This window comes from Molossus molossus, unplaced genomic scaffold (assembly GCF_014108415.1).
Source record: "Molossus molossus isolate mMolMol1 unplaced genomic scaffold, mMolMol1.p scaffold_m16_p_10, whole genome shotgun sequence".
Lineage (NCBI taxonomy): Eukaryota > Metazoa > Chordata > Mammalia > Chiroptera > Molossidae > Molossus > Molossus molossus.
Window position 1 is genome coordinate 5,013,626 of NW_023425345.1, and position 140,881 is coordinate 5,154,506.

General features: G+C 47.7%; 6 protein-coding genes across 11 annotated transcripts; 3 read left to right on the forward strand and 3 right to left on the reverse strand.

Moving 5' to 3' along the window:
- Positions 1-2,517: 2,517 nt before the first annotated feature.
- On the forward strand, positions 2,518-39,684 carry DMC1 (DNA meiotic recombinase 1). 4 transcript variants are annotated; one of them, XM_036251481.1, is made up of 14 exons: positions 2,518-2,642; positions 4,460-4,544; positions 5,067-5,111; positions 6,031-6,177; positions 7,390-7,472; positions 8,763-8,815; positions 9,847-9,888; positions 11,494-11,566; positions 16,087-16,178; positions 16,573-16,646; positions 16,773-16,887; positions 17,353-17,413; positions 30,752-30,868; positions 38,376-38,661. In XM_036251481.1, exons 2-14 carry the CDS (start codon positions 4,494-4,496, stop codon positions 38,443-38,445), a joined length of 1,023 nt encoding a protein of 340 aa, XP_036107374.1. In that variant the 5' UTR covers positions 2,518-2,642; positions 4,460-4,493; the 3' UTR covers positions 38,446-38,661. The 4 variants fall into 4 exon arrangements, with proteins under 4 accessions (XP_036107374.1, XP_036107377.1, XP_036107376.1 ...); XM_036251484.1 differs by lacking the exons at positions 17,353-17,413; positions 38,376-38,661 and adding an exon at positions 39,644-39,684; XM_036251483.1 differs by lacking the exon at positions 17,353-17,413 and having other exon boundaries at positions 38,376-38,580.
- On the reverse strand, positions 39,328-40,620 carry LOC118623668 (protein FAM50A-like). The gene has a single exon (XM_036251485.1). It carries the CDS (start codon positions 40,618-40,620, stop codon positions 39,601-39,603), a length of 1,020 nt encoding a protein of 339 aa, XP_036107378.1. The 3' UTR covers positions 39,328-39,600.
- A 7,083-nt stretch (positions 40,621-47,703) lies between these two features.
- Positions 47,704-48,254, reverse strand: LOC118624576 (thioredoxin-like). 2 transcript variants are annotated; one of them, XM_036252968.1, is made up of 3 exons: positions 48,117-48,254; positions 48,022-48,065; positions 47,704-47,803 (listed from the first exon to the last, which is right to left on the reverse strand). In XM_036252968.1, the coding sequence occupies exons 1-3, from the start codon at positions 48,252-48,254 to the stop codon at positions 47,704-47,706; spliced, it is 282 nt and encodes a 93-aa protein (XP_036108861.1). The 2 variants fall into 2 exon arrangements, with proteins under 2 accessions (XP_036108861.1, XP_036108860.1); XM_036252967.1 differs by having other exon boundaries at positions 48,022-48,254.
- An 8,014-nt stretch (positions 48,255-56,268) lies between these two features.
- Positions 56,269-77,435, forward strand: DDX17 (DEAD-box helicase 17). Of its 2 annotated transcripts, none has more exons than XM_036253166.1 (13): positions 56,269-56,549; positions 60,802-60,952; positions 61,885-61,984; positions 63,612-63,745; positions 64,058-64,123; positions 66,001-66,142; positions 67,229-67,389; positions 67,477-67,649; positions 67,981-68,091; positions 68,575-68,636; positions 69,644-69,703; positions 73,627-73,869; positions 75,042-77,435. In XM_036253166.1, the coding sequence occupies exons 1-13, from the start codon at positions 56,500-56,502 to the stop codon at positions 75,545-75,547; spliced, it is 1,959 nt and encodes a 652-aa protein (XP_036109059.1). In that variant the 5' UTR covers positions 56,269-56,499; the 3' UTR covers positions 75,548-77,435. The 2 variants fall into 2 exon arrangements, with proteins under 2 accessions (XP_036109059.1, XP_036109060.1); XM_036253167.1 differs by having other exon boundaries at positions 73,627-73,863.
- A 1,131-nt stretch (positions 77,436-78,566) lies between these two features.
- KDELR3 (KDEL endoplasmic reticulum protein retention receptor 3) lies at positions 78,567-89,432 on the reverse strand. Its single transcript, XM_036253169.1, has 5 exons — positions 89,186-89,432; positions 83,231-83,331; positions 81,281-81,439; positions 79,962-80,214; positions 78,567-78,858 (listed from the first exon to the last, which is right to left on the reverse strand). Exons 1-5 carry the CDS (start codon positions 89,274-89,276, stop codon positions 78,818-78,820), a joined length of 645 nt encoding a protein of 214 aa, XP_036109062.1. The 5' UTR covers positions 89,277-89,432; the 3' UTR covers positions 78,567-78,817.
- A 22,218-nt stretch (positions 89,433-111,650) lies between these two features.
- KCNJ4 (potassium inwardly rectifying channel subfamily J member 4) lies at positions 111,651-124,770 on the forward strand. The gene is made up of 2 exons (XM_036252491.1): positions 111,651-111,707; positions 122,931-124,770. Exon 2 carries the CDS (start codon positions 122,969-122,971, stop codon positions 124,298-124,300), a length of 1,332 nt encoding a protein of 443 aa, XP_036108384.1. The 5' UTR covers positions 111,651-111,707; positions 122,931-122,968; the 3' UTR covers positions 124,301-124,770.
- Positions 124,771-140,881: the final 16,111 nt, after the last annotated feature.

Here is a 140,881-nt window from a genome sequence, read left to right on the forward strand (position 1 = left end):
ATCTGAAATTTATTTTGGAATAAGGTGTGAAGTATGGTTCCAGATGACTACCTACTTGTTCCAACACCATTCATTGGATTCATCATTTCCCCACTGATTTGAAATGTCACCATCATATTCAGCATTTTTGTATGATATGAAAAACGTCTTGTTTTGTTTCTTCTCTAATTTGAATGGAAAGGTCTTCAGATGTACTTTTTAACTACCCCAGGGTTCTTGTTTTTTAAAGTTGTATATGACCATCAGTATCATATTCAAACAAGATTTTTATCCTCACTTGATGAATGTTATTACCAAGCTCATTTCAGTTTAAGTGTACTGCATACAACCTTCAAATATTATGAACATTTCTCTCTCCCAGCTGTCACTACACCAAACTACATATGTTATATTTCCCTAAATCATCTTGCTGTGCTCTTTGCAGTTCTCCTGTACAGTTGATGTCTCCAACAAGTGGCTCAAAAATCACTATTTTAGGTGAGTCTTCAAAATGAAAGCCTATTATCACCATCCAGTTCATCCCAAAAATGAGCATTAATTTCCATTTAACACGAAGGACAGACTATGTTTCTGGAAAATAACAGATTTTGAAGACTTATGGCAATTCTTTGTTGGCTTTTTTAAACAAATCACCTGGGGGAGGGGGAGAATGCACTACAAAATGTCAATTGCTGTTGTGGGGAATTTTATTATTACTATTTTTGCTATTTGTTCCAGCAACATTCAGGCACTGAAGAAAAAGGGTTACCCTCTACTATATCTTGAACCCAAAAACCGTTTGTACAGATACTCATCCAAGATATATCACAGCCTCCACCTCAACAGATGCTCTTTCAAATGTTTCATGACTCCCCTCAACAGTAAGTCTGCATTTAAGGAGAGGAGGATGATGCTGCCAGAGATAGCTCTGCTGACATGAAAGCTGGCCCAAAATTTCTATTAAAAGCTGGACCGAAATATGTTTGGCTTCTGTTGTCTATTTAATATTTCAAGTTAACTTTGCGACAGGTCTTCGCGTCGCCAGCATATCATCCAGTACCCAGGGCCAGCGAACGGACAAGGGCACCAGGGCAGGATGCCATGCCTTCTTTGATACACAGAAAAGGCTGGGCATTGACTGAGACCACTGGATGACAATCCAAAGTTCTGAGCAGCCTCACAAAATTCCATCTCAGTGCCAAACTTTTAAAAAATAAGATAGGCCCTGGCCGGTTTGGCTCAGCAGTTAGAGCGTGGGCCTGCGGTCCAGAGAGAGCGGGGTTCGGTTCCCGCTAAGGGCAGGTACCTCAGTTGCAGTTTGTCCCCGGCCCTGGTTGGGTCGTGCGGGTGGCAACCACTCGATGTGTTTCTTTCACGTCGATATTTCTCTCCCTCCCTCCCACTCTATCTGAACAAAAAATGGAAAAATGTCCTTGAGTGAGGATAAAATAAAAAAAAAATAAAAAATAAAAAAAAAAGCAGCCCTGGCCGGTTTGGCTCAGCGGTTAGAGCATCAGCCTGTGGTCCCGAGAGACCCGGGTTCGGTTCCCGCTAAGGGCAGGTACCTCAGTTGCAGTTTGTCCCCGGCCCTGGTTGGTCGTGTGGGTGGCAGCCACTCGATGTGTCCCTTTCACATCGATGTTTCTCTCTCTCTCTCTTCCTCTCTCTCCCTCCCACTCTACCTGAACAAAAATGTCCTCGGGTGAGGATAAAATAAAAAATAAAAAGATAGGAGGTGCCCCTGAAGTTGGTGGCGTCTGCGGGCAGAGAACGAGTGCAAGAAAGAATATGCTGATTTCCAAGCGTCCGAATGCCTTCCAAAGGCAGCAGGATAAGCTAATAAAGGAGGGGAAGTACACGCCTCCACCCCCCCTCTAGGTGGAGGATCCCGGCCGGAGCAGAGCAGCTGCGGACGGCTGCAGGCTGATTTTCTCGTTCCTTCTCCACTGGAAAGTTTATGTGCTGACAACCTCTTTGTGAAAGTGTCTAAAAATAAAGGACTGCTCCATCCTAAAATACATAAAATTTCAAGTTAAGAGGAAGAAAGACGACCCTCCATCTTGAATGGGCCCTGGATGTCCCACTTGCAGACTGGAGAGTGGCAAATGGAGAGAGTCATAGAGAAGAGAAATAAGGAGATATTAGTGAAGCCGGGTATGAAACAGTGGGAGTAAAAGAGAAGACTTGAGCAGGGGGTAAAGAGGAACGTATTCGGCCTCCTATTATGATTAGGATAATCCTTCTGCACATCACCTGTCTTGAGATCTTCCACCTCAGTTGCCTCCCCGGGGTCTCTCTTCACCTCGGAACAGCCCCCACTTTAGGGCCTGCTTTCTCACAGCTGCGAGTCTTCACCTCCGTGCCCACCTCCGTCCACGCACCCTCTGATCTCGGTGCATCTGCTCAGTGCCTCTGGGGCCACGCCCACCACAGCCTCGCCCCGCCCCTCACCCTCCGCCCCGCCCATCCTGGCCCCTCCCCCCATGCCCTTGAGTCTGCGCCAAGCGCGCGCCCAACCGCCGCGGGTTGGAACGAAACCTCTCGGTTGGCGACGCGCGAAGCACCAGGCTCTGAATTCTGGTTCCGAGGCGGAATCCCCGAGGACTGGAAAGCCCGGGTGGGGGGCGGAAAGGATTCACCTTGAAATCCTCGAGAGACTGTGGGTACGAGCGGGGTTTGTAGCAAAAAGGGAAGCGACGAAGAAGCTGAGGGGAACGCCGGGGTTCCTTTGGCAATGCGGGCGGTCGGCGCCGGGCGCTGGGCTGGAGGCGCAGGGCCGCCCGCCCGCTCACCCCCGGGAGGGCGTCTGGCATCCTGACGTTGAACCCAGCCGGGCCTGACTCCTGCAGAGGCCCCCTCAGCCGCCTCCGGAGGGAAGGGCTCGGGAGACTGCCCGGCGGCGATGCCCACCAGGCCGAGGGTGACCTGGGCCGCGTCCCCCCGACGGGGTGCCGTCGCGGGCGCATTAGCCTGAGGGCTCAGGGAGTCCCCCCGCTGTTCAGTCCGTCGGTTGCTACTTGAGAAAGAAAGAACCATCTTTTCGGTTTTCCAAGGGGAGACGAAACGGGTGGCTTTTCCGCCGGGGAGGACAGGGTGGAACCTGGGTAGCCGTATACACGACTAGCGGAGGCGCGGTATTCCAGAAGGTCCCTTGCACCGGCCTCGTTTGCCGCGCTACCTGGCTGGTCAGAGCGCCAGCCTGTGGCCCCGAGGGACTCGGGTTTGTTCCCAGTCGGGCCGCACCTGCGTCGCAGGTTCAACACCCCTCGCCCCGGCGGGGTGGGGCGGCAGCCAGTGGATGTGTCTGTCCCATCTGTTCCTCCCTCCCTCCCGTCCTCTCTCTAAAAATCAGTGGGAAACATCCTCGGGTGAGGATCAACAAGAAGGAAAACAAGTATGGGTGGTAGCAACCACACCTCCGTCTTAGCAGTTCCTTCCCCTTCTGCTGGGCCCCAACCCCTGACTTTAGTGTGAAGTGAGGAGATGGAATAGACCAAAACGAATTACTTGGACCACGTTTTATTCTGATGCATACAGCCATGGCTTGTAGATTCCTGAGACCTTTTTTTTTTTTTTTCATCCTCACCGGAGGACACTTCTCCATATTTTGTTCAGTGAGAGTGGGAGGGAGAGAAACATCGAAGAGAAAGGGACACATCCAGTGGCTGCCACCCGCACGACCAACCTGGGCCAGGGACAAACTGCAACCGCGGTACATGCCCTTAGCGTGAACCAACCCGGGTCTCTCCGGACCGCAGGCCGATGCTCTAACCGCTGAGCCAAACCGGCCAGGGCGATTCCTGAGATCTTAAAACAACTGCCGCGGTGTTAAATAAAAGACTTTGATTCTGTTTCTTGGCACTCATATTATCATATTATAGTGTTGGGTAGCCACTATAATTTTAAATCTTAACAAAACCATGAAACTGGTAAATACAAAATGCATCTAATGTTCTATGAAGCAAAAAGACATGTTACAAGAGAGCCCATTCATAATTAGCAAGCAGGAAACTTCATATTTTATGAGAAAAATAAAATCTATTGAGAGTAGACAGTTCTAGGAGCCAGGGAAGATACAGGAAGAATGATATAAGGTCACAAAGTTCTTAAGAGTGTTGTTAACAAATATGGAAGGTTAAATAGCAATATCCAATTCTAAATAACATTCCAAGATAATAAAAAATACCAGTCATATTAGCTGTGCTATAGGAAATCAAAAGATATTTTTAAATGATCAGTTTTGATGAGAAAGAGAAGCAACTAAATCTCCCGTTCCCACATATATACACTCACAAAGAAATAATGCCACATGCTCAGCAGAAAGAATATACGCCAGCCAAGTCGTACCAAACTAAATGTTCTTCTGATTGTCCTTCTGGTCCTTGGTGACTGAAATAAAATCGAGGAGGTCTCTAGGCAAAGGATTTTGTACTGTGTAATCTATGGAATAGTTCTGAAATAATATTTCTCATTTTTCCAGAATTGTTATTTTTTTCTGCTGCTCTCCTTTCAATATGAAGGAGGATCAAGTTGTGCTGGAGGAGCCAGGATTCCAAGATGAAGAGGTATGGCATGAATATGGAAAGATATGTAGACATTCAGTCATGCCACAAAAATGAAATTCCTTCTCTGTTAGCTACTGTATTTAGAAATAGGGGTGCTAAGATTAGCTTACTTAGCAACTGGCATGAAATCATTTTAATAACAACTGGTAAGGCCATGCTGATTTCTGCACATCCTGGTAACAAATAGCAGAGGAAGGAGTGCAAGGTCTGGTGGGGAAGAAATTTCGGAAACCATATTTTAAAACAGGTTAAATGTTGTTCTATTCCTTCTGGTTAAGGTCTTAAAAATTTGGAGAGGCCATGACAAAAGTATTGGACTTTCCAGCCCCTTTTGATGTTGGCTTTTCTAAGTATGTAACACTGTGTTTGTAAAAAGCATTATTGAGCCTACCAGTATCTGTCTGGAGAAGTGGACTTTGAGGAATTTGGAGTGACCACAATATTGACTTTACTCTTTAAAAGATGCTAAACAGTTGGATATGAAGAATCAAAACTCCATTTTTTCTGTTCCGTCTCCTATAGGAATCTTTGTTTCAAGACATTGACCTGTTACAAAAACATGGAATTGTAAGTATTTTATCAGTGTTGTGTGAAATTGTCCAGTTCAGGGTTTCTCAGCCTTGACCCTCGTGAACATTTGGGACTGAGTGATTCTTTGTTGTGGGGAGCTGTTCTGTGCATTGTAGGTATTTAGCAACGTCCCTGACTCCTAACCACTCACTATATGCCAGCAGAACACCTCTAATTTTCATTGTGACAATGAAAATTTGTCTGGACATTGTCAAGTGTCCCCAAAGGCAAAATTGCCCCCATTTGAGAACCACTGGTTCAACTGGTGGTGTTCAGAGCTATCTACATCTACTGTCTTCATCAGCAGAAAATTCAGTTCTGCATCAGGTGATTAAATGATCTTTATAGAAATCCAGATTTTGAATAACAAACTAAATGAATTTCAACAGCAATCAGTCGATAGTAAAACTTGTCTGACATTATCTTTTGAAGCCTCACATTTGATATCTTTTAGTTGGATTTAGAAAATAGGAACAAGAGAAAATTCTAGTCCTTTGGTAATGTAGTTATTTGCATTCTCCAAGGGTAGAGGGGAAAAAATCTTTAAAATTTTTTAAAGAACATATTGGTAATGAAATTCTGTGGAATGAAGAAGGTGAACTGAAGGGGTGAATGTGTGATAAATTTTCTAGCTTTTCTATCAACAGACTTTTCTTTTGAATTCCTTGTTACATTGCCATGGTCTCACTAACATTCTTGGGAAATCAGAGCACAGCCAGAACATTTGGCTGCATGCTGGGTATGTTCTACTCAGATATTTCCAGAACATTTGGCTACATGGTGGGTGGGATCCACCTGGTTGCTTGTATAAAATTGGCATCATGGTGGAAGGAGATGGACACAAAAGCGTATGACATAGTATGGGAGTTTTTCAGGCTGGTATTTTTATCAATCTGCTTCATTCTTTTATTTACAGAACGTGGCTGACATTAAGAAACTGAAGTCAGTGGGAATCTGTACCATCAAAGGGATACAAATGACAACAAGAAGAGCCCTATGCAATGTCAAAGGGCTCTCAGAAGCAAAAGTGGACAAGATTAAAGAGGCAGCCAACAAACTTATTGTAAGCAAAACCCATTCTTTGTTGTTTTAGCTTAGAAGGACCCTGTGAGCTTCTGCAGCCTTTCTCATTATGGACACTGGAAACTATTGTGAGAACTCTTGAGTTCCTGTAGATCATGGTATACTCTTCTCCTCATGTTATCACCGAAGTGATAAAAAGCTACAGCAATTAATTTCCAAAAGATTGAGGCAGGGGTTAAGACTAAGAAGATAATTATTTTTACCAAATAGTTCTTTTTGTCTCCCTTTTTTTTTTCTAATCCTCACCCGAGGAAACTTTTTCCATATTTGGTTCAGATAGAGTGGGGGGGGGGGGGAGAGAGAGAGAACTATCGACATGAAAGGGACACACTGAGCAGCCGCCACCTGCACGACCCAACCAGGGCCAGGGACAAACTACAACCGAGGTACATGCCCTTAGCGGGAACCGAACCTGGGTCTCTCTGGACCACAGGCCAATGCTCTAACTGCTGAGCCAAAGCGGCCAGGGCTCCTTTTATATTTCTTTTTCTCTGCCTTTCCTTCTCCTTTTCGTTCATTTATTATTATTATTTTTTACATTCCTCCTCCTTATTTTTGTTTTGTCTCCTCAAATATATCTACAGCTGTTGCAAAGCACCCAGCATCAAAGAAGTTACTCTCTCCTGGTACAGACTAATTGATAAGAGAGCACTGGGTTCACCCTGGCTGATCTTGCTCAGCGGTTAGAGCGTCAGCCGGTGGACTAATGAGTCTTGGGTTCAATTCCAGTCAAGGGCACATACCGCGGTTGCGGTTCATCCCTGGCCCTATTCAGGGTCGCGTGGGAGGCAACTAGTCGATGTGTCTTTCTCACATCAATATTTCTCTCTCCCTATCTCCCTCTCTCCTTCCCACTCTTAAAAAAAACAAAAAAAAACTAAAAGAGCATTGGATTCAAAAAAGACTAAAAGACTAACAGTGGATCTATATGTATGCAGTTGACATAGATGTGACCAAGGCTATGCTCCCTGTGGCAGCTGAGCTAAAGCTGAGCCAAACCCACTGAACCTAGGTAGGGTGGCTCAAGAGCCTGTGTTCTTAACCATGACCTTGTGCTGCCTTCAAAGGCAAATGTGCTATAGCTAAAATCTAATAATGATCCTGATAACCAAGTATATAGTTTTCAGCAGCATTTGAAATTAAAACCATCATTTTAAACTTTTTTTAAACCTTTTCTTTTGTCTTTCTGTAGGAACCAGGATTCTTGACTGCATTTGAGTATAGTGAGAAGAGGAAAATGGTTTTTCATATCACCACTGGGAGCCAGGAATTTGAGTGTGTATCTTATATATTTTATAACCACAAAGCACAATCTTTGAAATATTTATTTTCCTCTATCTGGTTGTTGTTTCTACCAGAAGTAGTAGAAATTGTTTCTTCTTTTGAAGTTGTTTGTTTTTCAAAAGGCAACTGAAGCAAATTCTAAACTACTTGTAGAAACAGAATTAAATTTCTTATAAGAAATTCAGATGAAAAATATAAATAATTTCTAAATCAGCCTGTATTAATCTATAAATCATTTTTAAAAATTAGTTTAACTTATCATTTTCTTTCTCCTAATATCTATTTTTCATGCTTCTCAATATTTTTTTTTTTTTTTTTTATCCTCACCCGAGGACATTTTTTTTTTCTTTTTTTTGCATAGATAGAGTGGGAGGGAGAGAGAGAGAGAGAGAGAAACATTGACGTGAAAGGGACACATCGAGTGGCTGCCACCCGCACGACCAACCAGGGCCGGGGACAAACTACAGCTGAGGTACATGCCCTTAGCGGGAACCGAACCCGGGTCTCTCCCGACCACAGGCCGATGCTCTAACCGCTGAGCCAAACCGGCCAGGGCCTCAATATTTTTTAATTGAATATTTAGTTGACTTTTATTTTTTTTTTATTTTTATTTTTTTTATCCTCACCCGAGGACACTCTTTCATTCTTTGTTCAGATAGAGCAGGAGGGAGAGAGAGAGAGAGAAACATCGACGTGAAGGGACACATCGAGTGGCTGCCACCCGCACGACCAACCAGGGCCGGGGACAAACTGTAACCGAGGTACATGCCCTTAGCGGGAACCGAACCCGGGTCTCTCCGGACCGCAGGCCGACACTCTAACCGCTGAGCCAAACCGGCCAGGGCCTCAATATTTTTTAATTGAATATTTAGTTGACTTTTAGAAACATGTCCCAGCACAATATGAAAAACCCAGTTAATAATAAGACCATTTATTCAAACTCCAATTTCGCTCTAAAGAACAGAACTGAAACATAAGGCCTATATAACCCACTCCCTATTGGTACCCATAAGTAAGAACAGCAACGCTTATGAGTTGTTTTGTTGATCTACCAGCCCTCACACAGTAGAACCTGTGATCTAAATAGGTGGAGTGCCATATGTTCAACCAAGAATTCCTGTTCATGATAGATAGATAGATAGATACATAGATACATAGATACATAGATACATAGATACATAGATAGATAGATAGATTTAGAAATAAATAATATTAACACTTTCTCTTTTCTTGATATCTCTATTTCTGCTCCTGTTACTAAAGCTTGCTTTCTATTTCCAGTAAGTTGCTAGGAGGTGGAATTGAAAGCATGGCAATCACAGAAGCTTTTGGAGGTAGGTAGACCCTTAATATTTTGTTATTGGAAAAAAGTATATATATATATATATATATATATATATATATATACACACACACACATATACACACCCACATGTACATATATAATTAAACAACCAATAGTAAATTGTATCTAATTTGGAATTTATGATGAAATATCAATTATCATAATACAGGATTGCTCTAGGCTATAATTAAAATATATTCCAACATTAATAGATGGGTCTTATTGGCATTTTTCATTGTTTTATCTCTGACTACTATAGAAGATAATAGAATTTTTTTTGCATTCCTTCAAAAGTTAGTTGAATAATGAAACCAATCTTATTTCTAAGAAATGCATTTTGAATAAACAGATTTTTCGCTTCTCTGTTTATATCTGCTAGTTTTCTTCAAAACAATTCGTGCATAACTATATTATATACTGTGCTTGACAATTCTAGTATTGCAGCCTTTGGGGAATTAAATCTGTTATGTTGTTTTTATTGACTTAGAGAAATAAATCTAGTTTTCATTATTTCTATTTTTATCATCTAAGTCTTAGAGTCTTATCCTCTTGTATATTTATTGATATTTGTGAGATTATTGCTTGATTTTAATCTGTGGGAGTTCAGTGCGCCTAAACTGGTGTGGACAAGTTTTCCTCCAAAGAATTTGCTTTTTTGGTAGCTAGGGAATGCCACCACCCTGAGACTATTTCAGCTCCCCTTTGAGAATCTCAGATGAGTTGGAGAACCCCAGGCCCTCCTTCCTATGGTAGGGTCTTAAACTCTCATTTATATGACTATTCCTAAGGAAAATTTAGTTTAACATAATGTTTATATAAAGGGAAAAAATACCTTTAAAAGCTATTTTTACTACTGGTATTCATATATGATATGCAGAATCCATTCATGATGTGGTGGTACATTATGTGTAAGATTTGACAATGGGAAAAGAAAACTATACTCTGAGGCCATATTTTATTCTTTATGAAAATATCTAAAACTTAATGTGTTTTTTTGTTTTTGTTTTCTATATTTCACAGAATTTCGTACTGGAAAAACCCAGCTCTCTCATACCCTCTGTGGTAAGAATGCAAACATTTGAGCCCAGCCAGTGTGGCTCCATTGGTTGAACATCATCCCATGCACCAGGAGGTCATGGTTCAATTCCCTGTCAGGGTTATGCTCAGGTTTTGAGCTCAATCCCCTGTAGGGGGCGTGCAGGAGGCAGCTGATTGGTGTTTCTCATCGATGTTTCTCTCTCTCCCTCTCCCTTCCCTTTTACTGAAATCAATAAAAATATATTTTTTAAAAAAGAATACATAAGAACAACAATAATAACAATAATCAGAGCTGTCACTTACTAATCTAATTTGTGCCTGGTACTTTATATAATCTCATGTAATCTGAACAAATTTACAAGGAAACTAAATCTCAGAGAGCTAAGTAAACTGCCCATAGTTATACCAGAGCTAGTCTTTGAATATGTGATACTTGAAGTGACGTGCTGCACTCTGAACACCTGAAGGAAATAGGGATGAGGCAAATGGCCATATGAGTGTGTTAGTGGGGAGAGGCTTTCCCTGTCTCACTTTTTCCCATTCCATCTTTCCTATGTCATATCTTCAAGAATGTCACAAAATCTATTGAGGCCTAGAATACTTTACTTCCCACGGAATAAGGTTGGCCCTAAGAAGACTTAAAAACAATTTTTTTTAAAACAAAGTAAGGGACCCCGGCCAGTGTGGCTCAGAGGTTGAGCACCAACCCATGCACCAAGAGGTCGCCGGTTCAATTCCCAGTCAGGGCACATGCCCAGGTTGTGGGCCTGATCCCCAGTGGGGGACATGCAGGGGGCAGCCAGTCAATGTTCTCACTCATCAATGTTTCTGTCTCTCTTTCATTCTGTTCCTCTCCTTCTCTCTCTCTCTCTCTCTCTCTCTCTCTCTCTCTCTCTCTCTCTCTCATCAATAAAGAAAAATAAAAAGAAAACAAACTAAGGGGGAAAAACCTCCTTTTGCACAAAGGTGTTTCTGTGCATTTCTTTGACTCGAGTAGAAGGAGCATGGCAAAATAGTTAAGAAAGGAATTCTGAAATCAAAATACCTGGCTCTAGTCTTGGCTCTACCATTAATAGCTATGTGATTTGGGCAAGTTGCTTCACCTTTCTAATTGTTCCAATCAGTAAGACAAGAATAATGATAGTGCCAAATTTAGGGTTGTTTTGGAAAATAAATGAAATAATACATGTACCTATTATAAAGTAATTCCTTACTATGAACTACAACTACACATAAAGAAAATGCATTTTAAAATTTGACATGAATTAATCAAAAGGTTACGTAAATGAATTATAGCATAAATTATATTTGTGATTATTTCTTATAGGAAGAAATTAGTAAATTCTACCTCTTTTATTTAGGAGAACTAGCTCTCCTGAATATCTCCCATTGTAAGAGATATTGACATTCTTTGTTGAATTACTGCTCTGCTGGCAGAATACTTTTAATTTTGCCTTTGGTTAGTAGTATAAAAATATAGTATACTATTTAGAAACTAAAGGATCATGATTCTTTGCTAGCTTGACTAAAGAACTGCAATAAGCACAAATCCCATGTTAATTTATACATTCATTTTTATAAAGTTTATTCATTCCTATTAATATTAATTAACTTTTAATTGCTTCCTAGTGACAGCTCAACTTCCAGGAGCAGGTGGCTATTCAGGAGGAAAGATTATCTTCATCGATACAGAAAATACTTTGTAACCTTTTTATTTAAACAAGTTGCTAACTAGTAGTGTGATATAATAATGGTACTATAAAAGAGTTTGTTTGAAATATGTCCTTTTTATAATTATCCTGTAAACCAGCAATAATGAGAAAAGCCACAGGGAAAACAATAGCTGGTCAAAATACCTGGCTCCAGTCTTTTTATTTAAAAAGTGTTCATTTCTCTGAATGGATTTGGTGTGAAAGTGACAAAACAATACATGAGAGGAAATTACATTTTATTCATTTTTAATCTTCTTGTTTACTTACAATTAGACAGAAAATTATTGATTCACTCAGAGTGTGGTCCAAAATAAGGGGAAAGGTATGAAAAGAAAAAAAGCATAGAAGGGAAAAGGGCAGAACCTGTTTGGATAACAGAAAGAATTTCAATTTAATCGAAGTGGAAGGTATTCTAGAATGCAAGGCTGGTAAAGTGATTTGAGTCTTAAAGAAAAGGGCATTGAAACAAGATAGGTCCTGGCCAGTTTGGCTCAGCAGTTAGAGCATCTGCCCGCGAACCAAAGAGTCCCGGGTTTGGTTCCCCCTAAGGGCATGTACCTCGGTTGCAGTTTGTCTCGGCCCAGTTGGGGTTGTGTGGGTGGCAACCAATCGATGTGTCTCTCTCACCTCGATGTCTCTCTTTCTTTCTCTCTTCCCTCCTCTCTCCCTCCCGCTCTGTCTGAAGATAAATGCAAAAATGTCCTCAAGTGAGGATTAAAAAAAAAACAAATGATGGGTGTAAATGAGATACTTTTGCAATATTCTAGGCAAGTAATGAGAACTTGATCTAGGTTGGAAGCAGTAGGAATAAAAAGAAAAGGATAAGAAGTATTAGGGAGGAAAACTGATAGGACTTGATGACTATATTTGGTGGACAAAGGAAAAAGGTTTGAGAAACCATACAGGTTTTTGTCTGGATACTGGGAGAATCATGATGCCAATGACAGAATTGGACAGATCATGTTTCAGAGAAAAGGTAGTGTTTCATTTCATTTTATTTATTTATTTATTCTCACCCAAGGACATTTTTGCATTTATCTTCAGATAGAGCAGGAGGGAGAGAGAGAGAGAGAAACATCAATGTGAGAGAGACACATTGACTGGCTGCCACCCACACAACCCCAACCAGGGCCAGGGACGAACTGCAGCCTAGGTACGTGCCCCTAGCAGGAACCAAACCCAGGACTCCCTGGTCCGCAGGCCAACACTCTAACCACACAGCCACACCAGCCAAGGTGGTAATGTTTCATTTTAATGTGTTGAATATAAGATATAGGAAGACATCTGTATGGCAGTTGGAAATGTTGGACTGAGCTTAAGAAAGGAATAGGTTGCCCTGGCCAGTTTGGCTCCGCGGTTAGAGCGTCAGCCTGTGGTCCAGAGAGACCTGTGTTCGGTTCCTGCTAAGGGCATGGACCTTGGCTGCAGTTTGTCCCCGGCCCTGGTTGGGTCGTGTGGGTGGCAGCCACTCAATGTGTTCCTTTCACGTTGCTGTTTCTCTCTCTCTCTTCCTCTCTTTCCCTCCAGCTCTATCTGAATAAAAAATGGAAAAATGTCCTCGGGTGAGGATAAAAAAGGAAGGAAGGAAGGAAGGAAGGAAGGAAGGAAGGAAGGAAGGAAGGAGGGAGGGAGGGAGGGAGGGAGGGAGGGAGGGAGGGAGGGAGGGAGGGAGGGAGGGAGGGAGGGAGGGGAGGGAAGGAAGGAAGGGGAGAAAGGAGGCCCAGAGATATGGATGTAATAGCCAAGGGAACTTAGAAGAAAGAGCTAAAGAGCTAAGAACACAATTTTGGAGTGTGCCACTGTTTAGAAAAAACTAAATAGAGGAACCCATAGAAACAGAGGAAGTAGGAGAAAATCTGGTTGTGAACAATGGACCAGCAAAAAGGAGAGTTTCAAGAAAAGCGTGGTCAGCAATGTTCCACGAAGAGAGAGACAGACAGGCAGACAGACTGAAAGTGCAAACTGAGAAAGATCACTGAGGTTTGAAATCAAGAGTCCAAGAGAGCATTTGCAGTAAAGTGAGATGATGGGAGCTTGTTGCAAATAAACAGTAAGGAACAGAGGTGGTATGTTATTAACCAGTGGATAGAAGAAGAAATACAGTAATTTGAGGATGTATTAAGTTCAGAGGAAATCCTTATAAACAACAGGGAAAACATGTACAAGTTCATAAGGTCAGTCACAATGAAGCCCCAGCCTAATTCTCCAAGCTCACTACTCAGTATTGCCATTATTAGAGACAAAAAGATCAGTCTGTTCTAGTTTAATCATACTGCCTCTAAAACATGCTTTGTTATTAAAATTTGAAAACATTGTACATCAGCAATTATTTAGACTTAACTATAAGGTTCTCATTTTCTTTATTCATTATGATTTCTTGCATCCCAAATCTTCTTTTCTGTATTTCTGTTTTCCTGGAGTACCTACTCAAGTCATTTATTCAGAAAAGTAATGCAGGTGGTAAACTTTGAGCCCTGGCATTTCTGAAAATGTGTTATTTTACTCTTATTTCTAAATGTTTATTTGGCTAGTCATAGACAAATTTGCATGGTATATTTCTATCCTATTGGGTATTTGCTCTCTCTATCCCCACCTCACAGTCTTTCTGAATCATACAATCCTCTCACACAAATCTTCTAAGGCTCTCATGTGAAGGCCTGCCTTTTCTGACCTTCTCTAATTACCCAATTTAAAAAATCTTGTCTTCTTTGATCTAATATAGAATTTACCATCCAAAATACTCCAGTACTTCAATAGAATAAAAAAAGCCAGAGAACTTTTTGCAGGATACTTTACTTGGAAATACTGGGCATAACAAGAGTCTGAAGGAAACTCCTAACTTGGGGAAGGAGAGTGGAATGTTGTATAGGGCTGTAGCAAGAGGAGCTCAGCTGGAGTTCAGCTAGTTTCAGAAATAGCTGTTTAAGGATGGTTCTTAGAGAGGGTAGACTTGTTCTTACAGATTAGAAACCACTGTCTGGGCAATTTGGATTTTATCAAGAGTGGTAGAGAGGAACAGTTAAGAACCAAGTCCTATACAAGTGCGAGTAGGAAGAAACAAGGACACATGAGGACCTCAGCAGAATGTTCTCATTCTTTCAGTGTCTCTTACACGTATTCTGTTCTCTCTTGATATTTTTCTTTCATATATTTATATTTTGTCTACTTAATTATATTCTATGCTTACCTTTTGGTGTGGATTATCTTATGACTCCTTATATCCTCCATAATGCCTTGCATTGGTAATTTATTATTATGGTAATTGATTCCATATGGTATTCAGTTAATAAATATTAATAGATTGATTTGAACTTCCCTTCAGCATAAGCACAATTTTTATACTTCTGGTCACATAGTAACCAAGTTTTGTAAACACTGACATGGTGAAAAATGTTTTTACTACCTCTTCTAATTCCTTGTCTTCTTTGACTTGTCTACCAAAAGACATCTACTGGGTATATGCAGTAGCAAAGGAAGATTTTAGGGACTGTCACTGAAGCTCTGAAGAAAAAAACATATATAGTGCATTAGGATATAGATGGCTAGGAAATACTAAAGGCAATTCAATATTTACTGTTAGTTAATTAGTTGCAAGTGCCCCCCAAGATATATAAATGGTCCTTGCTTTACAATTACTTACAGTATGATCAGTATTATATAAATGCAAAGTGAAATGAGACCACAGACATGCATTTTATTTTACCTCACTTCACTTTAGAGAATAACTGTAGACATATTGTTGGGATCACCAAAGACCTAAAAATGTTTTATTCCGTCATAGTTTAGATAGATATAATTGAGTATTAGCATCTTCCAGAATACCTTCGCAGGTACACTGAATTTGCCTCCCTGTGAATTTATTAATTTCAGAAAGTTAACACAGCTCCTTTAGAAGAAGATTGGTAGTTCCCTTCTGACCTTTTGAAGTTACTTTTCTGATCCTTTAGTTCATATAGTCAAAACATGATTAATGGTATATTAAACTATTTCATATTGAACAAGTGAGGAGTATGAAGAGAGTGAATTCACTTTGAAGTAAATTGAATTGCAATTCTATGATATTATCTTTCTAGAATACTTCTATTTTTATAGACCTGAGAACAAGAGAGATTCACAAATCTTAGTATCTAGTTTTTCTCTTGTAATTGATTTTCTGCACAATCTTGAGTCATTTGCGTAATCTCTGTCAGTGTCCTCATTTGTAAAATGTAATATAGGTCATAACAACTGGCTTCCATGGTTATTGTAAAGATTAGATAATTTAATATTTAAATGCATTAGTGCCTCATCATTTCTTTAACCATTATCACTATGTAAGGTGTTCATTGAGGCACTTAGGAAAAATAAAATCTGGTATAGATTTGAAGTGATTATTAGCATCCTCTAGAATACCTTTGCAGGTACATTGTTTAGCCTCTCTGTTAATTTCCTTACAGTATTTTTTTTTGTAGTTGTTATCTAAACTTTTTTGGAATTGCTTTATTAGTTCCTTAATTTTGGCACCTTCCAGCCGTCCAGATCGCCTCCGAGACATTGCTGATCGCTTCAATGTAGACCATGATGCAGTACTGGACAACGTCCTTTATGCACGTGCATATACTAGTAAGGGCCCCATGCAGTTGGATTCTTGGGCTGCTTTAAGGTTGGCAGCAGTGATTTACTATATGAGTGATACAACATTTTGACAGTTACTTTCTCTTTTTATTTTACTTTTCTCCAAATTAACTTAATCCACAAATTTTATCACCTGGTAAGTCCTTAGATGTTAAAATGCCCTCAAATTACTTCTTATTCTTTGTCTTTGGAGTAGAGAGTAACATGAATAATGTAGCATTTGGCATGTATGCTAAGGCAGAATATGAAGTCATATTTAATAAAATTATACATCATTAAGAAAATCCTTCCAGGACTCTCTTTTGCCTGACTCCCAAGACATAACTGATTTTAGCCTCTGCTTTCAGCTTTTATAACATTTTCTCACTGCATTTCCCACCAGGTGAACATCAGATGGAGCTACTTGACTATGTAGCAGCAAAGTTCCATGAAGAAGCTGGCATCTTCAAGCTGTTGGTACAAGTTTTAAATATTGTTCACCCACAGAGCTATTTAGTATATTATTTTTCTTCTATTGATTCTGATTCATATTAACTTCTTCCTTTCCAAATACATATTTAACTTTACATGAACTCTGTGCAGATCATTGATTCGATAATGGCACTTTTTCGAGTGGATTTCAGTGGTCGAGGGGAGTTGGCTGAACGACAACAAAAATTGGCCCAGATGTTATCACGACTCCAAAAAATCTCAGAAGGTAGATTTTAAAAATAAAATGGCAACTATCAGAATAGCATCTGTGACTGTTTGCTGAGAAGACTTTGCATGGAAGCTCAGAATAATGTCAGGAGGCAATTTTTTTTTTTTTTTGGTATGTGCCCCTAGCGGGAACCGAACCCGGGACTCTCTGGTCTGCAGGCCGCCACTTCAACCGCTGAGCCAAACCGGCCAGGGTGGCAATACATTTTTAAAAATTAAATTACCTTCATGAGAATTCTGGTCTTTTAAAAAAGTATTGATTCTAATACAATAAGGTATCTAAATAATAACAATAATAACTTTAAATCAATTTATGTTATTGAAAAAATAGGAATATAATTTTGTTTATAAAATATAATTTTGTTCATGACACAATATTCCTAAACTATGAAATCTAAGCAAAGAACTTTTTTATATTTACTTTGCCATTATCTTAGTTTCTTAATTTTATTTCTTGATGCAGAATATAATGTGGCTGTGTTTGTGACCAATCAAATGACTGCTGATCCAGGAGCAACTATGACGTAAGCCCCAATATTCTGCTTTTGTATTTCACAAAGGTTAATAACAGAAGATTAAAGTATAGAATAGAAAATAATTCCAGCTCTGGCTGGTTTGGCTCAGTGGTTAGATTGTCAGCCTGTGGACCAAAGAGATACAGGCTTGATTTCGGTCAAGGGCACGTACCTCAGTTGTGGTTCAATCTCTGGCCCTGGTCGGGGTTGTGTGGGAGGCAACCAATCAATGTGTCTCTCTCACACTGATGTTTTTCTCTCTCTCTCCCTCCATCTTATTCTATCTGAAAAATCATTGGAAAAATATCCTCAGGTGAGGATTTTTAAAAAAAGGAAAGAAAATAATTCCAATATAATCAGTTCTGATGTGGGCACAAATATATCACAAACCTTTTTATTGCACAGTGCTTATTACTTTATAATTGCAAATATCACTTATTTGTTATCCAGAACCCATTTTTTCTCTAGTTGTTTATAAAAGAAAGCAATAGTTTAACTATTTTCAGAGATACTTTGCACTCCAATTTTGTCTAGGATTAAAAGAATATTGAAGCATAATAAGAAAAAGATCCCAGAGAAATTAAAACATATTCCAGATACATGAACGGCTTCTATTGCACTGATAAGCTGTTAGCCTTTTTAAAAAAAGCAGACTCTTTACAGGATATACATATTTATAAGAGGTCCTATGAGAGAAGTCTACTATTTGAAGAAACAGTTTCAGTTCATACTAGGCATATACAGAATTTGTTGAAATATTTGCGCATACTATTGGTGGCTCTGTTTGAAAGATGGCAGTGAGCCCTGGCCGGTTTGGCTCAGAGGTTAGAGCATCAGCCTGTGGACCAAAGAGTCAAGGGTTTGATTCTGGTCAAGGGTATGTACCTTGGTTGCGGTTCGGTCCACGGCTGTGGTCAGGGTCATGAAGGAGGCAACCAGTCGATGTCTCCTTTATGTCGATGTCTCTCTCTCTCTCTCTCTCTCTCTCTCTCTCTCTCTCTCTCTCCCTCTCCCTCTCCTCTCCCTCTCCCTCTCCCTCTCCCTCTCCCTCTCCCTCTCCCTCTCCCTCTCCCTCTCCCTCTCCCTCTCCCTCTCCCTCTCCCACTCTATCTGAAGATAAATGGAAAAATTATCCTTGGGTGAGGATTTAAAAAAAAAAAAAGAATGAAAGTTGGCAGTGAAGGGAAAGGCAAGCAGAGATAAAAGAAGGTAATGGAAACAGAAAATTTGAAGAAAGGTTAGTTGCTACTATCAAAAATTCTGAAGATTATGTATCTGAACAAACAAGCAGAATAATCCTGAACCCATAAAAAGTTGCAAGACTAGTATAATGATACACATTTATCTTTCACCTAGGTTCATCAAATTGTTAAACTTTTGCCACATTTTTTCTTTCTGTGTGTGCACGCACTCAAATAAAATCTTTCTCCATACACACACATGCTGTGTGTGTGTGTGTGTGTGTGTGTGTGTGTGTGTGTGTGTGTGTGTATGTTTTGGTGAACCATTTGAAGGTTTCTTTTTCCCCCTGAACCACTCAGAATTATTAGTAGACATCATGACACTTCACCTTGTAATAGTTCAGTATATCTCTTCTAAGAACAAGAACATTTTCCTACATAACCACAATATAATTATTATACTTAGGAAAGTTAACATTGGTATACTTGTGTTATCTAATATACAGTTGTATTTGAGTATGTCCAATTGTGCCAATAATTTCCTTTATAATATTGGCATTTTTGTTTTATTTAGATTTAAGATCAATGGAGGGTCATACGTTGCATGTAATTGTCATATCTCTTAAGCCTCTTTAATCAGAAAAGCTCCTCAACCTTGGTTAGACTTTTATGACACTGATATTTGTGAAGAGCACAGGCCAACTGTTTTTCAGAATGTCCCTCAATTTGGAGTTGATTTTTTTCTCATTATTTAAAGTGTTAAACACTTTTGGCAGAACTATAAGGCAGTTTGTCCCATTATTAGTGATGTTAAGTTTGATCATGTGATTAAAATGGTGTTCACAAAGTTTCTGCATTGTATAAGACCTTTTCCTCTTTGTAATCAATAAGTAATTTGTGAGATGATACTTTGAGACTCGTGCGAATACCTTGTTCTAAGATAAGCTTTCACCCATTGATTTCTTTTTGTTATTGTTAATCCTCACCTGAGGGTATTTTTCACTGATTTTTGATAGAGTGGAAGAGAGGGAAGGGGAAAGAGAGAGAGAGAGAAACATCAATGCAAGAGAGACACATTGATTGGTTGTTTTCCGCACGACCCCCACCGGGACCAGGGATTGAATCTGCAACTCAGGTATGTGTCCTTGACTGGGAATCAAACCTGTGACCCTTCAGTCCGCGGGCTGACCCTCTAACCTCTGAGCCAAACTGGCCAGGGCTCATCCATCGATTTTAACATCTATTTAAGATTCTTGCTTCCGTCAGTTATAACTCTAAATATCACTACATCAGACAGTGGCAGATAAATGAGTCATTGACATATTTTTTTAATGATTTTTCTTTTATTGATTTTAGAGAGAGAGGAAGGGAGAGGGAGAAGATAGAAACATCAATGAGAGAAAACATCGATTGGCTGCCGCCTGCATGCTCCCCACTGGGGATTGGACCCAAAACCTGGACATGTGCCCTGACTGGGAATCAAACCAGCAACCTCTTGGTGAATGGGTCAACACTCAACCACTGAGCCACACTGGCCAGGCTGACATATTATTATTATTTTTTTATCCTCACCCGAGGACATTTTCCCATTGTTTGTGCAGATAGAGTGAGAGGAAGAGAGAGAAACATCCACGTGAAAGGGACACATCAAGTGGTTGCCACCTGCATGACCCAACCAGGGCTGGGGACAAACTGCAACCGAAGTACATGCCCTTAGTGGGAATCGAACCCAGGCCTCTCTGGACCGAAGGTCGATGCTCTAACCGCTGAGCCAAACCGACCAGGGCTATTTTTTAATTATTATTAACTGCAGTCACTCTGCTATACATTACATTCCCCCAAATTCCAATTATAAAATAAGTCATGGAAATTGACATATATATTAGAAGACATTTGATATGCTAATATAAATTCTGCAAATTGTACTGAAATGAATGTGTCTCTTGTTAGGCATTTTCTAAATTAACACTAAGAGTATTGCTGCATCTTCTGCAGTTTGATATCTCTCTTACTTTTCAATACTCTTTTATAAGTATTTTCTACTTAATCACAGGAGATTTTAATATGAAAAGAGTACATAAATGATATTAAACAAGTTAAAAAGATTGAGGAGGGGGAAATCAATCAATTAATTTAATCAATAAATATGAAAATGTGTGCATCAAGATCCTGGAAATTCACTAGTGAACAAAAGAGATTATGTGCCTTGCCTCCATAAAAATAGGCAAATAAATGATGTCCATGTAACTCAAAATTTTACGGTCTTGGTAGGGCATGCATTGTCATTGGTCTTTGAGTGGTTAAGGCAATCTTCTCTGTTTTATAGGGTATCTTTATACATAGGACATGAAGTACTTCACAAACAGAATAATTTTAAACTGAAGAGAAATGGAAGATTTTTAAGGCTTGCTTTAAAAAGAGAAAAATGACTCATTGGCTCAGTGGGTTGCATTCAAACAAAACAGTTCAAGTTAAAGAGCAATGTTCTTTCTTCGGGTGTGGGGAGGGAACATTGAAGAGGCCAACACTGTCTATCTGGAGTTAGAAGGCAAGTGAAATCACTGTGAATTAGGTCACAGATAGGGGTTCTTTTTCTGATATTTGTAGAAAGTTTCAAAAAGAGTAAAACCATTTTGAATTGACTCCAGTAAGACAATGACAGGAGAAGTAGAGGGGTGGCAGGAAGAAAATGATTGAAGGAGTCAGGGGAAGAGATTTATAATGAAAGGAGCTAAGTAAAGAGTCAGATAAGGTAACAGAGCCTAGTATTTTTGCTGGTCAATCTGCTTCACCTAGCTGAGTTGTAAGGAAACAAGGTTCACCATAATTAGTATATTCTGAAGTATTTTAAATAATAACAATACAAAGTAAATGCATGTGTTCATATAAGGCACATAAATTACCACACTAAATGAAAAAAACAAACAAAGAGGACAGTTTTAAATTAAAGGATTTCAAATGCTAATAGAAAACCTCCCATAAAGAAAATACTTTTGTTTCTCAGTGCTGAGGAACTCCAAGTTACAGCTCGCCTGGGCCCTGTCAGAGTAATATCACTATAATTGGTAGGAGTCCCCAAGTACACTGACAATAATTGAGGCTTATATCCCATGCATTATACTTGTGGCACATTGTATTAAAAAGGAACAAAATTATAGAGTCGAGGAGTTGCTGTGTGATACAGCAGAACAGCAGCTCCTAGATGAGGCTTACAGATACAGATTTCAGAACTAGAATGATCCAGTTAATGAAGGTCTGGAGATAAAAAGTCAGCGTATCAGGCTATAAAGCTCCACACCAAGGCAAATAATAAGATGAACAATGAATAAGACTATGATGTTGTCTACTTCATTTGTGTATTTGTTTTGCTAAAACAAAAACTCATCTTAGAACATTTGCAGTCTTAAAAATATGAAGTCAGTTTATTCTCTAGGAATGTCTCCTACTGATTCAACATCATTGACTTAAATTAAGAAGCAATATGGTTAGAGAAAAATAAAAAACATTAAACCAAAAAAAAAAAAACATTAAACCAGGGTCACTAGCATGGTGACCTTGTTCAAGTCATTTGAACTTATATTCTTTCCCATCAAAAGTAAGATAACTTATATTTATTGATTGCTCATCATGTGCCTAGTTTTTCCTGCATAATCTTGTAATTCACTCAACCTCCTTGGGATTTCTGGTTCTTTCTATGAACGCAGACTCAGTATGTTGCTCCATCCTTTCCCTGCTCCCATGAAACTCTAGAATTCCATTTCAAAATGTTGAAAAAAGAAGTATAGATTTTTCTGCGTACTTTGGGAGGAAACAAAAGGGGTGGATTACTTAACAAATCTTGTTAAACATACTCCTTTTATTTTATTTTTTTTTTTCTTTTAATCCTCACCCGAGGATATTTTTCCATTTTTTGTACAGATAGAATGGGAGGGAGAGAGAGGAAGGGAGAGAGAGTGAGAAACATCGACGTGAAGGGACACATCGAGCGGCCGCCACCCGCACGACCAACCAGGGTCAGGGACAAACTGCAACCGAAGTACGTGCCCTTAGCGGGAACCGAACCCGGGTCTCTCCGGACCGCAGGCCGACGCTCTAACCGCTGAGCCAAACTGGCCAGGGCTAAACATACTCCTTTTAAAACCATCTCTTCTTTTTCTCCAAAATTCTTCTCTTTTGGCAGTATTCTTTTCTCCCTGTCTTCCCCTAATCTCAAAGCATCCTACTTATTTGAGGGTATGCTCACTCAGTCTTTTTCTCCTTAATGGACCCCTTCTAAAAAATTCCATCTGTATAGCCCTGGTGGGTTTGGCTCAGTGGTAGAGCATTGGCCCGTGGACCAGTGAGTCTCGCATTTGATTCTGGCCAAGGGCACGTATCTTGGTTGCAGTTTGTCCCCAGCCCTGGTTGGGGTTGTGCGGGAGGCAACCAGTCAATGTGTCCCTCTCACATTGATGTTTCTCTCTCTCTCCCTCCCACTCTTCTGAAAATAAATAGAAAAATATCCTTGGATGAGGATTTTTTTAAAAAATTCCATCTGTATAAAAAATATTAATAAATTAAGAATTAAAGGGAAAATCCATTTGTAAGCTTACCCCTTAGCAAATCAAAAGTGCCTGGGACCCATTGTCCCTCAACCTTGCCTTTGGCTTGGTCCATCAGGCCCCACTCCAACACGTTTTTCAGGCAGATACTATTATTATTCCTAATATATAAAGAGGAAACAGAGGCTGAGTATTTAGTACTTGCTCAATCACACAATTAAAAAACAGAGCCAGTATTTTAACTCTGGTATCTAAAGGAGGGATGTGGGTGTTTTTCTGAAGCTGCTTTTACTTGGTTAGAAATAGAAGTAAATTAAAGCCCTCTAAAAGAATGTGGAATACTATAACACTTTCTTGTACTTTACCTCAAGACTTAGCTCAAAGGAAGTTCAAAGAAACTTTAAGAAGATTTTCTTGGCCCTGGCCGGTTTGGCTCAGCGGTTAGAGCGTCGGCCTGCGGTCCTGAGAGACCCGGGTTTGGTTCGCGCTAAGGGCGCGTACCTCGGTTGCAGTTTGTCCCCGGCCCTGGATGGTCGTGCGGGTGGCAACCACTCGATGTGTTCCTTTCACGTCGATGTTTCTCTCTCTCTCTCTCCCTCCCACTCTATCTGAACAAAAAATGGAAAAATGTCCTCGGGTGAGGATAAAAAAAAAAAAAGAAAAAGAAAATTTTCTTGGCCTACATGTTTTATCTGAATTGTTCAGTTAAATAATAACTCTTTATTGAGTATCTCTTATGTACCAAGATTACTGTAAGGGTAGCTAATTGGTACAGTTCCTGGCATGTAGTAGGCTCTCAATGAGTTATGCTAAATATATCTTGAATCCTCACAACAGCCCTAAGAGATAAGGTCTTTTTATTATCATTTTACAGTTGAAGAAACTGAGATTCATAAAGGTAAGGAGCCCAAGGTAATAGAGATAATGTGTTTGAGTCAGGATTAAGAAAGCAGGCAATGCCCTGGCCAGTTTGGCTCAGTGGTTAGAGCATTGGCCTGCGGTCTGGAGAGACCTGGGTTCGGTTCCTGCTAAGGGCACGTACCTCGGTTGCAGTTTGTCCCCGGCCCCGGTTGGGTCGTGTGGGTGGCGACCACTGGATGTGTCCCTTTCACATCGATGTTTCTCTCTTTCTCTCTCTCCCCCTCCCACTCTATCTGAATAAAATATCAAAAAAATGTCTTCGGGTGAGGATAAAAAAAAAAAAAAGAAAGTAGGTAATAATAATTGTAGTTACTGGACTAAAGCCTTACCTACATTATTTCATTTTGTTCTCACAACTACCCTACTAGTTAGGCACAGTTATTATCCCCCATTTAAAATGAAGAAACAGCCCTGGCTGATTTGGCTCAGTGATTAGAGCGTCGGCCTGCAGTCCAGAGAGACCCGGGTTCAGTTCCCACTAAGGGCACTTACCTCGGTTGCAGTTTGTCCCCAGCCCTGGTTGGGTGTTGTGGGTGGCAGCCACTCAATGTGTCCCTTTCATGTCGATGTTTCTCTCTCTCTTTCTTCCTCCTGCTCTATCTGAACAAAAAGTGGAAAATGTCCTCAGATGAGGATAAAATAATAATAATAATAAAATAAAATATAATGAAGAAACACACTTAGAATGGTTAAACAATTTTCCTGAGGTTACATGTCTGGCTGATAAGCCAAAAGTTGAACCCGGGTCTAATTCCAAAGTTCATACACCACACAGTACATCAGAGTTGTATATGACTGGAGGAAGGTAAGCATGCTATCATTTGAGAGGCTTTGCAGTGATATATCCATTACCCTGGTGAGCTGACCAGAGTTCAGGGCTCTCAGCCTTGCAGGCAGAGGTTTTCTTTGGTCAGCCTGCTAAGAACAAACCTCTCTCTTAATCAAGCTTATGAGACTCAAAGATCAGACAGTCAGTTTACTGATACTGAAAATGTAACTACATTTGAGGTTCTTATGACCAGTGTATTCTCTCTCTATAGGCAGACCTCTACAGGAATCCAAATTTTAATCCAAAGTTATTTACTAAATATGGAATCCAAGCAAAGGGAAATAATTAGATGAGTTAGAAGAGTAAGGACTGCCACATACTAAGGACTCAGTAAATCTTGGTTGTTATTATTATTAATACCTATCTATACCAGAGGGGAAAGAAACCATGAATCTCCTAAACATATATGCAAATTTTTTTTTTCCCCTTTTAAATTTTTTTTTCTTTTTCTTTTTTTCAAATCTTTATTGTTGGATGTAAAATGTATTACAGATGTTCCACATTTTTCCCCCATTGACCCCCTCCTCCCTACTCCCGCCCCCCTCCCACCTTTTCCCACACTATTGTCTGTGTCCATTGGTTATGCATATAAGTTCTTTGGTTTATTTCTTCCCACCCCACCCCCCCAGCCCCTTTCCCTTTGAGGTTTGTCAGTCTAGCAATGAATTTGTGCTTCTTAATCCCTTCACCTTTTTCACCCATTCCCACAACCGCCCTCCCAACTGGCAACCAACAAAATGTTCTCTGTATCTATGAGAAAGTTTCTGTTCTATCTGTTCATTTTGTTTGTAGATTCCATTGTTGATAGATATGTATTCATTGCCATTTTGTTTGTTCAAACATTTTCTTTTTCTTCAAAAAGACCCTTTATCATTTCATATAATAACGGTTTGGTAGTGATGAAGTCCTTTAACTTTTTCTTGTCTGGGAAAGTTTTTATATGTCCATCGATTCTAAATGACAGCTTTGCAGGATAGAGTAATTTTGGTTGTAGGTTCTTGGTTTTCATCACTCTGAATATTTCTTGCCACTCCCTTCTGGCCTGCAAAGTTTCTTTTGAGAAATCAGCTGACAGCCTTATGGGAACTCCCTTGTAGGTAACTAGCTGCCTTTCTCTTGCTGCTTTTAAGATTCTCTCTTTGTCTTGAACCTTTGGCATTTTGATGATGATGTGTCTTGGTGTGGGCCTCTTGGGGTTCATCTTGTTTGGGACTCTCTGTGCTTCCTGGACTTGTATGTCTGTTTCCTTCCCCAAGTTAGGAAAGTTTTCTGCCATTATTGTTTCAAACAGGTTTTCAATTTCTTGTTCTCTCTCTTCTCCTTCCGGCACCCCCAAGATGCGAATGTTGGCATGCTTGAAGTTGTCCCAGAGGCTCCTTACACTATCCTCATTTTTTGGGATTCTTTTTTCTTGTTTTTTGTTTTTTTTTTAATCCTCACCCGAGGACATTTTTCCATTTTTTGTTCAGGTAGAGTGGGAGGAAGAGAGAGCAACAGAGAGAGAGAGAAACATCGATGCGAAAGGAACACATCGAGTGGCTGCCACCCGCACGACCCAACCAGAGCCAGGGACAAACTGCAACCAAGGTACGCGCCCTCAGCGGGAACCGAACTGGGTCTCTCAGGACCGCAGGCCGACGCTCTAACTGCTGAGCCAAACCGGCCAGGGCGGGATTCTTTTTTCTTTTTGCTGTTCTGATTGGGGATTTTTTGCTTCCTTATATTCCAAATCGATGGTTTGCTCCTTGGATTTACATACTCTATTATTGAAGCTGTGTAAATTATTCTTTATTTCAGTTAATGCCTCCTTCAATTCTAACTGTGTATCCATGATTTCTAACTGGTCCTTTTTTATGCTCTTGAGGCCCTCCCTAAGTTCACTGAGGTTCTCACTAAGTTCACTGAGCATCCTTATAAGCAGTATTTTGAACTCAGTATCTGTTAGGTTGCTTATCTCCCTTTCGCTTAGTTCTTTTATTGGGGTTTTGTTCTGTTCTTTCATTTGGGACCTGTTTCTTTGTATCCTCATTTTGGCTGCCTCCCTGTGTTTGTTTCAGTGTATTACTTAATGAGAGGTATGGGGCTCCCTGAGACCCGATGCTGCTCGTTTGAAAGAATTTAGGAAAAACCTGAAGCAGGATCCAAGACCGGCCAATCCTATGGTTAAGCAAGTGGCAACAGCTTGGGTTGGCTTGACAGTTGTGTGGCGCGGGGCGGGGCCTCAGGGAGTCAGCATGGCAGGGCTACCAGTGTGAGCCAGGTTGCTGGAGTCCCAGATATGGAGACTGTCTGCTGCCCCAGGGAAGGGCTCGCCAAAGGAACAAAGGCCTCTTACAGCACGTTTGTCCCCGAGAAAGCCCCCTCTCCAGCCCTCGCTCCAGTGCCAAACAGCTCAGTTCTTCCCTGTATGTCTCTGGCGCCCCTCGAGCTGCCTCCCCTCCGAGCTTAGAGGGAATGAGTCCGATAAGTCTGTGCGCGGGCCCTTTAGGGAGCTGCCTGGGGCTCCAGCCGCTTCAGGTTCCGCTGGTTTTTCCAACCAGAAGTTATGGGGACTTCTCTTACTGGCACTGGAACCCTGAGCGGGGCACCTGGTGTGGGACGGGGACCCCTCAGTCCTCAGGAAGGACCTTCCCAGCCGCGGGAGCCTCCTGATTTTTATCCGCCACACGTGGGTGTGGGACCAACCCGTTGTGCCATCGCCCCTCCTACCAGTCTGGATGTGGCTGCAGATTTAATTCCGTAGTTGTAGGACTTCCATTCAGCTTGATTTCAGGCGGTTTTGAATGATGGTTGTTCTGTAGTTTAGTTGTAACTTTGATGTGGTTGTGGGAGGACGCGATACCATGTTTACCTACACCACCATCTTGACTGGAAGTCCTTATGCAAATTTTTATATATGTACATTATTCTTGGAGAGAGTCTATATCTTTTTTTTTTTTTTTATCTTCACCCAAGGACATTTTTCCATTTTTTTGCTCAGATAGAGTGGGGAGGGAGGGAGAGAGAGAGAGAGAGAGAGAGAGAGAGAGAGAAACATCGACATGAAAGGGACACATCGAGTGGCTGCCACCGCATGACCCAATCAGGGCTGGGGACAAACTGCAACCAAGGTCCATGCCCTTAGCAAAAACCGAACCCAGGTCTCTCAGGACCACAGGCCGATGCTCTATCCACTGAGTGAAACTGGCCAGGGCAAGAGAGTCTATAACTTTTATTAAATTATCAACATGTTAGTATTCTATAAAAAAGATTAAGAGCCATAAATTTGACCCCAAATTCCACCCAGAATCCTGAATACCTTGATGGAGCAAGTAAAATTTGAATTGGCTTGACATTCTCCCAGAGCTAAGGCTGCTATGCTATGTTGCAATCTATTTGATTAAGCATAACCTCTTAGTTTATGACTCATTCTAAGTACATTTTTTTCTTCCCATATCTTTTCTATATATTTTCTTACTGCTTTTGCATATCCTATAATGTATTTCCCTGTTTAGTTCATTCAAAATTATCTCCCTTTGGAGATGATATTCTTTTTTTTTTTTTTTAGATAGAGCGGGAGGGAGAGAGAGGAAGAAAGAGAGAGAGAGAAACATCGACGTGAAAGGGACACATGGAGTGGCTGCCACCCGCACGACCAACCAGGGCCGGGGACAAACTGCAGCCGAGGTACATGCCCTTAGCGGGAACCGAACCTGGGTCTCTGTGGACCGCAGGCCAATGCTCTAACTGCTGAGCCAAACTGGCCAGGGCTGGAGATGACATTCTTAACATTCAGGCTGTTCACCAAGAATAATCAAGAACAAGCAGTAATACCTATTCTCTTTTATGCGTAGTGTACTACATTGGAAACAGCAAATAATTTGCTAAGAAAACACCATGGCTATACAGCTAAAAGCTCTAGCTTTCTGCTCTTCTTTAGATGATCTGTACTGGCGTTGGGAAAGGATTACTTCAATTAGGGAGAAATTCTATCTCCTTTTACATTTGCCTTTCTGTCAGAACACCCTTCAAAATTTCCTTGAATTATAGCTTCTTCAAAGGTATATCACAAATCTGTGTCCAAAAGGATCTAGATCAAGGAGACCCAAATTATCTTCTCTTCTGTATTCATTCAATGATATTTATTGAGTGCCTTCTATATTATAGGCACTTTCCTAAACAGCTGAGTTACAAAGATGAATAAGGACTTAAAATAAAGGGGGAGTGAGACCCATGAATTAAAAATTACAATGTAGTATGCTTTATTTTTATTTATTTATTTTTTTATTGATTGATTTGAGAGAGAGAGGAAGGGAGAGGGAGAGAGAGAGATAGAAACATCAATGAGAGAGAGTATTGATTGGCTGCCTCTTCCATGCCCCACACTGGGGATTTGGCCCACAACCTGGTCATGTGCCCTGACCAGGAATCAAACTGGTGACCTCTTGGTGCACGGGTCGATGCTCAACCACTGAGTCACACCGGCCTGACTGTAGTATGCTTTAATAGAAGAATATATACAATAGTTTGAGAGCACAGAGGAGACAGGTTCTACTCTATGTCAGAGTATCAGGCAAGGCTCCCAAGAAGGGATGACAACAGTGGGAAAAAGGCTATCGTTTTCGAGGGAATCCTGTGTGCAAAGACATTGAGGTGTAAGAGCAGTTGCTGAAATAAAAAAAAAAAAAAAAAAAGAGAGGAAGAAAGACTACAACTGTAAATCAGTATGTAGGTGGCAGATAGAAAGAAGGTGGAGTTGAGGGAGCTGCTTCCTGAGAGCCCTCATTTTCTTTGTGAAGAAGTAGATGGTGTTGTCAAAGATAAAGAGACAAGAATACAGAAGGGGACTTAAGGAGACCATTGAAGTTTTGGAAAAGGGGAGGTGAAGCTAACCATGCTCACATAGGAGAATTTCTAGCAGTATTGAGAGACCATCCATAACATAGCTGTTAAAATTTCTCTCTGCCCATTTAGCTAACTCTGACTATTCTTTCTTATATCCCCTTGGTAGAATCTTCTAACTGGTCTACATTCTGTGGCAGCATCAATCTTTCTACAGTCCAACATTCTCCTTGATAGTTTTATTTCTTCCATATCTAAGATTATTCTCACTGAAAATTTATAACCTATAGCACATTAAAGGCTTCCAACATATAATTAACACATAAGAAAGATGTTCTGCCCTGGCCGGTTTGGATCGGTAGTTAGAGCATTGGCCTGTGGTCCAGAGACCTGGGTTCAGTTCCCGCTGAGGGCATGTACCTTGATTGCAGTTTGTCCCCAGCCCTGGTTGGGTTGTGCAGGAGACCGCCACTCAATGTGTCTCTTTCACATCAATGTTTCTTTCTCTGTTTCTCTCCCCCCCCCACCCCCCACTCTATCTGAACAAAAAATGGAAAATGTCCTCGGGTGAGGATTAAAAAAAAAAAGAAAGAAAGATGTTTTCAATCTGCTCTTATTTACATCACAGCATCATGAAGGCGGGTTGGGTATTTCTTATTCATTAGACGAAATAGTGCTTGGCACATAGTAGGCTGTTAACAAATATTTCTGATAAATGAATGCATGAATAAGTAAATAATATTTTGCAAAGAAGAAAAATTGCATAACTCTAAGAGTTATCCTAAGATAATAAGTAATGTTTTATTTGTGTTTTTTTTTTCTATTTAAAAAAATCAAACAAAACATTAACTATTTATCACAGGAATCTCAGAAGCCTAAACTGGATGGCTGCAAACCCTACCTCACTTCACAGTTAATGAACAAACTTCTGCTTGTTCAGAACACACACCTACTTCATCCTCCGCTATCCTCCACAGAAAACTTGTCTTGAAATTGCAGATATTACTCTATATAGTCCATGTAATATAACCTGAAAAAGGTGTTTTGAATTCAGTTTTCAGGCAGACCCCAAAAAACCCATTGGAGGACACATTCTGGCTCATGCATCAACAACAAGAATAAGTTTGCGAAAGGGAAGAGGAGAACTGAGAATTGCCAAGATTTATGACAGGTAAATATTTTCTTATTCTTTTTTTTTTTTTTTTTGAGATTTATTCTCTCTCTCTCTCTTTTTTTTAATCCTCACCCGAGGACATTTTTTGCATTTATCTTCAGATAGAGCAGGAGGGAGAAAGGGGGGAAGAGAGAGAGAGAAATATCGATGTGAGAGACACATAGAGTGGCTGCCACCCACATGACCCCAACTCGGGCCGGGGACAAACTGCACCCAAGGTACATGCCCTTAGCTGGAACTGAACCCGGGACTCTCTGGTCCACAGGCTGATGCTCTAACTGCTGAGCCAAACCGGCCAGAGCTATTCTCTTTTTTAAAAATATGTTTTTATTGATTTTTAGAGAGAGAGGAAGAGAAAGATAGAAACATCAATGTGAGAGAGAAACATCAGTTGGCTGCCCCCTACATGGCCCCTACTGGCGATTGAGCCTACAACCTAACCCAGCCCAGGAATCAAATTGGGACCTCTCAGTCCATGGGACAATGCTCAATGCACTGAGCCACACTGGCTGGGCATCTTATTCTTTTTAAAAATGTATCTAATTATTTTATTTTTATTAATTTTACAGAGAGAAAAAGGGAGAGGGAGCGAGAGATAGAAATATTGGTGAGAGGAGAATTGTTGATCAGCTGCCTCCTGCACACACCCTACTGGGGATCGAACGTGTGGCCCGGCTGTTTTCTCGTTCTTAATCAGATTCTTGTACATATGATATTTTTGTTTTGTTTTGTTTTTATTAATTTTCACCAGAGGACATTTTTTCCACTGACTTTTTAAAAAGTTTTTTCTTTATTGAATTTTAGAGAGATAGGAAGGGAGAGGGAGAGAGAGATACAAACATCAATGAGAGAGAACATTGATTGGCCGCCTCCTGCATGCCCCCTACTGGGAGATTGGGCCTACAACCTGGGCATGTGCCCTGACTGGGAATCGAACTAGCGACCTCTTGGTGGGTTGATGGTCAACCACTGAGCCACACTGGTCGGTCTTTTCCATTGACTTTTAGAGAGAGTGGGAGGGAGAGAGAAAGAGAGAAAAACATCGATGTGGACTGGTTGCCTCCCACACATGCACTGACTGGGGCCCAGGGATCCAACCCACAACCCAGGCACATGCCCTTGACCAGAAATAAAAAAAAACTTGATCCTTTGGTGCACAGGCCAACAACGCTCCAACCACTAAGCCACACCAGCCAGGGCATTGTACACATGGTATTAAATAAAATTGCCTCTCCTGAGAGGCTGTAATTATACCACTGGAAGATACTGCATTGTTTGAATTTCCTTCTCAAAAATTATTCAACTAATTGGGAAGTGCTTACTATGTACTAGGTTCTAGTACATAGGTACTAGGGATTCAGGAATTCTATGAACAAATAGACTTGGTCCTTGACCTTCTAAAGCTTACAGTAAAGCTAGATAATGAAATAATCAATTCCAACTGAAGTGTGGTAAGTGCAGGAAAAGTACAGGGTATGACAGGAATATATTCAGTTTTCTTTCCAAGTTTCAGTTTAAAAACATCACTTCTCCTGACCCTTGCAGTATAGGCTATACCCTACATTAAACCTTATATTCTTTCATAGTACTTTACTTATTTTTTTAATTTAAATTAATTTATTTTTGTTACAGATGTTTCTCCTTTCTCCCCCACTGATTCCCTCCTCCCCTTCCCTCCTCGCCCTCTCCCCAGCTTTGTTGTCCATGTTCGTTGTTCATGCATACATGCATATAAGTACTTTACTTATTTAATTTTTTTTTTTGTACTGATTTTAAAGAGAGAGGAAGTGAGAGGAAGAGAGAGATTGAAACATCGATGAGAGAGACCATTGATTGGCTGCCTCTTGCATGCCCCCCACTAGGGATCAGGCCCACAACCTGGACATGTGTCCTGACCAGGAATCGAACCGGTCACCTCTTGGTGCATAGGTCAACACTCAACCACTGAGCCATACCAGCCGGACAGTACTTTACTTATTTAATTAAGAATTATAGCCCTGCCCTAGCCGGTTTGGCTCAGCGGTTAGAGCATCAGCCTGATGTCCAGAGATACCCGGGTTCAGTTCCTGCTAAGGGCACGTACCTCGGTTGCAGTTTGTCCCCGGCCCTGAATGGTTCATGTGGGTGGCAACAACTCGATGTGTCCCTTTCACGTCGATGTTTCTCTCTCTCTCCCTCCCTCCCACTCTATCTGAACAAAAAATGGAAAAATGTCCTCGGGTGAGGATAAAAAAAAAAAATTATAGCCCTGGCCGGTTTGGCTCAGTGGTTAGAATGTCGGCCCATGGACCAGAGTCCTGGTTCAGTTCCCGCTAGGGACACGTACCTCAGTTGCAGTTTGTCCCTGGCCCCAAGGGCTTGTGTGGGTGGCAGACAGTCAATGTGTCTCTCTCACATTAATGTTTCTCTCTCTCTTCCTCCCTCTCCCCTTCCCGCTCTATCTGAAGAGAAATGCAAAAATGTCCTTGGGTGAGGATTAAAAAAAAAAAATTATAGACTATAAGTTTTATTATTATTTTTTTTTAATTTTTCATCCTCACCCAAGGATATTTTTTTATTGATATTCTGATAGAGTGGGAAGGAAGGTGGGAAGGAGAGAGAGAGAAACATCAATGTGAGAGAGATACATCAATTGGTTGTCTCCCGCACGACCCCAACCAGGGCCAGGGATCAAACTGCAACTGAGGCATTGTCCTTGACCAGAACTGAACCCTCGAGTCTTTGGTCCTGGGGCTGATGTTCTTTTTTTTTATCCTCACCCGAGGACATTTTTCCAATTTTTGTACAGATAGAGTGGGAGGGAGAGAGAGGGAGAGAGAGAGAGAGAGAAACATCGACGTGAAAGGGACACATCGAGTGGCTACCACCCGCACGACCAACCAGGGCCGGGGACAAACTGCAACCGAAGTACGTGCCCTTAGCGGGAACCGAACCCGGGTGTCTCCGGACTGCAGGCCAATGCTCTAACCGCTGAGCCAAACCGGCCAGGGCGGGGCTGATGTTCTAACTGTTGAGCCAAACCAGCCAGGGGTAAACAATAACTTTTATTTTTATTTTTTCCAATCCTCACCTGAGGACATTTTTTTTTTTTTCCTATATATCTTCAGATAGAGTGGGAGGGAGGAAAAGAGAGAGAAACATCTGAATGAGAGGGACACATTGATTGGTTGAATCCTGCATGACCCTGACTAGGGCTGGGGATGAACCAAAACCGAGGTATGTACCCTTGACTGGAATTGAACCTGCATCATTGGTCCATGGGCCAACACTCTAACCACTGAGCAAAACCGGCCAGGGCAATAAGTTTTAAAAAGTAACTTACTACTATGCCCTGGCCAGTTTGGCTCAGCGGTTAGAGCGTCGGCCTGCGGTCCGGAGAGACCCGGGTTTGGTTCCCGCTAAGGGCACGTACTTCGGTTGCAGTTTGTCCCCGGCCCTGGTTGGTCGTGCGGGTGGCAGCCACTCGATGTGTCCCTTCACATCGATGTTTCTCTCTCTCTCTCCTTCCTCTCTCTCCCTCCCACTCTATCTGTACAAAAAATGGAAAAATATCCTCGGGTGAGGATAAAAAAATAAAAATAAATAAAAAGTAACTTACTACACATCAGCGGGTCTTGGTTCTAGGCATAGAGTGAACAAAACAAAAATCAAGGCCCTGTCCTCATGGAGCTTACATTCCATTGGTAGTGATTTATAGTACAGCATATGTCATCCTTGCTAGACATTAAATACCTTGAGGATAGGGACACTATGCCTGGGACATCATAGATGTGCAATTTTTATGACTGATTGATTAGCTAACCCCGAGCAGCAAGGTAAAGATGTGTAATAACTCTTTACCCTAGGGAGGGGAAAGCCAGCCGAAAAGAAATCATATGAGCTCTTACTCTGATTTTTACTATGAATCACAGTGCTTATTATATATTATCATTAAATATATATTAAATAATCAGGTCCCACATCTACATAATTTTTATTCAGACCATTTTGCTTTTCATTACCTGTCCTATGGAAAACTATAATATTCAAATGCTATATTTTATGGAGTGTCAGCAGTCTCTATAAATTTGCTACAAATGTTTTTTAAATTAAATAGGTAGAATATTTTTGCGCTTTACTAAAACTTATTGGTCTATATCTTGCACAGATTGCTGTGCTTAGAAATTTCCTAACATTTTTCACTCTGAATTATAATCACCTCATTATATGTACATCTCCCTCACAGGGACTGGTGGGTTCTTTATAATCCCCAGCACCTAGCAAGCTACTTGGCACTAGTAGGAACTCAGTAACTATTTGTTAAATTAATAAATGAATGGACCTCCATGTTCAATCATTTGTATATTTCATCAAGCCCTGCAAACCTACAGGAACAGACAACTCCTGAAATTCTTACAATCCTAATAGAATACTACTGTTCTGCAGACTCAATAAAGGATAATTAAAGTTATAGAGATTAGTTATGTCCTGTCCTCGAGCTTACATTCAAATTGTCAAATTTTTATAAAAACAGAACTAGGTCAGAGTTTTTAAAATGTCAAAACTTAGTTTTCTAAGTTTCTAGTATGTGTAGCACACACTCTCTTCTTTTCCAGTCCCTAAAGATTTCTCACAAAGAATTCTCCTTAAGAACTTTTTGGTAGAGAAGCTGATGATGCTAATAATGATAGCTAACACTAATTGAGCGTCTACTATGTACTAGACTTTATACCAAGTGCTTTATATATATTTCATTGTTTATAACAACAACTCTAAGAGATAGAGGTCATTATCCCCATTTTACACATGAGGAAACCAAGGCCTCAAGCAGTTAGAACCATTGTTCCTTTACAGTCTTTTTTTTTTTTTTTATCCTCACCCGAGGACATTTTTTGATATTTTGTTCAGATAGAGTGGGAGGGAGAGAGAGAGAGAAACACCGACATGAAAGGGACACATCGAGTGGTTGCTACCCACACGACCCAACCAGGGCCGGGGACAAACTGCAACCGAGGTACGTGTCCTTAGCGGAAACCGAACCCGGGTCTCTCCAGACCGCAGGCCGATGCTCTAACCGCTGAGCAAAACCGGCCAGGGCTACAGTCTATTTTAGACACAGAAATTAGAGCAGTCCTTTGTAAAACTAAGATTATATCTATTCTCTGCTTAAAATCCTCCAATGGCTCCCCATCTTAACTCATAATAAAAGCCCAAGTCTCTACAGTGGTTTACAGAGCACGGCATGAATGGCCCTATTCCTGTTCCTCCTGCTCTCTCCTTGCTCACAGAGCTCCAGCCTCAGTGGGCACTTTGATGTTCTATACATGTCAGGCACCCTTCTACCCTGGGGCCTTTGTGCTTATTGTTCTCCCTGCCTGGAATAATCTTTTCCCTTATTGCCATTCTTCTGGTTATCTCCCTCACCTCCTTCAAATCTTTGATCAAATGTTACCTTTTCACCAATGCTTATCTTGATCTCCCTATTTAAAATGGCAACTAACCTCCTCCCAACTTCCATACTTCCAGAGTAAGGATTCTATCTCATTTTTATAAAATCTATAGGGTCTAGTACATGATAAAGTATGATTTTTTAAAAGTTAAAAATAAGACTTTCTTGCAAATAAATATAAAATGAACATGTCAAAGATTTTATTCAACTCTGTAATTAGGAAACCACTGATTCAAAGGATAATTTGAGAAAGAGATTTATGTAGTTAGTCAAAGAAATGCTAAAATAAATTTGCTAGCAAATGCAAAATTTGTTACTATACTTCCAGGCAGTAAACCGTAATATTTAAAGTTGTCTTTTCAGCCCTGGCCGGGTAGCTCAGTGGGTTAGAGCATTGTCCAGACAGGCCAAGGTTGAGGGTTCCATCTCTAGTTAGGGCATGTACAAAAATCAACCAGTAAATGCATAAATAAGTGGAACAACAAATTGATGTCTCTTTCTCTCTCCCTCTCTCTCTCCCACTCTCTCTCTCTAAAACAAAAAATCAATAGCCCTGGCCGGTTGGGCTCAGTGGTTACAGCATCAGCCCGAGGACTTGAAGGGTTGTGGGTGCAATTTCCAGTCAAGGGCACATCACATACCTGGGTTGCAAGTTCGATCCCTAGCCCCAGTCGGGGTCATATGGGAGGAAACTAATCAATGTGTCTCTCTCACATCGATGTTTCTCTCTCACTCTCTCTCCCTCCCTCCCTTCCACTCTATCTAAAAATCAATGGAAAAATATCCTAGAGTGAGGATTTAAAAAAAAAAATCAATAAATAAAGTTGTATTTTCTACTGGAGGGAAATCAGTTGCTTCTCTACACAATGAAATTCATTTCCATTGCTATAGACTTGAATAATCTGCATTGCTCTCAGACAAGAATAATCTGCATTGCTATTAGTTTTCTACAAATTAACTCTGCCCTACAGAATTGTAGAATAAAAAGGTAAAATTTTAAAGAACAGCCCAATCAGTGTGGCTCAGTGGATTGAGCATCATCCCATATGCCAACAGGTTGCTGGTTTGATTCACGGTCAGGGCACATGCCCACATTGTGAGCTTAATCCCCAGTAATGGGGCGTGCAGAAGGCAGCCAATTGATGTTTCTCTCACATCAGTGTTTCTATCTCTCTCCCCCTCTCCCTTCCTCTCTATCTAAAAAAAATCAATAAAAATATTTTTTAAAAAAAGGACATATGACTCATGTACAGTGTAAAATGTCAAAGAGTTTATTCAACTCACTAATGCAGTAATCAAAAAGATTTTATAAGTAGATAAAAAAAAAATCAAATTACCACACATATGTAGTTAGATAAGGAATGCTGAAATGAATTATAAGTTGATCAAAAACAGGTCACAGTATCCATAGGACAGTAATCATTTACATTCCTCCTTATACAATTTATATTTTTATGGACAAGAATAATTTGCATTACTCATAGATTTCTACAATTTACAGAGTTGTAAAATAGCTCAAAGACAATGAAAAGCATAGAGTACTCATAGAATTGGACAACCTAGAAAGATGTGCTAGCCAACTTATTTTCCTACTGAAAGTACTCAGTAATATTTTAGTTCATTTCAGCTTTTCAGTTTTCCCCCACACAGGTCTAGTTAGTAAAAGGTGCACATCCCTTTAGAATTAGGTAAGCCCTTAAGTGTCTGCTATACAATGCCTGATAACATACTGAAAGAACACTACTATCTTTTTTGTATATTTCTAAGTTTGGAGTTATTTTTCTTGACATTCAGAATCTTACATATAGTTGTTCAGAAGCATTTGAGATCTTGCTTCCCAGCATGTGCTCAGTTTGGCTCAAATAAACTTTAATAAGAATTTTTTTAAATAAAAGAAGTTATTCAATAAGTGTTTGTGAGGGTTGATAATACTTGTGGATAAATTCTGTAGTCCACATTTAGCTGTACCAACTCTGAGATGTCTCTGGAAATAGACTGATAGGATTATGATGCCTGTGACATGTATTTATAGAAACAGAGCTTTTTATAAACTTCTGTTCCCTTGCATTCTGTTAGCCCGGAGATGCCTGAAAATGAAGCCACCTTCGCAATAACGGCTGGAGGAATTGGGGATGCCAAGGAGTAGGTGGTGAATTGATGCAAATTGCTTCTTAGTGCTTATTAGGGGATGAAGAAATAGAAAAGCAGTCTCACATTCCAGATCTTGAAATAAGAGTTTGTTTTCCTCATGTTATTAAAGGAAAGTCAGCAAGAAATTTAAATCTTGTATTTACCTTAAAAGTCCCTGATTTATAACTTTACATTGTATGCCAATTCAGGAATATATATGTAAATGAATGAATAAACCTATTGAAAATAGTTGGGGAAGGGGTACCTGATTCTCTTACTTCATTCTTTTTTTTTTTGTTAATCCTCACCCAAGGATATTTTTTCCATTGATTCTTAGAGAGAGTGGAAGGGAGGAAAAGAGAGAGAAACATCAATGTAAGAGAGACACATCAACTGGTTGCCTCCCACACATGCCCCAACTGGGGCTAGGAATCAAACCCTCAACCCTTCAATGCACAGACCAACACTCCAACCACCGAGCCACACTGGCCAGGGAAGCTTTAAAAAAAAAAAAAAATTGTATGATTCCATTTATGTGAAACGTCCAGGATAGGCAAATCCATATAGACAGAAAGTACACTGGAGGGTGCCAGGGCCTGGGGGAGAGACTGCTAATGGGTATGGGGTAGGTCTCCTTTGGAGATGTTGGATATATTCTGGAACTACATAGAGATGATGGTTGTACAACATCATAAATATACTAAATACCCCTGAATTGTACACTTGGATATGGCCAAGATGGTGAACTTTGTTATGTGAATTTTATCTTTAAAAAATGTTTTTAAAAATAAAACAGTGCTCTGACTCTAACGTGCATTTTTAAAAAATAATTTTTATGTTTTTATTGATTTCAGAAAGGGGAAGAGAGAGAGAGAGAGAAAGAGAAACATTGGTCGGCTACCTCCTGCACACCCCCTACTGGTGTTCAAGCCCACAACCTGGGCATGTGCTCCCAGGGGGAATCCAACCTGGTACAGGGGAGGATACTCAACCAACTGAGTCACACCTGCCAGGCTAACATGTCCATTTCTTTAGTAAAGGACAGCATCAGGGGCAGGGGATGATCAGTCACATCACAACAGGGGTGAAGCCGGGCGTCTGGAATCCTGCAGATTGGAGGAGTGGGTAGACTGGAAGGAACAGGGTGAGCAAGCCTGGTCCACCTCTGCATTCACCGGATCGTATACTTGTCCCACTTCTTCTCGGGGTCGTAGGGTTCCCAGCGGCTGGCGGGGAAGATGTGCTTGTTCTTCTCGTACCAGCTCCTTAGCACCACCTTGCCTGCGTGTGACTCGTCCTTCTCCACAGTGGCGTCACTGAGCAGCCGCACATCATCATGGACATCGAAATTAAAGAGTGGTCCACTCTTCCCTCGTGCCTTGGTGACAATGAAATCGTAGAAGCTGTGGTGGTGGGGTATGATTAGGTCCTCCTTGATGTACATGAGCTGCTCCACCCCTGCTGACCTGAGCTCACTGAAGTCTTTGCGCAAGATCTCGAGCGCTTTCTGCAGGAACTGCTGCATGGTGTTGCCTTTTTTCATCTTGACTGTCCGCCGGTGCCCGGAGCCATCCCAGTAACTGAAGGTGATTTCAATCTCCTCGCTTTTGATCTTCTCCTGCTTGGCTTCCCATTCTTGCCTCAGCTCTTCCCGGAGCCGATTCTCCTCCTCCTCGCGGTCGCGGTCGGGCAAAAAGCTTGTGTCCACATCAGGGTTCTTCCCCAATTTCCTCTTCTTCGTGGTGATCTCTTCCCTTTCCAGTTCCTCCTCATACATGGCCATCTCCTCCTGCTCCTCGCCCACCTCCTCCTCTTCACCCACAGTGAAGGACAGGCAGGAGATCTTCCGCTTGGCCTCCTTCTTGCGCTCCTTCTCTCGAAGTCTCTCCAGTTTCAGCTGCAACTCCTTTGACTGCTCCTTCTTGGCCAGTTGCTTCTCCCGTTCCTTCACCAGTGCCTCCTGCTTGGCCTTCATGTCATTCAGGGTCACAAGTCCCACCGTGCTGGACTTGAGCTCCGCCTCTACGGCATCGTAGTGTGCAGAAAACTTCTTGTCAATGTTGGATTTCATTATGTTCTCCTCAGCGATCCGCTGCTTCATCTGCTCCATTTGCTCACGTTGCTTCTCCCGCTTCTTCATCAGGTGCATGGCGCGGCCCGCCTCGCTCGCGGCGCCCTTGTACTGAGCCATGGCGGCAGGGGGGCAAAGGGGGCAGAAGCGGCAGAGGCGGCAGAGGCAGCAGAGGTGGCGGCGGAGGCCGCGGAGGCTGCAGAAGGAACAACAGAGACAACAGCCTGGTAAAGTAAACGGATGCGGCGACCCGGACGTGCGTGCAGACGATGCCGGCGCCGTGACGTTGGCTACTAGGAGACGCGCAAGCGCAGGGTCCACTCCCTGCCCCGCCCTGCCCCGCCCCCTTTGTGTTAGGTTGTTAAGTGAGTCTCTCCATAGGGAAGGGAAGTCCAAAGGTTCAGAAATGTCCCACTCTACTCTAAATTTCCCCTCGAACACTTACAGAGAATACATTTCCGAAAGAGGGAGATGTTTAAGAAAAAAAAGTTTACAGGACACACAAAAAAAGCTTTTTTTAAAAAAAAATTTACAGTATCAAACAGTACATTCAGCTTTGTAACAACAGAAAATAAATATTAAATTAAGGTAAATTTTAAATCATTTTATTTTTTTTACCCTCACCCGAGGACATTTTTTCATTCTTTGTTCACATAGAGTGGGAGGGAGAGAGAGAGAGAGAGAAACATCGAAGTGAAAGGTACACATCTAGTGGCTGCCACCCACAGGGCCCAACTAGGGCCGGGGACAAATTGCAACCGAGATACGTGCACTTAGCGGTACCGAACCCAGGTCTCTCCGGAACGCAGGCCAACGCTCTAACTGCTGAGCCAAACCGGCCAGGGCCTGCAATCACTTTTAAAGAATGTACTTTTGATGCTCCGTGGTTAGAGCAACTGCCCTTGGACCAATGAGTCCCATGATGTGTCTCTCTCACATCGATGTCTCTCTTTCCCCCTCTCTCTCCCTCCCACTCTATTTGAACAAAAAAAAAAAAGGAAAAATATCTTAAGGTGAGGATTAAAAAAAAAAGAATGTACTTTTGCCCTGGCCGGTTTGGCTTGGCAGTTAGAGTGTCCACCTCTGACCAAAGAGTTGCAGGTTAAGGAGGGCAGGTACCTCCCTTGCGGTTCCATCTGGGCCCTAGTCAGGGTCCTGTGGGAGGCAATCAATGGGTATTTCTAACAAGTTTCCAAGTGATGTTGATGCTGCTGATTGATGGACCACATTTTGTGTATCAAGGATCCAGACTAGTGGTTCTGGTAGCATGACTTTTTAAAGTTTTGGGTAGAAAATTCAAAATATTTTTAAAATATTAAAGTTAATTTGAATGTAAAGTTTCTGATACTAATTTAGAAATGTGTAAAAGAAAATGATTTTTTCTGATTGTTAAACAAAAACAAAATCTAGTTTTCAAAATGTGTATATGATAAAAATATTTTAAAATTAAAATGGTAATATTTACAATGACAATCTTTATAAACTTCAAAAAGATTTCATCTCTTATGTTGCAACAACTTCTATAAAAATTCAAGTACTAAAAGTACCATGTTACAAAAGATATTTGATTATCCATTAAGTCATTCACTCACCAATTGTATATTGAATGCTAAGTTATAAAGAATATACAAGGAGCCCTGGCTGGTTTGGCTCAGCGGTTAGAGTGTCGACCTGCGGTCCAGAGAGACCTGGATTCAGTTCCTGCTAAGGGCACGTGCCTCAGTTGAGGTTTGTCCCCGGCCCTGGTTGGTTGTGCAGGTGGCAGCCACTCGATGTGTCCCTTTCACGTCAATGTTTCTCTCTCTCTCTCTTCCTCTCTCTCCCTCCCACTGTATCTGAACAAAAAATGGAGAAATGTCCTTGGGTGAGGATAAAAAAAAAAAAAGAATATATAAGGAAACTATAGTTTTTGTTCTCAAGGTATGTGTACACTAGTTAAGAAAAAAATACTAATATGTATGCAAGAATGAGAGAGCAAATGATTATATAGTCACTAATGTGATCTTGGATTGTAGGGTTCCAAAAAAGGAAGAGGAAAGGGTAGCCTGCAGGATAGCATGTGCAAAGTTTAGAAGCTGGGATTTCGAAACAAGAGACTAACCAAACAAGCAGAATTGTTCATAGTGTGTGGTAGTGGGGTACTGGGAAATAAGAGCTTTTTAATTTTTTTCATTTTACATTTCTTAAACCACAGAACTGCTTCCCTGAATAAACAAAGATAAAGATAAAGTCAGATTTTTCTATATTCTGCAAGGCCATTTAAGAAATGGCTTGTTTGGCCCAGCCAGTGTGGCTCAGTGGTTGAGCACCAACCCATGCACCAAGAGGTCGCCGGTTCAATTCCAGGTCAGGGCACATGCCCAGGTTGTGAGCTAAATCCCCAGTGGGGGGCATGCAGGATGACACCAATCAATGTTTTCTCTTATCGATGTTTCTACCTCTCTTTCCCTCTCCCTTCCTTTCTCTCTAAAATCATTAAAGGAAAAAAAAAAATTATTTCTTTGCCCTGGCCCGTTTGGCTCAGCAGTAGAGCATCAACCTGTGGGCCAAAGAGTCTTGAGTTTGATTCTGGTCAAGGTTTGTCCCCTCAGTTGCGGTTTGTCCCCAGCCCTGGTCGGGGTCGTGTGGAAGGCAGCCAGTTAATGTTTCTCTCCCTTTTTCTCACTCTCTCTCCCTCCCACTCTATCTGAAGATAAATAAAAAAATGTCCTCAGGTGATAATTTAAAAAAGAAAAGAAAAGAAATGGCTTCTTTTATAGAGATAGAACATTTGTTGACCTCAGATAAATCAACCCCTGAAGAGAACAGACTTACAGTGCAAAAACAACCAAACCCTCCTAAAAAAGAAAAGAAAAAAATGGCTTCTTTTAGAATATAAATATAAATGCATACTTTTTGTCCTGGAGAAAGGAAAGTTTTGTTACTTGAGAAAAACTAAACATCTCCTAGAGATTCCCTTGTACACCGAGCCCTGGAGAGGGAATGAACTAATTTGTATAGGAGCCCAGGGCCTTTGGTAGGGAAGGAAATGAAACTCCCAAGATTTGAAATTCAGAAAATCTTTCTGGGTTAAGTTGAGTACTTCTCCCAAACCCCCAACCAGGAGAATTTACCAAGAGGTGATCAGTAGAGTTGTAAACTAGGGATCAACACAAGGGCCTACCGTTCTGTGAGTAGGGCTGTTTTTACTATGGCATGTGGCTAAGGCTAGAAACCTCCCTGGCTCCAGCCACTCTAATATGTCCTACTTTGGAGAACAGTAGCTGAACGTGCAAATGTGAACTAAAAAGCTGTAAACTTGAGGCCTAATCTTGGGACAGCACAGCAGATTGTGCAGTGGCCAGGGTTCAATTTGTCATCAGTGACCAAGGCATCAGGGCTTTCTAGTCCTCCCTCTCTACCAGACTGTACAAATACCTCTGGGCCCTTATTCTAACTGGGTGAGAAGGACTCAAAAAGAGATTTTATTGGTCATGACTCTTGGTTGCAAGCCACAGAAACTCAAACTAGCAAATGTAAGAGAGGAATTAATTGGCTTATGAAACAGTGAAGTCCAGAAGTAGAGCTGACTTGAGCCATAGCTGGAGCCAAGATCTCAAAGCGCATCATCAGGTCTTGTTCTCCCTGCCTCCACGTCCTGCTCTGCTTATCTCCATGCTGCTATTGTTCTTAGACTTTCCCTACACAGTTGCCAAGATGTTGCTTACAGCTCTAGGCTTACATCCCATCAAAGTAGAAAATGCACTAGAAAAAAAACATGCTTTTATCCTCCATAGATTATTCATTCTGTGGAAATAAACAAAGATCACCAAATGAGAACCGAGGCTATTTATTTAGTTTGCTACAGCAAGAGAGTCAGTGACCTTTATTTTCTATGGTAGAGACTCAAAGTTGAAGCAGAGTAATGGGAAAGCTTATAGTGGAAAAATAAGGAAAGGTTTCAGGTGTGCTTTGATTGAAGGTTGGCGTGGGGAAGCTGGAGGAGTAATTTGGTAGAGACATAAGAAAATGAGTAAAGGAAGTAACACTGGCATCAGGGAGACATTTTAGGAAACAGTTATAACTGTTATGAGATGATGAAGAATGGGATTGGGGTGGTAGCAATCAGGACCCCAGGCTTCTCTTTCTGCTTGACCATTTAGCTCTTGGCTTCCATCCTCAAAGTCAGCCTATGGCATCAGATGGTGCCTAGAACTCTAGTCAGAGAAACCAAGTTGAGGAAGCAAGATGAAAGACAGAAGGACAAAAAAAGGTTCCTTCCAGCTGAGTCAGCTCCTGTGAATCAGCCCTCTCACACAACACTACTGCTTCCATCTCATTGGCCTGAACTCAGTCACATGCCCAGATCTACACACGAAGAAGGTAGGAAAATAGTCTTTTGTTCTGGACAGCAATATGTCAGAGTTCTGTAATTAAGGAGGAAAGGGAAAATGGTTGTTGGATAAGCAAGCAGCAGCCTCCACCACAAAATTGTCTTTTATTGCCTCAGCAATAACAAACATATTGTATACTATGCAGGGCATTTCAGGCATTTTGTACTTGTACCGGTAGAGCTGGTTGAGTAATGTATCAGTTAGAATGCCTTCAGCTTCAAGAAACAAAAACCTCCCCTGGCTGGTTTGGCTCAGTGGTTGAAGCGTTGGCCTGCAGACCAAAGAGTTTAGGGTTCGGTTCCCACTAAGGGCACATACCTTGCAGTTTGTCTCCAACCCCAGTTGGGGTCGTGTGGGTGGCAGCCACTCGATGTGTCTCTCTCACGTTGATGTTTCTCTCTCTCTCTCTCTTCCTCCTTCTCCCCCTCCTGCTCTATCTGAAGATAAATACAAAAATGTCCTCAGGTGAGGGTAAAAAAAACAAACAACCCAACTCAAAGTAACTTAAACAATGAGGAAATATGCTATCTTATATAATAAAAAGTCCAGAACTTGCCCTAGCCAGTGTGGCTTAGTTGGCTGGGCATCATACCATGCTCTGAAAGGTTGCTGGTTCGATTCCCAGTCAGGATACATGCCTGGGTTGTAGGTTTGAACCCCAGTAGGGGGAGTGCAGGAGACAGCTGATGGATGTACTCTGACATCCATGTTTTTCTCTCTCTGATCTCCATTTCTCTTTTTCTAAGTCAATAAAAATCTTCAAGAGCTTACAATATGGTCAGGGACATGAGACACAAACTCTTGGAAAATAAAATAGCAACACAGGACTTAAATAACATTTTAAGACTATGTAAGTCCGAAGGCAGGTAAAGAGAGAGGGGTTTCAGCTTGGGAAGGCTAGTTGGATTTTTCCCAAGAGGTCTCAAGTGGTGTGAATGTTCCATGCCTTGGGGTCAGGTCTTCAACCTTGGTCTTCAATATGTTTAGTCCCTCAGTACTGATTAATTTCTAGAAAGATGTCTTAGTTGTGACTAAACACACAAGGAGAGTATACCTTGATGCCAGTAACATTGAGGGATAAAATATAATGTCAAAGCAGACCAGATGTAAAGATTGATCTAACAACCCATTGTCTCAGTGAGTGAGTTTGTATGAAGCTAAAGTTGCTTGATGAACTTGAATTTCAGAATAAGGCTACTTGAATATAAACTTTGAATTATTATTGGGCTCTATGGCTTGTTACATTTTTTCTCATTCATTCATTCATTCATTCATTCATTCATATTTTATTTATTGATTGATTTTAGAGAGAGAGGATGTGAGAGGGAGAGAGAGAGAGAGAGAAACATCGATGAGAGAGAACATCGATTGGCCACCTCCCGCATGCCCCCCACCAGGGATCAGGCCCACAACCTGGGCATGTGTCCTGACCAGGAATCAAAATGACGACCTCTTGGTGCACGGGTCAACGCTCAACCACTAAGCCACACCAGCCCGACTCATTGATTCATATTTTAAATGTATTAGGAAGTATTTAAAATAAAAATATATAAAAATAATACAATCAGACTTCTGGTCAAGATGGTGGCGTAGGTAAACGCAGTATCGCATCCTCCCATGACGACATCAAAATTACAACTAAACTATAACACAACCATCATTCAGAACCACCTGAAATCGAGCAGAATGGAAGTCCTACAACTACAAAATTAAAGAAACAGCCACAACAAGATGGGCAGGAGGGGCAAAGGCATGGACAGACTGGTCCCACACCCACGTGTGGCAGATAAAAATCAGGAGGATACCTCGGCTGTGAAGGTCCTCTCTGAGGAGTGAGGGGTCCCCGTCCCACACCAGGCACCCTGCTCAGGGTTGCAGTGCCAGGAAGAGAGTCCCCATAACTTCTGGCTGTAAAACCAGCGGGAACTGAGGTTCAGGGAGGCTGAGGTGGCTGGAGCCCCAGGCAGCTCCTCTTAAAGGGCCCGCACATGGACTTACTTGGACTTGCTCCCTCTAAGCTCAGAGGGGAGGCAGCTTGAGGGGCGCCAGAGACATACAGGGAAGAACTGAGCTGTTTGGCCTTGGGAAAAGGGCTGGAGAGGTGGCTTTCTCCTGGACAGATGTGCTGGCAGAGGCTGATATTCCTTTGGTGACCCTTTTGCTGAGGCAACAGACAGACGCCATATCTGGGACTCCAGCAACCTGGCTCACACTGTTTGCCCCGCACTGGTGATTCTCTGAGGCTCCGCCCCACCCAATGTTCAGGCCCACCCAAGCTGTTTCCAATGGCTTTACCATAGGATTGGCCTGTCTTGGATCCTGCTTCAGAGTTTCCTAAAATCTCTCAAACAAGCAGCATCAGGTCTCAGCAAGCCCCATACCGCTCGATAGGTGGCCCCAGGCCTGGCACTAGAAGCAGCCAGCCTTCGTTCACAACTTGGCTGTTCCTGGGCACCTCCAAGCCCAGCACAAGAAGCAGCCATCTGCAGATCACTTTGTAGCTTATGCTGGTGGCCCTGGATAGAACATGGGCAGTGGCTGACCTTGTCCCAGAGTCAGCACACCCAGTGGACAGCTTCAAACCACATCAAAACACTACCACCTGCCCTGGCTGGTTTGGCTCAGTGATTAGAGCATCTGCTGGTGGAACAGAGTCCTGGGAGGCAACCAGTCGATGTGGCTCTATCACATCGATGTTTCTCTTTGTCTCTCTCTCCCTCCCTCCCTCCCTCCGTCTGAGGATAAATGGAAAAAATATCCTCAGTTGAGGAATAAAAAAAGAAAAAGAATTACAAGAGCCGATGGCTGGTTATGTTTTCAGAAAACATAATTAAACCAATTCATTGATAGTGGCTTCAAGTTCTTCCTTATTAGCTTCAGAAAATTCACCCACCTTTTGTCCTCTTTTAAAAAACTGGAAGGTTGCCTGGCTGCTGTGGCTCAGTGGTTGAGCGTCAACCCATGCACCAAGAGATCACCGGTTCGATTCCCAGTCAAGGCACATGCCCAGGTTGTGGGCCCGATCCCTAGTGGGGGGCATGCAGGAGGCGGCCAACTGATGTTCTCTCTCATCTCTGTTTCTATCTCCATCTCCCTTCCTTTTTCTCTAAAAATCAATAAAGAAAAAAAAATGTCTTTAATAAAAAACTGGAAGGTTGGCATGCACTTGACTTCACACTCTGCAGCAACATTCTGACAGTCGTCCACATCTACTTCAAGGAACACCACATTGGAATACTTTACAGAGAGGAAATGAAAGAAAGGCTTGATCATTTCGCAAGGCCCACACCACGTGGCTGAGAAGTCAACTACCACAGATTTATCTCCTGCACTGTTCAAGGCTTCCTGGAAAGCATACTTTCTGTCAATCGGCTTCTCCATTTTGGTGGTTGAAGTCTTACCAATGACTTTAAGAGCCAATGGAAGTGGATACAAAGAAGCAGACGGAGCTCTATAATATGTTCTTTTTTAAATAAATTTTTATTTTTGATCACAGTTGGTGTACAACATTATATTATTTTCAGGTGTAGAAACCAGTGATTAGACATTTACATAATTTATAAAGTGACCATCCTGATAAAATGAGTACCCTTCTGATACCATACATAGTTATTACAATATTATTGACTATACCCTATGCTGTACTTTACATCCCATGACTATTCTGTAACTACCAATTTGTACTTCGTAATCCCTTTACCTTTTCACCCAGTGCCCCAACCCCTCCTATCTGGCAACCGTCAAAATGTTCTCTTTTTATTCTGCTTGTTTGTTTATTTTATTTTATTTTTGTTAATCCTCGCCTGAGGATACTTTTATTTATTTTTTCATTTAAATTAACTTTTGTTATAGATGTTTCTCCTTTTCCCCCTTTGTCACCCTCCTCCACATCCCCGCCCCCAGCACTGTTGTCTATATCCATTGGTTATACTTATATGCATGTAAGTTTTTTGGTTTATCTCTTTCCTTCCCCTTGCCCTTCTCCTCTAAGGTTTGTCAGTCTGAATCCTACTTCTATGTCTCTGGGTCTATTTTGTTCATCAGTTTATTTTGTTCACTATGTTCCACAAATAAGTGAGACCATGTGATACTTTTCTTTATCTGACTGGGAGGATACTTTTCATTGATTTTTATTTTTTTATTTTTTTTATCCTCACCCGAGGACATTTTTCCATTTTTTGTTCAGGTAGAGTGGGAGGGAGAGAGAGGAACAGAGAGAGAGAGAGAAACATCGATGTGAAAGGAACACATCGAGTGGCTGCCACCCGCACAACCGACCAGGGCCGGGGACAAACTGCAACCGAGGTACGCGCCCTTAGCGGGAACCGAACCCGGGTCTCTCAGGACCGCAGGCCGATGCTCTAACAGCTGAACCAAACCGGCCAGGGCTTCATTGATATTTGAAAAAACTTATCTTTATTGTTGAATGTATTACAGATGTTTCTTTTTCCCCCCATTAACCCCCTTCTCCCCAAAGCCACCCCCCTCCTGCCTTCCCTACACTATTGTCTGTGTCCATCGGTTATTCTATGCATATATGCATAGAAGTTCTTTGGTTTATCTCTTCCTGCCCTCCCTCCCCCTTCCCTTTGAGGTTCATCAGTCTAACAACCAATTTGTACTTCTTAATTCCTTCATTTTTTTCACCCATCTCCCAGCCCCCTCACATCTTACAAGCAACAAAGTTCTCTGTATCTGTGAGTCTGTTTCTGTTCTGTTTGCTCATTTGTTTGTAGATTCAATAGTTGATAGATGTGTATTTATTATCATTTTATTGTTCATGTTTTTGTTCTTCTCCTTCAAGAAGACCCTTCAACATTTCATATAATACTGGTTTGATAGCGATGAACTCCTTTAGCTTTTTCTTGTCTATCAATATGTCCATCAATTCTAAATGATAGCTTTGCAGGACAGAATAATCTTGGTTGTAGGTCGTTGCTTTTTATCACCTTGAATATCTCTTGCCACTCCTTTCTGGCCTGCAGTTTCTTTTGAGAAGTCAGCTGACAGTCTTATGGGAGTTCCTTTGTAGGTAACTAACTGCTTTTCTCTTACTTCTTTTAAGATTCTCTCTTTGTCTTTAACCTTTGGCATTTTGATGATAATGTGTCTTGGTGTGGACCTCTTTGGATTCTTTTTTTTTTCTTCACCTGAGGACATTTTTGCATTTATCTTCAGATAGAGTGGGAGGGAAAGAGGAAGGGAGAGAGAGAGAAACATCAATGTGAGAGACACATCGAGTGGTTGTCACCCACACAACCACAACCCGGGCCGGGAACAAACTGCAACCGAGGTACATGCCCTTAGTGGAAAGAGAACCCGGGACTCTCCAGTCCACGGGCTGACACTCTAACTGCTGACCCAAACTGGCCAGGATGAGCATCCTTTTTTCTTTTTTTTTTTTTTTATCCTCACCCGAGGACATTTTTCCATTTTTTGTTCAGATAGAGTGGGAGGGAGAGAGAAGAACAGAGAGAGAGAGAGAAACATCGACGTGAAAGGAACACATCGAGTGGCTGCCACCTGCACAACCGACCAGGGCCGGGGACAAACTGCAACCGAGGTACATGCCCTTAGCGGGAACCGAACCCGGGTCTCTCAGGACCGCAAGCCGACGCAGGATGAGCATCCTTTTTTTTTAAATCCTCACCTGAGGATATTTTTACATTTATCATCAGATAGAGTGGGAGGGAGGGAGGGAGAGAGAGAGAGAGGAAGAGAGAGAAACATTGATATGAGAGAGACACATCGACTGGTTGCCTCCCACATGACCCGACCAGGGCTGGGGACGAACTGCAACCGAGGTACGTACCCTTGACCGGAATCAATCCCACAACTCATTGGTCTGCAGGCTGACTCTAACCGCTGAGCCAAACTGGCCAGGGCTCCTTGAGCATCCTTATAACCAGTGTTTTGAACTCTGCATCTGATTGATTGCTTATCTCCATTTTGTTTAGTTCTTATCCTGGAGTTTTGTTATTTTCTTTCATGTGGGAGGTGTTTCTTTGTCTCCTCATTTCGGCTGTTTCTCTGTGTTTTTCTCTATGTATTAGGTAGAGTTGCTACGTCTCCTAGGCTTTGTAGGGTGGCCTATTGTTGTAGGTGACCTGTAGGATTCAGTGGCACAGCCTCCCTGATCACACCAGCTGGGTCCTCAAGGTATACGCCTAGTGTGGATTGTACACCCTTCTGTTGTAATTGAGTCTTGATTGCTGTTGGCAGTCAATGGGAGGGATCTATTGAGGCTGATCAGCTGCAAGGACTGGCTGTGCCCACTGACCACTGGTCCCTTGACCACCTTGGATGATCAGCTGTGTCGAGGCCCACCACACAGAGCAAGACTGCTGGTACCCTGTGAGTCCACTCATTGAGTGTGTAACTTGTTGATGTGGTTGGGTGGTGGTGCTTTGATGTGGTCTGAAGCTGTTCACTGGGTGTGCTGGCTCTGGGACAAGGTCAGCCACTGCCCATGTTCTATCCAGGGCCACCAGCATAAGCTACAAAGTGATCTGCAGATGGCTGCTTCTTGTGCTGGGCTTGGAGGTGCCCAGGAACAGCCAAGTTGTGAACGAAGGCTGGCTGCTTCTAGTGCCAGGCCTGGGGCCACCTATCGAGCGGTATGGGGCTTGCTGAGACCTGATGCTGCTTGTTTGAGAGATTTTAGGAAACTCTGAAGCAGGATCCAAGACAGGCCAATCCTATGGTAAAGCCATTGGAAACAGCTTGGGTGGGCCTGAACATTGGGTGGGGTGGAGCCTCAGAGAATCACCAGGGCAGGGCAAACAGTGCCAGGTTTCTGAAGTCCCACACCCGATGTGGCAGCATCTGCCACCCGGAGGAAGGGCTTGCCAAAGGAACAATGGCCTCCGACAGTAAGTGTGTTGAGGAGAAAGCAGCCCCTCCAGCTCTCACCCCAATAGGAAACAACTCAGTTCTTCCCCATATGTCTCTGTGCCTTTCAAGCTGCCTCCCCCACATTGATTGGACGCCTCCTACAGACCCGGTGAGAATGGGGGGGGTGGCAGGATTGAAACTGCAACTCAGGTAGGATGTGCCCTTGATCAGGAATCGAACCCGTGACCCTTCAGTCTTTGGGCTAACACTCTAACTGCTGAGTCAAACTTGCCAGGACAGTCCTTAGGTATTTTTTTAAAAAGACTATTGTATGCTCACAACAAAACTGAGTGGAAAATACATAGTTTCCATATGTCCCCTGCTGCCACACACGTACAGCTTCCCCCACTATCAACATGCCATTGCTTCAGTCAATGAAACTACATTGACACATAGTTGTCCAAAGTCCATAGTTTACCTTAGGGTTCCTCTTGGTGTTGTACATTCTGTGTGTTTAGAAAATGGATAATAACATGTATCCACCATTATGGCACCATACAAAATAGTTTTCACTGCCCTAAAAATCCTCTGTGCTCCATCCATTCATCCCTCCCTCCCCCCAACCCCTTGGCAACCACTGATCTTGTTACTGGCTCCATAGTTTTGGAAATCATACACTAGGTATACTTTTCAGATTGGCTCCTTTTGATAGGGGGAAAGGACATATAATAAGAATAGGACCACAGTTGTTTAATGATGATTCACCTTACTAACTATGGATAAGAGATTTCTTACCGACCCTGGGAAACTGGAGGATGTGCTGCAAGAAGGAAAACAGGACTGTGAAAAGATATGATGCCTTAGGGTCAGGATGGTCCATTACTCAGAAAAGAAAATACATTTTGAGACCAAATAAAGGACAGAACACACTTTGATCTTGTTGCTGTGCCTGGGCTCTGACCCCCTCCAGTACTTTGCTTCAGGAATGTTGACCATTCTCTGGTTCCAGGAATAGGCAGAGCTGTTTTAACATCATAGAAAATTAACTCTTGTTATTAGACTTTAAGATCCTGAAGGAGATACACGGACCATGGACCCTACAGCCCTTATCCTGCCACGCTTCTGCCTTGCACACAGATCCTTCTTACTTAACCTTGTATAATTAGCAGACTAATAGGAAGTGTTAGGGCAGAATTTTGAGGATGACTTACCGCTCTCCCCATACCACTGGCATTACTGGAATAAATGCTCATATATGAGTTAACCCTGTCTCTGCTTAATTTGGCTCAAGTAGTGACAAGTGGCCTTGGACCGATTGTGTCCTGTTTCACTTTCACTTTGAAACAATGCATTTAAGGTTCCTCCATGTCTTTTCATGGTTAACAGCTAATTTCTTTTTAATGCTAATATTTCATTGTCTGAATGTACCACAGTTTATCCATTCACTGACTGAAGGACATTTTGGTTGCTTCCAAGGTTTGGCAATTATGAATAAAGCAGCTATAATCACCCTTGTGTAGGTTTTTGTGTGGACATGTTTTAAACTCTTTTGGTAAATGCCAAAGAATGTTATTGCTGGATGGTATGGTATGGTAAAGTATGGTTAGGTTTTCAAAAAAAGGATGAATTCAGAAAAGCATACTTTCATTTTTTGGGGGGGTTATCCTCACCCGAGGACATTTTTCCATTTTTTGTTCAGATAGAGTGGGAGGGAGAGAGAGAGAAACATCGACATGAAAGGGACACGTCAAGTTGCTGCCACCCGCACAACCAACCAGGGCTGGGGACAAACTGCAACCAAGGTACGCGCCCTTAGCAGGAACCGAACCTGGGTCTCTCTGGACCACAGGCCGACCACTGAGCAAAACCGGCCAGGGCCACACTTTCATTTTTACCAACAGTCTTGGCTGTTACTAATGAAATTCTTGACTGTTACTAATGTTCTCTGACAGCCCAATTTAATGAAAATCTTTCTCTGTATTTAGAAAAATGTAATAAGCTTCAACCATCATTGGCAGGAAAACACAGAGATATATCAAGAATGGGAAATGCAAACTATGGATTCACTTTATAATCCGAAACTAGGCAGACTGAAAGTTTACTTTTTTTGGAGGGCAAAAAATAATGACAGAAACATGTGTAGTTACATACTGTGAAAAGCTTTATGAAGGGGTTGGGGTAGGAGGGAAGAGATAAACCACAGAATTTATATGCATGTACTCATAACGGATGGACACGGACAACAAAGCTGAAGACAAAGTGGGAGGGATGGGGAGGAGGGTGTCAATGGGGAAAAAAGGAGAAACATCTGTAACAAAAATAAATAAATAAATAAATAAATAAATAAATAGAAAGAAACAAAAGCTTTATGAAGATAAAGGCTGTAAAAAAAAAAAGGGACCTGATCTAGTGGCAAAATATGAATTATTTCCCCCTGGCAAAATGTAGGGGGCAGGGTCCAATGGCTCTATCTAACTTTATAAATTATTTATTATTACATAGAGGACCTCAGATTTAATTTCTTAGCATATATGATAAATAAGCAAACCAGTCCAGAAAATTCCATCAGTGCCTATACAGTCTAAATCTCAGTAGGAGCTTAATTGTTGGCCAACCCCTACAAGGCTCATCCTTGACTCCTATTTCCTATCTCACCCATCAGCAAATCATTAGCTCAATTTTCAATCAGACCATTTTCCCTTACTGGTTGCTATGAACCTGCACTAAGCCCCTTCATCTCTTGCACTAGCCTGCTAATTAATCTGCCTGCTTGTGCACTAGCTCACTCTCAATGTATTCCCCATACTGCTGCCATAGGGGTACTTTCATTTTTTCACCTACTTAAAACCTAGAGATTTCCAATTTGCTGAAAGGAAAAAACAAAGTCTTTAACAGAAGGGATCAAGTCCTTCATAATCTGGCCCTCTTCTTTCTTGCTTGCTCTGCTCCAGCCATATTCTGCCTCAGGGCCTTTGCATTTGCTCCTCCCTCTGTCTCAGCAAAGCCAGCTCCCTCACTTGATGTCTCTGCTCAAATGTCACTTGATCTTAGAAACCTGCCCAGGAGATCGTTGTAACACTAAGTCTCCAGCATCCTCTCCTCCCCCACAGTCACATCCCTGCTTTATATTTCTTTTTATTTGTTTAGTAACGCTGACACAAACTTTTGTCCGTCTCCCCATCACTCTCTAAGTGCAGTAACTCATTTGCTCACTGCGGAGCCCCAGTTCCTAGCACAGTGCTTGGCCCTTTGGGCATTCAGCATGTGTCCAACGAATCCGATTCCTCATCTGCGTCTGTGGCCCGGGAGACATCTGAACGGCTTGTCGAGAAGCTCCTTTCCTCATGCCACTCATAGTACTTTTAGAAACACTTAGACTGGGAGACACCAACCAGCCCCCACAATTAGGGGCCTCAAGTCTCCCCACTTACACCCAACTACAGAAATAAGTAAGAGCTCGACAATGGTGGCATCTGGCGAAGTCTGTGAGGCTTCGAGCGCACTTGGAGGCAGAAGGAAGCAGGCGGGCAAAGGAAGCCGCTTAGAAGGCCCTGGGAGCGCGGCCTAGGCTGGCTCAAGACGTGGCGGATCCCTTCCCCTGCGTGGCTGAGGACCACCTTCAAACCTCCCCTCCGGGAGGCGCCTCGGGCCTGCCCGCCGCCCGGGGCAGCGCCACTGAAAGGCGGTGGCGGGACCCCGGCGGCCACCTTAAGAGGAGCTCCACCCACACCTGGTTCTTTGTTAGTCGACGGTGCTCGGCCGGGCAGCGGGGAAGTGTGCAGAAGCGGCAGTTTCGTGTGAACCGAGTGTAGCGGGTGCTTTGACCCAGCCGGGACGGCGCTCCCGGCCCAACTCCGGAAAGAACGGACGAGGCGCGTCCGTCATGGCTGCCGGCGACAGCACAGCGACAGGCAACCGACAGGAAATGGCGCCGGGGCGCGCGGCCCGTCCCGGCAGGCCCAGGCTGCGGGCCAGAGAGCCGGCAGGGCCCTGTCGGAGCGCCAGCCAGGGACCCTGACGACCCTCCACGGCTCCTGGCACCCGGAGACCCTGAAACTTGACGACTGCAACATGGAGGGCTGTTATTGTCTCTGCGAAGCAACTTGCAAAAGCAGGCCCGGATTCCGTCCCGCAGTCGAACCCGGCAAAATCCTCTATTCTTCAAACAGAATGCGCTACGCACACTGCGCATCTTCGCAACAGGGGGCCCGCTAACCACGCAAAGAATGTTACGTCGCCCCGGAGTCTCTTCCCCCCACCCCCACGACACGTTCTAGTTGAGGTGGCGCGAGAACGCTACGCCCGCTCCGTACTTTGTTTGCCTTCTACCGACCGCAAAATGCGTCCATCTTCGCAACAGACGTAAAGTGCTTCCAAGAATACCCGTAGTACTTCCGAAGCCCGGGGCCTCTTTCGACACGCTGTTTACGTAGGGTCTCCGCCGTACGTAGCGTTAAGCTGGAGCAGTCTCAGCGCCGGCCGCCATTTTGTGCAGTCGCCGGGAAGGAAGGAGACGCCTAAACCGCGGCACTGCCGGGTTTGAGCGTGGCCAAACCTACCCACTGACTTTATAACCCCGATTCTCTGTGTTTTGCTCCCGTCTCCGACGAGAGAGGCGGCGACGGTGGCGTCTGCGACGGGAGACAGCGCGTCGGAGCGAGAGAGCGCCGCGCCTGCCGCCGCCCCAACAGCGGAGGCGCCGCCGCCATCGGTCGTCACCAGACCGGAGCCGCAGGCGCTCCCGAGCCCGGCCATCCGTGCCCCGCTCCCAGATCTCTACCCATTTGGGACCATGCGCGGAGGCGGCTTTGGGGACCGGGACCGGGATCGTGACCGTGGAGGGTAAGGGGGGGCGAAGAAAGGCCTTGTGTGTGCGTGGGGGGTGGGGTGGTTGCGCCCCGAGGAGACCGCAGCCTGCGGTCTAGCGGGAAACTTGGAGCGGACTGCAGGCCTCTGAGCGACGCGCCCGACTCTGGGAAGCGAGACGACCCGGGACATAATAGCGACTTGGCCTGGGAGTCACTGACGACCTGGCGAGTGGGCGGTGGTTTGGCGGCGCCCCAGCTCCTTGCGGCGGCCGTCGTGGCGCGGGAGGGGCGGCCTGGCCGTCGCAGACTCGGCCGGGGCCTCGCCTCGCCTCCCGGCTTTCGAGCCCGGCCGATTTGGCCACCTTTTGATCTCTCCGGGCCTCGGCGTTCATCTGTGAAACACGGGTGTTCTTGTTGAGAACCGGAGATCTCGAAGTTCAGTCCAGGAAAGTCTGAACGCGAAATGGCTTCCCCTGTGTTATCTGTCTCCAGAGATAGCTGTTAACGGAACTGGAAACCTGGTCTGAAAGTGGAGGCTAAAATGACTGGCTTCTCGTTTCAAAGCCACCACTATTCGTATTTAAACAATTGGAAGGACGCGTGTTGGAATATAAAGCAACGGAATTGCCATCTAAATGGCCGTGTTTGCAAAGGGAGGGTGGTGGTGGTGGTGGTTATTGTAGTTTGGGGGGGTGGGGGTTGTGCCATGTTTCGGTCTTATCTCCTATAACTGGACTGGAGCATTAGCTTCTCGGCCTAGTTAGAAAGTTTTTGAAGTTATGTCAGGGTTACAGGGTTGGAAGGTAAGATTAAAACTGAAGTTCTCCCAGATACTGAAATTCAAATCTTAGTGTCGGCTCAAGGAGAAAGTTGCCGAAGAGATAGATCCGTGCTGATTTGGGGTGGTTTCTTTTTTGTCCTAATAGTTGCCTTTACTTTCTATTGTTCTCGGGAATTATACTTACTGCACGTAGTTTTCTTTCTGCAGTAGGTGTCCTGTTAATGTTTTCTCCAAACTTGTCTTTTGTGGTTCAAATACGTAACTATCAGATTTACTCATCACATGCACCTCGATTATCACTTAATTTACAAAATAAAAAAGGATTGTTTTGATTTATACCTTGTTGGGAAGGAACATATTTTCTCTTAGTGTTAAGTTTGGAGGGTTAAAAGTGGACTGTGTGTTTAGTGTTTCACAGTATAGCTAAACTTAGACGTGAATTTCAGTACAGCTGCTTAGGGAAAAGAATTTAACATTACCTACTAAAATTAAATGGTTCAGTATTCCTCTCTTAAGCTTTATACCCTAAACTCTGAGGCCTAGAGAAATCCTTTTGCACGTGCTCCAGTATTCATGTACACAAAGATTTTTATACCAGCATCATTGACGACAATATGAGAAAACGACATTGGATAAATTGTGAGTATTCATACAGTTAAAACACATCAGTAAAAAAAGCAACTTGTGGTAGGATAATACAAATAAGGATACCTACAGATATGGCAAGACCATAAAAAGCAAGGGAATGTTTAAAATTTGAGGTAGTTATGATGGGGGTTGTAAATTTGAAATAGGCACGTAGAGGCTACCAAGGTACAAGTAATGTTCCATTTCTTTACCATGGGGGTTTGACTTAATATTTCGTTTCATATGCTTAATAACAAAATTTGAAAAGAGAAAAATGAATTACTGATCCATATTCAGTTTATCCAATATTGACTTAGTATCAGATGACATTTTTTCAAAGCTTGAAAATTTGATTTCAAGTAAACTGACACTCAAAGTCTGTGCCTAACTTTACTATGAAAAAATTTTAATATTTTGAATTGCTACCGTTTTATCCTTAACTGTGTTACAGAGCTGAGATGGAGTATTATTTTGAAAAGGGAATGTGTGAGGTCAGTGTACATGTACAGTCCAAAATGTGCATTATTCGTTGAAACTAGCATGATTTTGCACGTTAGTGTATAAATCTTCCAAGCTGCATTTAGTGCAAAGCCAAACTGTTAATATTCAGTAAAGCATTTAATGAGTAGCATAGTATGCCAGGGTAATTAGAACACATGCTTCTTTAAAGGATGGGATGAATGTGCTAAGAAATTCTGCAAGAGTAGAAGGCTCTCTTGAATATATATTGAAATCCCTAATTATAAAGGTGGAAGACAGCATATTTATAAAGAACCCAGTGTTTCAAATTATATCAGTGTAAGATGGTATGTTTTTGATAATTAGTCAAAGCATTAGGGAGAAAGGAAAAAATGTTATTTAATAAAATAAGGACTACTTTTTCATAAGCCTTAAAAGAAACCTTACTTTGAAAAGTCTGCTTTCTCCTAGATCTTTAGTTTGTACCATTGGAATGCTGCAGCAGTATTGAAATGGCACCTTCTAAGAACCACGTAAATTTATATAAATTATACTGACAGTCTCTAAAAATTGGTCGTTGGTCATTTTTACTTTATTTGCAAGATTGTCTAGAGACTTGGCTTTTTTACCTACAGTTGTGTGGGTTGCTTCATTTACATGTGAGGGGGGAGGGGTTGGTCCAGGTGGGTTTTTGGTGGGTTCAGTATTGAGCTTTGGACCTGAGGGCATATTGAAAATATCTAAGAAATTTTATCTTTGAAATATCTATGCAATATGCTTTTCCTGTTTTGGTTCCTGATTTCTTTGGCTCAACAGTATTATAAATGAAACTGACTTGGTTCTACCTATGGAATATAGATACTCTGGTTCCAAGAAAATATCCTGCTGTCAATCTTTGTATGTTTGTATTTAGAGAAATGTCCAGCTAGGTCATTAAGCCAGAGTTTTAAGAGTGGTCTGAAATCCAAGAGATTGAGGCCCTTTAAATAGTCAGTACAGCTACTGCCTGTCAGTTATAAAGTGGAACCATCTGCAAGTTGATGTGATGGAGTGGGTTAGAATGGAAAAGGAAAGTTAAATTCAGTATAGTGTGTTCAGGATTAAGGAAATGGGATGAAAACATGCTGTAGACCATCTTAGTGTTAGGATTCTTCTAGGAGAAGGAAGGAGTACATTTCAAGTTCTGCTAGTACCATATTTGTATTCCAAATGAATTTGCCTGTTGTGGAAGATAAAGCAAAAAAAAAGACTTTAAATAATTTGAGTTTTAAAAACTTTAAGACTTATTAGTGGTTTCTCCTTTGGTAAATTTATGATTCATTAATAGTACTGCTTTCTTGGGAACAAAAAGATATAAAGTAAAGGTGGAGATGAAGAGGAAAGAAAGGTCATAAATCTTTGTTCTGACTATTCATTAGCATAAACTAAAGTTGAAGACCAGTTTACCAGCTTTTTAGGGGTCATAGTAGTTTTCCTTAGCAGATTATCAAACAAAGGGAGTGCTCATCACTGTATAAAGGGGTGTAAGGGGTCTAAGAAGCTATTCCAAGTATGGGGCCTACCTGTCGCAGTCTTACCCTTAATTTAAACTTAAACTAATGTCTTTCCTTACCTTCTTGTCTAACTATTAATTACACGAGAGTAGAGATTTCTGTTTTATTTACTTCAGGATTCTACCTGGTATCTAGTTGATACCCAGAAACAGTGGGATACTAACTTGTACTGAGTGCTTACTATACCAGATACTGTTTTAAGCACTTGTACTCATTTCATCTTTATAGCAACTTCTGAAATAGGTGATAGTATTATTTCTACTTTGTATAATAAACTGAGTGACAGAAAAGTTAAATAATTTGCTCCAAATCACACTCAGTGGCAGAATAAAAATTCAAACCTTTTTGGATTCCAGAATCTAGTGGTAATCCTCATGATATGTTAAGAATTTTTAATTTTTTACCTATTGTAACCATACTGGTAACAATATTGTTGGATAGTAAAGAAAGTATAAACTTCTTCGTATCTTCCGATAAGTAATAAAATATTCTCTTTGGAGGGAATGGTAGTATCCTAAGAGTCACATCTTTTGCATGTCTTAATGGCACCTAAGGTATATTTCTTTAACAATACTAATAGCCCTGGCCGGTTTGGCTCAGCGGTTAGAGCGTCGGCCTGTGGTCTGGAGAGACCCGGGTTCGGTTCCCGCTAAGGGCACGTACTTCGGTTGCAGTTTGCCCCCGGCCCTGGTTGGTCGTGCGGGTGGCAGCCACTCGATGTGTCCCTTCACGTCGATGTTTCTCTCACTCTCTCTCTCTTCCTCTCTCTCCCTCCCACTCTATCTGTACAAAAAATGGAAAAATATCCTTGGGTGAGGATTTAAAAAAAAAACAATACTAATAGCTAATATTTTTGATATTTCTAGATTTGGAGCAAGAGGTGGTGGTGGTCTTCCCCCGAAGAAATTTGGTAATCCTGGGGAGCGTTTACGTAAAAAGAAGTGGGATTTGAGTGAGCTCCCCAAGTTTGAGAAGAACTTCTATGTGGAACATCCAGAAGTGGCAAGGCTGACTCCAGTGAGTTGGGGGATGGGGTATTTATTTATTTACCTTTTTTATGAATAATAATGAACCAAGTAGACATAGTAGCCAGAATTTACACACATTGATGTTGCTGTTATATGTTTTGTTCTAGTGCAGTGGTACTTCCAGTGATCCTTATTGAAACTCTTAGTACTCATAAGAGGAACCAGTTTAAATGTGTACCTCATGTATTGATTGCTTGGTTCTTATATATTGGTTGTGTTTCCAACCAGTTTGTCATATCTGGTTTTAACTATATATCAGCTCATGTCTTTTCATCTGTAAAGTAAGTTAAATAAATTAAAACATTGGTATTGTGTACTCCTAGTTTTTTAACCTCATTATGATTGTTATGGACTCTACACATTGTAGTTACTTATTCAGAAGAAAGTATGGTGGAAAGAGCACTTGGTCCCCAGTTCTACCTTTTCTCCTCTTCCTAGTTTGACCTTAACATTTCTGAGTATCAGTCTTCTCCTGTGGAAAATGGAACTCTTATCGACTGCTTTATTGACTCACACAGTTGGGAGGCTCTTCACATGTTTTCCTTTCTGGAGGTGGGGGTTAATCCTCACCTGAGGATATCTTTCCCTTTTTTTTGAGAGAGAGAAAAACTGGAAGGGAGGGAGGGAGACAGACATTGCTTGGTTGCCTCCTGCATGATCCTGACTGGGCCAGGGATCGAGCCCACAACCCAAGTATCTGCCCTTGACAAGAATCAAACCCTCAGATTTTTGGTCTGTGGGCCGAGCTCTAACTACTGAGTCAAACTGACCAGAGCAGACGTTATTCCATTTTAATTTTGAATTGGAAAATTTGAATTATTTTCTATTATTATAATTGTTTGGCTGGTTTGCTACATAAAGTCTTTTGCATGTTTAAAATAACTTGTTGACTGACTTGTCTTCCTTGATTTTCGTCCATAGTATGAGGTTGATGAACTGCGCCGAAAGAAGGAGATTACAGTGAGAGGGGGAGATGTTTGTCCCAAACCTGTGTTTGCCTTCCATCATGCTAACTTCCCACGTAAGTGTTCTCTCTGGGACCTTCATTGTTAATTTGGATGGAATGGTAAAAGGGCAAAAGAGTTAAAGTTTTTGAACAATACTCAGGATTTTGTTGAATACCCAAGTAGAATACCTGTCCCTAAGGTAACTGTTATGTAAATTTAAAAAACAAAACTTTTTTTTTTTATCCTCACCCGAGGACATTTTTCCATTTTTTGTTCAGATAGAGCGGGAGGGAGAGAGAGGAAGAGGGAGAGAGAGAGAAACATCGATGTGAAGGGACACATCGAGTGGCTGCCACCCGCACGACCAACCAGGGCTGGGGACAAACTGCAACCGAGGTACGTGCCCTTAGCGGGAACCAAACCTGGGTTTCTCAGTACCATACGCCGACGCTCCAACCGCTGCGCCAAACCGGCCAGGGCAACAAAACATTTTTTTAACCTACTCGAAGCTAGAAGTAAATAATGTATTGTTGTGTAAGAGAGCTTTTTTTTTTAATGCTGATGTCATCTGATTTAGAGCTTTTGAGAGTTTCCTCTTGAGGGCAGTGATTTTCAACCTTTTTAATCTCATGGCACACAAACTATTTTTTTAATTCTGTGGCACACCAAAAACTGTATTTTTTTGCCAAGTTGACCAAAAAAATGAGCATAATTTTTATTTATTCACACTAAGTGGCTATTGTTGTGTTAGCTGTTATCTTTTTTTTTTTTTTTTTTACTTGAACAATCTAAGGGAAAAGAGATTAATGCCCCTGACTAAATAGTCAGGTATTGCATGTTTTAAAAATTCATGCTGGCCCTGGCCAGTTTTGCTCAGTGGTTAGAGCTTTGGCCTGCGGTCCAGAGAGACCCAGGTTCGGTTCCCGCTAAGGGTACGTACCTTGGTTGCAGTTTGTCCCCTGCCCTGGTTGGGTTGTGCGGGTGCCAACCACTCAGTGTGTCCCTTTCACATCGATGTTTCTCTCCCTCCCTCCCACTCTTTCTGAACAAAAAATGAAAAAAAAAGTCCTCGTGTGAGGATTAAAAAAAAATTTTTTGCTGCACTCCAATTGAAAATCACTGCCCTAGGGGTTTTGCCTCTACCTTATAGAAAACAACAGAATGGAATTGCTTTCTATCTGGATATAATTTGAATTTGGCAAACAATAAGTGACTACCATGTGCCAGTGCCCTGTTTGATAACTTGAGGGTTGTGGTTTTCAGGTTCTTTTTTAATTCTCACCGTAGGATATTTTTCTATTTATCCTCAGATAGAGTGGGGAGGGGCGGGGGCGAGAGAGAAACATCGATATGAGAGGTGGACATCGATTGGTTGCCTCCCACACAACGCTGACCAGGGCGGGAGAGAACTGCAGCCGAGGTACGTACCCTTGACTGGGATTGAACCTGAGACTCTGGTCCACAGGCCAATGCTCTAACCGCTGAGCAATACTGGCCAGGGCAAGGGTAAACAGCTGTGGCAGCAGCCCTCTGAGAGGTAGTAGTCAGCAGGTCAGAGGTTTTAGTAATTCAAGAAAAAAACCTATACTTTTCATGGAGAGAAGTAAAGCTGGGTAAATCTTGCTGGGAACATTTTTTATCTTTTTTTTTTGGCTGTGTTCTTAGTTTTACTTAAAAGGAATGATATTTATTCTCTTACAGAATACGTAATGGATGTGTTGATGGATCAGCACTTCACAGAACCAACTCCGATTCAGTGCCAGGGATTTCCATTGGCTCTTAGTGGCCGGGATATGGTGGGCATTGCTCAGACTGGCTCTGGGAAGACATTGGCGGTACGTACCAGCATAGGAAGATTTTTAACATCGTGCTAACTTATTTTGTTATTCTAATTATCTATCTGTATTTCTCAGTTCTTTATAAAACTTTAATTCATATTGTGAAAAGTAATGTTTTGGCTTATATTAGCTATATGAAATAATAGATGGACGCATTTTATATTTAAGTTTATGTTGCACATATTTGTCACAGTTGTGAATACTGTTTTCACTTTCCCAGTTAGGCATTATCAATTACTGTGATAATTTAGAACTGTTAAGATAGTGGCTTAATTTCTTATAAGATTGTCATTCTTTTTTTCCCCTCAGTATTTGCTGCCTGCAATTGTTCATATTAACCGCCAGCCATACTTGGAAAGGGGAGATGGTCCCATCGTAAGTGTGTTTCAGTTTGCTTATAATTCTAAGAATAACTGCAATTTAATGATTATTGTGTTTTAGGCACTGTGCTTTTCATACTTTTTCAGATTTCATTCTCAACCCTGTTCTCCATATCTGGAAAGTGATATTATTCCCATCTTACTGATAAATTTTAGGCAGTGCAATTAAATGACTTGCCCAAGATCATACAGCTACTAAATAACTGAGCTTGAATTTGAATAAGTATTACTCTTACTCACTATGCATACTACTTTCATACATAGGCATCAATTCAAGTGCAGTTCTTTTTTTTGTTTGTTTGTTTTTTGTTTTATCCTCACCCGAGGACACCTTTCGATATTTTGTTCAGATAGAGTGAGAGGGAGAGAGAGAGAGAGAGAAACATCGATGTGAAAGCGACACATTGAGTGGTTGCCACCCACACGAACCAACCAGGGCTGGGGACAAACTGCAACCAAGGTACGTGCCCTTAGCGGGAACCAAACCCAGGTCTCTCCGGACCGCAGGCCAACGCTCTAACCACTGAGCCAAACCGGCCAGGGCCAAGTGCAGTTCTTAATTGCTCAGTGATTTTGGTACAGAAGAGGTATGAAGTGAGGTCCCTGCTCTGTGAATTTAAGGCAGGTTTGGAATGTATGTTTTTTGTGTGTAAGTAATACTTTCATAAATATTTATAAGGCAGCATGTTTTTTTTTTGTTTTGATTATTTGTATTCTTTCCTGTAAGATTTGAGTAGTGGTCTTTAAACATTTGAATGTACATTTGTATCTTTTTTAATTGAGGTTACACTTGCTATATTAGTAGATATGTACGTTGTTATAGTATGTCTCAATATTCACACAAAAATAATGCATTGCTTTGCATTGTATAATACGTAATACATTAGCTTTATTATCATTAGCTAGTATCTGATGGGTCAGTAAAGAGAGCAAGGTTCATTGCTAACAGCGTATATACCTATTTCAGACTGTCCTAATTTTGAATTACTTTGGCCAATTAGTCAGATTATCTGTCAGTTGTGGTTTTTGCCTACTGTCTGGCTGAGAGCTTAAACTAGAAGTCAGAAAAGAGTCAGCTCCATTTTCTTTTTTTTTTTGGTACAGATAGAGTGGGAGGGAGAGAGAGGAAGAGACAGAGAGAGAAACATCGATGTGAAGGGACACATCGAGTGGCTGCCACCGCACGACCAACCAGGGCCGAGGACAAACTGCAACCGAAGTACGTGCCCCTATCGGGAACCGAACCCGGCTCTCTCTGGACCGCAGGCCAATGCTCTAACCACTGAGCCAAACCGGCCAGGGCTCCATTTTCTTATTCATCTGTTTCTTTTTAATGTTTTTTTTTATCCTTACCTGAGGACATTTTTTCATTTTTTGTTCAGATAGAGTGGGAGGGAGAGAGAAACATCGATGTGAAAGGGACACATTGAGTGGCTGCCTCCCACACGACCCAACCAGGGCTGGGGACAAACTGCAACCGAGGTATGTGCCCTTAGCCGGAACCAAACCCTGGTCTCTCTGGACCGCAGGCTGGCGCTCTAACTGCTGAGCCAAACAGGTCAGGGCTTATTCATCTGTTTCTTAACTAATATTTAATGATTTGTTGCAGGAATATTTTAAAATCATTTGTTCATTTTGTGGGAGTTCTTTAAAACTAGGTAATACAATGTGTCAAAAGTAAACCATCATTCCAAGTGCTAAATATTCTCATTTTTGCCACATTCCAATGCACTGTCTCTTATATATCTACATTCCCAACCTCCCACCCTATTACATACTTTGAAGGTACCAAATTAAACAGTAGAAAAATAATTAGCTAGCCTTTTGTACTTTTCTTATAACTTGAGACGTTTGTTTGCTTATTTGTTTCAGTGTCTAGTTCTGGCTCCTACCAGAGAGCTTGCCCAGCAGGTACAACAGGTGGCTGATGACTATGGCAAATGTTCAAGATTGAAGAGTACTTGCATTTATGGAGGTGCTCCTAAAGGTCCACAGATTCGAGACTTGGAGCGAGGTAATTTTTAAAAATTAGCGTATGCAGGTTATTAATTTACCTCATGTTGCCGATTTCTATGAATGAAATACAAGAGGGAGATAGTGGGTTCTTGTGAAAAAAAAATTCAGTATTTTAGCAGCTTAAATTTTTCTCAGGTGTGCCCTGGCCGGTGTGGCATAGTGATGAGAGTATTAGCCCAAGCACCAAAAGGTTGTGGGTTCGATTCCCGGTCAAGGGAACATACCTGGGTTGCAGGTTTGATCCCTGGTCTGGTTAGGTCGCGTGGCAGAGGCAACCAATGTGTCTCTCACATCTATGTTTCTCTCTCTCACCCCCCTCCCTTCCTCCCATCAACTCTCTAAAAATTAGTGGAAAAAATATCCTCGGGTAAGGATTAACCAAAAAATTTTTCCTCAGTTATGGTTAAAATACTGTTTTGAGAAAGTTCAACACAGCAAGAACTTAACACTGGGAAGATATGATTATGTATAAATTCTCCTTAGTCATGCTTTTCCAAATAGGTGTTAAAATGTAGCTAGTTCTCTGAAGCATGGAGTACAACTACCAGAGCCAGTGCTTCTTAGTTTGTGGAGGCTTGGACAGTGTGTAAAGATTCTTGCCCTGGCCAGTTTGGCTCAGTAGTTAGAGCGTTGGCCTGCAGACCAGAATCGCGGGTTTGATTCCAGTCAAGGGCACATACCTCGGTTGCTGTTCGTCCCTGGCACTGGTCAGGTTCATGCGGGAGGCAACCAGTTAATGTGTCCTCTCGCGTCAATGTTTCTCTCTTTTTCTCCCCTTCTCTCCCACTGTATCTGAAGGTAAATGGAAAAATATCCTCGGGTGAGGAGTTAAAATATATATATATACACATATATATTATTATATATATTATTATTAATTTTTGCCCTGGCCAGGTGGCTCGGTTGGAGCATTGTCCCGTACACCAAAAGGTTTCGGGTTTGATCCCTGGTTTGGGCAAGTATAGGAGGCAACCAAGCTCTCTTGCTCTCCCTCCCTCCCTTCCCTCTCTAAAAATCAATTTTTAAAAAACGGTGAGGATTCAAAAAAAAATTTTAGTTGCTAATATTTGGTTTTGTTTTACAGGTGTTGAGATCTGTATAGCTACTCCTGGACGCCTGATAGACTTCCTGGAGTCAGGAAAGACAAATCTTCGCCGATGTACTTACCTTGTACTGGATGAGGCTGACAGAATGCTTGATATGGGTTTTGAACCCCAGATCCGTAAAATTGTTGACCAAATCAGGGTGTGTAAAGCTGGTACTACGCTCTATTTATACCCTTTGCCTGTCGCAGTTCCTTAGTCTAAAAGAGAACCTTTCCTTTCTTTACAGCCTGATAGGCAGACATTGATGTGGAGCGCAACCTGGCCAAAAGAAGTAAGACAGCTTGCAGAGGACTTCCTTCGTGATTACACCCAGATCAATGTAGGCAATCTGGAGTTGAGTGCCAACCACAACATCCTCCAGATTGTGGATGTCTGCATGGAAAGTGAAAAAGACCACAAGTATGACTGATTTCACTGTTTTGATAATGCTGCTAAACCTTACTTTAATAATCCTCCAAAATTAAAGCATTAGAGAAACTATTTTTGAGGTCTGAAAACACTAGAAATGTTGCTACCTTTCCAGCAATCCATCCTTCATATCATTTGTCAGAGCATTGTGGTTAAACGCAAAGGATTCTGGATCCTTGGATTTAAATCCCAGCTCTGATAATTACTAGCTGTATGGAAAGTAATATGAAAAGAACGTGGGGGGTTCATGTTGCAGACAGCTTCTGCATAATGTGTAGGTAGGTCTCCTAAATGACTGCATTGTTGCTGATCTTGTTTTCAGATTGATCCAACTCATGGAGGAAATAATGGCTGAAAAGGAAAATAAGACAATAATATTTGTAGAGACAAAGAGACGCTGTGATGACCTCACTCGAAGGATGCGCAGAGATGGGTGAGTGAAGCACCAAGGTAATAGAGTATTGTGAATGTTATATAATACTTTAATAATGCCTAACTAATGCCTTTGCTCTTTATTTTCTTTTCCTTACCTGAAGATATTTTTCTATTTATTTTCAGATAGAATGGGAGGGAGTGGGGAGAGAGATAGAGAAACATCAATATGAGAGAGACACATCCACTGGTTGCCTCCTACACAATCCCCACCAGGGCTGGGGACGAACAACAACTGGGACACATGCCCTTGACCGGAATCGAACCCACGACTCATTAGTCTGTGGACGACGCTCTAACAACTGAGCCAAACCGGCCAGGGCAATCAATGCCTTTGTCCTTTAAATGGACACAGTCATCTATTTATGTAGTCAGTAACAAACCTGCATAATTCCATATGGTTGCACTTCTTTTTAAAGCTTAGTTTTCCTCCCTTAGTTTTTTTTTAAGATTTCTAAAATATTGGTCACTTTTCTTCTGACAGTTGGCCAGCTATGTGTATCCATGGAGATAAGAGTCAACCAGAAAGAGATTGGGTACTTAATGGTGAGTTCAAAACTAAGCATTGTTCATAATCTGTTTCAGGGATTGACATATGTTTTGTAAAAGGACCAGGTAGTAAATATTTTAAGTTTTTCGGACCTTTTGTTGATTTGTGTCACAACTGTTCAATTCTTCTGTGGTAGCACAAAAAATGGTCATAGACAATATGTAGAAATGGTTTGGCTGTGTTCCATCAAGTCTTTATTTGCAAAAATGGGCATTGTGCCAGATTTGACTTGCAGGCTAGAGTTTGCCTGGCATTACTCTAGTTAATGGAACATTGAGGGTGATTTTGGCATATCTCTGCTGTCCTTTAAGGTCAGTAATGCTGGTTCTTCACATTTTTTCACAACTTATGCCACTCTTTATGTAAGAAGTTCTTGTTTATAGATATCTTTGTCAGCCCAGAAGCTTTCCAAACCTCTTATTTTGGGGATTTTTATGGAGGCTTTACTATGTAGGCATGATTGATCATTAACTCAATTGATAGCTCCTCTTTTCTTCTCCAAGGCTAGGTTGGGATGGGGCTCAAAGTTCGAAGCTTATAATCATGGCCTTGATTTTGGTTTTTTTTTTTTTTTTTTGACCAGCCCTTATTGGAGGTAACTTTTTGTCTATTGCCTCCCTGATTTCTCTGCTAAAAGAGAATATAATGAAGATTTACTATTTCCCTTAAATTTAAAAGACCTTGGCATGTTCTGGGGTAGGAAGAGATTAACCGAGTAACTTATATGCATATATGCAGAACCAATATATAAAACAGTACAGTAAAGGGGAGGTGGTTAGTGGGGAGGAGGGTATAAAGGGGGGGGGGGCTACATCTGTAATTAAAAATATTAATTAAAAATAAAATAAAAGACCTTGGCATGTTCTGAAACCATTACTTGAAATTTTACTGTGGTGTGGTAAAGGCCATATAGTTAGGAATGTTTACTTGGTCATTTTGTAAAAGACATTACCTAGCCTTGAGTGTATACCTTGGTTTTCATAGTATCATTCTTACTTTGCAGAGTTCCGTTCTGGAAAGGCTCCCATCCTCATTGCCACAGATGTAGCCTCCCGTGGGCTAGGTTTGTATAGATAGGTGTCTCTGTCAATGGTATATGTATCTTTTGGTTTAAAGATTTGTTTGTCATTTCAAATTAGAGTTGTATTTATGTGTGTTTAGATAAATACTTAAAGAGAAGAATATAAAGCGTGTTTTTTTGTTTTTGTTTTTTAACCCCCCCCTCCACACTATTTTTTTAACCTTGGCGTTTTTTGGTTTTGTTTTATATTTTGTTTTCAAAGTCTTCCTGCTCCTAACAAACAGACTTTGGTCTACAGCAAGGCCTAGGCATGACTATTCATACAGTCAGAGGGAGAGGAGACATTTAGTTAAGCAGCTCAACTTCTGTTATCTGGCTGGATAGAATGAGCCTGATTGCACCTAGCTGTTAGAAGCTAGTTTTTTGTTCCTCTTTTCCTTATACCAATTTTTCTGTGCTATATATAGAGAGAGGTCCAATTCCATGAATCCTAACACAATATATTCTTGGAATTTAATAAGCCTGTAAACACGATATCATTCCGAATGAAATCTGCCTTGCCACCTTTATTTACTGAAGTAAAATTATCATGGATACTCATTCATCCCCTCCTCCTACCCGTATTCATATCATCGAAGTGCTGTCTTCCAGTTTAAGATCTTACTTTGAGGCTGGTAGTATTCTGGAGTTTTCAGCTTCTTATGATTTAGGATATACAGCGATATTTTGTGGTACTGTAGCCTATTCTGAGCTTAAACAGGGATAACTCAGAACTTTTCTGTTAAAAAAGATATTTCTGTCACAAAGATATCTTTAAATTATTGACAGGTGCTTAATTTCTTGCCCAGTAAGGTGAGAAATACCATATTCCCTTATAATACTTAACATAAAGTGAATAACTATTCAGAATACTGGACTACAAAAGTAATGAAGACTATATACATTGCACTCATCATTCCCTCCTTCAGAGGTGGTGACTTGCAGCCATGACTGAAAATTGTCTCTGCCCTCTGACGTCATGTCTGGATCTGTGCAGTTAGAACTTGGGCCTGTTGGGAGAAGAGACTGAGGCCTGAAAGCAGTTTACATAAAGGCTTTCAGTAACGGTGGTTTTTAAACAGGCTTGCTATGTGCTGGTAGCTTCTTTGTGCATCTTGCCTAGACAATTAAAAATATTTGTTCCATGGCCCCCTGCATTTCTAAACCAAATCAATTGGCTACCATTAGAATAATTTAAGACTCTTCATCCCACCCCCCACTCATCCAAGTGCGGGGAGAGGGAAGATACCCGAGTCTGTTTCTTGTTACTCAACATCAGTGCTTGTTCTGGGCCCCTTTGTTTGCTGCCTTGTAAAAATCAAAAGGAGGGGGAAAACCCACCAAAATGGCAGAATGCTGACCAAGGTCCTACAAGATCCTGGAAAGTGAAGGCTTCTACCTCATAGACAGGGGTGCAATTTTCAGCTGAGTCACCAGGCCATTTTTCACTTCCTGTCGAGCGATGGCCTCTTAAATGTTCCCTTCAGGTAAGTTCTTTGATTCCCATAATGTTATAATAGTCATCCTCAGGAAATCACTATTACTCCCTTTCCACTGGGATATTTTTGATTTTTCCATTTTTTGTTTAAACTACATGCTGTTAAGCTAAAAAGTATTGAATTTATTTTGTTTTGTTTTTTAACAGAAGCTTTGATATCAGCTGCAGATCACTCAGTACATGGCTGAGGCAAATCTACATTGTCCTGAAGCAGCTCTAGATGAGCCTATTGGCTAGTCTGTCCCTCCCAATTAGTGATTGGAGTTTCAGGCCATGTTACAGGGCATGTCAGACAAAAAGTTGTTACCTAGGCAACTGGCCAGAACATTAACTTTTCAATTTCTCACCCTGCTACAGCATCTTCTCTAAAGGCAGCAAGATAATATTGTGGCCGTGCACAAATAACATCAGGGCAGGCTTGACTGGAGAAAATCAAATTCTGCGATTGCTCTTTCGTGTCCTCAGCCAGCTCTGTGCACGCACAGGGCACCTTTCTAGTATGAAGAACTTGCACCATGTCTGCCCCCTATTGAACCCTTCCAGAAATACTCCCAAGTATTAGTATCTGAACTGTTGACTTCAGTCCCCAGTGCTTTCTGCTAGGAAAGCACACGTCTGGACATCCAGTGCAGTAACTCAGCTTTCTCTGCTGCCCATGGTCATACACGATGGGATTGACTAAGGAGCATTATCCTATCTCTGAAGATGTGATCATGGAGCATAATTTCCCATCCCCCACCTCACATCCATCCTGGCCCTGTAAATTTTTGTTTTTCCTTTATTGCATCAACGACCCTAGCCGGAGACTCACGCTGCCCCCTGTGATGACTGCCTTCTCGTCTTTCTGGTGTGATTTCAGGACTTTAGGGGTCAGTACAGACTGAGGAGCCTTTATTGTAATAAGAAACAGACATAATGCCCCTTTCTTCGTAGGCCCTTTAACAATAGCTGATTTTTTTTTTTTTTTTTTTAATCATCACCCCTTTCCCCCTGAAATTAATCCAGTCTGGGCAATAGATGCAGTCTGACCCTTTGGATGTAACTTACATTTTTTTATTAATTATTTTTTTCTACAATCACCCCAATTATCCTTGGGGGAGGCGTTGGAGGACCTGAAATTTTTACCCGAACCCAGGTTCTCCGGCGCTTGGCAACCAAATGGGGCTACAGAGAAGCATCTAAGCCAGTTCACAGAGCGAGCGTGTGTGGGGACTTCTCACTGCCATGGACCCTTGATGCATGCTCCCCGCGCTCCAGTGGTCCCGTGTCAGAAGGCGGAGTTTTCGAAAGGAGGCCGCCAAAAATAAAAGGCAAAGAGACGGGATCGGCTGCAGCGGTTTCCCAAAGGAGGAGGGAGTGTGCATCGGTCTGGTAACAAACAGAGAATGTTTTTTAATTATTTATATCACAAAAATCTGTGTTTTATCTAGGATATTTTCTGGATATTCTTTGTAAAATGCAGATTTTTTCCACAAAACATTAGGATTCTTTGTTATATTCTTAAATTTGTTTGTTTAAGTAGGTAAAAAAGATACATTTAGTTGAAAGCATTACACTAACATTTACATACTTGAAGCATTAGGAAGTTATTCAACCCAATTCCCAGCAGTGGATAGAACATTAAACTTGTGTCTCAAGGTTTCATGTTTTTTTCCCACACTCTTTGGCTATTTAATTTCCCAGGTTATATAGACAATCTTTGATCATTGAAGCAAGTACTGAGTTAAAATAACCTTGAGTTGAGCAAAAATCTTCATTTGGCAGAGCTGGGCTTGGTAGTACAGTGAAATTTTAGTGTAATGTGCTCTTGTAACTGAAAGGGGAAAGATAATTTGGATGTTTCTGCAAAGGAAACTAGATGTGTACTTGGGCTCTGGTTGGTTTTTTAAAATATAAGAGCAAAAAATTAAATGTGTTAATTAAGTCTCCTTGAAATGTAGTAATAAAGTATATGGGGTTTCTTTTTTCATTTTGCTCTGTGACTGGTTTAAAGGTAAGTTTGTTATATTTCTGGTAGATTTTTGCCAGGCTTCTCCCAACAGAGTAGAAGTAATTTGGCTTTACAACTTAATGGTGGTACCCCTTCATTCCACTTTTGAAAAGGATAGATCTGGAATTTGGTGTAGCTCCTGTCAGTATATTGGTTAAAATACAGAAGAGGCAGGAGTTTGGATGGTTGGATGGGATTCCTTAGGATTTTACAGCTGATAAAGATGCCACTTCCTATGCATGTCCCAAGAATCATTAATCCTCTTTTACTCTGTTGGGATGAGTCTTTTTTCGTTTCTGTTCAGAGTGGTTACTAACTTAATCTTATTTCCTCTTGCTGTCATCTGCATTTGTGCTATCCACCTGTTGTTGGCATGTCCTTTACCTTCTCTTTCCCTGCCACGTCAACCTACACATTGACTCATCGTTGGCTTGGAAGATGTGGAAGATGTCAAGTTTGTGATCAACTATGACTATCCAAACAGCTCAGAGGATTATGTGCACCGCATTGGCCGAACAGCGCGTAGCACCAACAAGGGCACTGCCTACACCTTCTTCACCCCAGGAAACCTCAAGCAGGCCAGAGAGTTGATCAAAGTGCTGGAAGAAGCTAATCAGGCTATCAATCCAAAACTGATGCAGCTGGTGGACCACAGAGGAGGCGGCGGAGGAGGGGGTAAGGGTAAGTCCTGGAGTTTTCCAGGTACTGCCAAGGTATCTTTTTGTATTCATTGTGCCTTGTTTTTTAAATTCTGTGAAGGCTTTAAGTATGTTGCTTAATAAAGGACGGTGCTTAATAGTTTTCATATTGTCTTCTGAGTAAGACATTGTGATTGTGTCCTACTTTCGCAGCATGTTATTTCTATAGATAATATAAAACTGACCTTTGCATTTTGAAGTACATGGTGCATGTTCAAAATTAAACTGAATTATGGTTACTTTAATACCTAGTTTTACACCATTTTATGGTGGTAGAACAGGCATAGCTATAGGATCTAAAAATTAGTTGCAAAATATACTAGGATCTGCACCTCCTGAACACCATTTTGGTATTTTTTTCCCAACTTAACTGCATACATGTTTAAGCTCTACATTGGAATTACCCGAGAGGTTTTATATATATAGTTTTTTGAGTTTAGAATTGAGCTAGGAACCTGAAATTCTTTCCTAAAGCTTTCTTTTTATTTTTATTTTTTTTATCCTCACCTGAGGACATTTTTCTATTTTTTGTTCAGGTAGAGTGGGAGGGTGGGAGAGGAAGAGAGAGAGAAACATCGATGTGAAAGGGACACATCGAGTGGCTGCCACCCGCACGACCAACCAGGGCCGGGGACAAACTGCAACCGAGGTACATGCCCTTAGCGGGAACCGAACCCGGGTCTCTCGGGACCGCAGGCCGATGCTCTAACCGCTGAGCCAAACCGGCCAGGGCTCCTAAAGCTTTCTTAAAGAATCAGATGATTCTGATACAGTTAGGATCACAAAGCAACCCTTCAGAACCACTGTGCACTGGTAGAGGATCCCTCCTTCATGGTGGTATGAGCTTAGATGCTTGCCTTTTTTTTTTTTGACCTATGGTTAAGTCATATACCTCTTTGCCATTGTTCCTACATTTTTAAGATTGTGTTTCTTGGTAAAGACGGGTTTTAAATGGATAAGAAGTTGAATATCCTTTATGTTTATCATCCTTTTGAATATGTTTCATTAATGATTTAAATTATGGCCAGATTTGGAAGCTGGGCTAGCTAAAGATCAAGAACAAATGTTGAATACTTTTGTACCTAGTGGTAGGTTTACATGTGAATATGATTGCATCCTAAGTCTGGCATTAAAAATTCATTGTATCCTTATCAGGTGGTCGTTCTCGATACCGGACCACTTCTTCAGCCAACAATCCCAATCTGATGTATCAGGATGAGTGTGACCGGAGGCTTCGAGGAGTCAAGGATGGTGGCCGGAGAGACTCTGCAAGCTATCGGGATCGTAGTGAAACCGATAGAGCTGGTTATGCTAATGGCAGTGGCTATGGAAGTCCAAATTCTGCCTTTGGAGCACAAGCAGGCCAATACACTTATGGTCAAGGCACCTATGGTGCAGCTGCTTATGGTACCAGTGGCTATACAGCCCAGGAATATGGTGCTGGCACTTACGGGGCTAGTAGCACCGCCTCAACTGGGAGAAGTTCACAGAGCTCTAGCCAGCAGTTTAGTGGGATAGGCCGGTCTGGGCAGCAGCCACAGCCACTGATGTCACAACAGTTTGCACAGCCTCCCGGAGCTACTAGTATGATAGGTTACATGGGGCAGACTGCCTATCAATACCCCCCTCCTCCTCCTCCCCCTCCCCCTTCACGTAAATGAAACCACTCAAGTGGTAGTGACTTGTGCAGACTTACTACATTTAAAGGAACGCTGTCTTTCCCTTTTTTTGTTCTGTTCCCCTTCTCTTTTTTATTTTCCCCCAACCATTGTGATTTGTCTTTTATGCAGATTAGTTAGAATTCACTGCCAGGTTTCTTCTGCCCGCCAAATTGATCCAGTCTGTAATAATAGATTTTGTAAAGAAAAATATATATAATATAGCCGACTGGAAGAGAATTTTTCCCCCCAACTTCTTTGCATGTTGAGGATATTTGAGCTATTTTTCATCTTAAAAGAAAAAGCAAGGTATTTGGCCCTTTCGTGGGAGCCCTTTTTGTTGTCCTGAGTTGGGGGTGGGTGGGGAGGGTAAAGGGTTGAATTCTGCAGAAGAAGATGGCATCTGTGCTTTAAACTGCTCTCAATACTGAGTTAGAAAACCAAGAGGGAATTCCCTGCACATTTTCCATAATGCTTTTTAATGTTTCCCAAGCTGGAACAGGGTTCCTCAGGCCTGATGAGTTTTTAAGACAGTGCTTTGCCATTGTCATTTTGGCTGATTGCTTTTTAAGTGCATTCACAGTTTTCAAAAAATTCCTGATTGGTTTTTTCTCCCTTACTCTCTGCCCTCCCCCTTCCCAGTGACTAAAAAATAATCATTTTAGTGTCATGTTAGAAATTGAATTGCCAAGTCTGAGTATTTTAAGTATATCTTTTAAAGTAAAAGCCCCAAGTGTTTATTTCAGTGGTTAAATGTAGCATCTCAGCATCTGGGTGGAAGCTGCCTATTTTCTTCCCCATGTAAACAGGGACCATCTGTGAAATTCATTTTTCAACCAGGCAGCTGCTGTGAGCAAAGTGAACGTAAATGCTCACTGAAAATTTACTTTATTAACCAGTTAAGTATGCATTCACCTGCAGTATAAAAACCACTTTTAATTATAAACAATATACTCAATGGGCAAATTTTTTTTTTATTATTAATTCTGTAGTACTAGGAAAAAAGCAACTCTTTGTCAGCTTCTCAGCCCTTTTGGCCAAGTTATCTTGAATGAAGAATCTTAAGGGTTTGTTAAGAAAGACCTCTTACTCTCTTCATACTCTGTTTTCTGCAGTGCTTTATAACAGCTTTTGGATGCAAATTTTCCTTGGCATCCTTTGCACTCAGCTTTTTACAGGTAGGTAGTGCCTAAGAAAAGTTACAGAGGACTAAAGTGTAAGTCTTTTTACTTTTCTTCCATCTGAAGGTAGGTGAGTTTGTCCCCTTCATAGTAATGTTGACTGTTTTATTGAGACTATAACAGGCCTGGGAAGAGTCTTCTGCTCTTGTGTTCACTGTAACAGGACAGGGAGATCAGACAGCCTCAGAAACCTCTTCCATATCTAAGTGTGAGTCTTAGTATTGGATGCTGTCACCAGTATTGTTCATTCACAATGTACTTAAAGGGGAAGGATCCACTGCATTCTTTGGCTGGGGTCTGAGTGCTTGCTGGTTTGTAAGATCAGATATCTAAATACTTGAGGTTTTTTATTTTCCTTTTGAAATTCTTAAGGGAGAGAGAAAGGATTGTTTCTAAGGGGTCCTAAAAGTATGATTGAATATGCAACATACAGCAGGTAGGTTGTCAGCGTAAGTTAAAATATATGCATGTGAGAACTTTGACATCTCCCCCATCTTGCCCCCCCTCCCCCCACACACACACCACTTCCTTAACTTTTTTTCCTCTTATATAAGTTGAGGCCAAAAGAGGATAGTAGGCATGGACAAACATGGCAGAAAGTGCTCTGTGCTTTTAAACCAAAGTGTTCTTCTCCCACTACCATCCCCCAATTTTTTTAAGCACTGACCAGTCCATTGTAGACATTTCTACACCAAAATTCTGATTTGTTTTTTTTTTAAACAGGTGCCACCAGAGGGGCTGTCTTACTCACTTGCAGGTTTGAGAAGCATCCCTTTTTAGGAATGGTCTCTGGGCAAGCAAGCAATAGTTTACTGCTTGCCTCCCTTTTTTCCACCAGGGTTGTTGTAATCATCAGAATAACAGCATGTTCCAAATCTCTGAAGCTATTGTAGTTCTGAGCACAGCTGGAACTTGGCAGAGTTTTTTCTGTAGGTTTAGAGTAAATTTTCTGCTTCCATGTCTGTTGCTCATAATTCAGGTTCTGCCTTCTGCTTCAGAAACAAGCAGACAAGATCTTATTTGATGCTAGGTATTTCAGTCATGGTTAAAACTCACTTAGGGAAAGGATTTCAATATTAAGCTATGGGGCTGCTTCTCCCCAATCCCTCTTAAGTCATTATGTGGACTTCTCTCATCTAAAAGGTTGGTGGCTTTTGCTTGGGATCAGTGCTCTATTCACGTCCTTGCTGGTCTCTGAACACATTCCTGTTGCATTAAGACTTGAAAAATTTGTAGATGTGTGATGTTCAGGCACAGGATGCTAAGAGCTATGTTACTATTCTTAGTTTGTAAATTGTCCTTTTGATACCATCTTGTTTTCTTTTGTAGGTATAAATAAACACTGTTGACAATAAGGTGTGAACTTTTTATTACATAAAAATTCCAAATATAGTCTTGTGGTAGACCTCTTAGAGTTTTTATTTGCTTTAAGACCAGGGTTGGGGCTGTTGGAAATTGCCTTATTTAGCACCTAGAAATGTGAAGGGGAGGTGGGATTGACTGGTGTTGCAAAAACTTGAATTACAAAGCAGTAAAACAAGACCTAGTAGGTAAAGGCTTGGGTCTGTTTCCTCAGTAAAATGGTCGTCATGCTAATGGTACTGACCTAGGATTGTTACTTGTATCAGTACTGAGTGTGAAACGACTGAGCCACAGTAAGACTTGAGTTAATTTTAAAGGTGAGGTGTGATTAAGTCTTACCAAAGCTTGTAAATATGGTTCACCTTGTATTCGGAAGGAAAACCTTCCAGATTGGTATAGCCTTCCTTAGCATGAGTCTCAACACTAGGGCCTTAGAGAACAGTAGTTTATTTGACCCATTCATGAGTGAGTTAGGCACCTAAGTTATCTTGACATTCCTGTTGACATTGTATGGCACCATTTTTGTGTAATTGCCCCAGGTTTTTTCGTTGCCTCTAAAGGAGGTATCGATGATGTCTCCCAGATAGAATGATCAGTGCTTTACTGAAATCCATCCATACTGATCATTTTTCTGACTTTAATTTTAACATTTGGTCTGAGTTGTGTGTAAGTCGTCACTCAGTAGAACATCTCAAATAGTTGGCTTCATGTCCGTGTTCTCTGAGGGCACTCAAATTGGCATTGGAAGACTTAACTTCTTTCCTTTAAGGACTGGAAGAAAATGGAGATTTGGAATATTAAACTTTTTGTTTTTCAGGGAAAAAACAAAATTAACCACAGTGATGACTCCTTTACAACTTTGTGCATAATCTGTATAATTGTAGTATCTCTAATGCCCAGTTCATGCTGTTGAGATCATAAAGCCAAGGGGGCAACTCCACTGGAGTTTACAGGTTCATACCCATCTTGGCTGCTAATACCACCCCCCTTAAGCCCTAAATTTCGCACCTGATTCCTTTAGTACACATCTCTATTTCCACTGATGACCTCTACCCAACCACTGCAATTGTCCCATAAGTACTTGCCTGCTTTGGCTGCTGGTGGATTGAGCAGCAGCAGCCCTTTGCAATCACTGCACTGCACGCCCCTTTTCCTCTGGTCTCTATGACCCCGTGTGACTGATCTCCCTTGACCACGCTAGCCTTTTTGCCCATCACACAAGCAGGTTCTTGCCTTGGGGCTTACATATAAGCTGTTCTCTGGAATGGTTTTCTCTTTTTTTTTTTATCCTCACCTGAGGACATTTTTCCATATTTTGTTCAGATAGAGTAGGAGGGGGAGAGAGAAACATCGATATGAAAGGGACACATCGAGTGGTTGCCACCTGCACAACCCAACCAGGGCCGGGGACAAACTGCAACCGAGGTACATGCCCTTAGCGGGAACCAAACCCGGGTCTTTAGATCGCAGGCTGACGCTCCAACCGCTGAGCCAAACCGGCCAGGGCTCTGTTTTCTCAGGACCGAAGGCCGACGCTCTAACCGCTGAGCCAAACCGGCCAGGGCAAGGGCTCTGTTTTCTTATGTTACCTCAGTGGTCTTTCCTTGTCACAGTGTTAGCACTGTACATACATATGGTTTGTACTATTTTTTCATGGCACCATTTCCTGAAAATACTTTTGTTTTCCCGCATTAGAATAAGCACCATGAGCCCTGGCCGGTTTGGCTCAGCGGTTAGAGCGTCGGCCTGCGGTCCGGAGAATAAGCACCATGAGAGGCAGGGATGTGCCTCTGTTCACACTTCCATACCCCCTCAAAGATTAGACGAGTACCCCTTTGGGCTGGTACCGGCAACTCTTCTGTTCTAGCACTTACCTTTGGTCACATATAAGTAAAAGAAGTCACAGTAGAAGATGGTTTGTACCACTCCGGACACCACTGCAATTTGGTCGTAGAAATTCTCAGTCTGGTACCGCCTGATCCAGTTAGCTAGGTAGAGTGCCCGGTACAGCCCAAGAAAGAACAGGTAGTGAGTGGTAATGGTCTCAGCCTCGCCAGTCTTGCTGATCATGAAAAGCTGGGGCAGGATGGCCACCGATTCCAGGTAGATAGAGAAAGTCCAGAGGATCTGAGCCAAGGAGATAAGTGGCCAGAGGAGGTTGGTCAAGACCAAGAATGGGAGCCAACTCTAAAAGAACTACTAAAATATGTCTATTGGAGAGAATACCGTGAAGTAAAATGCTCTTGATAATTTTTAATCAGTATGTCATTCCACCTTTTTAATGTTTTGATTTTTTTTTTCTTTGGAGAGGAAGGAAGAGAGAAAAACATTAATGTGAGAGAAACATCTACAGTTGTCTCTCGCCACTTGGCGCTTCGACATTCGCGGCTGCCCGGTGCTGCGGTTTTTTCAAGTATGGTATACTGTAGTATTTGAAAATGCGATAGTGAAGCCGCAACCGTCCAAGCGTGAAGTGGCGAGGGATGACCGTACAGTAATTAATCCTGCTTTGTGGAAATTCATTTATCGTGGTAGAGTCTGGAACTGATTAACCTCGATAAACAAGGGCCGATTGTATCAGCTGCCTCCTGCACAACCCCCACTGGGGATTGAGCCTGCTACCCAGGCATGTGCCCTGAGTGGGAATCAAACCTGTGACCTCTTGGTGCATGGGACAACACTCAGTTCACAGCCACACCGGCCAGGCTCATTCCACCTCTTGAAAGAGGCTTTTTTTTTTTCCACAACAGCATGAACATTTCTATAGCTCATAATTTTTAATTGTTGCAGTATTTTGTTGTATAAACTGGCCTTGAGGCCATGGTTCAAAATATAGTCCACAAACACCAGCATCAGAATCTCCTGAGGTGCCTGTTGCCCTACAGACTCGGGCCACAGCGCAAACCTACTGAGTTGAACTCAGCCTGGACTGTGCTCTAGTATCCACGGATCACCTGTTGGACAGAGGTCTCGAGCCGGAAGTGGTGCGGTGGTGCTGAGTGCATCCTCACTACTGACACGTGCCCATTTGCAAATGGGGCAGTACGGACAGCTTGTTGCTCATTTCTAAACTGGCTGAGCAATAAGAGTCACAGACTGTAACCAAGCAAGCCCAGACATGAGAACCCAGGGGGCAGGATGTTAGGGAACACGTTTGCCTTTAAGAATAAGTGCCCTGAGGCCCTTCCCTTACCTCCAGGGGAGTGAAACTATAGTTCTCAAGGAAGGAGAGGCCAATGACCGGGACCAGAAGAAACTCCAGGCGGAAGGTGTCATTCTCACTGTCAAACGTTTTCCGAAATTTCCCATAGATCATGTACACTGTGACATAGGCGCAGAGGAGGAAAACCACCTAAAAAGGGAAAGAGACACATGGGAATTGAAGTCATTTCTCAGCCTATTTGCTGGGCTTCAAAGCCACAGTGAGTTGGGACCTACCAAACCTAATGGCTAGTGCTCTGCCTTAAGGTGGAAGAGGTGAAATGTGCTTGCAATTTCTCTTAGGTCCAGTGGCCTAGAACCTGAAGCTAATGACCCTTTGTTACGTAACTTTGTGCTTCTAACTGGGACAGGTAGTGCTCCCAGGAAGACTCAAAGGTGCCCAAGCGTCTCCTCACTGTAAAGAATTAGGCAAAAGGCCAGGATTGACCTTTGTGGGAGGATTTAGCAATGGCGATCCGGAGCACGTGTAAACCTCAGCTTCCTAGGTCTGCATCAGTGACGCGAGCATTCGTCCACAAGGACTAACACCCTTGAGTCAGTCGATCACTCTGAAAAGCTCTCTTTCTACTTAACTGTAGCTGTCCTCCAGCACGCTGATCATGATTTTAGGATCTCAGATTGGATGTACATTAAAATCACATAGTTGACCACCCCATCCCCTGCCCCCAGCTTGTGCTTCAGTAGGTCTGAATGAGCCTAAAGATTTAAATTTCTAGCAAGTTTCTATGGGATGCTGATGATGCTGGTCCAGGAATACACTGGCCTAAAGAATTATTTGTACTTAAAAACTCGGGTTAGCCCTGGCCAGTTTGGCTCAGCGGTTGAGCGTACGCCTGTGGACCAGAGAGTCCCGGGTTTGGTTTCCGCTAGGGGCACGTACCACATTTTAAAAAAAGACTTTAAAAAACTCGGGTTATTTCCTCAAAGTTTTTTCTCACCAGAATGAGGCACACATACTCTGTCACCATAGTGCCCTGTGTAAAAATACTGCTGCCCATGATCACGTTCTGTAAATGTCTGTGTAACCGTGTCTCCCCTTTGAGAGGGGATTCCTGTAAGAGGGGCCGTGTCCTGTCCAATTCTGAATTCCCAGCCCCTAACTCAGAGCCCAGCACAAAACAAACGCTGGAATGAGTGAGTGAATCAGGGAAGTGGTGATCACTTCATCTCACAAAAATGTAGAAACTGCCCTGGCTGGTTTGGCTCAGCAGTTAGAACATCGGCCCAAGAACGGAAGTGTCACAGGTTTGATTCCTGGTCAAGGGCACATACCTGAGTTGCAGGTTGGATTCTCGGCTGTGGTCGGGGTCACGCGAGAGGCAACCAATCGATGTCTCTCACATCAATGTTTCTCTCACTCTCCCTTACAGTCTACATCTAAAAATCAATGGAAAACTATCCTTGGGTGAGGATTAACAAAACAAAACAAAAAGGAGAAATACCGCTTTTCAGTTCCTAGACCTCATTCAGCCATGCTAAGGGCTGGGTCTGCAGTGTGCAAGTGAGACCCTTGGGCAGAGGATGAACTAAGCAGGTGGTGTGTGCTACTTGTGTGTTGAATTTAAGTAGACAGTGATTTCAGGACCTCAGACTGACGTTCCCACCCCACAGGGAACAGCTGCCTTCTTCCACCAATCCTAGGCACAAGATGCCAGGAATCCCGAAGGGACATCTCTGATATGGAAGAGAAGGAGAACTCACTTTGGTTAAATATCTTGTGGATATTAGGCACTTTACCTATATTATCGCATATAATCTTCACAATAGCAAGACAGATAGGATTCCCTCCCATGTAGCCTTTCTTTCTCCAAGACAGGACTCAAACCAGGTCTGCCTGACTCCATAGCCTGAGTTCCCGGGCACAATGTCTCGACGTGGGGGCCTCAGCAGGCCCCACCACCGTGGCTCCCATCCTCCTCACCTTCATCACTGTGTTGTAGATGGAGATGAAGTTGGTGAACAGGTCCAGGTACCTGGTGGTGAAGACGAGAGCGAAAAGGATCTGGCTCTTCCCAGAGATGCCTGTGGCCAGAGGGAGACAGGAAACTATGAGAACACACTCCCGGGTCCATGCACACTTGAGAAGCCCCGAGCCTAGCTGGAAAGGCCTTCAGAGTGTCCAATTGCCTTTTTTTTTAACCCTCATCCGAGGATATTTTTCCATTGATTTTCAGATGGAGTGGGAGGAAGGGAGGGAGGGAGAGAAACATCAATGTGAGAGAGACAGATCGACTGGTTGCCTCCTGCACAACCCCTACCAGAGCCAGGGATTGAACTGCAACCGAGGTACATGCCCTTGACTGGGAATCGAACCTGCGACCATACGGTCTAAAGGCTGATACTCTAACCGCTGAGCCAAACCAACCAGGGCGAGTCCAGTCGCCTTTTTTTTTTTTCCTCACCCGAGGACATTTTTCCATTTTTTGTTCAGATGGAGCGGGAGGGAGAGAGAGGAACAGAGAGAGAGAGAAACATCGATGTGAAGGGACACATCGAGTGGCTGCCACCCACACGACCAACCAGGGCCGGGGACAAACTGCAACCGAGGTACGTGCCCTTAGCGGGAACCGAACCCGGGTCTCTCGGGACCGCAGGCCGACACTCTAACCGCTGAGCCAAACCGGCCAGGGCCCAGTCGCCTTTAATGAAGACACACTGTCCAGGCACTGTCACTCTCTGGGGAACAGGAAAGACCCCTTCTCATCGGGTCACTTGAGTCTCTGTTCCTTTCATTAGGCTGCAATTTGTCTCCCAGTCTCCAAATAGAGACCAAACACTGAGTTTCCAGTGCACAACGTGTGCTGCCTCAGTTCTTGCTTTGGAAAAAGTGTTGGGTGGTGTGATGGAGCTGGTGTGTGTTGGGGGTGTGCTCCACCCCCAGAACCCCAGTGACAATCCCAGCTCTGTATTTTGGAGAGCAACTCACTGACTTGACTCACCAGGGAGACTAGAGCAGATGAAGGAAGGCACAGGGCCTGGGGGCATTCTGTTTTATTGTCCCACATTTTTAAAAGTTTAAAAAAGAAAGACTTTTTTCCTAGTCATAAACATCATGACTATTTTTACTCTTTGTAAAACAAAAATCATGCCCTGGCCATTGTAGCTCAGTGGTTAGAACGTTGGCCCTCAGATAAAAGTGTCTAGGGATCGATTACAGTCAGCGGTTCAGGTTCAATCCCAGCCCCAGGGTCATGCAGGAGGCAACCAATCGATATGTCTCTCTCACATCGATGTTTCTCTCTGTCTCCCTCTCTCCCTTCCATTATCTCTAAAAAATCAATGGAGCCCGGCCAGTTTGGCTCAGCGGTTAGAGCGTCAGCCTGCGGTCCGGAGAGACCCGGGTTCGGTTCCCGCTAAGGGCACGTACTTTGGTTACAGTTTGTCCCCGGCCCTGGTTGGTCGTGCGGGTGGCAGCCACTCGATGTGTCCCTTCACGTCGATGTTTCTCTCTCTCTCTCCCTTCCTCTCTCTCCCTCCCACTCTATCTGTACAAAAAATGGAAAAATATCCTCGGGTGAGGATAAAAAAAAAAAAAAATCAATGGAAAAATGTCCTCGAGTGAGGATTAACAACAACAACAACAACAACAACAACAAAATCAGAAAACACATAAAGCTGTAAATTAAAAAGCAGCCATCACCTGAATCCCAAAGCTTCAGCGTGCGCCCTTCCAAATCTTTGTTGGCTCATCTGTACACATGACATGCATATGCACACATATGACACGTACGGATACATGGAGATGACAAAACGAGTCATACTTTCTTTGCTATTTCCTTACCTGCTTTGGCCTCCTTCCTTTTTGGCTTTCTGTTTTGAGAACAGTTTCAGAAGAGCGGTAAAGAGTGCAGGGTTCCCATATGCCTTCACCGGCCTCCTCTAGTGTTTACACCTGCATAGCCACAGAACACTGGCCAAGACCAAGACTAACGTGGGTACAGCACGACTGACGAAACTCCAGACCTGATCTGGATTTCACCAGTTTTCGCACTGACGCCCTTGCTCTGTTCCAGGATCCAATCCGGGCACTGAAGCTGCATTTAGCTGGCATGCTTCCTGGTCTCCTTTGGGCCACTTCTGATACGTCATGGAGATGGTGCCAGAACGAGGGGAGCAGAAGCCCTGCCTCCCTTTTCTCTTGCTTTCTCGAGCCCACACCAGTCTGGAGACTTCAAACCACACCCATCATTGTGCCCACGTTTCTGCATCCAAAGGTCAAGTCTGCCCTCACTCGCTCATTCTGTCCCAGACCACCTCTATCCTGAACCACTGTCCACGCCGCTGGCTTCTCGCCTCCTGTGGCAGCTCCTGTCCTCACCACCTCATCCTTGCCACCTAAACCTCTTTTCCCTCGGTCCCTCTGCCATCTCAGTCCACATGCCAGGGACACTCCAGCTTCGGACTCCCCTCTGAGTTCTGACCAAACTCATCGTCTCCCCTCAAACGCCTTCCTTTTTTCTGTATCCCCTCCTTCATAAAGGCCACCACATCCCCTCTGGGCTCAAGCCAGAACACCGAGCCATCCCTGGGCCTCTCTCCTCATTGTCCTTCCCCTCCCTGCTTCTCAGCTCCGCAGCCCAGACACCCCACCTCAGTGACCCCGGGCTGGGCTTCCCAAGGTTTTCCTTGCTGCCCACCCCTCGCCCGGTGGGCTATTAGCCAGCCACCCAGCAGCCAACGTGCACTTTGTAAAATAAAATTCTGCTTAAATCCCTTAAGTGACTCCCAAGTGCCCTTAAAATAAAGAACCAAATGGCTCATGCGGGCCTGCCTGACATGTCTGGATTTTGTCCTAAATGTAATGAACAACTGGGGAGGTGGGCACTGAGAAGTGATGGTACCTGATTCAGGTCTGGTTCCCTCACACCCCTGAACTGTGCCTTACATGACTGATTCCCCTGTAATGGACATTTTGGGGAGAGGGATATATATATATATATATATATATATTTTATCCTTTCCCGAGGACATTTTTCCATTCTTTGTTCAGATAGAGCGGGAGGGAGAGAGAGAAACATCGACGTGAAAGGGACACATAGAGTGGTTGCCACCCGCACAACCCAACCAGGGCCGGGGACAAACTGCAACCGAGGTACGTGCCCTTAGCGGGAATCGAACCCGGGTCTCTCTGGACCGCAGGCCAACGCTCTAACCGCTGAGCCAAACCGGCCAGGGCGGGATGTATATTTTTAAATATGTTTTTATTGACTTTAGAGGGAGAGAGAGAAAAACGTGTATGAGAGAAACATCAATCAGCTGCCTCCTACACCCCCTACTGCGGATGGAGCCCGCAACTGGGCATGTGCCCTGACCAGGAATCGAACCAGCAACCTCTTGGTGCATGAGATGACAGTCAACCAACCGAGTCACACCGGCCAGGGTGAAAGAAGGATGTTTTTAATGACTGAGGATGAACACCACTGAAGCCCCTAACATTCCAGAGAGCGCTGGGTCCACGTGCCAGCTTTCCTACCAGCGTAGCAAGCCTGAGTCTCAGTCCTCATCTGTGAAATGGGCACCTTCACATATATGGGGCAGGACTGATGTGAGGACTAAAGAGGATTCAGTGGGAACTTGAGTGCCTCCCTGGAGGTCTGGCACTGCAGCAGTGTGGGAATGCGCCCCCTGGGGAGGCAGTGCTCACCAGCTTTGGCTGTGCCTGTTGCTACACCATCTCACTGAGCCCTCACGGAGGCCTTGCTGGGAGGGCCTCAGCCGTATAGAGGAGGAGGGTCCAGGAGGCAGTCCTGGTGGGGGATGCTTAGCTACCCCTCTCACATGGCCTTCCCCCACCCCACCCCCTCCATCCTCAGCCTGCCAAGCCCTTAGGCTTCACGTACATTTTCCTCAATGACTCGGAGCCCTGGTGATCAGGAGTGCAATGGTTTTCACATTCTTTTGAAAGCAATGAATAATTTCCAATGAAGCAGGCTGAGCACGGAGACCCAGGACATGGAAAAGAACCTGAGTAGGTACCTGGCCAGAGTCCCTGAGGACTCCTAAGCACATATGGGACCACCAACCAGGTGCAGCCCTCCCTCCCAATTGACAGATGGGAAAACTGAGGCCCAAGGTCACACACTGAGTCAGGGGCAAAGCAAGAACAAAGCCCCAGTCTCCTGCTGCCTTCAGGGCTGTCAGCAGGGACACACCAGGCCCTGCTCCTGAGGGCTGATGGGGCTGGCATCTAGGCCTTCACCCTCGAAGACTTCAACCAGTCCTACGCCAAACCCTTTCTGCACAGCCTACCCTTTCTCTTCCCACAGCGCGGAGCACCTCTTACAAGCGGTACCATTTACTCAGTCACTCCCACTGTTGCTTGTGGGCGGTTTCCCACTGCTAGAAAGTCTGCTCCCCCAGCCCAGCATCCTACCTGTGCTGCCTGTTCTGTCTGCCAGGGGCCTAGAACAGTGCCTGGTAGAATGGTTTGGAGAACAACACCCCCCCACACACACTCACACACACACCATGGTTGCAAACCCAGCCCAGAGTCCTCCATGGAAGTGCAGGGACAAGTCCAAGCTAGGTTCTTCCCATCAACGGAGACTTCTGTCCCCAACCTCCCCTCTCAGCATTCCTGGCCCCCTTCCCCTGACTGGCAACCACGGGCGCCTATCCCTCCAGAAACCCCAAACCCAAATGGCCTCTAGGTCTAGAATCACCCATCAGCACCCATCCCCCATTCTCCCCAAGCCTCCCAGGCTGGTGGCCTCCATGCTGCTCTCTGTCTCTGTTCTTGGACCCTCCACACAGCTTTCAGATCCCTTTCTGAGCCCTCTCCCTTGCTCTCAAACTTTCTATGGCTCCCTAGTACCAACTCCCCAGCTTGACAGACAAGACCCTGTCACATTCAGACCACCCTATCCCCCCAGATCCACCTCCGTCACAGATCACCCCCAAATTCTCACCCTTCCAGAAAGGTGCCCTGCCCTCTGTGATCGCTGGACTTTTGCACGCCCATGTCCTTCACACACACACCCTCCCTGGGTAACGCTGCCCGGCTCCGGGACCCAGCACACAGCTGCACCCTTCAGGAAGCCTTTGGGGCTGGCTCTCTCCTTGGCCCCCAGAAGAAGCCTACACTCATCTCTAGCTCCTCACCCCAGTGCCAAGCACAGGGCTGGGCCTGCAGGACCCCAGCAGACCAAGATGGCCGCAGGAGGCCTGGGCAGCCTCTTAATGCACTGGGTCTGTTTGGCCACCACCAACCAGTTCACCCCTGAAACTCCTCTAACCCCCCAGCAGGGCAGCCAGACTACTGGGCAAAAGAGACCCCCTGCCCTCCCCAGGCTTCAGCTCAGGGGCAGCTTCATGCCCACCTGGGCTGGGCTGGGCTCCTCCTGCCACATCACAGATGCCTGTGCCACACACAGGCAGGGGTGGTGGTGGTTGGGGGGGCATCCTTGGAGGATGTGGAGGCGGCGGGGGAGAGTGGGGGTGGGAAGAGAAGAGAGAGTTTCGGGCCACTGCGTCCATACCTCCTCTGCCCTCACACCCCCTTCCACCCTGGGCCTGACTGAGGCTAGAAGGAACAATGGGCTCCAGTCGGTGCTGCTCCAGCGGGGCGAAGGGATGTCTGGAGGGAGGGGAGTCCCCTCCCCCTTACCTCCTCCTCTTCCAATTAGCAGTGGCAATGGGGGGGGAGGAAGGGTGAGGGGCACAAACCCTCTCCCTCCATAATCTCCAGGGTCTCCTTCTTCGATATGGTACAACTTTAAATTTTCTTTGGCAATTGAGCTGTGAAAACTGTTTGACTCCCAAACGGAAGTCCCCATCCTGAACAGACATCGGGAGGCGCCCCTGAAGCCGGGGGCAGGGGACTGGCCAGCAGAGGCGGGGGCCCAGGCCCTCGGGCGCTCCTCCTCCCGCCCCTCACCTGTGCAGCACTTGGACCTCCAGATCTTCCCCAGCAGCAAGATCATGGCCAGGAGGTGGCTCAGGTCGCCGAGGATACGGAACACGTTCATGGTCCAGCCGGCCCGGCACCCGCGCGCAGCCAACTCCTGGGAAACTTCTTGGCGGGCGAGGCGGCTGCCACGTCCGCGGCCCGTCCTGTGGGTCCCGCGCGCCCCTGTCCGCGCCTCCGCGCGCCGCACTCCGCCCGGGGCCGCCGCTCCGCCAGCGCGCTCTCGGCCGGGCGGTGACGTGGCCGGGCCGGGCCGGCGCCCCGGAGCCAGGAAGCGCCGCCGCCCGAGGTCCCGCCCCCGGCCCATCCCAGAGCCTCGGCTGCCGGGCGGGCGGCGCGGCCTGGCCAGGCTGGGGGCTTCCGCTGCCCAGGCCACTCTGTGCCCCCAGGGGTTCGCCACGTCTCGCATCGCCGATGCCCGGAGAGGTGGCCGCCGGAGTCTGAGCGCTGCCTCCCCTCCTCAGAACCTGGGGGTCCTCCAGCAGGTGACCTTGGGCTCCTAACAACACGGGTGCCAGGGCAAGGTGCAGTCCTGCCTGCCAGTGCTGGCATGAGCCTAGCGGGTTGGAAGCACCCCATACGTGGTGACCCACTGCTATTGTCGTCATCATCCTGGGGTTTGAGCAAAGCCTCCTCCTTGGGCCTGGCGGGGTGAGGAGAAGAGCTGGGGCCTGATCTCCCCTGCCCCTTGTTTGTTGGAATAGTCACTTTGCCCCAAGCTGACCTACTGGAGAGGGACAATGGTATCTAAGACTCTTAGGCCTGGAGTCTGGTTGACCTCACTAAAGTTTCCCTCTTCTTGGTATTATGACAAGATGTAAAACAGGAGCACAGGTCAGAAGAGACTCCAGGGGGCTGAGGGTTGTTGGCTAGAAAGCTGGAAGGCAAGATGGGTGAAGGGTGAAGGACCACAGGTCCTCCCAGTGCTGTGTGGCCTTAGCAGGTCAGCCACCCTCTCTGGGCCTTGGTCTCTGCATCTGTAAGAGTGGACCACCTGAGCCAAGGGGCCTTACCACCCCCCTTTCCATTCTCCTACTTGGGACCTTAATCTCTTCCTAAATTACTGGCCTCCCATCCCACTGCCTCTACTCATGACTTCATAGCCCCCTCATGACTTCTGGGACAAGGCAGTCCTTGGAGACTCAAACTGTGGTCCAAGGACCAGCAGCATCTGCTTCATCTACTGGAAATGCAGAATCCCAGGCCCCACCCCAGACCTACTGTATCAGAATCTTTGTTTACACAAGATCCCTGGGTGACTCGTGTGCACATGAAAGCTTGAGAGGCAATGATCTAAACACTATCAGGGAGGTGCTGTTATTATTCCCATTTTAAACTGGGGAAACTGAGGCATGGAGAAGTTAAATAGTTTGCTTCAGGTCACATAGACACTAAATAGTAGAGTCTGAATTCCAACACATAGTTTGACATCAGGGTTCATGCAATTAACTTATTATAATACACTGTGGGTTCTCATGGGAGGTGAAGAGCTCTCTGTCATAAAAGGTGGGGGAGCAGAGGGTGAGGGCCCGTTTGTCAGGGATGCCACAGTGAGGACTCCTGCCCAGGCATGAAGGTTGGCATAATAATAGCAAGCAAGTAGTGAGTATCTACTGGGTGCCAGCATGCGTCAGACACGTTAGTTAGGTTAGTCAGGTTCTCTCCCTTCAGCCTCAACAGGCACCCTCTAAGCAGACTTTAAATCCTCACCTGGCAGGTGATGGCCATGGAGGCCTCAGGAGGTAAGGTGGATGGTCCAAGTCCCTCTGGGCGGAGGAGCCAGGCACTCATCCTGGGGCTGACAGGTTCTGAATGGGCTGCTCTGTTCCCTGCTTCCCCCACCTCAACCCTACCCAAATGCCTCCCCTCCAGCTGGTGCCCAGAGAAGGCGGTGGCTATTTAAGTACTTCAGGTGTGGCTGTAGTTCTCTCTGCCCAACCAGCTGGCATCTCCTTCTCAGCGCCCACCTCCTCCCCAAGCCAGGGAAAAGCACGTGCATTTGCCATTTGGTGAAACATCTGTCTTCCCGAGAAGCAAATCCAACTGCCAGCGGGGGCTGGAACAAGGCTAGAATCCCCCTCTTCCCTCTGTTTCTCCAGGGGGCTCTCAGGGGAACTAGCCAAGGCCAGGGGAGGTCTGAGGGAGTGACTACCACAGTGGTGGAGGGGAAAGAACCCAGGCTGACTGGCTCCCAGGACCAAGATCTTGTTGTGGCTACAGTGGCCTTGAGCCTACGATGTCTCCTCTCCCGGCCTCAGCTTTCCCATCTGTTAATGGGATAATGAAGACAGAAGTATTGCTGTCTGGTTATTTGGTCCTCTTTCTATTTAGTCTTCTCTATGAAATCGAGACAGGGTGCTCATCTCCCCCATTTTACAGATGAGGAAACTGAGGCTCAAACTTGTCTCTTGCTCCCCCAGGTCACATAGATCTTCTCTCCCCAAAGTTCTACCACTCTGTCCTCAGCCCTGCCATTTTCGTACGCACCCCATCTTCAAGGAGGAGCATTTTTCAGACACTGCCCCCCACCCCCTGTGGAGAAGAGGGAAAAATCTTACTCATTTAAAACAGGTGACTGTAGCCCATACCAGCACTCTGGCCCCCTGCACCCTCGGCCACCCTTTTCCTGATGCCCTGGTGGTTCCTTTCACCTCTCAACGCCTCACTTCCCTGACACTTAAAATGTGTCTGCTGTAAAAACTCAATTGAGGGGAAGACAGGAGGGACATTTCCTTCAGCTCAAAGGCAAGGATTTTCTTTTTTTGTCATTAACAAAGCAAAAACGTATGTTCAAAGTCAGATTTATGGAAGAGAGAATGGGGGAGTTGTTCAACTATTAAAAGAAAAGTGTATGTAATCATGTTTCCTTCCTCGTCCCGGCCCTTTGGTGTATTTCCCCACTGGATTGAATACCCTGTCAACTGTCTCCAATTGTGTGGCAGGAAAGTGTGGTAACGTGAAAAATCGCCGTCCTGAGGACATGCCACCACTTAATCGGCGCCTCTCACCGCTGGGCAGGGCCCTGGAGGGAAGAGGAGCTATGGTCCTGGGCTCCTGGGTCTCACTTCAGGTCCCTACGGACCGCTGTAGGGCTTTCTGGCTTCGGTGAGGAGACTCTCCCCCGTGGAAGGAATGAACTCTTCCCAGGCGCCCCGAGGTCTGGGCCGGGAAGTGCGGACGAGTCCATTCCCTAATGAATCAGGGTGGGCTGAGGACCGCCTTTCTCTTCCTGCTGTCCGCCCGCCCGGGCTGTTTGCGAAGCTCTTTCCCGGCTCAGTACACACACGCCCCTTTTTAAAAAGAATAGTTTATTGATTTTTAGAGAGAAAGGAAGGGAGTGGGAGAGAGAGAGAAACATTGATGTCATCGGCGGGCTGCCTCCTGCACGCCCCGCTCCCTCCCCCCACCCCTCCACAGACAGGGAGGAGGATTGAGCCCACGAAACACGGGCTTGCCCCCTTGATCAGATTTGAACCTGAAACTTTCTGGTGCACAGGAGGACGCCCAGCCCACTGAACCACACCGGCCAAGGCTAGCTCAATACCTTTTGAGTGACATGCGGCAGGGCCACTGCGGGGCCCCATTTTTACAGAGTGGAGAAACCAAGGATCCAAAACCTCTACTCCACTTTCAGTTCCCAGCACGTTTGCTGAAGACCAGCTGTGTGCCGGGCGCCTTGCAAGGCGAGCTCAGAGGCAGCCTCGAGGAGCCCTGGGACACTCGGAGGTGGGTGCTTGTGCACGTGTTGGACGTAGCACAGAAGAGCCTTACCCTGGGCTGGGGGGAGTCACGAGGGAGGATTTCAGTTAGGAAGGCTTCAGAGGATGCCCTGGTGGGTTTTGAGGATGAGAGAGCTTACTTGCTTCAAGGACAAAATTTGGGGGAAGAGAGTAGAGTCCCAAGAAGAAGGAACTACACAACAGGCTAGAGATATGTTACTACCTGCTCTCCCAGTGCACTTTAAAAACAATCTTCATCCAAGATTATGTTTCTATTGATTTTCATTGAGAGGAAGGGTTAGGGAGAGAGAGAGCGAGAGAGAAGCATCAACAGCTCGCCCCCCACCGGGGATTGAACGCGTAACCTAGGTTTGTGCTCTGACTTGAATCAGAACCCGCAACATTTTGGTGCGCTGGAGGACGCTCCAACCACCCGAGCCACACTGGCCAGGACTCTCGGTGCATTTCATTGGTGTCGCTCTCTAAAGAGGCCAGAGAAGGCGGGGGGGGGGGGGGGGGGCGCACGGGGAACGTCAAGGTTAAGAAGGCCTTCGCTGGAGTCTCAAGCTCCACCATTTAGGCAATTTATTCAACCTCTCCGAGTCATAGTGTTCTCATCGATAACTTGGCTATCAACCAAGTAGTACGGACTTCATAGGGTATTAGGTTAGCTTAGTATCCAAAGCGCTTTGCAAAGAGTAAACCACGCGACAAACGCCAGCCTCTTGCTCCCATTTACAGGACATCGAGGCCCATGGAAGACCCGAGAAGAAACGGAAATTTTGCGTCCTCGATCACTCCCTCGCTGGTTTATTCCAGAAGTGCAAAAAAAAAAAAAAGACCATTAAAAATAACCTTTCGACCTGAGGGAGACTTCTGGGGTGCTGGAAGCGTTTTGTACCTTGATCCGAGTAGTGGTTACATGGATTTTATTTATATGTAAAAATCATCCATTTGTACTCTTAAGACGTGTGTATTATTACTCCTTAATTAAAAGAAAAAAAGAAAGAAAGAAAAACATAAGAACCCTAGCCACAACACCCCCTCCCCTGGCCGCTGGCGACAGGGGTCTCAGATTCCAAAAGCCACTCACTCTCCGCGAGCAGCGCAGGCCAGCGCCCTTAGCCGGGAGTCTTGCGCCGCGCGCCTGGGCCCGGCGAGGTTCCCAAGGCAACCGCACGCCGCTCGCCGCGTCTCCGGAGTGACGAGGCGCCAGCGACGACCCGGAGCTCGGATTAATGAACCGGAGCCACGGAGCCATGGAGCCAGGATGGAGAGAGAGCGCGGCTGGCCAAGTGCGGAGGGGAGCGACTCCGCTCTTCGTCCTTGCGCGGGCATTCCGAGGGCATTCAGCAGGCTCCACTCCCCAGGCCCGGCTGTGGCCACAAACTGCTGCTTTAACACACCCCTTGGGATTCACTCTGAGCTTCCAGGTGGGGAGATGGAGGGTAAGGCTTGTCTGCCAGTATCACAGGGCCAGGGGCAAAGCCACGCCAGCACCCTGGTGGCATGCTTCCCGGCATGTACAGCGCAGCCAAGTGGAAGGCACGGAGGGATGGGTGCTGGCACCTCCTTGGGTTCTGGTCCCAGCTCTGCTAGTAACTTGCTGTGCGGTCTTCAAAATCCTCTCTCCTGTCTGGGTCTCAAAGATGGGAACAACAACACTCAGAATAGTTTTTACCAAGTATGTGAAATAATGTGTAAAAGTGGCTTACAAACTGTGAAGTGCTTTGCACGAGTCAAGGACTGTCACCGTGGTCATCCTGTTGCCTTCTTGCCCTCATCATCACCCAGCCCCAACCGATTCCTCATTGTCAACCAGCTGTACAGTTAACCTGGGGCTCAGAACTCTCCATGCCCAGAGGTTTCCAGTCTGCAGATGAGAGTTCCCTCCCATGGGCCCAAGGCAGCTCTGCTGGGTGCCAGGGATCCTTTGGTCCCCAGACCAGAGACATCACCCACCACCCAAACTCCTGCACACCTCTTCCTAATCTTCCACCCTGTGGCTGGATCATAGAGGTTCCCCACTAAGTGAGGATGCTGGAGGTCCCAGGACATGGCTCCTGGACTGAGCCCATGGGTAATACCACTTAACTCCCTTTGAATGCACACATGCTGGGCATGTTTGGACTGTCGTGTGTTCATTTGCTGTGAGGCTGTGTACACATTGGTGTGTGTGTGTGTGTGTGTGTATTTGGGATACCTATTTGTGTATGTAAATGTGTGTATTTATGGCTGTGTGGTATGTGCTTACAGGTATGTGTTGTGTATTTGTTGTTGTGTATTTGTGCATGTGTTGACCCATGCATCTATCTGTGTCTTTGATGGTGTGTATGCATATCTAGGTGGGCATCTGTGGTTTGTACTTGTGGTGTGCACAGTGGATGTGTAAGACTGTGAGGCCTGTGATTGTGCTTGTGTAGGCATGTGCTGGGGGCCTTGGGTGCTAAGCTCTTTTCTTTCCCATCTCGCTTCAATTGAGTGACCTTCTTCCCCCAGCTGCTGGCCTGAGGTCACAGGCAGGCTCAGGCTAGCTCCTGCTCCCTCTGCAGACCTGTGGCTGCCCAAGTCTTTGGCTTGCCCAGGTTTTTGTTGGGTGTGGACACTGGGGGCACCGGTGGGTGGGTGGGTGGGAGAATGTGGGGCCAGGGCTTGTGTACCATCCTCCTCCCCTCCCCACAGCAGGAGCAGCAGCGGAAAGGTTGGCGGAGGGGGCTATTTTGGGAGCGTCTCCTTAGCAACAGCTGCCACAGGCCGTCTGTGGCAGTTTTCCTATAGGTGCTAAAATATTCCACCCTGGTGACTACTGAGTACTGGGAGGTGGGCAAGGGTGGGAGCGGAGGGTGGGAGAGACCCTTACAGTCCTCTGTCTCCAGGGCACAGTCTGTGAGGATGAGTCCTGACCCTCTGGACCTCCAAGTCCCCTTTCCCTACTTCTGGTCCTCACCCCTCAAGGCTGCTCAGACTTTAAGAGTTCTGAGACTGGCCAGCTGTGTCCTGGTCTGATTTATAATCTAAGCAGCTGGGCTGCCTCAGTTTGTCCCATCTGTAGGATAGGCTGGCTGGACTTTAAAGGACCCTCTAGGCCAAAAACCTCTAAATTCTGTGACTGGCATTTTAAATTGGCCCTTTCCCTTCCCTCCCCAGTTGTCCCACCTTCTGGCCAAATGCCTCTCTCCTCCAGTCCTGCCAGCTCTCAGCTGTGCTCTCAGGGCCTTGTGGGACCAGAGAGGCCTGGTTGGGCTCTCAGAGCAAACCCATTAGCAAGTGCTCTGCTGGCCTGAAATGACCTTGCCTCAGAAGCTAGCAGCTGGTTCAAATCCTGGGTCAGACAGGTGCTCACTCCTTGAGTGACCCTGGGCAGGGCACTTCCTCTCTCCATGTCTCAGTGCAGTCTCCTCCCCTGTGACCCAGGGCTAGTCGTAGCCTCTACCTCATAGGCTTGTCGTGAGGATGAATGAGAATGGAGAATGAGCAGGAAGCTCTGGCCAAATAGACCAAGGTTTTATCATCACTCTCCATCAAACCTCAGAGCGAGCCTCACCCTTCCAGAGTGGTCGTCCTTGGCCACCAGCCCACACCACACTTGTAACATTGGGACTTGTGCCTCCGTTTCCCATCGGTAACAGTGCCTGTGTCGCAGAGTTCTGGTAAGGATTAAAAGAGAGAGTGATGGGAAAGCCTAGAATAATGCCAGGTGAATGGTGTGCACTCAGGAAGTGCTTGTCCCCCAACTCCATCCAGGGGGTGCTTCTGTGTGGGATGATACTCTGAGACCCAGAGAGGACAAGCAACTTGCCCAGGGTCACCCAGGTTCTGACACCCAAGCCCATTCCCCCACCACAGCTTCTGCATACCTGTCTCACATCCCAGCTCCTTGCCTAGTAAAGCTACTCAAACATGGGATGAACAATGGCGAATTCCTCTTTTAGACTTTAGTCATCCTCAGAACAGTCCCTTGAAGTGGGTATTACCCTCTCCACTTTACATATGAGGAGACTGAGGCCCAGAGAGGAGAGGTTAGCTGCCCAGAGTTGCATAAGGGTTGGATATGGAGAAGGAACTCTTTTTCCTGGGGTCCGTGAGGTTTTCCTGGCCTGGAGCGCCCTTTTGCCTCTTGGCCTCCACAGGACCCTCCTTACAGGAGATGAGCAATGGGGGCCAGGCAAAAGCCCCAGGCCTAGCAACGTGACCATCACCAGATGTTTCTTTTTTTTTTTTTTTTATCCTCACCCAAGGACATTTTTCCATTTTTTGTACAGATAGAGTGGGAGGGAGAGAAAGGAAGAGAGAGAGAGGGAAACATCGATGTGAAAGGAACACATCCAGTGGCTGCCACCCGCACGACCAACCAGGGCCGGGGACAAACTGCAACCGAGGTACGTGCCCTTAGCGGGAACCGAACCCGGGTCTCTCCGGACCGCAGGCGGATGCTCTAACCCCGCTGAGCCAAACCGGCCAGGGCCAGATGTTTATTCTTAACCCCTGTGACACCACAGCCACCAGGCCTCCCTTTCCTTTCTCCCAAATGTTAGTGGCCTCAAGTCCCCACCCCTTCTTTAAACTTGTGCCCAGTGACCTAGTATCAGGAACACATGCTCTGGGTCTACAGACAGCCCTGTCTCCATCTCCCCTTTTGTCCTGGCTCTCCTCCTTCCCCTGCACCCCACACTCACAGGGCCACCACCAGGCCAGGTCCCTGGCCAGCCGAAGAGATCACAGGTCATTTGCTTCACCTGCATCTTCCTACTCTCAATCCATGGAAAGGTCTGATAGGTACCAGGCACACATCTGCTGCTGAGCCAGCATTCACAGGGCTTGAGTGACCCCATCCATTCACACACCAAATTCATGCAATGGAACTTCAGTCCTGGTTGCCTGCCGTCAAGGGCAGGGTCAGGTAATGAGGGAGAGGGGCATGGGATGGGACATGCACATGGAGTTCTGCACAGTGGTGAAGGGAGGACTGAGAAGGGATGGACACTTTTATTGAGCATCTATTATGAGCTGTGTATTTTTGTGCATCTACCTCACTTGATCTGCTTCTGTGAGGGGGGGACTGCTAGGCCCCCATTTTACAGGCAGGTTAAATAAAATATTTGCTCAAGGTCATGCAGTGCCTAAGTCAGCCCAGGTTGGCCTGACTCCCAAGCTCACTTAAAAAGAGCCAAACTTGTGCCCAGTGCTGGATGAATGGATGAGTGGGTGATAAACGACATCTGCAGGGGGCATCAGGAGACCTTCCCTAGGGGAGGTAGCATGGAGGCTGGACTTAGAACAGCAGGAATTCTCTGGGCAGAGAAGGAGGAAGGGCATTTCAGGCAGGAAGAACAGCACGTGCAAAGGCAGAGAGGCGTGGAAGCATCTGGTGTGTTCTGGAATCTGTGGGAATCAGGGTGTATGTGTAAGTATATGGGGTGTGGGGTAAGGCGGGGCTTGACTGTACACCACCCAGAGGAGTTGGGACTAGATCCTTTCAGGTGGGGGAGGGTCTGCAGGGAAGGGAAGCGTCACAGTGGTTCACATGCTGTGCTTCCTGTGCCCGTCGCATCTTCTGGGGATCAGCTTGAAGGAACTGGGAGATTTCATATTCAAGTTCTCAGTCCAACTTCCCGGTGTTCAGTCTCTTAACTGGGGTAGTCAGAGATGGCCAGGCTCCCTGGAAAGTTCCTTTGGCAGTCTAACTGCAGGTGTTCTCTCATCCTATTGCCCTGGAGGGGTGGCACTTTCCCACCTGCTCCCTCAGAGTGTTGGAGTGAGGTGGCAGAATGGCCACAGAAGTGGCTGGCTCCCCAGGGGCAGTGGGGTGCTGTGGTCTTCCCCCTACAGTCCAGAGTGTGTGGGCCCAGACCTGGGGCACAGTCAGGGTAGTAAGGGGAACAGCACGACCCTCCCATAGAAAGACACTTCGGAGTAATGGGGATGCAGAGAACAAGAGACTAGGGGTTTGGACCATCTCTGCCATCTCTGGGTGACTTTGGGCAGGCTTGTGACCCTTGGTACTCAGCCTCCCAATCTGTAAAATGGGGCGGTGCTGCCCTAGGTAATTGTGAGGGTCCTTCCAGCAGGATGGGGTGCGTAGGGTCCTTAACTGCCGATACTTCAGGAGGGGAAGGGGACCGCTGAGGGGGGTGGCCCGACGCCAAGGATCGCTGTACAGACCCTTTCCCACCCACTCCCTTGTCAGCAAGAGGAATCCTTTCCACCTGCCCCTGGGAGGCTGGAAAACACGGGACCGGATCATCGGAATGGGTTCTGGGAGGAGCGCTACTGGAGGCTGGAGGAAAATCCGGGCAGGATCTGGGGTAGGAGCGGGGCCACGCAGCCCCCAGCCCCCCGCGACGGGCGCGTGGGAGCGGGGCTGACGTCCCTGCAGGCGGAGGGGAAGGGGCGGGCCGGGCCCGGTGGGCCGCCCCGGGCTCCGGGGTTCGGGGTAGGGGAGGGGGCGGTGCAGCCCCCGCAGCGGGGCGCGGGTCACGTGTGAGGAGGGGCGAAAGTCTGGCAAAGCGGGGCGGCGTGAGCCGAGTTGGGAGTTCTCGGCGCGCCGCGGGCGGCGGGAGCTCGGGCTCCCGGGCGAGCCGGGGACGCGGCAGCGCAGGGGCCTGGGTCCGAGACAGCGGGGCACACCGAGTGCGAGGGAGAGAAAGACAGAAAAGGACAGAGACGGGGCGGGAGACAGACAGACGCGCAAGGGAAAGACACCGGGCAGAGGCAGAGGGCGGCAGGGCAGACTGGGAGGACGACTGGGACGAAGACGGAGACCTGGCAGGGAGAGACAGCGAGAGCGAGGGCGACAGGAGAGGGACCGAGACCGGAGGCGGGCAGAGACCCCGGCGACAGGCGGAGGGGGCGGCAGAGCCCGGGCCGGTGGCCAGGGGCGTCTCGGGGCCAGAGGCAAGCGCCGCGGGGCAGGGAGCGGGGCACTCGGGAGCGACGGTGCAGAGTGACAGCGAGAGAACAGCGGGGGGGAGGGGGAAGGCGGCGGGGGCGGGGGGCGCGAGCGCTGGCGACACGAGCCATGGGCCCCCGGAGCCCCGCGCTCTGAGCCCGGGCCCGGGGCCCGACGATGCTGACGCCCAGGCGGCGCCGAGGGCGCGGCGCGGGGCAGCGCTGAAAGTTGGGCGGCCGGCGGGGAGCGTTCCGAGGCGCGGACACCCGGGGATTCACGGACAGACTCGCCGGCAGCCGAGGAGGGGGCCGGGGCTGGCCCGCCAGGGTCGCGGGGAGGGGGCACCGGGACTCCCCTCTCCCAGCCGGGACGCCGCCCGCTCGACTGCGCTGTGGGATGTAGCGCCGGCTGACTGCCTCCCGGACACTCCTCGGACCTCTGCCCCACGCGCGGTAAGTCTGGCTCGTGCCCTTCGCTGGCGCTGTCTGCCCATCTGTCCTGCCCCGTGTGAATCTGTGTATCCTGGGCCGGCTGCTTTGGCCCTGCGCGCTCAGCACCTTATCCACGGCCCGGGTTCCCGCGAATTCCCAGGAGCTGGCGAGCTCTGTCTTTCTGTCTGGCGGGAGCCCAGAGGTCCGGGTTAATGCCAGGAATGGGGGAGAGGTGGGTTGAACTGGCTTTGACCTCCTGCCCCGGCCATGACCTTTCCCTGCCTCCACTCACCCCCAGTTGTCTCGTTGGGTTTCAGAGGAGTTTCAAGGTGGGTGACTTGTGGCAAGGGGGTGGTGGAGCTCTTCTTTCCACCTCCACAACTGCAGCCTGTTTGCAAGTAACCCTTTCATCGGACCGGAACGAAATCCCGCTTCGCTTGTCTTGAGCACCTACTTTGGGCCCGACGACCCCAGAGTGAGAGGACCAGGATCCAGGCATTTCACATCTCACAGTGGTAGAGAGACTGAGGAGAGGCACAGGCTGCCTTTGCCTCCCTGGAGGGAGAATTCCAAGCAAAGAGAGGTCTGGATGAGCCCTGGAGCAGGGAAACTTCCCCTGCAACACGCCGAGTGTCCCCCCACCAGCATCATCCCACTTCTGCCCCAGAGCCTGGGCTCCAGGATAAGGAGGGGATGCAGGGAGATGGTAGCAGGCAGGAGTGTGGTGGAGGGACTGGAGGCAAGGTGGCCTGGCTAAGTTGGCAGGTGAAGGCCTCAAGAGCAATAAGATGTCAAGCAGCAGGTTGAGGGACAGGCAGCTCAGGGATGGAGGTCACACAGGCAAGGCCCAGAGAGGGAGCCATACCCTGTGTGTGTGCATGTGTGTGTAAATGTCTATTCTGCTTCTCCACATCCAGTTCTGTGATCTCTAGAGCGTCAGGACTTTGGGGAGCTGTTGCCAGGACTTTGGGGGCCTGAGAGCTACATGATGGCCCTGGCTTGGACCAGGATGAGGGGAGCAAAAGGCTGAAGTGGGCAGTGGGATGAGGGCTGGAATGCAACAGGCCAGTGGTCATTGAGCTGTCCCATGTCCAAATCAGAGCCTGGAGGCCTGAGCCTAGAACATTCGACTCTGTTCTCTACAGGGAGGAGGGGCTCTTTCTGGGGTTTTCTACACTGGGCAGTGGGCCTTACATATTCTCCATTCAGGCTCCTAGAAATTAGCTTAGCTAGTTTAGGAACCAGCACCCTGAGCAAGTCACTTGCTCATTGACCCTCAACTTCCATATCTGTGGAATGAGGATACCAACCCCCTGCCCCACTGACCTCCAAGGAGGGTTCCTGGGCTCAAGTAAGCTGAGGGTTGTTCACAGGCTGGGCAGAAGGGAGCAAGGACTCATTTTACTTTTGGGAAGATGCACAGTTATGGGGAGGGGGAATATGGCCTGAAATAGAGAGCTGACCAAGGAGAGGAGGGTCCAGGAGTTAGAGGGAAGACCTGGGCCTTGGGAGCGATTCTTCAGAGTCCCTTGGGTACCCTTGAAAAGGAAACTCCTCTCGCAGAAAAAGCCTTTGGGGTGTCTGGGAACAGACAGCTCTGGCCTTGAGTTTCTGCTGGGTGACCTTGAGTAGCTGTCTTGACCTCACTGAGCCTCAGTTTCTTCAACTGGAGAATGGGGGCGAGGTACTGACTTCATTGGGTTGCTGAGTGATTTACATACTATACCATGTCTCCGAAAGCAGCTTGCACAAGCATGGAGCATAGTAGGTTCTTAAACATTTGTGGAAGAGAATGAACTGCTGTAGGAGATGCTGTGAAAAGATTTTTTAGCTTAGGATAAGAGAGAAGGGGAGGAAGAGCAGTGTAGGCTTACAGGGCGTGCTGATTCTTAATGTAGATCTGGGGGAGGCGGGGGCGAGAACTGAGGGGGGTGTGAGGAGGAGGGGGCCCCTCTGTGGGGACCACTGAGTCACGAGGACATGTAAGCGACATGACAACCAGCAACATGGTAACCAGGAGACTAGCGGCGATGGGAAATGGAGTTGGAACGGTGTGCTGGGGATGGGCAGGACAGGCAGCACCGGGGCTGGAGGGGCAGGGAGCAGCCAGGCTGGCTTCTCAGAGTGAGGAAGGGCGGTCTCAAGTCCAAGTGTGCCGGCGTGGAAGGAGGGCAGGTGCCTCTGAGGTCTGCTGGGCAGGGGGCTTCTGCACCTCCCCAGGCTCCTCGCTCCTCTCCTCCACATCTCCACTCTTCATGCTTCTCCCCCTAGGATGCCAAATTTGGCTCACGCAATCTGTCGTCTCTCTTCTGAGATTGGCACCAGGACCAAAGCTGAGTGCATTACATCACCACCGCTCCCCCTGCACGAGGAGAGAGGGAGGGCTAGAGGGCCAGGGGACAAGTGGCCAACCCTCAACTTTCTTTGCTGTCTTCCTGCTCTCTCTTCCTGCCCCAGTGCCAGATGTTGGGGGCTTCTGGGGGCAGCCAAGTGGGACCTAGAGGCAGGACAAGGGCTCTAGTTGTGGGGAGACCCCAGGGTTGGGGCAGGAGGTCAGACCTGGTTGCTGTTCCCCTGCCTAGGTGGGGCCTGGGAGGCTGTGAGCCAACGTTCAGGACCCGTGTTTCATTGCCTCGCTATGTGACCTTGGGCAGCCCCCAACCCCACCCACGAAGAGTCTACATCTGTATAGAGTGGCCACTCAAGATTGTGGTGACTCTCCTGAACAAAGATGCCCTTGAGTTCTCTGCTCTCCTGGGCACAGAGGAGGAGTCCTGAATTTTGAATTGCTCTCTGTGACCTTGAGCAAATGATTCTACCTCCTCATGCCTCCATCTCTTCACCTGTGAAATGGGGACAGCAGAACCTTCAGAGGTACTAGATGTGAAAGAGGGGTACAGGAGAAGAGAGGGTCTCTGACCCTGAAACCACAGACACACTGGCAGGCTAGGCCGGAGGTGGGGGCAGGGCGGCCCAGCCGCTGGTGGGAGCAGTGGGACAGTATCTCAATGCAGACAGAAGGCTTGGAGCTTAAATCACTGCCCTGGTGCCCTCATTTTACAAAAGTGGAAATCGAAGCCCTGAGAGAGAAGTGGACCCCCCAAGGTCACAGTGATGGTTTGGGGGGTGGAAGAAGCAGAACTGGGGCCTGAACCCAGGGCTCCTGGCTCCCAAACCTGCTTGTTAGTGGACAGGCAGATGCACACCCCCATGGCACCCAGTGGCAAGCCCAGACAGGACCCAGGAGCTTTGAGGGCCCAGTTCTCACTGTGGCTCCCTCCCATCTCCCTTCCTGCTCCCTGGCCTCATCCCCACCATCCCTGCACGTTAATCCCACCCCTCATTTGGCCTATTTGAAAAGCTCCCTTTCAGGTTCATTTAGTTGCCAGTTGCAGGCGGTTCCAGGCAGGGCAGGCTGGAGCTGGGGTTAACCTGGAAGATCGTGGCCCCTCTAGAAGTTCCCAGAGTGGAGGTGGAGCGTCTGTGGGTGCTCTGTGAAACAGTGAGCTCCTCAGTCCCCTACCAGAGTTATTCAAGCAGAACCAGAGGAGGATCTGCCAGGGATCCTGACTCAGTGACTCCTGCTTTCTGGATGAGGTTGAATGACATCTCCACCTCCCAAATCCCAGGAGTCTTTGATATGCCCCAGGGGGAGCTGGGAAGTAGCTCTCATCAGTTACCTGTTTCCCAACAAGGAAACTCATGTTGTCACCAGGCACTGGGCTAGAAGCTTTTGCAAACCCCTTCTCATTTTAATCCTCCCAGCAACCCCACAATGTCAAATTGTTATCCCAGTGTTACAGATGGGGGAGCCATAGCTCAGGGAGTCTATGTAACTTGCTCAAGGTCACACAGCAGGGAAGTGGACGAACCTAGATTTGCGTCCAGGCCAGTCTGATTCTTGGGGGCTGTCCCTGGGACTTCCTGGGGAAGAGTGGAGAATGTCCCTCTGCTGAGCTGGATCTTGGCAGGAGATGGTGTGTTGCCCCATAGCATGACACCCCCTCAAGGACCCTCTGGGGGCTCCATTCTGAAGACACACCCAGGGGAGAACTCATTCTACAAATGGGAAGACTGAGGTTCAGAGACCAAGAATGACCTACCCAAAAGTACCCAGAAAGTTAGATTTGGGCCAGGGCTCTGTCCCCTGCACCAGTGAGTGAGAAGGAACTTTGGGGCTGATGATGGCATGAGGTCTAGGACTGGGGGTGCAGGCTGCTGGGTGGGTTGGCAGAGGGCTGAGAGGCTAGGACTAGGTGTGGGGGAGTCAAGCCTTGGGAAGTAGAAGAGGAACAAGCAGGGACAGCAGGTCTGTCCTCCCTGGTCATGCTCGAGAGTCGCCCACAGATGTCAGTGTCATACAGCCTGTGAAGTCAGGGGAAACCCGGGGGGGTGGGGGGGGCTGCCTAATGAGAGGGTCTTGGAACCAGCAACCTTGGGTGTGGGTCCTGTGGGACGTGGTCAGTTCCTCACCCTCTCTAGCTTGGTACACCCGTCTGTTTGACCAAGAATCTGGTTTTATGAGTTATTTCCACAAAGTAGCCATATTGGTCCCAAAGAGCTCTTCCCATCCCCACAAGAACCCTGGGCCCTAGGCAAGGGACAGGTAGCAACCCTGGGGGCTGGTTTAACCTGTAAGCCTCCTCAGCCACTCAGTCCTCCTTGAGGTGTCGTGGGATCTCTGGGCCCAACACTTCTCCTTCTCATCTTTATTTTTCTCCTGCTCTCTCTTCCCCTTGCTACGTGGGCTGATCACTGCTCAAACTTTTAATTCAGATGGTAATTGAAATAATAATATGGGCTGAGGCCCCTCTGCTTGTGACGATGCAGCTGGTTTAGCGCAGCTATGAATAGACTTTGAGTCACACACGGCGCGCTCCTGCAGGCGCGCACACAGCTCCGGGGTGGTGGGTGGGGTACAGCGTGGGGGGCAGGGTGGGCTCCCGCTCCAGGTTGCTCTGGGTCTCGCCCCCAGCTCCCAAAGGCCTGGGCCAGTTCTGCCCCGTGGTCCACTGTCTGGTCTCTATGGCGAACCTGAAGACTTGGGGCCTCTCCCTGTATAGAAGGGGAAACTGAGGTTCAACCAGGGGGAGTGGCTGCCTGGACACAAGTAAAGTGGTTGGGACCAGATTTGAACTGGTGGGTTTTGCCTGATTCTCAGACCACTGTTCTTGCAGGACACACGGGCCAGGCAGATGTGTGGGAGGAATGTGGGGGTGGGGGGAGCCCCTGCCCTGCCCTCTGCACCCCGTGCTTTGTCTCCTCCTAATATGCACACAGAATCCTGCACACCCTCACACGTGCACGCTCACACTCTCTCACACGCACTCACTCACACACGTGAGTTGCTCAGATCGATGGTGATATTGCTTGGTGGCTGAGGTGACAAAGGTTTCCTCGGGGATCCAGCTGCAAAGAGAGGATGACCCTGTGTGCCAGGCTCTGAGCTGGGCTTTACATTCATTACTTCACTTAATCCTCCCTGCCACGCTGTGAGGACCATCACTCCCACTTTTCAGATGAAAAAACTGAGGCTCAGTGTAAAGCAAGGGTTTGCCCAAGGCCCCACAGGTGGAAGGGGCCATATATCCTTTGTCCTACCTATGCTCCCAGTTCCAGCCATTCTGGGACCTTCCATTTGGCCTTCTGGAGGAGGGAGGGTGCATCTCCTTTAGCCTGGGGCTCCCCTTTCTCTTCCTGCAAAGGTTCCCCCTCTTCCCTGTGGCTACCTGGCCAGTTGTTGACCAGCCCTCATACCAGCAGCAGGATCATTTGGTTTCAGTGAGCAGGGGGAGGGGAGGTGCCATGAGGGGCATTGGCAAGTCAAGGAGAGGGGCTACTGAGAAAGGTGGGCCTCAGTGTTCCAGACCCCAGCTGGAGCTGTGTAGGGAGAGGGCGTTGCCATGGTGACCTATCAGCTGGGAGCTTTGGTCTAGGCCTGCTCAGGTGGACCCGTGGGCAGGGCATAGGGGGTGCAGTTGGGCAGAGGTACCCCCTGGGCATGGGACGATGGAGAAAACTCTCCCCAGCTTTACCTGGCGGCCCAGATTTGCTCCTGGGTCTGCTTTTTCTCCACTCTGATGGGAGACAGAGCAGCTGAACCCAGAGGTCACAGCGATTTGCCTAATGTCCCACAGCAGTGGTGGCAGAGCTGGGGCTGGACTGGAACCCAGGGCTCCTCCTGACTCCTCTGCCTCCCAGCCCCAGGCTACCAACTCCCTCTCTCTCTCGCTCTTTCTAGACACTCCTATATGGACCAGGTTTGGATGTCATTACCTCCTCTCCTGGGCAAACCCCCACACTGCAGCGAGGCGAAGGGGCAGCAGCCCCTGTCGCAGTTGAGGCAGCTGACTAGCAAGCCTGCCCAAGTCAGGCAGGCCTGGGATTGACCCCCGTTCAGCCACTTACTTTCCCCGCATGACCCTGACCAGGTCGCTGTCCCCCTGGGAACCTTCCTTAGCTCCTCTGTGAGCCGTGGGTAACCTGTGCTGATGGGGAGATGTGCCTGGCTTTTCCTTTTGTTGTTCCACCTGTTCTCAGAGCCCACCGTGGCTCCACCTGGGCTGCAAGGACAGGAGGGGACCTTCGCTAGGCCAGTGAGGAAGGGGTACGTGCGTTGTAGGGCCTGATCCCATTTTACTGATGGGGAGATGGAGGCGTGGGGGAGGGAGTTTGCTCAGCCTTGACTTGGTGGCAGAATAGCACCAGGTTTCACCGTCTGGCCTCTGGGACTTCTCCGCAGTCTCTCCCCCACCTCACCCCGAAGCTCCTCTCCCAAACCCACCCCAAACCCCCCACTCACCCCAAAGCTCCTCTCCCAACCCCACCCCAAACTCCCTGAAGGAGCTTCTCCTCTCCCACCACAGGTCTGAGTCCAGCCCCCTCTGCCCTGTGAGAGGTAAGGTGCCTGGAGGAAGAGGGGTCAGTGACTCAGGAACTCCATGAGGCCGCATGGAGGAGGTGGCCAGCACAGGACTGGGGCGGCCCTGGCTGTGGGGGGCAGGGGGCTGCCCACTCTGACACATGGGCATCAGAGTCCTCTACACTCCTCTTTTAAAAAAATATGTTTAAAAAGTGCGGTCAGTGTGGCTCAGTGGTTGAGCATCCACCCCTGCACCAAGAGGTCACTGGTTCGATTCTTGGTCAGGGCACATGCCCAGGTTGTGGGCTGGATCCCCCCTAGGGGGCATGCAGGAGGCGGCCAATCCATGTTCTCGCTCATCGATGTTTCTATCTGTCTCTCCCTCTCCCTTCCTCTCTCTAACAAACAAAAAAAGATCAATAAAGGGAAAAAATTTTTTTAAAAGGTTTTTATTGATTTTAGAGAGAGAGGAAGGGAGAGGGAGAGAGAGAAACAGTGATCAGCTGCGTCCTGCACTTTCCCTGCTGGGGATCTAGCTGGCAACCCAGGCACATGCCTGACGGAATCGAACTGGGGACCCTTTGGTTCATGAGAGAATGCTCAGCCAACTGAGCCACACCAGCTCAGGCTACACCCCTCTTGATGGGTTGATGGGGAGCTCATCATCTCCTGGCTCAGCCCACTTGTCTCTAGAAGGTTCTGCTAACTGATACCTGCCTACTACTTTGTCTTTCTTTCTTTCTTTCTTTCTTTCTTTCTTTCTTTCTTTCTTTCTTTCTTTCTTTCTTTCTTTCTTTCTTTCTTTTCCTCACCCAAGGACATTTTTTTTGCATTCATCTTCAGATAGAGAAAGAGGGAGGGGGGGGGGGAGAGAGAGAGAGAGAAACATTGACGTGAGAGAGACACATCGAGTGCTTGCCACCCACGTGACCCCAACCGGGGCCGGGGACAAACTGCAATCAAGGTCCGTGCCCTTAGCGGGAACTGAACCCAGGACTCTCCGGTCTGCAGGCCGACACTCTAACCACTGAGCCAAACCGGCCAGAGCTGCATTTACTTTTTAAATAGTTTTTATTGATTTTTTTAGAGAGAAAAGAAGGGAGAGAGAGATAGAAACGTCGATGTGAGAGAGAAACATCGATCAGCTGCCTCCTGCATGCCCCCTATTGGGGATCGAGCCCCCAACCCGAGCATGTGCCATGATGGGGAATCGAACCAGGACCTCTCAGTCCATGGCAGGACATTCAGTGCACTGAGCCACACTGGCTGGACCCTGCCTCCTACTTTGGCGTTTGCTGTGCATGCTGGGGCCTGAGGGATCCAGCCTGCTCTTGACGGGAAGGGTAGCCACTTCCCCCCAGGGCTTGTCTCCTCCAACCTCAGAAGTCCAATTTGAGGCCTGTGGATGGGAAACAGTTCAAGTCCAGCTCCACCCCTGAGTGGCTGTGTGGCCTTGGGCAGCCTTTTCACCTCTCTGAGCCATAAGGGTGGGCTTGTGCCCTTGCATCTGCTAGGAGTTGCTGGGAAGATCCCGTGAGTCTGTGTAGCGTGGCCTGTTGTCGCCATGAACCTCTGTGTGGCCCGACCACTCAGTGGCAACTCCTGGCAGAATTCCAGGTTTCCAGCCCCCACACTCCCCAGCCGTCACCTTCAGACATTGCTTGTCTGGCTGTCTTGGGTGTCAGCACCCAGCCTTTGTGCTGCGTCCTTCCTTGTAACCTCTCAGCCCTCCTGACCTCCTTGGGGGGAAGGGAGGAGGGCTGGCTGAGCGCCAGCGCCAGGCCCTGCAGCTGCAGATCCTGAGGCCACCTGACCTTGGAAAGAGCTTCTCTCTGGCTGGGTTTCAGCGCCGTCCCCTAGACATGGGGCAACAGACAGGGAAGCGGGAACAGGATGGGGTATGTGGGCCATGGCCTCATGCTGGAGCTGGCCTGGGTTCCTGAGCTGACAGGCCAGGAGACCGAGGGGATGGACAGCTAGCCATGGAGAGAGTTACAGTTACCGGCTAAAGTGATTGCATGGTAGAGCCTCCCTCCCCACACTCTGGTGGTCTGCTTGAGGAGGGAGTGAGCTACCTGCCACTGGAGGTGTGCAAGCAACTGCTGAGTAGCATCTGTTAGGGGAGCAGCAGCAGGTTTCAACACAGGTTCAGGGAAAGGGGTTGGACCCAGAACCTAGAGTTCCTGTTGTTTGGGCCACAACATAGCAGTCCTGTGACCCTAAGGATCTAACAGTCTGTTCCGAGTATCCCCCATGACCTCCAACAACTCCTCCCATGGTTGTGCTCCCCAAAAGCCCATGTTCCAAACACGGTCAATCACAGCTTCAAGACAAGCCCTAGATTTCAACTCACTCACAGCTCCTAAACGCTCCACGGACCTCTCAGTCCAGGGGACTGAAGCTCAATCCACTGAGCCACACTGTCTTTTAAACTGCATTCAGGTCTGCCCTGGCTGGTGTGGCTCAGTTGGTTGACTATGGTCCAGTGCACCAAAAGGTCTCAGGTTCGACTCCCAGTCAGGGCATAAGCTCCGGTTTCGTCCAGGTTGGGGTGAGTATGGGAGGCAACCAATTGATGTCTTTCACCACAATGTTCCTCTCTCTCTCTCTAAAGAATCAATAAAAACATATTGAAAATAATAAAAATCAGTGAAAACATATTTAAATAAATAAATAGATTGCACACAGGTCCTGATCCCATCAGTGGTTGTGAAATTGATTTAGTAAGTTCACTACTTATTTTTTAAAAAGAAAATAGCAAGCACTTTGCATGTAGTGAGGGTAAGTATTATTTTGTGATGCTTTGGTTTTAGCTTTTAAAATATACATTGTACCCTGGCTGGTTTGGCTCAGTGGTTAGAGCGTGGGCCCGTGGACCAGAGAGAGTCCCTGGTTTGGTTCCTGCTAAGGGCACGTACCTCGGTTGCAGTGTGGGTGACATCCAGTTGATGTGTCTCGCATCGATGTTTCTCTCTCTCTCTTCCTCTCTCCCTCCCTCCTTCTATCTGAAGAAAAATGCAAAAAATATATATATAGATATAGATACAAATACACACACACCCATTGTGTAATGAGCAGCAATGTACAATGTGTTTGTTTTTACTCTGCGTCTTGGTCAAAAGGGTTGAAAGCTGCTACTCTGTGTAGAAATCCTGGGGGCGCCACTGACAGGGGCTTGGGTGTGCATATTCCTTTTTTCCGGGACGCTCGGTTCCTCAGCTGAGGATTCTAGGATGCTGCTCTTCTGTCTCAGACCTTCCATCCCTTGCCCAGTAGCCCACTTAGCTCCAGGCCCTGAGCCTGCTGTCAACCACCCACCCCAGGGCCTCAGTCCTGCTCTCTGCCCACCCTGCTCCCTGCTTACCCCACATCTTCTTGGGGACCTTCTCCCAGGGGTGGGAGACGTCTGGCTCGTGGGCCAAATGAGACCCATGAAGTCAATACCAGCTAACATCACACACCTCACCAAATTAGCCTGACCAAATATAGCAGTTGATAATTTTGTATGGCCCTTGAATGATGTTATAAATATCCAAATGGCCCTTGGCAGAAAAAGGCTCCCCACCCCTGCAAGCCCTCTGGTTGTGAGACCTTTGTCTCCCGTCCTGTCCTCACGTGCTCACACACAGAGCTCCGCAAAGCAGGGCCGAGTCTTCCTTACTTCTCTTCCCCCAGCACATAGTAGGTGCTCAGTAAGCGTTCATGCATTCCACGGTGACTTAGAGAGGCCTCTGAGACACACCAGGCAGGAGGGCAGACGCCGCTGCAGCTCAGCCTATGTGTAGGGTGATGAATGAAGGAAGGAAGGAGGGATGAATGGTATCTGAGAGCCTCTGGGCAAATGGTCAGAGATGATGAGTAGGTGTCTAGCACTTTGCCTGAGCGTAGTAGGCATTCTGATAGTGAGTCACTCATGGCTGTGGATGAGCTGGACTGTTGGGGTAGGAGTCGGGGCTGAGTGTTCCTTCCTCTGTCTCTGACCCTTCACCTCACTTGGCCCTGCACACATTTCCCCCCACCAGTCCTTGGAGCTTATCATTTGGGCCTAGGACACTAGGTATGAAGCCAGGATGCCCTGATCACCCCCTAGGAGGACACCTGAGGGACACCAGAGGAGAAGCCAGTGGTCTGTGGGAGGGTGAGGCAGAGGCCTGAGGCCTCAGATGTCCTGCCCCCACTCCAGCGTCACAGAAGGTCTCCTTCTGGTCTCCACTCAGAGGCCACCTTTGTGGGGAGGTTCTCCCTGACTATGGTGACAAAAATAGCTCCTGCTTGGTCACGTTGTGTCACATCACCTGCTTGGGTCCTTTATGGGAATTATGATGGGCTGAAATTATCTTGTTTCTTTGTCAGTCATCAGATGTTTATAAAGCGTCTGGGGCTCAGGGGTGAGGCAGAGAGTCAAGGTCCCTGCACTTAAGGAGATTGCGAGATAAAGGGGACGCGCGCTGTGGGAGGTGAGGACGCAGACAAAGGGACAGTGCCTGGGGTCTCTGGGAGGAGGCAGCCTTTGAGTCAAGACCTGACTGTCCCGGAGAATTTCAGCCAGAGGGACAGCCAGTGTATAGAACCAGAGATAGGAATAAACCTGGTGTGTTCAAGGGACAAGAAGAAAGGCCCACGCGGTGGGGTGGGGAGTGGAGTTGAGGTCAGAGGGCAGGAAAGCCTCTGAGCTCTAAGCTGAGGAGTGCCGTGGGTCCTCAGCCCGTGGTCCCCAGCCCGTATGGGTCCTCAGCCTGTGGTCCCCAGCCTGTGTGGGTCCTCAGCCCATGGGTCCTCAGCCCGTGGTCCTCAGCCCGTGGTCCCCAGCCCGTGTGGGTCCTCAGCCCGTGGTCCCCAGCCCGTGTGGGTCCTCAGCCCGTGGTCCCCAGCCCGTGTGGGTCCTCAGCCCGTGGTCCCCAGCCCGTGTGGGTCCTCAGCCCATGGGTCCTCAGCCCGTGGTCCTCAGCCCGTGGTCCCCAGCCCGTGTGGGTCCTCAGCCCGTGGTCCCCAGCCCGTGTGGGTCCTCAGCCCGTGGTCCCCAGCCCGTGTGGGTCCTCAGCCCGTGGTCCCCAGCCCGTGTGGGTCCTCAGCCCGTGGTCCCCAGCCCGTGTGGGTCCTCAGCCTGTGTGGGTCCTCAGCCCGTGGTCCCCAGCCCGTGTGGGTCCTCAACCTGTGGTCCTCAGCCCGTGTGGGTCCTCAGCCCATGGGTCCTCAGCCCGTGGTCCTCAGCCCGTGGTCCCCAGCCCGTGTGGGTCCTCAGCCCGTGGTCCTCAGCCCATGGTCCTCAGCCCGTGGTCCTCAGCCCGTGGAGATGAGCCTGCAGGGGGAGGAGGCAGGGCAGTGCGGGGAGAGGCTATGGAGCTGTCGGTAGTGATGGGGTTGGGAGGCAGCAGGGAGCACTCTGCAGGCTGTGTGGGCTAGGTGTGCAGCCAGCATCCAGGTCCCCGTCCTGAGGTTTCTCCTCCTTGGGGGAGCTCCTGAACCCCCGGCAGGGATGAAAATAACAGCACCCCCCTCCATGGTGTCATGGGGATCAAAGGAGGGGCCGGGGCTTGGCCCACAGCAAACACTAAATGTTATACCACTATTGGCTTTGGAGAGGGTTGAAGGGTGCCGCCCAGGCATTAGGGCTGAGTGGACCCCCTGGGAGATCACAGACTGAGGCGGAGAAGGCAGGTGAGGGACGGTCAGTCTTTGTGATGATGAGTTTGGGGTGCCTCTTAGACGTCCAGCAGATGCTGGGAGCAGGAGCCCAGTTTGCTTGTCACTGCTTGGGAGGGTGACAGGGGCCAGGTGGTATTTTCAGCCAAGGTGATCCTGGGCACTGCACGGGTGTGTACACAGAGGCTGGAGGAGGGCGGGTAAGGAGGGCAGGTAAGAAGGGCAACCAGAGAGGGGCTTTCAGGCCTGGGCGACTCACAGCGGAAGGCAAGGGCCAGCCAGGGCCTCCATCAGAGCTGCTGGGGGGGCAGTGGGCTCAGAGGAACCCGGGGGGGGACTGTGGGGAAGATGGGAGGTGACATTAAGTCGTCCTCTTCAAGAAGGGCTTCTGCACTTGACAGTTTATAAACCCTCGCCCTCTAATACCACTGTGCATCTTTTAGCATGCCTATGCAGTGAGTGTTATTCCTCCCCATTTATGGATGTGACTCAGAGAGGTGAAGGCATTTCCCACAGCCCCACGGCACAGGAGTGAAGCGTCTTCAAGCTTTCTGGGACCACAGTCCCTTTTGAGGACCTTATGAACGCTCTGATCCTTCTGAGAAAATTACACATATGTACATACTAATTTTAAAACTTTCTATGTGTCTTTTGTTTTTTTCTGTAGGTGATACATTCATACGGTTCTAAAATTAAAAAGACACAATGGGAATACAGTGCGAATTCTTCCTCCCACCCATCCCCAGCCACCTGCCTTCCCTCCCCCGAGGCAGCCAGTGGCCCCAGTCTCCTGGGTCTCCATCCGTAGACAAGCGCAGACAAGCAAATATGTGTATCTAAAAATTCTTTCTCTCCTTTTTGTACAAACGGTAGATACTATACTTGGTATTCATCACTGTTGCCTTTTTTCACTTAAAACACGTCTTGAAGACCACATCCCTCCTTCCAGGGCTCCCTCCTCCTTTTTTCTGGCTGCGTGGTGAGCCATGTAGGAATGGGTGGCAGGCTGCTGCCGGCTGGGCTGGGCAAGCAGGTTCCTGGCTCCCTGTGGGCGTGACTGTCTGCAGGCTGAGGGCCCAGGAGCATACACAGGTGTCACAGGCAATTCCATGGCTCTCCAAAGCCACCCAGGGCCTCCCAGGGCCACCCAGGGCCACCCAGAGCAAGGGATGGAGCGAGCCTGGCACTTGGCTCTGACTCCCTTTCCCCATCCTCCCCCTTCCCCACACCTCTTCTTCCATTCATCCTCCTGGGAATCCTGTGTGCGTGGGAATGAGGGGCGGCGCCCCCACTCCCCAGAGCTCTAGGAGACCCTCCCCCCACCAGCTGCCCCGGGGATGTGTTTGCTGAGAGACCAAGAACAGGGTAAGGGGAAATGATTTCCACGCCCATCCCCACCCCTGGCTGGGATGCAGGGATGGGGATGGCAGTCCTTGGCTGTGTGGCGGCCACCACAGCTGCCCCTGCCCCAGCACCTCCCCTTCCCCTCGGCTCAGGAGGAATCTCAACCATTTTGGCCAGGGAGGGAGGGCATCCAAATAGAGTGGGGAGGTGGGGCTGCTGGCTTCCGGTGGTCTGGGCTGGGCAGGGCCAGCTGGGCAGCTCTGCGGGAACTCCCTTTTCCCTGGCTCCAGGCTGCTGTCCCCGCTGGTTGCTCGGGCCCAGCCTCCCTCTGCCGCATCAGTCTCCTGGGTGCAGGAGGTCCGGGTCTGGGTCTGGGTCTGGGTCTGGGTCGTCCCTTCTCACCCAGCATTCTTGCCCAGGCGATCTTGTCCACCTTCACAGCTTAAAATACCACCCAGGGGTCAAGATCAAACCGGTCCAACTCCGCCCAGACCTGGGGTCTGACGTGCCGGCACCTCCAGCAGGACAACCCAAGGCCACTGCATACTAGAAAGTGTCACTCCTTGACCCTGGCCCTCTTTCCCTGTCCACTGTTACCTATTCCTGTCACCCCTCTTCCCAACTTCCCCATCCAATCCACCCCCACTCCAGCTCTTTGTCCAGAAGTGTCCCCAAATTGCTTACTTCTCTCAAGCTCTCCTGCTACCGCCTGGCAGCTCCAGGCCACCGTCACCACCTGCCCTGCCCGGGCAGCAGGAGTCCCCCCCCCCCCCCCCCCCCCCCCCCCGCCCCTGGTTGCCCTGCGCCCCGCCCGGCGTCCGCCGCCGGATTCCAGTGTGCGCACCACACGGACAGACGGACGGTGGAGCCCCCAGCCCCACAGGGCAGGGCTGCCACTGGGCCTGGACGGAGGGTGTTTTCTTTCTTCACTTCAGCCTGGTAGCAGACACACAGGGGTTTGCTGTACTCCTGCTTGTCCCGAAGATTCCCCACGAAAGTGTAAAGACCAGACCAGGTGAAACCAGGTGCCTGTCGCCCCCCACCTTGAGGATGAGGTCCAATCCTGGGGCTCCTCCCGGGCAGCTCCCTCCTGCTCACCTCACTCCTGCCGCCTGGCCTTGCTGCAGGTCCTCAACACCCAGACTCTTTCCGGAATGTTCTCACTCCACCGATCACACAGACACACGATCCTCATGAACTCCACTCCCACGTATTACTCAGGTCTCGGTTTAAATGCCACTTTCTCAAAGAGCCCTTTGGGAACCCCGCCAAACTAGCACCCCTCTTCTCCCTCACACCACGCCAGGCTCCTTCGGGGCTCAGAAACGGTGACTGCCGCCTCTGCTCGTGTGGAGAGCTCTCCCCAGCTGATCCACTCGCTGGGTGAGTCCGCGGCCCCTGTGACCCGCAGCCAGTGTGCGATAAACAGTCACGGAGGGAGTGACTTCGAGGACGAGCCACCGCAAGGTGGTGGGGAGAGAATCTCATGGCTAGTGACAGAGGAGGGCTCCGGAAGAGAGAAGCCTCCGGAGCCATGTAGGGAGGAGGGGCACAGTGTTTGGGGTGGCCCTTTGGTGGTGGGACAGTTGAGCCAGTAGGAGGGGCTCCTGCAGGGGTGGTGAGTTCTCCAGCAGGGCCGGGGCCAGGGGTCAGTAACGTAAGCAAGGGCACACTTGCAGGTTCGAGCAGTGGCCCTCAAGTCCTCCAGCCCCCAGCTCCTGCCACTGTGGACCTTCTGGGGAACTTGCTTTCCAAGCCTGTTCACCTGCGGCTGACTGGCTGGGAGAGAGGTGGGGTGCAGAGCTGGAGGAAGGAGCTGGTTCACCTCACTGCCCAGAGCCCCTGTGGAACCGAGTCGCCCGTGTGTCTAGGCTCTGGCTGGACCTGCAATCAGAGACCTGGGTCCTGGCTCCCACTCCCGATGACCCAGTTTCTGCTTTCCCAACCTGCACACAGTGGGGCTTGATGGATGTTTACTAAGTTGGCCCAGCCGGTGTCGCTCAGTGGACTGAGAGTTGTCCCATGGACGAGAGGTCCCAGTTCGATGATCGATCCCCAGTAGCGGGTGTGCAGGAGGCAGCCGATCGCTGTTTCTCACATCCATGTTTCTATCTCTCTCTCTCCCTTCCCCTCTCTCTAAAAAATCAATAAAAACATATTTAAAAAAATGTTTACTAAGCCGGAGAAACGTGTGATGTGACAATGTTTCTTTGAGGCAGGAGGACAGAATGTCTGGTATTGACCGCTGGGTCCAAAGCCTGACTCTACCTCTGTGGCTGTGTGAACCTGGGCAATTTGCTGAACCTCTCTGTGTCTTGGTTTTCTTACTTCTAATGTAGGGATGGTAATGGTGGCGTCCTCTGAGGTCACGGTGAGGATGACAGGAATTGATCCTAGTGAAGCACTCGGAGCAGTGTCCGCACAGAGGAAGTGTGTGCTCAGTGCTCCGGTGGCTTGTGCAATGTCATACCGTTGGCCAGCGGGAGGGGCTGGGTGTGCGGTGGGATGTCAGCGTTCAGAAGAAGGTGTGGGAGACAAGCAGCATTAATTGAGCACCAACTGTGTGGCCTGCACTTTTAGGACAATTGACAATCTGCGTCTGGCCCTCGCGACCACCCGGCAAGGTAGGCATTACTATGGTCCTTCCCATATGGAGACTGAGGTTCAGAGAGGTCAAGGGACCTGCTGGAGCCCACTTCTGGCCCAGCTCTGTGAGGTGCGGAGGCCACTGCTCTTGCTCGCCTGGTCCCTAATGCTGGTGTTGGAACAAACTGGGCAGGGCCTTGAGATGGGTGCAGGGTGGGCTCTGAGCACTGATCTGAAATGCAGGGAGACCAAGGGAAGGACTGTTCAGGCTCGGGAGTGATTCGGACCTCGCATCAATAATTTACTGTGTTCTGGGCATGTGATGTGCACGGTCCCATTTATTCCCCATTACAACCTTATGATGTAAGAACTATTATTAGCCCCACCAAAAGATGAGGCGTGTAGGGACCAGAGAGGTTAAGTCACTTGCCCAAGGTCACACAGGCAGAAAGTGGACAGAGTTCGTAGTTGAAGACACTGCACGGGGAGGGGGAAGATATGGGCTCTCAACATTCACAAAGAGAAGAGAGTCAGACCTCCCAGGGTCCCAGGAGCAGGACAGGGCCTGCAGAGGGCCATGGGCGGAAATGGACACCCTGCCACAATCTCCGCCGGGCTAGACTCACCCTCAGCTCCCTTTACTCTGAGAAGCACAGCTCAGCTGCCTGGTCCTGGAACCCGTTGCCTCTCCTGCAGAGCCCCGTGTGCTGGAGCTGAAAGGACCCTCACCCAGATCAGGTGGTCAGGCCTGAGAGGTCTCCTTCAGAGCAGGAGAGGGGGCAGGCTCTGTGCGTCTCAGGGGGGGAAATGCAGCCCTGGGGCGAAGTCCTTCCACGTCCCCAGGGAGGTCCTCCCACCCTCTAGAATCCTTTCTGGATGCACGGAGCTAGTCCCTCGGCCCTGCCCTACCCTCTGCTCACTCCCCATGATAGAAGAGTCCGTCTTCCCATCCAGACCCAAGAGGGGCCGAGGGGTGGGCGAGCTGATCAGACTCTGGAACACCTTCTGGATCCCCCCTTTTCCCCTCATTATTTCAGACTGTGCTGGGTGCCTTGTTTCATCACATAGTCCCACCCTGCTGCCACGGAGCAGTCCACCCCCCCGCCCCCCCCTTGCAGAAGAGGAGCACCAGGCTTGAGCAGTTAGTGGTGGGACCAGGACTGGAAGCCAGGTTTTCTCATGTGGTCATCATCACCTTCCTCCTCCTCCTCATCGTGTTCTGTGCATGTTACCTGCAATGCCTGTGTGTCTGTTACGGAGTGCTTGTCACGTTTGCCCGACAGTGGCCTGGTGCGGGAGGCACCGTTGTCATGATCTGCACTTTGCAGATGAAGAAACTGAGGTCCAAAGAGGATACCCAAGGAGGTGATAGAGCTGAGACTGAGAACCAGGTCTTGCCACCACCAGCACAAGGGTTCAAGTAGCACGTTCTTTTCATAAGTGGAAAAGAAGCCCAGGAGTGCAGACAGACAGACACTGGGGGCCCTGGGCTCAGAGGAGGCGGGGCGGGCTGGCAGCCTGGGAAGGCTTTAGAGAAAGCTCGGGCCTGGGCCGGGCGCTGGGGCCTGGGCCGGGGCGCTGGGGCGAGGCACAGGGATTTGGCAAACAGGTCACGTGGGAGATGAAGGGAGCGGACCTGAGGCCAGAGGCTGGGGACCAGGGTGAGTCAGGGACCCGGAGCCAGCCAGACTGGAATCAGAACCCCAACTTGCCGCTTCTACCGTGTGACCCCTGCCCCCACCTCCACCCCAGCTTGTGATCTTTCAGCAGAAATAGTATCCCTGCCTGGGCCATGGTAGGTGCTTAATAAATACCTGTTCAAAACAAAGGGCTGCCGATGCTTTGTGAGATGGACCGACCCCTTTGTTCCCTGAGAGCGGCATGGAGGATGGTCCAGCTGGGCCCCAAGCTCAGCTGTGTGACCTCAGGCAAGTCCCCTCCCCTGCCCTGTTGCCCCACCCAATAACCAGGAGTTGCATAAAGGCCCTACAGGCTGCCAGGCTGCCTTGTCCCCTAATGTGAGCTTCTGCCCCCTCCCTCCTGCCCCCTGGGGGCTGAGTGTGCACCGAGCCTGCCGGGGTCACCCCGGCTCCTGCCCCCGCTGGGGCTGGAGGCCACCTGAGGTGCTGCCCCATCTCCGTGCGTGCGTGCGCGCCAGGGAGCCTTGCCCGGGTTGCTGGACCCACTGGGGCTGCTGCCACTCTGTCGGCTTTTCTTTCACAGAAGAGGAGGAGGCATTCAGTGTCACACAATCAGAGGGAAAACATAAGAGGTGACAGAGCAGGGTCTTCCCCCTGGACCCCTGGCAGGCAGGTCTCCACCCCCCTTAGCTCCTCAGGAAGGGGCAGGATAGCAGCGGTACCAGTGAGCTGCCAGCCCTGCTGGTCACCGTCACCGTCTCCCTGAGGCCCCAGTGCCCTTGGCCAGCTGCTGGCTCACCAGGCCACATCCCTGCTCTCTGCCTCAGTTTCCCTAGTGTCCAGTGAGGGTGGACTGGGAGCTTCAGATTTTGGACATTCACAACCCAGTATAAAAGTTCTTTAATCGGTAACCGGCGCAGCACGGTCAGTCCTTCCCTTCGCCGGGAAAGGACATTCCGTTTGTGAAAAGCAGCCAGCGCGTCCCATCCCGTCATTCCCCAGAGAAACAGGAGTCACCACGGAAGGAGTCCACCGAGGGACAGTGCCTGCAGGGAGAACCCGGCCAGGAAGGGGGAGGACTCGCGCGAGGTCCCCCGCAAGGCTGTGACAGGGACCCGCCTCGCAGGCCTGCCCCTTCCTGGCCAGCGGGTTAGTCCAGCTCCCTGCCTCCCTGAAGAGTGCAGCGAGCTGCAGGCCCCTAAGAGCCCGACGCCGCCCCCCTCAGTAAGGCCTCCCTCAGAAGAGGGTGGCGCCCACCTGCGCGCGCCCCTCTTCTGCCGCCTGTCCCCCTGCTCTTTGGCTCTTTTGTCTCTCTCTCTCTCAAAATCTATTTTAAATATTTTTTAAAAGAAAAGAAGCCCTGCCCTCTCCCTGTGGTCACCCAGAGGCACAAGGCCCCGCTTCGAACTTGTCACTTTCTGGTCGGCACGGTGCGGTCAGCCCACACGCCGCAGGCGGGCCTCTCGTTTCTGCCCGGAGTGGTGACAGGTGTTGGCTTATTTGAGCAGGTCCCTGAGACCAGGGGCTTAGGGGGACGGGCCACACAGGCTCCTCCGAGGTGGAGGTGCTGGGTCTGGGCGAGCACGTGTGTCCGGGGCAGCTTTCCCCACAGCCCAAGCAGACATTTCTGAGCACCCCAAGCTCGCCCAGCTGGGGCTCAGAGACGTTGCTGTGACCAGGACAGGGGCACAGGGGTTGGGGATGGACTCTGCCCCCACCAGCTGTGATGTGGGATGATGCCTAGGGTTGGGGTGATGGAAGGGCTGGGGGTGACTACTGAAGTTGGGGTGTGAGTGTAGGGGTGGGATGTGTGGAGCCTCGGGGCTGACCCTGGGCATGAGGTTTGGCCTAGACTCCTATCATTTCTACTCACAGATGGGGAACAGTGGGCTGGGAGGGAAGGGCCAACAGCCTGTCGCCACGGGGATGGTCTCCTAGAGAGGGGGCCTCATGAAGAGTCCTCTCTGGCAGCACACCCTCCCCCCAGGTCGGGGACAGTCCCTCTGGGCAGAGAACCAGAGGTCCCCTGGTCTTGGGCAAGGCCCTCACCTTCTCTGGGCCTCAGGGACCTTGAGGTCTCCATGAAAAGCTGGGTCACCACACTCTGTCCCCTCTGCCTCTCGTCTGGAGACCTGCGGCCTGTGGGTCCAGGGCCTGCTGGGGCCAGGCTGATGCCCTGTCTTCCCCTAGCCCCAAACCTCACCCCAGTGCCCTCCAGGGAGGAAGACCTCTTAGGAACACCTTGACCTTCCAGAAGCGCTGGTGTGGGATGAGGAGACCGGTTCAGGGCTGGTCCACCCTGCCTCACTCTGGCAAGTGAGTCTGTCCCAGCTCCGAGCGTCCTTGGCCTCAGACGTGAAATGGTCTTGCAATCAGGGAATTTCTATTCTTTCTTGCTCTGGTTCCTTCTGTGGTGGTAATGGAGGCATTCCACTGCGGGACAGAGCAGACAGATGTTTAGTGAAGGAAGACCTCCCTGGAAACTTCGTCCTCGAAGGTGCGCCCGGCACCCTGGCTGTTGAGACTCTGGGGGAGGTGGCAGAGAAAGCCTGGGATGCCCAGGTAAAGTTATGACCCCTAAGGACCAGCATCACGTGCCAACATTACCTGTTAGGTTTTCAGACTGATGAGTCTCACTGATTCCATTTTCCAGATGAGGAAACTGAGGTTCAGTCCCGTCAAGTAACTTGCTCAAGTTACGTGGTGGCTCTTGGACTTCCATCCAGGCCTGTGGAACCCAGGGAGCTCCTTTGAAGGGGAGAAGGGAGAAGAGCCCGGAGTGGGGTGGGTGACCATGGGGGAGGGACAGGGCGCACTCTCCTTGGGCTGGGAGAGGGCGTTCCTCCCTGGAAGAGGCCGCCTCTGAAGCTGTTGATCTCTAAATTACAGCGTTGGTGCGCACTGGTTGCTGCGGCAACTGAGTTGTCCTGATCCAGGGAAGTGTATAAACATTGCCACAGATGCACAATTAGATCAGGAAGAAGAATAGAACAGAAAATAGAAACTTTCAGCCTTATATAATTCTGGGCCAAAATGTTACCAGAAACCCAGGCTTGGGCCGGCCCTGCCAGCCGCCGGGGCCCTGGGCAGCACCATCTCTCTCCTGCCGCCTCAGTGGAAGGGAGGGACGGAGGGAGGGTCTGCCCTGCAGTGGCCCAGCTGGTGCGCCTGCCACCCGGTGGGGTGAGGGGCCGCCTCTGCTGAAACAGCTGGGGATGCTGACAGCCAGTCCTGCCTGTCACCAGCTTCCTCCTGCCCCCAGGGGAGGGGAGGAAGGCAGGAGGGCAGCTGGCTCTAACCGAGCACCTACTGTCTCCTCGGGTCCTGTGAGGCAGGGCTTCGATCCCCATTTTACAGATGAAGAAAATGAGGCTCAAAGAGGTGAAATGCGTTGTCCGAAGGTGACACAGCTGGTCAGTGGGTGTGTAACCTCCCCCACTCCGGGTCTCCACACCAGGAACTCATCAATGTTGACAGGACGTGGGAGCTGAAGAGTTAGATACACCTGGGTTTGGACCCACTTACCAGCTGTGTGGCCTTGGGCAGGTCACTTCCCCTCTCTGAGCCCCTCTTCCCTTTCCTGTGACAAGGGAATAGTGACACCTACATAAGAACCAAGCTCAGGATGCCCCTTCCTCTGTCTTTTTTTTTTTCAATTCTCACCTGAGGACATTTTTGCATAGAGCGAGAGGGAGAGAGAGAGGAAGAGAGAGAGAGAGAGAGACACATCGACTGGTTGCCATCCACACAACCCCAACCCTCAGGACAAACTGCAACGGAGGTACGTGTCCTTAGTGGGAACCAAACCCAGGTCTCTCTGGACCGTGGGCCGACGCTCTAACAGCTGAGCCAAACCGGCCAGGGCCCTTCCTCTGTCTTGATCACCATCGGTGTCATCACCCACTGCTACTCCCAACGAGTCTGGGCACAGGACAGGAACTGAGGTGGGGCTGCGTGTCAGCATCGTCCGCAGCTCGGTCCAGTTTGGTAGCTGTTGGCCACGAGCACTTGAATTTGAAATGTGGCTTGTGCAGCTGTGCAACTGAGTTAAATCTTTCATTTTAAGTCCATGTAAAGAACCACAGGTGGCCAGTGGCTGTCATATTGGACAGCACAGGGCGCATCCAGCCCCCAGAAGACCCAGGAAGGCGGAGGCTGAGCCCAGGAGGCGGGCTGGCCAGGGCGCTCACAGCTCCCTCTGCTCGGGGCAACCGGCGGAGGCTGGAGCCAAGATGGGCATCAGGAAGCTCAGTGGGCAAAGGAGGGTTGGAGGGGGCAGCGAGAGGGGCTGGGTCTAGGCTCTGGATCCTGGTGGCCTCAGCTTCTGGCCTGGCAGAGAGACCCCAACCCTGGAGCTGGGCTGGCCGCGGAGGCACTGGCTCAGGTCCCGACCTCCCCTCCCTGCGGTCAGAATCACCTTCTCTGGCGCGGTCTGCCGGCCAGGGCGAGGAGTCTCCCCGCTGGGCCGGGCTCTTCCCTTCCATTCCTTTGGGTGGGCGCCTTGCCGCTGGAGCCTGGCTCCTGGGGGCCCCTGCAGAGGCCGCGGCCACGGCAGCCGCTTGCTCCCAGCTTCTCATGTGTCTGGCTTCTCCCCTCCCCAGGCCTGTGTCTTCCCAGGTGACCACCCCTGCCTCAGGACATGCTGGGGCACAGCCGCAACGGGCAGGCCCACGTGCCCCGGCGGAAACGCCGCAACCGCTTCGTCAAGAAGAACGGCCAGTGCAACGTCTACTTCGCCAACCTGAGCAACAAGTCGCAGCGCTACATGGCGGACATCTTCACCACCTGCGTGGACACGCGCTGGCGCTACATGCTCATGATCTTCTCCGCGGCCTTCCTCATCTCCTGGCTCTTCTTCGGCCTCCTCTTCTGGTGCATCGCCTTCTTCCACGGCGACCTGGAGGCCAGCCCGGTGGTGGCCACGGCGGGGGCCCCGGTGGGCAGCGGCGGGGCAGCGCCAGCCACCCCCAAGCCGTGCATCATGCACGTGAACGGCTTCCTCGGCGCCTTCCTGTTCTCGGTGGAGACGCAGACGACCATCGGCTACGGGTTCCGGTGCGTGACGGAGGAGTGCCCCTTGGCGGTCATCGCCGTGGTGGTGCAGTCCATCGTGGGCTGCGTCATCGACTCCTTCATGATCGGCACCATCATGGCCAAGATGGCGAGGCCCAAGAAGCGGGCGCAGACACTGCTGTTCAGCCACCACGCGGTCATCTCGGTGCGAGATGGCAAGCTCTGCTTGATGTGGCGCGTGGGCAACCTGCGCAAGAGCCACATCGTGGAGGCCCACGTGCGGGCCCAGCTCATCAAGCCCTACATGACCCAGGAGGGCGAGTACCTGCCGTTGGACCAGCGGGACCTCAACGTGGGCTATGACATCGGCCTGGACCGCATCTTCCTGGTGTCGCCCATCATCATCGTCCACGAGATCGATGAGGACAGCCCGCTGTACGGCATGGGCAAGGAGGAGCTGGAGTCTGAGGACTTCGAGATCGTGGTCATCCTGGAGGGCATGGTGGAGGCCACCGCCATGACCACCCAGGCCCGCAGCTCCTACCTGGCCAGCGAGATCCTGTGGGGCCACCGCTTTGAGCCCGTGGTCTTCGAGGAGAAGAGCCACTACAAGGTGGACTACTCGCGCTTCCACAAGACCTACGAGGTGGCCGGCACGCCCTGCTGCTCCGCCCGGGAGCTGCAGGAGAGCAAGATCACCGTGCTGCCCGCCCCGCCGCCCCCGCCCAGTGCCTTCTGCTACGAGAATGAGCTGGCCCTCATGAGCCAGGAGGAAGAGGAGATGGAGGAGGAGGCGGCGGCTGCGGCTGTGGCCGCCGGCCTGGGTCTGGAGGCAGGTTCCAAGGAGGAGGCGGGCATCATCCGAATGCTCGAGCTTGGCAGCCACCTGGATCTGGAGCGCATGCAAGCCAGCCTCCCACTGGACAACATCTCCTACCGCAGGGAGTCGGCCATCTGACCTCCAGGCCCCTCATCGCCTCCCGCTAGAGCCTCTGCTGGGGGGGAGATGCCAGGACGCCCCCTCCACACTCAGGGCAGAGCTGACCCTGGCTCCATGGACCTTCTGGAGGGAGGTGGGTGCTTCACAACTGGGGGACCCCTTCCTAGTGACTCTAGAACTCAGGCCTGGGAAGGGACCCAGAAAACCCTCAGCCCTGTCAACCCGAGTTCCCCAACGCCTACCTGCTGGTGGTGCGGGGACCCCAGCCTCACCACACTTTCCCCACTGACCCTCAAAGACGTGCCCCCTTTGTTCTCAGAACCTTGGGGAAAGCCGCTGGACTCTGGAGGGTGGGCTTCGTAGGGTCCGGGGTGGGCAGGGGTTCGTTTTGGGGGAGGGAGGGGTGTGCGTTTCTTTTGCATGACTGTGATCTGTTGCTCATGACTTTCTTTTGTAAATATCTATAAATGGGGAGAGATGGAGGCACCGAATCCACTTTCTGCCATTTGTACCTGCAGGACGAGGAGGCGCAGCCCCTCTGTCCCCGCCCCCTCCTGCCCATCAAGCCTCTTCCCCTGCGCAGCTGGCCGGTCCCTCAGAGCCTCAGAGCCTCAGAGCCATCTTGGCCCTGGATGGCGTTGGTGTGGGTGCAGAGGGGGGACCCAAGGGACAGGACAAAGGCCATCCCTCCCTGTGGTTTCTCCACGCCCCCAGGCCCAACTCAGATTGACAATGGAGTTTGTAACTATATATTTTTAATAAAGTATATGGTCCATTGGGGGGTAGATTGGTTGAAGATGGAGAGTTGGGAAGAAGAGATACAGAGAGAGATGATGTAAGTGTGTCTGCATGTGCTATGTGTGTGGTATGTATATGTGTATGGTGTGTATGTATGGTGTGTGTGCGTGTGTGTGCGTGTGTGTGCGTGTGCTGTGCGTATGGTACTTATGTCTATATGATGTGTATGTATGGTGTGTGTTCATGTGCGATGTGTATATATGTATGTGTATGGTATGTGTGTGCTATGCATGTATGTGTTTTGTGCATGGTATACTATGTATACTGTATGTGGTGTGTTTGTGTGTGTGTATGTTTGTGCCCCTTTTTGAGACACTGACCCTTGGAGGGAACTTTGTCACCTGCCATTCTCCTTCCTGGGAGCCAGTGGGGAAGATTCTGAGTGGGCCTCAGAGGCTTGAATGGGTTTGAGTCAGAGCTTTGCTCCTTCCTAGCTGCGTGGCTGTCAGCAAGTTGTCTGTCAGTTTGGCCTCCGTTCATCGTCTGTAGAATGGGATGAACCATCCCTCCCTCCCAAGAGATGATGGATGGGAGAATCTTGTGTGGATGTCAGCCAACCCTTTATAACTCAGGGGAAGTGGGAAGGGCCCACTGATTCACACCCCACACGCATGCACATACACACACGGGGTGGGGCTGACCAAGTTGGCCGTGGGACCCTGGTGGGAAGGGCTCTGGGAGCAGCTGGGAAACCTGGTCACAGTTACACGTGGTCTCTGTCTCGCTGTGGGGCCGTGGTAAGTCCTCTTCTCTAGGCCTCAGTTACCCTGTGCTGTGTAGCAAACCACCCCACAACTTAGACAACAAGGGTTTCTTCTTCTTCTTTTTTTTTTTTTTTGTATGTGTCCTTAGCGGGAACCAAACCTGAGACTCTCTGGTCCGCAGGCCGACGCTCCAACCGCTGAGCCAAACAGGCCAGGGCACAAGGGTTTCTTCTTTCTCAAGCTTTTTTGGGTGGGCTGGGTGGCTCCTTGTCTGGTTTCTTCTGGGCTCACCCCAACAATTATGCTCAGCTGGGATGGCACCTCGGCTCCAAGGTCCAAGATGGCCTCACCCATGTCAGGCAGTTGGTGTGGCTGTCAGCCAGGGGGCCTTGTTCTCCTCCAGGGGCCTCTTCTCCTACATCAAGTCCCTTCACGTGTTTCAGGGCAGCCACCTAAGAGGGTGAAGGCAGAAGCTGCAAGGTCTCTTGAGCCTAGCCTTGAACTTGTATACCATCACCTCCAGTGCATTCTGTTAGCCAAGGTCATGAGGCCAACCCAGATTCAAAGGTGAGAAGTTGGGCTCCACCCTTTGGGAGTCACATTGCCGAGGGCACAGGCACCAGGATGGAACCCTGGCTATAACTTGGTAGTCTATCCCGGAACCTTTGAGTTGAGGGTTACTTCCAGCTCTAAGTCTCTTCTACAGCCAACTGCATCCAGCCTCAGTGTATGAGGAAGCAGAGGGCACTCTCTTCGGGCTCAGGAACCTTCTGTGCGAAGGTGCCAGCAACCTCAGGAAACACAGGGACCAACAGGCAGGCTCGCCCACTGTGAAGCACCGAGCACCGCCTTGTGAATGGCCACGTTCCATCCGCACTGGCAACACGGCTGCCATCTGGATAAATCGCTGTGCATCCCAGGTGCTCTGACAGTTTAGTAAAAGAACCTGACGTGTCTTTCCTAGAGATAGAGGCCACCTGGGACCCAAGTCCCCCAACAGATAAGTCATCACAATGTCTCCCATTTGCATTACATCTTTTACATCTGTTAGTTCACCGAATTCCTACCAAACTCCAAGAGATAGGTAGGACAAGGACTTGGCCTCAGATGAGGACATGGAGGCCCAGAATTAAGGGGCCAGCTTGAACCAAGGTGGCAACTGTCAGCTTCCCCTTCACGCCCATCCTCCCTCTGGCAGGGGCTCAGTGAGCTGCCCGGCCGCCAATGCTCTCAGAAGGGCCCCTGGTGCCCTTCTGCCAGGTGGGAGCACCGCAGGATCTCACCCCCACCCTGTGGCTCATCAGAGATGCCCTTCCGCTCAGCCCTGCGGGCCCTGGGAGGAGCTCGTCGGGCTCAGGCTCTCCTGTCGGCTTCGTGCTCGGTGATGCCTTGGCACGCAGGTGAGCAGCCGTGACTACAGACCTCAGGCTCAGGCACTCAGCCTTCAACCCGGACGCGTCTCAGAGGTCGCTCAGCCTCCCCCAGGGCAAGGGGGAGAGAGGACACACAGGGCCCACCCAAGAGGGCCTCCCATCCAGAGTGATATGGGAGCACTTCAAGGTCCCTCCCAAACACTTCCTCGTCACCAGTCTGCCACTTGCTCAGACACCAGTGACGGTGACTCCTCCAGGAGGCTGACCTGGGGGACACAGGAGAGGCCCGTTTTGACAAGAGCCCAAAGCAAGGACTTTCTGGGATGCCACAGCGAAGTGCCAGTGTCAGCACTGAGGGTGGGCACGAGGAGGGCACAGGGGAGGGGCCTCGGGTTCGGAGAGGCGAGCACAGCTGCAGGGAGGCTGGGAGGCTCGGCTGCACAGCCCTGCTCCCTCGGCTCCTGTTGACTCACCCTCCTGCTCCCACCTGTTCCCCTTCCACAGCCCTCCCACCTGCCTCCCCCACCTCTGCTCTGATCTCTCACTGCAGGCTCCTGGCGGCGCTGAAAGGGGGGATCACTGTATCTGGAGGTGTGAGAGCTTAGCTATCCCAGTGCTTGGGATGATGGAAACGGACTGGCTGGAGGGGTCCCTTCCTCACCCTGCCCTTCGTCCCTGCCCTCTCTTTCCTCTTCAGTCACAGCCCAGGGGAGGGCGGGCAGCAGGACAGAGGAAGGGGTGCGGTGGGAGAAAGGGAGGGAAGGGGAGGAGGAGGGTGTGGTCTAACGAAGCTGGAAACCTTGCCCTTATCTTGCTTAAAATCCCACTATTCAGACCTAGTTCTGGTAGGTTCACCTTTGCTTCCTTTCCACCGAGTCTGAAACCCTATTTTCCTTGTGAACTCAGACTGCTTAAAGAAAGAGAGAAAAGAACCTAGAAGGCAGTCAACTCAGGTGCTTCACCTGGTCAACCCTCGCCTTCTCTTTGTTAGTCCTTATGCCGCAGGGCTGTGCTCGGGTCCTCCTTCCCATTCTGGCTTTTCTCCCTGTGGCTTTTTCTGGGTACCGACTTCTCTTGGTACTGATGGATTCTACATATTTTCTATTGTTAATGGCAACATAACGTTCATAGAGGCATGGAGCTCAGCGGACCAGCCCCTCATTTACAGGTGGGAAACAGGCCCAGAGGGAGTAACCGGGAACCCCATCCCCCGGGTCCCTGCCCTTCCCACCGCTGCACACAGAACCAGCTGCATCATTTCTGGGGTCCGTTGCAACGTGAAAATGTGAGCCCCTTATTCAAAAGTTGGGAAAACCGTGTCATTTAAGGCACTAAACATTCAGCGTTTCCTGCCTCAGCCTCCCTCTGCTTGTGTGCGAGCCGCGCTGCCCCTTGGACTTCACCTGCAAAACGCAAGTTCAAAGAGAAAATTAAGAATTTCAGCCCTGGCCGGTTTGGCTCAGCGGTTAGAGCGTCGGCCTGCGGTCCAGAGAGACCCGGGTTCGGTTCCCGTTAAGGGCATGTATCTCAGTTGCAGTTTGTCCCCGGCCCTGGTTGGTCATGCGGGTGGCAGCCATTCGATGTGTTCCTTTCACATCGATGTTTCTCTCTCTCTCTCTTCCTCTCTCTCCCTCCCACTCTACCTGAACAAAAAATGGAAAAATGTCCTCAGGTGAGGATAAAAAAAAAAAAAAAATTTTTCAACAATGTCACTCCAATACACTCAATTAAAAAAGAATTCTAATCCCCTGGCAGGTTTGGCTCAGCGGTTAGAGTGTCAACCCTCAGACCGAAGGTTCTCGGGTTCAATTCCCAGTCACGGGCACATACCTGGGTTGCAGGTTCGATCCCGGTTGGGGGATTGGGGCTATGTGGTCAGGGGCCTGCGGGAGGCAACCAGTTAATGTGCCTCTCTCACATCGACATTTCTCTCTTTCTTTCTCCCTCCCTTACACTCTCTCTAAAGATCAATGGAGCCCTGGCCGGTTTGGCTCAGCAGTTAGAGCGTCGGCCTGCGGTTGAGAGGCCCGGGTTCGGTTTCCGCTAAGGGCGTGTACCTCGGTTGCAGTTTGTCCCCGGCCCTGGTTGGTCGTGCGGGTGGCAGCCACTCGATGTGTCCCTTTCACGTCCATGTTTCTCTCTTTCTCTCCCTCCCACTCTATGTCCCTCTCTATCTGAACAAAAAGTGGAAAAATGTCCTCGGTGAGGATAAAAAAAAAAAAATCAATGGAAAAATACCTTCGGGTGAGGATAAAAAAAGAATTTGAGACGGAGCATTAAACCAAGCCCAGGGCCCTTCCACGAAGCCGGCCCTCTGATGAGCTCTGTCGGCCAATTTCCCTCGTGTCCCCAGATCCTACCTTCCGTTCTGACACGCGGCGCTGTGGCGAGCATCTTCGTGCAGTTGTTTGTTTTGGTTGTTTCCCTTTATTTCCTTCTTGTGGCTGTTGGCTCAGCCTAAGTACTAACAGAATTCCAGGCTACGTTTGCCGGACTCTCAAAGTGCAACTCCCCAGCCTCTTCCCAGAGCGCAGCGTAGACTAGGGTCCAAGGACTGGAAGAGGGAAAAGTTTCAAACCCAGCTCGCCCTCCAAGGTCCTCCAGGGGTTGCCTGACGGGGTGAGTGCGGACAGGGAGGAACGGCTGGCAGTGGGCACAGCCATGGCACCGGCACAGAGCGAGAGTGCTGGCATTCATGTGCATATTACACAGAGCAAAGATCGCGGGTGTGGGAGCCGAGGGGCCCTAGGTGTGAATTCTGCTGCTACCACTTCCTAGCTAAGTGAGTCTGGGCAAGCTGCTGTTTTCTCTGAGTCTGTTTCCTCGTCTGTTAAAAGGGCTGTTCATTGCTATTTCACACGCCCGTTGAGTGGGTTTAACCAGACCTCGTATGTGATCAGACATGGCCGGTGTCTGTCAGGCATATTAGTGGACCCAAATAAATGTGAGCGGACTTCCAGAAAGGCTTCTGATGGGCTTACCATCTGAGGCCCAGTTTGAAAACTGACCTCTGAGCTTCCTGGCAGCCACACAAAAAGGGAAACTTGATAGATCACTTAGCTCTCAGGTACGTGGACTGGGAGGCTGCAGAGGGACCTTGGGTTCTGACTTACAGTGTGATCCCGGGTCATCTCGTCCCTTTTCTGAAGCTCGTTTCCCCATCTTTATTTATTTATTTTTAATTTTTTTCCCTTTATTGATTTTAGAGAGAGAGAGGAAGTGAGAGGGAAAGATAGAAACATCGATGAGAGAGAACATCGATGGGCCGCCTCCTGCATGCCCCGCACTGGGGATCGAGCCCACAAGCTGGGCATGTGTCCCGACCGGGAATTGAACCGGTGACCTCTTGGTGCATGAGTTGACGCTCAACCACTGAGCCACACGGGTCGGACATCATTTCCCCATCTTTAAAGTTAGACACTGCACCTTGGACCTTCAGGGCCCTGACGTGTCAGACGATCTAGGGTTCTACCACTGTGTCCTTCAGAAGATGGCAGGAGGTCTGGGGAGAGGGTCGGGAAGCACAGAGCTGGCACTTGACAAACCTGGGAGGATGCCCAAGGCTCTCCATGGTGCCCCTTGCAATCGCTGGCAGCCTGCGGGGCTGCTCCTCAGCCCTTCACTGACTGCCTCAAATCGGTATAACAAGTCCTGTACGTGCCCCAGGGGAACCCCCAGCGAGAGGCATTTGCCTGGGTCCTTGTCATCAACTCACCCATTACAGATTTCCAAGGGCTTCTGTGTCATTCATTGATTCCTTCACTCGATAAGTTTTCGTTGAGCACCTACTATGAGGAAGGAGGAGAGGGGATTCAGGCCCTGAAGCAAACGGCCTGGGTCCTCAGCCCTTCAATCCTGGGCTGTGGTTCTGGGAAGGAGCCCTCGGCCGGGGGTCCTGAGGCCTCTGGCCCAGGCCCTGCTGCTAATGCCAGGTGGGACGGTGGGCAATCCCTGTCACTCCTTGCTCAAGCTTGGGACAGCAGACAGGGCTCCCTGGTTATAGTCACCACAGCTGTCCACTGCCGCTGCAGGTGCTATGGCAATGGGGCAGGTAGGCAGGAGGCCCTGCTCTCGTCAGCTGTCAAGGTGCCCACAGTGGGAAGGAGGCCGAAAGGGAACCCACGGACAGAGGAAAGGCCCAGGGAGAGGGGGTGAGATGTCACACGGAGGGGCAGGTGCAGAGCCCCATCCAGAACCGGCCTCCTGACTCCCTGCCTGTCACTAGGATCACTCGTCCTGGGATGTGGCCCTTGGAATGAGGGTCTAGTGCTTCCGGGGCCTTCCCTGCCCTCCCCTTCTCAGCTCCAGGACCTTCCAAGCCAGTCTGAGTCCCCTCCTGCCCCCCCCTCCTCCTGGGCCTCCCTGTCAACACCTGGTCCAGGGGGCTAGGGGCAAGTCCTCGGCGGAGGAGAGGGTACAGGGAGTAGTGATGGAATGGAAGGGTTTTGTACTGATGTGGGAGCAGGTGACAGAGAGGGGGGAGGAGGAGAGACTCAGAGAGACGGAGACCAACAGTGATGGGTGAGAGAAGAGGGAGAGAGACAATGGCTGGGAGAGGGCGGCCCCCAGAGCAGAGGGAGGCGAGGGGGATGCTGAACTCACAGAGAAGGGCTCTGTGGAGTCCGAGAGGGAGGAAGGCTCGCTAGGTCAGGGCACAGAGCAAGAGGGGTGTTGGGGTTGGGGGACATGGATGTGGAAGGACAGATGGTGGCCTCCCATTGCCAAGGCCTGGCCCGTCTATGGGGAAGCAGCTGGATGCTCTGGGGGCCCCGGGAGGAAGAAATCCCAGGCCTGCTCCAACCAGGCAGAGAGCAAAGGGAGACCTCTCTGTGCGCTGACGCTGAGTGAGGGGTGTCCTTGCGGAGAATCCCGAAGGGGCCGAGCAGGGCTGGGTGCTCCGCGGAAAGACCAGGGCAGCCTGGCTGATGGGGCAGCTGACAAAGAGCACTGTCAGGCAGAGAGGGTCCCCTGCACAGCCAGAACCCCTGCCGCGCCGCACAGAGGCTGGGCCACGAAGCCACTGACACCCAAGTTGGAGATGAACATCCCAGAGGCCAGAGGGGACAGAGGAGTCCACTCCCCAGCTTTGTGTGTTGGGGACAAGGGACAGGCCAATCAGGGCTCAGCACCCGTGCAGCCGGAGCCTCTTCCCTTCCAGGGGAGGTGGGGATATTGACTTGGCCCCTCGAGCCACACCCAAGGCCCTGTGGGCGGAGACAGGCGACAACTCACCCCCCAGCCTCCTGTCACAGTTTGAGGTTAATCTCCACTTCCTTGCATGATAAATGATAAACGTAGCAATTACAGGCCTACACTCTATAGGTTACAAAGCCCCTGAAGTTTTGGTTTCTCACTTTGACACTCTCCATCAGCCCTGTGAGGGGGTCTATTATTATCTCCATTTTATAGATGAGGAGGCTGCCCCTCTGGGCCACTGGAGGTCATGCAGCCCCTTGGTGCTCTGCCCCAGCTTTCTGGCCTCCGGTGGGAGGCAGTTGGGCCCCTGAGCCATGGGGGTGGGAGGGTCTGGTGATCGGAGATGGAGGCAGGAGAAGGGGGTGCTCCTGGGGGACTGGGCCGGGTGAGGAGGTGTGGACAGCGGACTGGAGATCTGGAGCCTCTCCCTGTAGGCAGTGGGGAGCCCTGGGAGGTCTTGAAGCAGAAGAGTGAGTGACAGAGAGACGTTCAGAAATGCCTGCGTGTGGCTGCTGAGTGGGTCAGAGTGGAAAGTGGGCTCGGGTGGGAAGCTGGCTGAGCAGTGGGCCGAGCGGCAGCCTGGATGGGTCCGGCACATGCAGCCTCCTGGGGCCTCCTGTGGGGCCTCTGGAGGAAGCTGAATGGGGCAGCAGGCACAGGAGGGGCGACTTTCTGGGCTCAGAAACGAGACAGGCAGAACCGGAGAGGTTGCCAGAGGAGCGGCAGCAGGGTGGGGGCATCGGGACAGGATAGTGACAGGGGAGTGGGAGGGATGGACTGGCTCCGTCGTCTTCTCTATGACAGGTGAGAGGGAGCACACGGGCAGCTGAGCTCGGTGAGCAGCAAAGGTGGAAACCAGGAGGGATGCACACGGCTATTTACAGCCCAGTCCCTTCGGGGAGCAGTGACTGAGGAGGGCTGCCAAGTGCAAAGGCCTCGCCCCTGCCCCGGCAGCCGAGAACCCAGGTTCGGGGGGGTGGGATGGGGTCGGGCTAAGGAGTGCCCTGGCGGACTCCGTCGCATCAGGAACCAGGCAGCAGAAAGGGCAGGGCTGTGGGGCCCGCAGCCTCGCAGCCTCTGTCTGGGTTGTCCTGGGTGAGATGCTTCCCTCTCTGGGCTTCATCTGTAAGAATGACATGAAAATAATAGTCCCACCTTCACAGGGACAGCGACAATGCCATGTGGACACGCATACTGCATGTTGATCCCCGCACACAGAGCCAGGCACAGATCCCGGGCTCAGCAAACACGCATCGCTTCTTCTGCCTTGGCCGCCTCACTGACGACCCGGAGAAGGGTCTGCTGGAGGCGGTGGGCTGGGCAAGGCTGGGCCCTCCCTGCCTCGTCCTGGCCGCCTCCCACCCCAGCTCTGTCGGTGTCCCCAGGGGCAAGTCACAGAGTCACAGTTGGACGGAGCCTTTGAGACCTGACCCCACCTCCTGGAATTTAGAGGTGCTGAGACTGAGGTTAGAAAGGGGAAGGGACATGCCTGGTGCTGCAGTAACTCGATGCCCAGTCGAGGCTGAAACACCCCAGGCCTGGCCCTTCTTCACCCCGGGCCTATCTGAAGTGGGGACGGTGATGGCATCCTGCGGGGGTGGGGGACAGGGGCTCACGGAGCTGCTGGGAGGGCTCAGCACAGGGAAACAGTCACACCTCTGCTTATCCAGTTACGCTGGGGACACCCCTGTGCTTAGCGGCATCTCAGGTGTCATCAGGACCCAGGCGGGATCCTGGCTCTTCCACTGCTGCTGAGTGACTTTGGACAGCAACTTGGTCTCTCTGAACCTGGGTCTGTTCCGTAAAATGGGAGCAGCCCAGCTCCCACCTCACAGGGTGGCTGGGAGGACAGAGGGAGGTAACGTATGTGGCATCAGGCCCTCCTCCCCTCAGCAGCTGCTGTCCTCTCCCTCAGCATGTGCCCCTCCGCCTCGGACCCCACCCTCAGTGCCCACACCTTGCCACGCCTGCATGGCTGGAGAGCCTGGCCCTGAAGAGACCGAGGCAACCTCTCCGTCTGGCGGGGAAGTGACCCAGGTCATTGCAGGCCCCAAACAGAGTCCTATTTTAGCTTCCAGCTCCTCCATGGAGAGCCCGGAGCACAGTGAGAGGGAGTTCGGCTGCCGAGGGCCTGCACCCCTCTCCCCCATTCTGCCAGGCACTGACCTTGGGCCTCTCCTGCTTCCTGGTAAGTGCCTCCTGTCCTGGGCACCCAAAGCTCTCCACCAGGCTGCGATGCCTGCCCCTCCGGGCTCGGCTCCGATTCCAATTCCAATTCCGACTGAGGGTCTCAATGCCACCTGGACATTGTTTCTCCCATAGGGCCCAGGACCGTCATGTTAATCAGGATCTGAAAATTCTTTGCATTATTCAAATGTGGTCCCCTGGGCATTCAAGCCTATTCATATTTCCACAGCCCCATCCCAGAGGGAACTGAAGTCCTCCTGGGGACAGGAGGAGGGAGACAGCACTGCTAGACTAGGGGTGCTGCCATTCAGCTTATTCATTCAGCCAAGGAATCTTCTCCTGAGTGCTACGCACTGCTTCCTACCTCAGTGCCTTTGCACCTGTGGATCCGCTGCCTGGAATGCTCTTCTCCTTCTCCATCTCCAGCTGGGATTGGAACACAGAGGGCCTGGGTCCAAAGTGCATACTCTTAAGCACTCTGTGTTCACTGTGGAAGGATATCCAAGCAGAGGGATGGCAGGTGCAGAGCATGCCCCTTATGAAAGAGGGGGCAGCTATCATCATTCTGGAGACACTAGGGGACGTCACTCTTTCCCATTTTACAGATAAGGAACAGGCACAGCGAAGTGAAATAACTTCCCAAGGTTATTCGCTAGTGAGTGAGGAAGCTGGAGTTGAGCCCTGGAGGTCTGTGCCCAGAGCCTACACCTACACCTCGTAGCTGGCCTCTGGGCAGAGGGGCTCAAGAGCGATTTGTCAGAGGAGAACCGAATGACTGCACTGATGGGGTCCTAGCCCACAGGCCCACTGTTCACCAGCTGTGCATCTTGGTGCAACTGCCTTAGCACAGCTGTCTCACCTGTCACCGTGGAGCTAACTTTCCCAGGGGAGGCAGGGGGTGGGGGAACCCATATCTTGGGGCCCTTAATCCTCAGAGCCTAGGTCTGGTGAGTCCGCGACGGGGAGAGGTAGAGATGGGTGGGCAGTGGGGACAGAGGGGGGCAGTAGGGGGAAGTCCTGAGGGGCTCAAAAGGAAGAAAGGAGAATGCAGAAAGGGAACCAGGAATCAGGGGTAGGAGAAGGCAGCCACATAGTAAAAGCTCCACTGTTTCCAACCTCAGTCAAATGCTAGTTAGACGTGAGCACAGAACTTGGGTTCTGCTGGGCTGGGTGACTTTGGACCAGCCACCCACGTCTCTGAGCATCAGCCTTCTGATCTGTAAGATAGGGCAATAGTAGTATTTAGCTTAGCAGTTGTTACTTGTGTTTTTTTTAAATCCTCACTGGAGGACATTTTTGCATTTATCTTCAGATAGAGAGGGAGGGAGAGAGAGAGAGAAACATCCATGTGAGACAGACACATGGACTGGCCACCACCCTCACAACCCCAAGGGGGCAGGGGACAAACTGCAGCGGAGGTAGTGCCCTTAGCGGGAACCCAGCCCGGGTCCCTCAGGTCCGCGGGCAGATGCTCTAACTGCTGAGCCAAACCGGCCAGGGCGGCAGTTGTTACCTTTATTCTCATTCTGCAAAGCTCACCTTTCGGTCGCTGAACACGTGTTGTGGGTACCAGGCAGTTGGCAAAGCCCCTTTCTAGCTCCAATCAGTAGTAGCCCCGCTCCTGCCCTGCGAGGTACTGGTACCCCGTTTTACAGCTGAGAAAGCAGCCTGGACTCTGAAGGCTGCGCCCGTCCCTCGCAGCAGCTGTTGGCTGAACTGGATAAAGGTGGGAGTAGGGACAGTTCCCGACTCGAACGTCCTCTGCCGCAGAGGGACCGGAATGACCCGGTTCTCCCCTTCCCAGGGACGTCGGGGCCAGACAAGTGGGCTTCTCGCTTCGCCTCCGCCAAAGGCCCTGGCGGTCCCCAGGGTCCCCCCCACCCGCCGTGCCCTCGGTCCCCGTGCCACAGCGCCGCCCCGCGGCGGCCTCGGGGACTGGAGGCTGCGGGCCCTGGGCTGACTTGGCCCCTCACAGAGCCCAGGTACCCCTATTCCTCCGGGTGGGGGAGGAGCCCCTGCCCTCAGCCCTCTTGGTTTCTGGGCTGGAGCCCTGCTCTGCCCGGTCTCGGGTCCAAGTCTGCCCGCACCCTTCCGCCTCCAGAGCGAACTCCTAGATGGGCCTCCACCTCCGCCAGGCAGGACTCGCTCGCCCACGCGGACCCCAAGCAGGGAAGGTGAGGTCACTTCCAAGGTCACGCAGCAGCCAGGTCAGGGCGGAAGGGCTGGAGGCGGGATTTGAGCCCAGGTATAATTTAAAAAAACAACAACTCGTCTTTATTGTTGAATGTATTACAGATGTTTCTCCCTTTTTTCCATTGACCCCCTCCTCCCCATTCCCGCCCCCTCCTGCCTTCCCCACACTGTTGTCGGTGTCCATTGGTTGTGCATTTAGGCGTAGAAGTTCTTTGGTTTATCTCATCCCACCCTCCCTCCCCCTTTCCCTTTGAGGTTCATCAGTCTAACAACCAATTTGTACTTCTTAATTCCTTCATCTTTTCTTTTATCCTCACCCGAGGACATCCTTCCATCTTTTTTGTTCAGATGGAGTGGGAGGGAGGGAGAGAGAGAGAGAGAGAGAGAGAGAGAGAGAAACATCGACATGAAAGGGACACATCAAGTGGCTGCCACCCTCACGACCAACCAGGGCCGGGGACAAGCTGCAACCGAGGTACGTGCCCCCAGCGGGAACCGAACCCAGGTCTCTCCAGACCGCAGGCCAATGCTCTAACTGCTGAGCCAAACCGGCCAGGGCACCTTCATCTTTTTCACCCACCGTCCCAGCCCCCTCCCATCTGGCAAACAACAAAAAGTTCTCTGTATCTATGAGTCTGTTTCTGTTCTGCTTGCTCATTTTGTTTGTGGATTCAATTGATAGATATGTATTAATTACCATTTTATTGTTCATATTGTTGTTTTTCGCTTTCAAGAAGACCCTTCAACATTTCATATAATACTGGTTCGGTGGTGATGAATTCCTTTAGCTTTTCCTTGTCTGGGAAACTCCAGGTGTGAATTAGTCCCCAGATTGCGTCTGGGCATTGGAGTTTGCAAAGTGCTTTAGATATAAAACACAAAATGGATTTTAAAGACTTAGTATGTAAAAAAGGAATACAAAGTATCTTATCAATAGTTTTATTATCAATTATAGATTTAAAATAATATTTTTGATAGATTGGGTTAATACAATGTAAGAATGTGTCATTAACTATATTTACTTATATAGTAAATCTATTTATTAAATATTTATTCTATATAGTAAAACAAATATTTAACTTAAGTTTATGTAAGAAAAAAATTCACCTGTTTCTTTTTACCTTTTTAGGTAATTACTAGAAAAATTTTAATTGACAAATGTGGCTCGTGTCTGTGGCTCACATGTTTCTATAGGAGAGCGCTGGGCTAGTTGACCAAAGATGCCCGGTCCTGAGCCCCACCCTAGACCCCTGAAGCCTGTCTGGATTGGGACCCCGGGTGCCTGCAATTGCACAAGGTCTCTAATGGGATTCTGTGGAGCACCAACATCTGAGTTTAAGTTCCAGGACTGCGTCTGGCTTGTTCATGATTATCCTGGGGGGAGGGGAGCTGGCAAAAATAGGTGTTGAGTGAATAATCTCATTCAAGCTCATAATAGATAAGTAGAGAGATAAGACATTTTTAATAACAGTAACTATGGAGTTTTGTTTACCAACTAAAAACTCAAATTGACTTTTATGTACTGAGAGCAAAGATGTCCAATATCTTGCTAAAGAACATCAGCTATATAATCCCATCAACAAAATATTTTTATGTAAAGGATAAATGACCTGGTTTCTTCAACAAATAAATTACAAGGAAAATAAGAGGGATAAAGTAGAAACCTACAGATTGAATGAGACTTAAAAGAATTTGACCTATTATACAGTCTCACAGGCCTTATTTTGATCCTAACTCAAACGACCTGTGAAAAATGACATTTGATGGTATTAGAGATTTATTGTTATAGGATGGTACTAGGATTTTCCCTTTTTTTTTTAGAGATACATATTTAAATGTTTAGTGATTAATTTATATGATATATGGGATTTACTTCAAAATAATATGGGATAGGAAGCCAGTAGGGATAAATATATTATTGCTTTGGTATATGTGTAAGCTAGTTGGTGGATACAGGGGAGTCCATTTTATATAACTGTACTTTTGTATATGTTGAAAAGTTTATATAACATAAATATTTTTAAAATAAATCGAATCACTCTTATTAAGGCCAAGTGGTAGTTTGGAAGTGATTTGACCTAGATAAGAGGAAGAGGGGAAGGCAAATAAATTGTTCTTTGTTTGGAAAAAGATCAAAGCCAAAGGATTTACCACTGTATCAATAACAAACTAGGCTTCCAGGCAAAAGCATTATTAGAAACAAAGAAGGATAATGCAACTCCAAGAAGCCATGCAATTCTAAACTCCTATACACCTGATAATATAACCTCAAAACATATAAAACAAGACAAGGTGAAATGAACAAATCCATGATCATACTTACAGATTTCATCACAACTCTTTCTTTTTTTTTTATCCTCACTTGAGGACATTTTTCCATTTTTGTTCAGATAGAGCGGGAGGGAGAGAGAGGAAGAGAAAGAGAGAGCGAAACATCGATATGAAAGGGACATATTGAGTGGTTGCCACCCGCACAACCCAACCAGGGCCGGGGACGAACTGCAACCGAGGTACGTGCCCTTAGCGGGAACCGAACCCAGGTCTCTCCAGACCGCAGGCTGACTCTCTAACTGCTGAGCCAAACTGGCCAGGGCTCATCACAACTCTTTCAATGACTGATAATATCAAGAAGATCAAAGAGTCAGAAGGATGTAGAAGATATAAATGAGATAGATATTCAGTATTATTAGTAATCAGGAAAATGTAAAGTAAAGCCACAATAAATTGGAATTTTACTCCCACAAGCTTGGCAAAAGTTATAAAGTTGAACAGTTCCACATTTGGCAAGGATGTGGCTCAGTGGGGACTCTCATCCATTCTGGGTGGGAGTGAAAATTGGTTCAATCTCCTTACCTAATAAAGTTAAACATGATGCACGCATAATAAGTTAGCAATTCTCATCCTAAAAATTTTTTTTTAAATTCTCACTCAAGGACATTTTTTTATTTTTTTGTTCAGATAGAGTGGGAGGGAGAGAGAGAGAGAGAAATATCGACGTGAAAGAGACACATCGACTGGCTGCCACCCTCATGACCAACCAGGGCCGGGAACAAACTGCAACTGAGGTACATGCCCTTAGTGGGAACCGAACCCGGGTCTCTCTGGACCGCAGGCCGATGCTCTAACCGCTGAGCCAAACTGGCCGGGGCCTCATCCTAAACTTTTAATTTATTTAAGAATACATACATATGTGGTCAGTCTGCAGGGAAAATCGGAAGAGGGAGGAAGGTGCAGCTCTGGAAGGACACCAGGTATCTTCTAAGATGTTGGTGATTTTTTTGGGTGGTGAGTACATGGGTATCTGAATTAGGTGTGTGTGTGTGTGTGTGTGTGTGTATTTTTTGCATATCTATCTTACAATAAAAATGCTATGCCTATATATTTGCATATATCACATCTGTATGTAATGCATAAGAGATAGGAAGGAGACCCCAGACTCCTCCTAGAAAGTGTTATTGGGGGGCAGGAAGTGTAGGGGATGGGGAACATGACACTCATTTTATTTCAGATATTTCTGGATCCTTTGCACATTTTTACAGTAAATGTAAATGACTTGGGTGATTTTAAAGACCCAATTGAAGCAAGTGAAGCAAAACAAAACCCAAATAAACTTAACATGAGAAGAGTGAAAATCCACAGGGCATTTTAGAAAGCAGGTTAGTGGGAGGAAAAGAGCTGAGAATTTCTGGTGAGTCCTGTGATTTCCCTAAGGCTCAGTGTCCTCATCTGTAAAATTTGTCTTGGGGAGTCCGGGCGCGTGAGGTCTCCGGAGAACTGGGTGGGATGAGATGCATGAAGCTCTTGGCTCAGCCTTGGGTACACAGCCTTGGGAACGCTTAGAAAAACTAGTGTTTGGGGAATTTAAGGGGGGGAGAGAGAGTGTGGGATTCAGAACAGACCTTCAGCTGGTGGGTGGGGAAGGCTTCTGGGGAGGTGATGTGTGTGCCAGGCCTTGGGGTCCTGGGAGAGTGTGGAGATGGGGCTAAAGAATGACATTTGGCTGGGGGATGGGAGGAGGTGGACTGAGCTTGTCCACGTCTGAGAATGAGGGCTGTGCTGGGGGGAGGGTTGGGAAGGGGAAAAGCTTTCCTCAGGACCAAACAGAAAGGAGGATAAAGGCTAACACAGAGAAGTCATGTAAATATATG

Coding starts and splice junctions, on each gene's coding strand:
- DMC1 (XM_036251481.1), top strand. CDS start 4,494: ATGAAGGAGGATCAAGTTGTGCTGGAGGAGCCAGGATTCCAAGATGAA. Junction 6,178..7,389: donor AGGCAGCCAACAAACTTATT/GTAAGCAAAACC, acceptor GTCTTTCTGTAG/GAACCAGGATTCTTGACTGC. Junction 16,888..17,352: donor ACTCCAAAAAATCTCAGAAG/GTAGATTTTAAA, acceptor TTCTTGATGCAG/AATATAATGTGGCTGTGTTT.
- LOC118623668 (XM_036251485.1), bottom strand. CDS start 40,620: ATGGCTCAGTACAAGGGCGCCGCGAGCGAGGCGGGCCGCGCCATGCAC.
- LOC118624576 (XM_036252967.1), bottom strand. CDS start 48,254: ATGGAGAAGCCGATTGACAGAAAGTATGCTTTCCAGGAAGCCTTGAAC. Junction 47,804..48,021: donor AAGTGCATGCCAACCTTCCA/GTTTTTTATTAA, acceptor GAGCCACAGCAG/CCAGGCAACCTTCCAGTTTT.
- DDX17 (XM_036253166.1), top strand. CDS start 56,500: ATGCGCGGAGGCGGCTTTGGGGACCGGGACCGGGATCGTGACCGTGGA. Junction 67,390..67,476: donor AAATTGTTGACCAAATCAGG/GTGTGTAAAGCT, acceptor CTTTCTTTACAG/CCTGATAGGCAGACATTGAT. Junction 73,870..75,041: donor CGGCGGAGGAGGGGGTAAGG/GTAAGTCCTGGA, acceptor TATCCTTATCAG/GTGGTCGTTCTCGATACCGG.
- KDELR3 (XM_036253169.1), bottom strand. CDS start 89,276: ATGAACGTGTTCCGTATCCTCGGCGACCTGAGCCACCTCCTGGCCATG. Junction 81,440..83,230: donor TCTACAACACAGTGATGAAG/GTGAGGAGGATG, acceptor TTCCCTTTTTAG/GTGGTTTTCCTCCTCTGCGC. Junction 80,215..81,280: donor ATAGTTTCACTCCCCTGGAG/GTAAGGGAAGGG, acceptor TCCTTGGCTCAG/ATCCTCTGGACTTTCTCTAT.
- KCNJ4 (XM_036252491.1), top strand. CDS start 122,969: ATGCTGGGGCACAGCCGCAACGGGCAGGCCCACGTGCCCCGGCGGAAA.